This window comes from Lissotriton vulgaris, chromosome 7 (genome assembly GCF_964263255.1).
Source record: "Lissotriton vulgaris chromosome 7, aLisVul1.2, whole genome shotgun sequence".
Lineage (NCBI taxonomy): Eukaryota > Metazoa > Chordata > Amphibia > Caudata > Salamandridae > Lissotriton > Lissotriton vulgaris.
In genome coordinates, this window is record NC_141695.1 from 1,348,563,928 (window position 1) to 1,348,708,106 (window position 144,179).

The 144,179-nt window shown below is 46.4% G+C and overlaps 1 protein-coding gene across 6 annotated transcripts; it reads left to right on the top strand.

Moving 5' to 3' along the window:
• The first annotated feature begins 26,337 nt into the window (after positions 1–26,337).
• On the top strand, positions 26,338–107,094 carry LOC147703666 (prostasin-like). Of its 6 annotated transcripts, none has more exons than XM_086932008.1 (8): positions 26,338–26,715; positions 64,334–64,363; positions 69,904–70,048; positions 78,633–78,901; positions 85,757–85,926; positions 103,744–104,939; positions 105,013–105,814; positions 105,862–107,094. In XM_086932008.1, the coding sequence occupies exons 1-6, from the start codon at positions 26,667–26,669 to the stop codon at positions 104,065–104,067; spliced, it is 987 nt and encodes a 328-aa protein (XP_086788134.1). In that variant the 5' UTR covers positions 26,338–26,666; the 3' UTR covers positions 104,068–104,939; positions 105,013–105,814; positions 105,862–107,094. The 6 variants fall into 6 exon arrangements, with proteins under 6 accessions (XP_086788134.1, XP_086788129.1, XP_086788131.1 ...); XM_086932006.1 differs by having other exon boundaries at positions 26,341–26,715; positions 103,744–104,952; positions 105,008–105,814; XM_086932007.1 differs by having other exon boundaries at positions 26,341–26,715; positions 103,744–104,952.
• The last annotated feature ends 37,085 nt before the right edge of the window (positions 107,095–144,179 follow it).

Below are 144,179 nucleotides of genomic sequence, written 5' to 3' on the forward strand. Positions count from 1 at the left end.
CAGTCTGCACTCGCACTCACTGTCACTCTGCACTCACTGTCACTCTGCACTCACTGTCACTCTGCACTCACTGTCACTCTGCACTCACTGTCACTCGCACTGACTGTCACTCGCACTCACTGTCACTCACTGTCACTCTCGCACTCACTGTCACTCTCGCACTCACTGTCACTCTCGCACTCACTGTCACTCTCGCGCTCACTGTCACTCTCGCACTCACTGTCACTCTCGCACTCACTGTCACTCTCGCACTCACTGTCACTCTGATCACTGTCACTCTCACTCGGCACTCACTGTCACTCTGCACTCACTGTCACTCTGCACTCACTCTCACTCTGCACTCACTCTCACTCTGCACTCACTCTCACTCTGCACTCACTCTCACTCTGCACTCACTCTCACTCTGCACTCACCCTCACTCTGCACTCACCCTCACTCTGCACTCACCCTCACTCTGCACTCACTCTCACTCTGCACTCACCCTCACTCTGCACTCACCCTCACTCTGCACTCACTCTCACTCTCACTCTGCACTCACTGTCACTCACTCTGCACTCACTGTCACTCACTCTGCACTCACTGTCACTCTCACTCTGCACTCACTGTCACTCTCACTCTGCACTCACTGTCACCCTCACTCTGCACTCACTGTCACTCTCACTCTGCACTCACTGTCACTCTCACTCTGCACTCACTGTCACTCTGAACTCACTCTGCACTCAGTCTGCACTCGCACTCACTGTCACTCTGCACTCACTGTCACTCTGCACTCACTGTCACTCTGCACTGACTGTCACTCGCACTCACTGTCACTCGCACTCACTGGCACTCACTGTCACTCGCGCACTCTCTGCACTCACTGTCACTGTCGCACTCACTGTCACTGTCGCACTCACTCTGCACTCACTGTTGCTCTCGCACTCACTCTGCACTCAGTCTGCACTCGCACTCACTCTGCACTCAGTCTGCACTCGCACTCACTCTGCACTCTGTCTGCACTCGCACTCACTCTGCACTCAGTCTGCACTCGCACTCACTCGCACTCACTGTCACTCGCACTCACTCGCACTCACTGTCACTCTCGCACTCACTGTCACTGTCGCACTCACTGTCACTGTCGCACTCACTCTACACTCACTGTTGCTTCCGCACTCACTCTGCACTCAGTCTGCACTCGCACTCACTCTGCACTCAGTCTGCACTCGCACTCACTCTGCACTCAGTCTGCACTCGCACTCACTGTCACTCTGCACTCACTGTCACACTGCACTCAGTCTGCACTCACTCTCACTCTGCACTCACTCTCACTTTGCACTCACTCTCACTCTGCACTCACTCTCACTCTGCACTCACTCTCACTCACACTCACTCTCACTCTGCACTCACTCTCACTCACTCTCACTCTGCACTCACCGTCACTCTGCACTCACCGTCACTCTGCACTCACCGTCACTCTGCACTCACCGTCACTCTGCACTCACTGTCACTCTGCACTCACTGTCACTCTGCACTCACTGTCACAAACACGTTGCTCGGGGCATTTGTTGACAAAGCAAAGCAGTTCCATTAAGTGTCAAACAGGTATGGAGCAGGTTTGCTTTCCCATGTATGTCTGTATTTGAGGTGAGTTGCATGAAAAAGATGCATCACCTTATCAAAGAGGAACTCCAATAGCCCCCAGCACCTCCCTTTGCCAGGAGGATGTGAACTCCTACACAGAAGCAGGGCAGAGTCCTCCATGCTGGGCCCTTGGCCCAGGATAGAAGGAGACGCATTCTATGGAGAATGACAATGTGCTAAATGGGGACCCTGCCCCAGACCTGACAAACAACACCTACATCTGACCTCGGGAATTTGTCTTCGGGCCCCAGAGAATAAATCCGACCCTGTCTGAAGCCTTAGGCCGGTCAGCAGGTCGAAAGCAGCAGGGCCGTCATCCCATGCGGATGTCAACAGTGGAAGTGCGCAGTTTTTCTGTCGACCTAAACTTCTACCGCGTATCCCCTCCACTCCAAAATCTAGGGGGGGAGGGGATAAATCCCTTACGCTTCCTGTTCCCAACAACAAAGATAGTCAGAGCAGTCACAACAGACACACATGGACATGGTCATACACGAGCAGTCACCGAGCAGGAGCTCACACAGACGTGTAGGCGCACACAAACCGGCGGTGTCACCAGCAGCATTGAAGTTTGACAACTCGTCTGGACATCATTTAACAATAGTATTAGACAGGGGGCTTCTTGCAGACAGTCACAGGGCCTCGAGAAGAACCACCCATAGGTCCCCGACAGACGTTCGTAGTCTTTACGGTCTATGGGGGCGGACATTTCCAGTGTCCTGCGGATCCTGCTTTGGAGGTGTTTATGGGATGGGGAAAGAGACGAACACCCCCACCCCCACCCCCGCCTTTTTTTTTGTATTCAGTCTTGGTACACGCACTCTTCCTGCGCGCTGGGTTTGCCCTAGTTGCCTCCAAGTTATGAGCACGAGGGGCAAATATGAGTGTATCCAGACCATTCAATCCTTGGCCTCTATTTAGAAACAAGAACCTCCCACCCCGCCCCCCCCTTCCCCCACACACACTTCTTCGGGCAAGAAAGTCGTGCCATTTCCAGGGAATTCCAAGGTTAGGAGACAGAGACGACTGCTGACATGACACCGTGCCAGCCCCTCCGCCTCGCCTCCTCCTGCTCTTCCTCTTTTTACCTCACCGGATCGTACCCGCAAGAACCTTATCTGTTTTGGGAGTCGCTGGGCCTCAACCCTCCGCGCTGCCAGATGTTCCTCAATGCCTCTCCCTTGCCTACATGTTTGTTGTCCCTGGCCCTTCGGATTGTGGCAAGCCCTCAGCCCACCCTCCCACCCACTCTCACGTGACCAGCCCCTCTGACCACCCTCCTACCCACCCCTCCAGAACCCAGTTTGTCCGCCCAGGTTCCCAGTCACGTAGCAAGCGTGACACGAACTATAGCTTAAGTGAAGAACATTGCCTACGAAAGTCCGCGCTATATAAAATTGCATAAATAAATTAAAAAATAATCACCAGTTGCTTTACACACGTACACACTAATTTTGTTATGCACAGGCAGATTAAGTGATTTGCTCAGAATCAGAGGCTGTTGAGCGTCCCTGCCGAGACTCGAACTCTGTTCTACAGCTTCGAGGTTGACCGCTGTAGCCGTTAGGCCACATCCTGGTAAACCTAACCTCAAAGGAGCAATGTTTTTTGCAAATAATATTTACAACACAATATTTACATCAGGTGATAATTTTGTTATCGATACTCTGACATACAACCAATCTAGTGCCGTCCCGTTAAATTCCCCAAACCTTGCTGTGCTGCCTACAGTCTTGCTACATCGCACTACCAGGTCCATACTACTGGAAATAACTTCGTGCCACCTCCTCTTTCTGCTTTAAAAACTTCCTTTTAGACTCCCCTTCTCATGCTCGAAAGTGGCCACAATTCTTTGGAACTCATTCTTGCACCTGGCTGCACTCACGTGTCCCCCGTAATGTGCGCATGCCACGTTGTCTAGTTTGTGTATTGCCCTCCAGTAAACACATTATGCATCCAGGATAGAAACAAACTCTACTGTCACCCGCACTATTTGTGACCTTCTGTGCTGTGGAGGACACTTTTTGCGGGCAAGGAGTGTCTCTTTCCAGCTAAGTAAATGTCCACTTAAAAAAATGGAAGAAACGGGCTCAGGGTGCCAGGCCGTCCCAGTCCCATTAAAAGTAGATTTCCTTGGGCACATGACCAGTCTGTCAAAGCCAAAACATGTAGGTTATGGCACGTGCCTGCTGGTGCTGTCGGGCGTCACCTGGTCCTTCTATCAGCCATTTTCTTTCTCATCCCAGTGCTATTAATAATATGGGGCGTCTGTTAATAAAAAATGCTTACCCTCAAAGTGCTCGTGGTGCCCTCGGTTTGGAGAAGAGCCCCTCGGTCATCCGCCCCAGGGGTTGCCCCACAATTCGCACAACTAGGGCCGATGTGGGTCCCAAGGTGCTGAATCCATTCTTTGTTGAGGCGGAGCCCCCGCGAGCCTCCTGCTAATGTCCCCCGCCGCCAGAGTGGAAATTAGCGGGATTAACCGGAGCGGCTCCCGCTATCGGAAATGTCATCGAAAGCAATTGTTCAAGACCATTTTCTTCAGCCTTGGGGGAGCCCTTTGTAGCCGGCATCTTCCTGCCCTGCAGCCATTAACACTAGGAGCCAGTTTCATTTTACTCAAATTAATACAAAACTATAAATTCATTTTATGACTTGGGGGAATGGCAAACGGCTCTTGAAATGTTACTCGGGTGATTAGATATGAGACCTGCGGGTTATACCGGCTGGTCCGCTCCATTACTTCAGGGTCGTATCTGCTCAGCTTAGTACTTTAAAACATCACTATTTATTTTACTCCCAGTGACTCCGGCCTGGAAGGGAAGCAGGTGAGGGAGGCGCCTCCGTTCTTGATGTACCTTCGCTGCTAATTGCCTGGTAATGCCAGGGCAGCAGAAGCTGAAGCCCTTACCTTCCTTACTGGGGCCTCCCTGCTGAAGGCCAGGCCAGGCCAGCCCAGTGAAGGGTGCACGGTGGACGTGTAATCTGTGTGAGGCTCTGCCGTCACCCCGGGAGTACCATGGCTCCCCGGGGCAGCGGGGGCTCCAGTTCATCAGTGCATTTGTAAATGTCAGGTTCTTTTTACGTTTTAGTAAATATTTAAGGTCGGACTGTTTTTAATGCTGCTTAAATTCGATGAGATCAAAATGATTTACTTGGAATCACAGGTGAGACCTCACTGGGAAGTCGGGATGAGAATTTGGGTCCGTCCCCCCCTCCCGCTTCAAAATCAGTCTTCTAGGGTCGACTGTGATGTCGGAGTATTCTGTGAATATGACACGAGGTAAACGGAGGGAGGGGGAGGGGGAGGCGGAAAGGCACGGAGAGCGGGAGTGGGTCGGGAACGGCCACACACGAGGTAAACGGAGGAGGGGGGGCGGAAAGGCACGAAGAGCGGGAGGGGGTCGGGAACGGCCACACACGAGGTAAACGGAGGAGGGGGGGGCGGAAAGGCACGAAGAGCGGGAGGGGGGTCGGGAACGGCCACACACGAGGTAAACGGAGGAGGGGGGGGGCGGAAAGGCACGAAGAGCGGGAGGGGGGTCGGGAACGGCCACACACTGACAGCGGGAGGGTGAGGGGCGGGAACAGACACACACACACGGACAAAGCAACAAACTAAAAAACAAAGCACTCACCTGGACATCTTCCGGCAGATCTCTTGCTTCCTGCTCTCCACTCCTCCTCCCGATGACGTGGTGGAGGCTCGGCCGGCTGGGCCAATCCCAGCACGGCCCTGGCTGGAGGCGGACGGCTGCTTCCTTCGGCTGGCCGGCCTGAGGAGAGGGAGGGAGACGGGCTGCCACGGAGCGGGAGGGAGGGGCTATCGAGCGACTTTTGTGCAATGTCCCGAGCAGGAAGGCAGAGGCAGGTGCCGGCAATACCGGACCAGAATCGGGGGCGTTCCCGGCTTTTGGCTGACGTCGCGTGACGTCGGCAAAAGCCAAAGAATCTCGGGAACGCCCCCGAATCTGGTCCGGCATTGACGGACAGGCCCCTCGTCCAATGGCTATGCTCCATTTATGGAGCCAGCCAATAAATGACGGGGGCCGTTCCAAACCACACTACAGTTCTCATTAGGTTTTCGCCTGCGCGAAAAAGATGCGCAGAGCGCATCTTTTCGCCAGGCAAAACCTAAAAAGCAGGCAAGAGGCTGTTACAAATGGATACATACGCTTTTATTTAGAGACGTATTTAGTATCACGTCCCGTCCTTAGCAGACTCTTAAAACAGCAATAAATAAATAATTGGAAAGGTGGCAGCCCTAGGTGGAGTCCTAATTTGAGAGTACACAGCTAGGTCTCTCCCCTTCTTTTTTGTGTTCTTTCTCCTGTGAGAATTCACAAACAGCGCGAATTTAAATTTAAAAAAAAAGGTGCCGACAGTCTTCGTTTCCCCCTTTCAGCCCTCGCGCTGGGGGTTAAGTGTTGGAGAGCGGGAAGGTGTTGCCACGGATGTTGGCGGGGTTCACAGGAGGGAATAGGGGAGGAGGAAGTTCATGCAGAGATTGAAGTACGGGGGTGTTATCCTGTCCTTCCATTGTTGGTGCCTGGGCGCCCCTCCCTTCTCTCACTATTCACCGGTGCTCCGGGGAAGGCCTTCTCCCAGGGGGAGGCGAGTGAACTGCGAAGAGGGTCATTGTAAGAGGTGTGGAGGAAGGGGGGGGGGGGGGGGGCTGGTCTTTGGACGAAGGCATTCCAAGCTCCATAATGGACCGTCTCCCTCCCTAACCCACGAGAGGACATGTTCTGACCCAGTATCGGGCCTGGGGCACCTCAGTCCTCACACTGATACATCCCAGTACCGAAACTCGCATACAGCTCTCCAATGCCCCCCGACCCGAGCGGCCGACGCCGGATACTGCAGTAATGAGGCTGCGCCACAGAAGCTGCTATTACCCAGCACAGTTTCGGGGGCCCTGATGCACATAAAGGAAATAGGCCCCTGGCGCGCATTTGGATACGAAAACACTGCGATAATCGGAGTGATTGGACTCTCGCGCCCGTGGGCCCCGGTGCCACAGTACTTGATGTACTATAGATAGGTACGCCCCGTGTGTATAAGAATGCAATATATGTTCATCAGATTTTCTGGAAGATTGCCTTGGACCATATCTCAGCTCGGCAGTCAAAGCCCATATCTCAAGTTTGCGTGCTAAGAACGATTGATTTAGGGTAAAAAATGTTCACCGAGGGAGAAGTTACAAGGCACAGAATTGTTTTCTGACCGCACGTCAGACAAGCTGCAAAGCCAATCAATGCCGCGTCAGGGGTAAATTTAGAATTTCTGCCAATGATAATGAACTTTTCTGCTCAGTAGTTGCTACACAGTTGCAGTTCCACGTTTATGTCTTAGTGCACCTGGTCTGGGGCTGCGTTCAGAGCAGGATTGACCCCGCTTGACCCGGACTCCATTGAGGGCACGGCCTCCTGCAGGGCGGGGTGGGTGGTTTGAGCACCTTTGCCAGGGCTGAGGTTGGTTTCTCATCAGAGGGTCTGTGCTATGCCGCTTTGAGACAAACTGGTTTATTAAACCACAGGAAGACACAGGTGAAGGAATGCTCAAAGCAAATACTGAAGACAATAGTTTTGAAAATAAAACCGCAGTCCAGGGATGTGTGCATTGTTGTTCAAATAACCTGTTGTTTGTACCTCCCAAACCGCAGAGGACACACAGAGAGGTGCACGTCACACCTCTCTGTACACTTGTCACTTTTTCCTCCTGTGCACTGTTTGCTACCTCATGTATTTTGTTTGCTTACAATTTGTCCCTTTTACCTCATGTAACTTAACGTCTGCTTTTGTAATCTGTTCACGTGTAATGTTCTCCTCATGTATCAGTTCTCTTCCTATTGTGGAGCGCTCTGAAGCTTTCGGGTAAAGTCCGCGCTGTATAAAAACGCATAAAGAAATAAATAAAATAAATAAGCGTCGTCGTGGATGCATTTGTACCTTTCTTCCGTGTGCCGTCCATTCCCTGCCCCACGCCCTACACCCCCTCCTCCCCCAGGTGTGAGGGATCGCGCACTCTATCTAAAGAGCTGTCCTGGGTGTTTGTTCTGAACACACACAGAGCCTTTGTTTGCCCTCAGAGTCTCAGGAGGGCAAGGGGGCGGGACAAGTGGGTGCTAAAATAGATCCAATTTCCAGGTCCTTAGCTGTGATCGCACCTTCTCCAGGACTTTCCAGTGTTGTTTTTCCCTGAATCTCAGACAAAATACCTCGCACAAAAGTGCTTTCTCTCTTATTTCCAGTTCTTTATGAAGCGACGTTAGGAATTGAAGCTGGGGTTACCAGGTGACTTAGGGTTGCCGGATCCTGTGTTTCCAGAGCCCAGTTTTCTTTTCCCACATCATTGCTTTTAGATGTCAGACACATTTAACTCAACCACTCCTACCATTCTCAGAATGGAGTCTTTATTGCGGAAAGCTCAGGGCTAAAGACAGCTATCAAGGGAACATTAAATCGCTTTAAAGGGAGTAGGCAGAAAAATATAACACACCCCACCTTGAGCCATGCCCCAGCCGGCTCCGAGCGAGTGGATGAGGCAAGCGAACCAGGCAATCGTTCGGGACATAGCCCCATTAGAGCATTTTGACATTCTTATATTTCCTTTCTTCTCTGCACCCTTCTTTCAGTCCTTTTTTTCACAACTTTCTTTCCATCCTGCTTTCTTTCCATTATTTCTGTATGTTTTGCCATTCATCCACCTTTCTGTCTTTTCCATCTAACCTTCCTTCTCTTCATCTTTCTTTTCATCCACCTTCCTTCCGGTACATCCTTCTCCTCCCTTCCTTACCTTTTCATTCCTCTTCCTTCCATCCGTCCATCATTCTTTCCAACCATACATCTCTCCATCCACCCTTTCGGCCTTCTCTCCATTCACCCTCCTCACCATCGCCATCCTTCTCTCAACCATCCTTTTCTCCATGTATCCCTTCACCCTTCTCTCCAGCCACCTATCGCTCCATCCTTCCTTCTCGCCATCCTTCCGTCCATCCTACTGTCTCTTCGCCCTTCCTTCTCTCCATCCTACCGTCTCTCCAGCCTTCCTCCCTTCCACTGCAAGAGATTGTTTCTACGAACTTCCTGGAGGCCGGAGTCTCCAAACAGTCATAGAATCCATTAAAAAGTACATTTTTCATGTTACACAAAATGGCCCTGTGATGCCCACCCCCAGATCAAGCTACTTAAGTGTGTTTTGTGTGTGTGTGTGGGGGGGGAAGGGGTGTTAATGACACCCCATCGCATGGCAACCATCCTTTGCACCACTCATGTTCCTTTCCACATTCGACATAAAGCACTTTTTTTGAAAGCGCTACACAAATAACAGATTTTGATTTTAATAAAAACAAAAGGTGCGGTGTGCAACGCCTGCTTGTTTTCTGCTCATAGGAAGCAGGTGAGATCGAGCAAATACATGAGTTATTTAAGAGTTCAGAAACGTGATGACATGCTATAAAACAAGCACTGATGAAGCCAATAAAACTGGCGATGGCTAACACCCTTTTGGCTTTGTCACTGCTTGTTTTGTTTTATCATGGTTTTTCGAAAAGGTTATTGTTGAGAGAGCATCTGGGCCATAGAGACACAGCCCAAATAACACTTTTCGGACAGCTCTAAGACGCACCAATGAGCCATTCTCTTTGCCAGAGGTGTACCTACCCTTGCCATACATGCCAGCCACTGCTTAATTTGAGTCGGTGGTTGGCGGTGGGGGGGGGGGGGGCACAAGCACTCATTTTTGGGGACCAGTACTTTTTCTCTGCATCAGGCATTTATGAAGAGCAACTGAGCAAGAGATTGAAAAGAAAGCAGAAATACTAAGGAAGAGATAATTTAACAATTTGACAAGAGGGGCTTTTTGCGCTTATAGTGCTCCTATAGGATGGAGGTCTATCTAGCTTAGTACTGCTCAAAGGTTGAGATACAGTCCCTTGTCATAAACTGTAAAAATAGGCAAAAGAATTTTGTCTATATAATGAATTTTAAAGAATTCTCCTCCTGAGCAATTACTCAAGCAATATCTTGAGATCAATTCACAAAGAGCAACCAATAAATATCAAAACAAGTCGGAAGAAATCAATCCAACGTATTTCAAAAAACTTCTTCTTTATTTTTCTTCTTTTCCAGACACTCAGTACTTTTTCTTTTCTTTTCCTTTGCCAACACGTGTTTCGTCCTAACTAAATATAGTTAATGGACTTCGTCAGGGCTAAAGAAAAATTAAACAATTATAAAAATTACTAAAATTCATAAAAGTTCATATAATAAAGTATCATCAAATATAATACTTAACATTTTCTAAGATGTCTGATGTGTAGCCATCTACATGAGAAATATAGACTGTCTAATTGCTGTTGATATTGATTCCTCTCTTTTTTAAGAATTAGTTGGAAACTTTATAATATGCTTTGACAAATCTGTAAATATGAGTATGACTCTTTTTAGGATAAAAACAATTAATAATGTCTCTGGATGGGAGCATTCCAGATGTATGAATTATTAACTGTACTGTTCTGCAATTCCAAAGAGTGAGTTCCACCATAATAGATCTCTTATTGTACAACAGAAAGAATTTTAGAAAATGTTAAGTATTATATTTGATGATACTTTATTATATGAACTTTTATGAATTTTAGTAATTTTTATAATTGTTTAATTTTTCTTTAGCCCTGACGAAGTCCATTAACTATATTTAGTTAGGACGAAACACGTGTTGGCAAAGGAAAAGAAAAGAAAAAGTACTGAGTGTCTGGAAAAGAAGAAAAATAAAGAAGAAGTTTTTTGAAATACGTTGGATTGATTTCTTCCGACTTGTTTTGATATTTATTGGTTGCTCTTTGTGAATTGATCTCAAGATATTGCTTGAGTAATTGCTCAGGAGGAGAATTCTTTAAAATTCATTACTAAGGAAGAGAAACACAGAAAAACTGTCATAAAGGGAGAGAGCAAGAACCTGCAACAGTGAGCCAAAGGGGCAGGGGTGCCTGGTTGTGAATTAAAGAGGCATGAGGTGGATTCACGACTATGCAGCCATGGTATTTGCAATGGGCTTCTAAACGGAGTCGTGGTCACCAGAACTCATTCTGATTCAAACACATTAAGCACTGAGCCAACACTCCTGATTTTGGCGGGAACCTTCCTGTTTCCCCTGCACTGAAAATAGTTACCTTTGGCTTTCTAGTCTGAAAACTTCCTCCGCCCAAATTAAAGACTAAATTACATTCTCCCTTGACTTTTTTTTTCTAAATTATAGTCTTAAATGTTTCCATAATTAGGCATGGATACAATAGTGCTCAGGTGTTTGGCACCACAGGAAAAAGTGCCAAGGGCACTCTGACCCACAGTCACTATTGTCCTATGTTAATCAACAGCATCTAATGGGCCCGCTTTTCTGGCACTGTGAGTAATGGATCCATTAATTCGCCATTCATTTATGCAGTGGTAGGATAATCAATGAAATAGCAGTCGTACCATGTGCATAATTCCCATCTAGTTCCCAGAGGAAGAAAGGGCCCGTGCATAGATTAACATAACACCTGTATCAGAGGAAGTTGAATGCTGGGAAACATGTCCCAGGATATACAGGCCTTGTCCTTTTTCCTGACCACCCAACATCCACGTGCATAAAATGCAGAAATGGAGGACCAAATTATGCAGTAGTCTGAACTGAAGAAATGATGCGGTACTATGTGGCACATTCTATAGCTGTGTTTTCTTGCTGCTTAGTTCTTTTAACACACTTTTTTTCAAGGGACTTGCTTCTCACCCCCTTTTCCGCAAGGCACTCAAGACCTGGCTTTTCCAAGAAGCCTACCTATGATCTGTACTTCTCTTGTTCATGCAGCTCTACCATCTTCAGCGCCTTGATGCCTTCGGGTTTAGTTGCGCTCTATAAATTCAAATTCATTCATTCATTCATTCATTCAATATGAAAGGATGACAAATACATTGCAAAATACAGAGGTTTCTTACAAAAGAAAAGTATACACTTCCACCGATATTCACCAACAAATTATGATTTGGCCTTGTATGGAAACTGAAAAACGCTAGTTTATGAACACAGTCACTTGTAATTTTACAAGTGAAATAGTATGTGTAACAAGAAATGTGTCATTTTTACATTGTTGCTAAGCTGAGCAGAAAACAAGCCTACGTATGCAAAGTTTTTGTAATTAAAAGGTGTGCCTCTTTTATTCTGCGTATCCTACTAATATTTTGTCTTCAGTTTTGGATTTACACTGTGTTCACACTGGGATCAATAGAAGCACCTTTAACAAGTATGAAAGAGTACTTCAGAACAGTATTAGACGCTACTTAGGCAAGAGTCTTAGTAGAGAATGCTATGGGATTCAAGACATCAGCAACAGCAAGGATACAGAGTTCCCCAGAGAAAGTCAACTAAATGACTAAAACTAACCACTCTCTCATTGAGTTAAACAGAAAAACAGAAAAAGTGAGTGTTGTGAACCCTTTGCGGAATTAAGGATACCTCACACAAGTCACCGGTTGAACGACTGTTGTCATCCCACCCGATAATCGTCCAGCGTCATCATCGGTATCCTGCCCCTGCGACAGGCTGGCGGTGCAATGCCCGTCGGGCAGCACGGGATGCTGCACTTTGGCAGAGTTCTTTTATTCCTTTGCCAATGGGTGTGTGAGTGTGAGGGGCCTAAAAAAGTGCAATAGTGAGCGTGAGTGTAGTCTAAAAAAAGTCAGCAGAGTCCATTGGGCAAAATTTTAATAGCATGGCTCGCTGCTTTATTAAAAGGAAGATTAAGGGGTATTGAGGCAAGACGATTAAGGTAATCAAGCCTCATTCACCCTTAAGTGAAAATGTGGTCGACATGTTTCTTGCCACTAAGGCAATTCATCAGGACCAAAAGTGCTCATATAATTGCTGTCGATCCCTCAGGGCTTAGAGGAATCGAGTATACGACCTGGTATGTATCGTAGGATCAACCCTTCATTCAGGCCCTCCCCGGAACTAGGAGGGAAACAAGAGAAGGGTCCAGTCAATGATATGTCTGTATCCCGAGGACATCCTAATATGCAGAAATTACATGCTGGTGATGCACTCCGGGATGTGGAGGGTTGTTCAAGGCCCCCGTCAAGGGGTGGCACTCGTGTGAGAGAGTGGATTAGAGGGTAATATGAACGAGGTGGCAACAAGGTTACCATCAAGGCCCAGTTTTCCACGGACCACCCCATATGGCACCACCGTGGCAATACCCCTTCTATCCACAGGGCCCCCCGCAATTCTACCCCCTTAACCCGCCACCTTTTCAAGGCAGAGGTTGGGGCAGAGGAAGAGGGCGAAAGCGAGGCGGGCAGAAAGGAGTACAATGGCAGGACCAAACGCCAGTACTGGCTGCGAAGGAGACCAGGAGCACCACATCCAGAGGGAGACGAGTCTGATCGTTAATTTATCAAACAGAATTCTTTCACCAACGGAGAAGAGTGTTTTGGAGAAGGGTCTTGGGTTTGTCCCCACCCCAACCCCTGACACCTTCCAAGAAATGATTGAGCTCAAACAATTCTTTAGGAAAATACGCCTGCGTGCCTTCTTCGACAATCGACCTGAACCTCTCAGTCAAGACACAGGTCTAAAAAAGCCCTCCACCTTCACCCCCACTGATGGGATGGTACCAACAGAAGTTCTAACTTTTGAGCGGGCGGTGCTCAGGAGCCTGCGGAACAAACCAACCATCAAACCCTTCCATAATTTATCAACTGCAGAAAGACAAGCATCCAACCACCTGGGCAGGGATGACTCCATTGTCATCAAGCAGGCAGATAAAGGGGGAGCCACGGTCATACAAAACTACGAGGATTATGACCTTGAATGCAGACGACAACTGGCTAATACGATACACTACAGACCACTCATGGAGGACCCCACCAAACGGCTCACCACGACCATCATGGGCCTTGTCATTGAAGCTGAGACAAATGAGTGGATAAGTAAGAAGGAAGCAGAATTCCTGGTGACATTGGACCCTGTCACACCATATTTTTATACCCTTCCAAAAATACACAAGGGTATCTCTCCAGTCCCGGGGAGACCCATTGTCTCCGGCATCGGATCAGTGTTACAGCCTCTGTCCCAATTCTGCGACGCATTTTTCCAACCTTTGGTGAAACAAATCCCATCTTACTTACAAGATACCAGAGACGTCCTTCGTCTGATCGCTGATATTGATGGGAGAGAAGACATCGACCTACTTCTAACCCTAGATGTAGAGGCGTTGTACACTAATATTCCACAACAAGCCACACTAGAAGCGGTCGACTCATTGATGCGCGAAGAAGAATGGCAGTCTCCTACACCCTGAAAATTTTTTCAGATACGAATCCCAGCTGTATCATCAGGTTCGTGGAACTTTGATGGGTTCCACATTCGCACCGAGCTTGGCATGTATCTACATGGCCTCGTTCGAAAAGAATCATATCTACCCTCCAGAACACAACCCATTCCGAGAGAATCTTACCTTCTGGCGTCGATATATTGACGATATTCTGGTTTTCTGGAAGGGGGACCGACCCAGTTGCGAGGCCTTTTGCGTTTGGATCAACCAACAAGACCCATTCTTAAAGTTTACGGGTACAATTTCTGAAACATCGATACCATTTCTAGATCTAACTATCTGCTTAGATCCGGCAACAATCAGTACCACCCTCTTCAAAAAGGAGACTGATAAAAACAGTTTACTCCTCTACAAAAGCCATCACACGAGAGCCCTGAGGGATAACTTGCCCTTCGGGCAATTCCTCCGTGTGCGGAGAAACTGCAGCTCTGTCCAAAACTTTAAACAAGAAGCTCAGATTCTTCAACACAAGCTCCAGGATAGGGGATACCCTACACGACTTTTGAAGACATCATTCAAAAGAGCCTTGAATAACAACAGAGAGTCCTTACTTGAAGTTCATCCAAAAGAGCAAGATGACACTATCACTTGTGTAACATCCTACACCAAGCACTAAAGGTTCATTAAAAAGACTGTGAACTCACACTGGGGGATCTTAAATTCCGCAGGGATGGAACTATCGCGTCCCCGCTTTGCATTCAAAAGAACAGCGAACCTGAAGGACATATTGATCCACACTCGCCCAAAAAAATCGAGCACTCAACCTGTCAAGACCCTATGGGACCTCCCACCAGTCACGGGACATTACCGCTGTGGCTCTTGTGCAGTATGCCCCCAAACCATACAGGGGAAAACCATTGAATTGCAAAGGGACTTCACCTGGACCATCAATAGACATACCAACTGTAACAGTTCATGGTGTATCTATGTCCTTATTTGCCCATGTAAGATGCTCTACATTGGGATGACGATGCGCCTTGTGAAACAGCGCATCATGGAGCACAATAGTAACATTCGCTGTTTAAAGACACACACAAGACTCTATGACCACTGCAAAGAACACAACCACTCTACTGAGAATATGCGATGGACTGTCCTCGAGTGTCAACCTGGAATAAACCAACAAGCCCTCTTCAGATTGGAGCAAAGATGGGTTCATCGTCTACATACCGACGAACTTGGTCTCAATGATGCGGTGCCTTGGACAATGCTAGCCAGATAGCTCAATACTCGGACTTCATTGTCCTTATCCCAGTAATCGATAATGCCATCCAGTGAACTATTTTCCCAATCTAAGATGGCGCTCACATTTACCCTCCCAGCCAGTCGGGGTAATCCTCGCTTTCCACACCCGCGTCACGTTGCCTAGCAACACGCTCTGGACACACCTCCACGGCGCCCGCGCAACCCGCTCTCTTATGAGGCGGCTGCACTCCACGGCTACACCGGCTGTCCTGCGATGATACCGACGTGGGTGGGGTAGGTGACTAGATGCCTTCTGCCAGCAACTAATAAGGTAAGGTGCACAGATCCACGCAAGGACCTCCGCGAGCGTTTCACTCTGATCGCCGTAGTTATACTCCATGCGGCACTACACCAGACGGTAAGCCTCGCCGCAAAATAATCTCCTGACCCTGCGGTGATTTTTACTAGTTTTAGGTGTTTTACATATAGTTCTGGCCCCACCAGGTCAGCCTGTGGGATCTCCAACCGGGGACTGCGGGTAAGAATTTAATTGTTTATTTCTTCCCTTCAAACCTGGTCATACATAAAAAGGACGTTTACCACACTGGTGCGAGTCACTATTTGCCGGCTCCACGAGTTAGAGTGTTAATATGGTTCTCTTTTCCTTTTTGTCTCCCAATATTTTCCTTAATCTTTCGCGTGTGATTGTGCACACTCACTGCTGCCTGTGTGACACAGATACAACACACAGCATGTTTCGGCATACGATATATATGTATAGACTATTGTGCATGCCAATTCCAGGGCACACATGTCGCATGCCCACTTCAGAGCACACCTTTTGCATACTGGACGCGGTATCACCTCGTTCATATTACCCTCTAATCCACTCTCTCACACGAGTGCCACCCCTTGACGGGGGCCTTGAACAACCCTCCACATCCCGGAGTGCATCACCAGCATGTAATTTCTGCATATTAGGATGTCCTCGGGATACAGACATATCATTGACTGGACCCTTCTCTTGTTTCCTTCCTAGTTCCGGGGAGGGCCTGAATGAAGGGTTGATCCTACGATACATACCAGGTCGTATACTCGATTCCTCTAAGCCCTGAGGGATCGACAGCAATTATATGAGCACTTTTGGTCCTGATGAATTGCCTTAGTGGCAAGAAACATGTCAACCACATTTTCACTTAAGGGTGAATGAGGCTTGATTACCTTAATCGTCTTGTCTCAATACCCCTTAATCTTCCTTTTAATAAAGCAGCGAGCCATGCTATTAAAATTTTGCCCAATGGACTCTGCTGACTTTTTTTAGACTACACTCACGCTCACTATTGCACTTTTTTAGACCCCTCACACTCACACACCCATTGGCAAAGGAATAAAAGAACTCCGCCAAAGTGCAGCATCCCGTGCTGCCCGACGGGCATTGCACCGCCAGCCTGTCGCAGGGGGGGGATACCGATGATGACGCTGGACGATCATCGGGTGGGATGACAACAGTCGTTCAACCGGTGACTTGTGTGAGGTATCCTTAATTCCGCAAAGGGTTCACAACACTCACTTTTTCTGTTTTTCTGTTTAACTCAATGAGAGAGTGGTTAGTTTTAGTCATTTAGTTGACTTTCTCTGGGGAACTCTGTATCCTTGCTGTTGCTGATTACTCTATAGGACACATACATTGGACCCCGTTAAAAATTGTCCTTTTCTGTTCCCCCCTTTTGATATAATTCCTAGCGTGCTTGCTGCACGGGAACCCTTCCCTTTAGGTTACCATTGGTGAAGAATTTTCACCTCTTTGGACCAACGCGAGTCAGTATTTACTGCGAAAGAATACCATTGACCACACTCTGCTCTGGCCGGCTTAGTCCTTGGCACCTCATCCTAACCTTTTTTCCAACATGGAGGATATCCCGGGCCTAAGCTTCAATGAGGACACCATAGCCGAGGCATTAAGAACAACGCCATCAATACTTACCAACCCTCCTGTCTCCACATCTGGTGCATCCTCCGATGAATGGACCACACTTACGGAAATGAAGAAAGAACTTATTAGAATCACGATCCATGGGATCATGATGACAGAATACTTGAGAAGTAACATAGCACCTCAAGGCCTAATTGTTAACATAATCCCAAGACTCTTCCTGGATGATAAACGTTTTAAAGTAGACTGGTGCCAAGTTTCTTGGAAGTGCACCAAGGATCTACTTTTCCTGATCAGCCAAACAGCGAAAGGCCTCTCCGATGCGTTACAAGATAAAATCTCAGCCCTAGAAGCCACGATGAAAAACGCAATCTCTAAGAATAACAAGACAGCTTTCACTACCAAATTATCGGAGATCAACCAAGAAATGGCTGACCACCATGAATTTCTACTCAAACAAAAGACAACAAAACTTGAAAAGGATATTGCCAAATTTGCGAAAGAAAAAGTGTATCCCTACCTGAAAGACGACTTCAAAGGGAAGAAGAACAACTATTCGTCTGATGAGTTCTCAGGTAGTGATAACAGACGCAGATCGTCAAGCAGTGATTCCAGTGGCGGCTATCCTTCTAGGAACCCACGACCACCACGTACATGGCAACAAGGTTACCATCAAGGCCCAGTTTTCCACGGACCACCCCATATGGCACCACCATGGCAATACCCCTTCTATCCTCAGGGCCCCCCGCAATTCTACCCCCTTAACCCGCCACCTTTTCAAGGCAGAGGTTGGGGCAGAGGAAGAGGGCGAAAGCGAGGCGGGCAGAAAGGAGTACAATGGCAGGACCAAACGCCAGTACTGGCTGCGATGGAGACCAGGAGCACCACATCCAGAGGGAGACGAGTCTGATCGTTAATTTATCAAACAGAATTCTTTCACCAACGGAGAAGAGTGTTTTGGAGATGGGTCTTGGGTTTGTCCCCACCCCAACCCCTGACACCTTCCAAGAAATGATTGAGCTCAAACAATTCTTTAGGAAAATACGCCTGCGTGCCTTCTTCGACAATCGACCTGAACCTCTCAGTCAAGACACAGGTCTAAAAAAGCCCTCCACCTTCACCCCCACTGATGGGATGGTACCACCAGAAGTTCTAACTTTTGAGCGGGCGGTGCTCAGGAGCCTGCGGAAAAAACCAACCATCAAACCCTTCCATAATTTATCAACTGCAGAAAGACAAGCATCCAACCACCTGGGCAGGGATGACTCCATTGTCATCAAGCAGGCAGATAAAGGGGGAGCCACGGTCATACAAAACTACGAGGATTATGACCTTGAATGCAGACGACAACTGGCTAATACGATACACTACAGACCACTCATGGAGGACCCCACCAAACGGCTCACCACGACCATCATGGGCCTTGTCATTGAAGCTGAGACAAATGAGTGGATAAGTAAGAAGGAAGCAGAATTCCTGGTGACATTGGACCCTGTCACACCATATTTTTATACCCTTCCAAAAATACACAAGGGTATCTCTCCAGTCCCGGGGAGACCCATTGTCTCCGGCATCGGATCAGTGTTAGAGCCTCTGTCCCAATTCTGCGACGCATTTTTCCAACCTTTGGTGAAACAAATCCCATCTTACTTACAAGATACCAGAGACGTCCTTCGTCTGATCGCTGATATTGATGGGAGAGAAGACATCGACCTACTTCTAACCCTAGATGTAGAGGCGTTGTACACTAATATTCCACAACAAGCCACACTAGAAGCGGTCGACTCATTGATGCGCGAAGAAGAATGGCAGTCTCCTACACCTATAGCCTTCATTATGGAGCTAGCCCACATTGCCCTCACTGAAAAATTTTTCAGATACGAATCCCAGCTGTATCATCAGGTTCGTGGAACTTCGATGGGTTCGACATTCGCACCGAGCTTGGCATGTATCTACATGGCCTCGTTCGAAAAGAATCATATCTACCCTCCAGAACACAACCCATTCCGAGAGAATCTTACCTTCTGGCGTCGATATATTGACGATATTCTGGTTTTCTGGAAGGGGGACCGACCCCGTTGCGAGGCCTTTTGCGTTTGGATCAACCAACAAGACCCATTCTTAAAGTTTACGGGTACAATTTCTGAAACATCGATACCATTTCTAGATCTAACTATCTGCTTATATCCGGCAACAATCAGTACCACCCTCTTCAAAAAGGAGACTGATAAAAACAGTTTACTCCTCTACAAAAGCCATCACACGAGAGCCCTGAGGGATAACTTGCCCTTCGGGCAATTCCTCTGTGTGCGGAGAAACTGCAGCTCTGTCCAAAACTTTAAACAAGAAGCTCAGATTCTGCAACACAAGCTCCAGGATAGGGGATACCCTACACGACTTTTGAAGACATCATTCAAAAGAGCCTTGAATAACAACAGAGAGTCCTTACTTGAAGTTCATCCAAAAGAGCAAGATGACACTATAACTTGTGTAACATCCTACACCAAGCACTCAACGTTCATTAAAAAGACTGTGAACTCACACTGGGGGATCTTAAATTCCGCAGGGATGGAACTATCGCGTCCCCGCTTTGCATTCAAAAGAACAGCGAACCTGAAGGACATATTGATCCACACTCGCCCAAAAAAATCGAGCACTCAACCTGTCAAGACCCTATGGGACCTCCCACCAGTCACGGGACATTACCGCTGTGGCTCTTGTGCAGTATGCCCCCAAACCATACAGGGGAAAACCATCGAATTGCAAAGGGACTTCACCTGGATCATCAATAGACATACCAACTGTAACAGTTCAAGGTGTATCTATGTCCTTATTTGCCCATGTAAGATGCTCTACATTGGGATGACGATGCGCCCTGTGAAACAGCACATCATGGAGCACAATAGTAACATTCGCTGTTTAAAGACACACACAAGACTCTATGACCACTGCAAAGAACACAACCACTCTACTGAGAATATGCGATGGACTGTCCTCGAGTGTCAACCTGGAATAAACCAACAAGCCCTCTTCAGATTGGAGCAAAGATGGGTTCATCGTCTACATACCGACGAACTTGGTCTCAATGATGCGGTGCCTTGGACAACGCTAGCCAGATAGCTCAATACTCGGACTTCATTGTCCTTGTCCCAGTAATAGATAATGCCATCCAGTGAACTATTTTCCCAATCTAAGATGGCGCTCACATTTACCCTCCCAGCCAGTCGGGGTAATCCTCGCTTTCCACACCCGCGTCACGTTGCCTAGCAGCACGCTCTGGACACGCCTCCACGGCGCCCGCGCAACCCGCTCTCTTATGAGGCGGCTGCACTCCACGGCTACACCGGCTGTCCTGCGATGATACCGACGTGGGTGGGGTAGGTGACTAGATGCCTTCTGCCAGCAACTAATAAGGTAAGGTGCACAGATCCACGCAAGGACCTCCGCGAGCGTTTCACTCTGATCGCCGTGGTTATACTCCATGCGGCACTACACCAGACGGTAAGCCTCGCCGCAAAATAATCTCCTGACCCTGCTGTGATTTTTACTCGTTTTAGGTGTTTTACATATAGTTCTGGCCCCACCAGGTCAGCCTGTGGGATCTCCAACCGGGGACTGCGGGTAAGAATTTCATTGTTTATTTCTTCCCTTCAAACCTAGTCATACATAAAAAGGACGTTTACCACACTGGTGCGAGTCACTATTTGCCGGCTCCACGAGTTAGAGTGTTAATATGGTTCTCTTTTCCTTTTTGTCTCCCAATATTTTCCTTAATCTTTCGCGTGTGATTGTGCACACTCACTGCTGCCTGTGTGACACAGATACAACACACAGCATGTTTCGGCATACGATATATATGTATAGACTATTGTGCATGCCAATTCCAGGGCACACATGTCGCATGCCCACTTCAGAGCACACCTTTTGCATACTGGACGCGGTATCACCTCGTTCATATTACCCTCTAATCCACTCTCTCACACGAGTGCCACCCCTTGACGGGGGCCTTGAACAACCCTCCACATCCCGGAGTGCATCACCAGCATGTAATTTCTGCATATTAGGATGTCCTCGGGATACAGACATATCATTGACTGGACCCTTCTCTTGTTTCCTTCCTAGTTCCGGGGAGGGCCTGAATGAAGGGTTGATCCTACGATACATACCAGGTCGTATACTCGATTCCTCTAAGCCCTGAGGGATCGACAGCAATTATATGAGCACTTTTGGTCCTGATGAATTGCCTTAGTGGCAAGAAACATGTCGACCACATTTTCACTTAAGGGTGAATGAGGCTTGATTACCTTAATCGTCTTGCCTCAATACCCCTTAATCTTCCTTTTAATAAAGCAGCGAGCCATGCTATTAAAATTTTCCCAATGGACTCTGCTGACTTTTTTTAGACTACACTCACGCTCACTATTTCACTTTTTTAGGCTACTCACACTCACACACCCATTGGCAAAGGAATAAAAGAACTCCGCCAAAGTGCAGCATCCCGTGCTGCCCGACGGGCATTGCACCGCCAGCCTGTCGCAGGGGCAGGATACCGATGATGACGCTGGACGATCATCGGGTGGGATGACAACAGTCGTTCAACCGGTGACTTGTGTGAGGTATCCTTAATTCCGCAAAGGGTTCACAACACTCACTTTTTCTGTTTTTCTGTTTAACTCAATGAGAGAGTGGTTAGTTTTAGTCATTTAGTTGACTTTCTCTGGGGAACTCTGTATCCTTGCTGTTGCTGATTACTCTATAGGACACATACATTGGACCCCGTTAAAAATTGTCCTTTTCTGTTCCCCCCTTTTGATATAATTCAAGACATCAGACCTTAAACAGAGAAGGAAAATGTGTTTCCGCCTACATTTAAATATGTATTTTTTCCGTGATGAAACAAATCATTTTCCGGTCCATCAACTGGGGATATTAGAACTGTCTGGGCAGCATATTCCCTTCATATGTACCAGTTTTCCATCTTACTATGACACTTAAGAGCATAGACAGGGCCATTGGAATTATGTGGCAGGGGTGAGTAAATTATGCGGCAAGAAAGGGCAAATTATGTGACCTGATGCTGCAGATATTGTGATAGTATTAGTTCATTATTTTGTCATCTTTACACTTAACACTACCTGGCCATTGGTTGTACCTCATTAGTACCAGTTTACCATCCACATGTAATAATAAGCATCAGAAAGGTGACCAGTCAAGATTTACAAAGGGTCATCCACTGCGCATTAACACGTGTTGTTTTTTTTTTGTAATTTTGGAACCATTTGAATCAGAAACTACTTTTGTTTTTTGTTAAAATCTGCAGATTATTTAACAGATGAGGGATTATGTGGCAAATCTATAATTATGTGAAAAACACTGCAGCCACACAATCACACAAATCCAGTGCCACTGAACTAGGTGAACAGTTAGCTTCAGCAAAGTGTCTGCCTCTGCTTTGCACCATGAGTGTTCTGTATCTTGTAGGTTTTTTGGATGCATTTGACCTAGAGACTATGTTTCTCTAAATTATGCAGCAGATGGTGGAGCAATACATTGTAAGTCTCTTGAATGCATAATCACACTGAAAACAGTGCGAACGCATTGTGGGAAGGTGGATATCTGACTATATGGTCACCCCAACTTTTTGCCTAGTGTTTAGCTGGTTTTCGACTTAGTTGGCCTGGGATCCTGCTATTGAGGGCCCCAGGCTATCTGCTCTCACTGTAAAATGGACTCCATGTACTTTAGGTACATCTCCAATTGGATATTGGGTCACCTTGTGAGCCCCTGTATAGTGTACCATAGGAACCCAGGGCATAGGTGCATCCAAGGCCTGCCAGGGGCTGCAGCATGTATTATGCCACCCCTGGCTGGCCTTCCAAACTGACACCGCTGGCTGATTACTCAGCTGGGGCAAGGTTGTGTAATCACCCCATGCTTAGATATAGTATTCCTTTATCTACCCTCATATATAGACACATATATACCTATAAGTCACTCCTATGGCAGGCCTTAACAATCCTGAAGGCAGAGTGCTTGGTTTTATGTGAGATGGTGCTCTAGCATGAGCTGAGCATGTCTGCAGCTTTCTGAACCATGTCCTTATAGCTGTTCTATGATATAGCCATACCATATACTCTTAAGTGCATTATAATCCTCGCGGTTAATGCTATCTTTGGTTTGGCTTTATCAAAACATGTTGTGTAAGGTGTCAAACGTTTTGGAATACTAGCCGCCCCCCCCCCCCCACCAGTCCTGGCAGCAGGGGTAGCATTCCACCCTCCTAGAGGGAGAAGACATTTAGTTGTAGCTTTACCCGGTTAAAGTTAAACAGAGCCTCAGCATCACAAAATGGATGCTGCTTCCACAGACATGAGTCTGACCTCCTGCTGCTGGATGAAACTCCGTCAGGGGAGGCCTGGACAATAGGTTTCCTGCCTTGGGAGGTGCTAGCACCTCCCCAGACAGGCTATAGTGTATTGGGGCAGGTTGGGTTGAAAGAAATGAGACACTGCCTGGGGCACACAAGGTGCTCCAAGCATAGCCCGGTTCAAACCAGTTGCTGGGGCACTCCAGCCCCAGCTCTGGTGCGAAACTGGACAAAGGGAAAGGGGTGTACCCACCCCCTTCCCAGGTTCCACCCTTAGGAGGGACCTAGCAGATAATCCAGCCCCTTAGATCAGTATAAAGTTAGGAGCTGTGTCTAGAGACATTAGATTATCCTGGAAAGAAACTCTGAAACGAACTTTTGGACCTTCGACGTTCCATTTCGACTGGAAGACAGAAAACATGGTCAAGGAGTGAGCAAACAGGCACCACCAGTAACTTGCCGATTTGCTTTGTCAACGCTCCCGCCGGAACCCGAAGACTTAGCGACGCAGCCTCTAGACTTCCAGACTTCTCTGACTCCGACCCACATCCACAGCAAAGCTGAGACCTGGGCGGGCACGAGAGACGTGGGACCGGACAACCTGCAGTACCTGCTTTTTGCTAACTGTGCAGCTTCTGAGGTGTCATCGAAGTTGTGCATTGGGGTTTGAGAAGCCCCAACCCCGAGCAGTAAGTGCACCGAAGCTCAGCCCTCCACACTCCACGAGTGCCGCGTGGGGCCTGCGCCTGCATTTCTCCTTGACGCGTCTTCCCGGTTGGTAGCCCGTTGGCTAGTGGCCCTCCTGAAGATATCCTATTGAAACAACGCTGCTTGCCTGGTTGCTCTGGGCTTGCTCCTGCTTTCCTGTAAAGGGGAAGCTCCCCAGACCTTGCTGGTCTGAACAGAAGCCGATCTTCCCTTCCTGTGTGGATTGCATGTGCCAAAGCTTGTTGACTCCGATCCAGAAGCCGACACCGCCAACAGCGAGATCCTTTGTGGGACAGTCCGTATCTAGCTCCTGGTCATCGTCGATGCCTCCTGGTCCACGTGGCTGCAGAGACAAGCTTCACTTCTTCACCTGATTGCATCTCAACATCGCCTGGTTCCTTCCTGGTCACTGGCTAGTGACCCAGACTCTGTCCCCTCTGCTTTCAGGTTCTTCACTACTCCGATCCACCCTTGGATCCATCCGGACATCTTCCTCCTGGTCGCCTGCAGCATTTTCTTGCAGCTCTGCATAGGATTGATCGACGAAACCCGACACGAAAGAACACCTATGCACCCGGCTTCCCTTGGTGAGGTAACTCGAGTACTCCGGTGCTCCCGTGGGTAATAACTATCCAAGTGTCCTAGATTAACTGGGTTTTCCCGTAGTCCACCAGGAAGTGTCCGAAATCAACTACTTTGTAACTTTTAGGTTCCCATTGAAAGTCTATTGTAACTCGCGTGTGTGTTTAGACACTGCACAGGCATCCTGTGGGACTCCTACTTCCTAACCTTTAGTTGTTCAGTGTAGCCCCAGCGATTTCCTAGGCCTACTCACCTTTCCTGAAGTGGTTCTTCTACCACTTACTTAGTATATGGTTCATGAGGCCCCTAGGGCAGAATTGTATTTGTGCAACTTATATTATGCTTATTGAGTAACTTGTGCTGTATCTTGAACTCTGACCTCATAAAGAGTGCCGAGGGGTTGTGTTAGTAATAAATACATATATCTTTGATATATACCTTGTGTGATGTCCTTTCATTTGGTATTCAAGGGATTATAATTGGTAAAACAATTGGCTTCACATGCTCTCTGAAGTATTAGCCTAAGACTGCTTTGTTCGTGCTACCACAAGGATAGCTGGTCTATAAGGTTGACTTTACAACCATCACCATAAGGGTTGTGAGGACTGATACAGGGTGCCCACTAGATTAGTGGACATCACATATCAGGCCAACTTCTCACACGCATGACTACATAATTCCAGCTATTTTATCAACATTTGTATAGACTTTGCAGTACATTCGTAATCTGGGTGCCACCTTTGAGCAGTTCTGAGAATTCTATTATTCCGTTACGTATGCACATTAGAGTTATATAAGGTCAGACAACTGTGAAGTTTAATAACACCGAACTAAAATAAGTACCCTATAGACATTTACAGTGTTTAATGTGTGCAGGTGGTTGCAGGTGACCTACACTGGCCCTTATTTTTGGAGAAGGGGGTCCTATTTATCCTATTCGGAATTGACCCCAAACAAGAGAGATAAAGACTGAAAAGGGAGAGAGAAGGAGGAAGAAAACGATAGGAAAAAAGTGACAGAGGGAGAAACCAGGAGTAAAAAAGAGTAGGCACATTTGAGAAACAGAGTCAGGAGGTGTAGAGGAGTTTAAGAAAGAAGCATGAGGTGGAATAAAACTGGGCAGCCTTGGAATTGACTCCCCTGGCATACAGCGGAACGTGACAGACTCCTGAGAAGTTCTGTGTGTTTGCTGTGTGTTTTGTGTCTGAACAGGCGTACTGGAGGAGTTTGAGTTTTTTCTATTGCATCACAGTCTGGTTAGGTAGCTGTGACGCAGTGCTAAGTTTGTTACCTATGCCATCATACGGCCTGTTGTGCAGTCTCGTGCGATACTATGTCTCCCATTAGTACGCATATGTTTTTAGGAGTTACGCCGCCTGCCAGGGCACCCAATCCCCCGCCCCCTCCCTTTCCTCAGACGCACCTGTCGTGCTGAGGTAAAATGGCGCATTAAGGATCATTGGCCGTTCCAAGAGGGGGCAGGAGTGGAGGGTCAGACGTCAGGTGGGGCGTGGCTCTGGGCGGGGTGGCTGACGTTGGAGCCGGTACCTCAGGTATCAGGCTCCACCCTGCCTCATTCCACCTGTTCTTGCTCTCGGTGCTGGATGCGCAGCTCACCCCGGACTCCCTCCTTACGCAGAAGAGCAATCCTTGAACTTTTTTGTGTTTTTTACATTTGCGTTCTTTCTTTTTTTCCCTTGGATTTACCACCCTTCCCGTCAGCCAGGAGGACTCCTGCTTAGAAGATCGAAGGCGACCAATTATTTTCCACCTCAAAAAAGCCAGAGAAGTCCCCGTTTTTTTTGACGCCTGGAAAGTTTGAAGGTTGCTCCGTTTTGAGGGTGATATAATCGAGGGGTGCCGTTGAGAGGGGAACCCCCACTTCGACTGCGAGATTGACAATGGTTCTTGCGCCCACCCTCGCCGCTGTGCTGCTTCTGCTCCATCAAGGTGAGGAAACCGGACGGACCAGCCCGGCTGTAACGGTAACACAGGGGGGAGGGGGGCTGTGGAAAACAATACAACGCGGAGGGCATGCGTGGCATGTGAAGCGGCGGTAGTCGTTATTTCAATTGTATATACCATATCAAAAGCTGCTGTGGCCGTAATCTGCTTATCACTGGTGAAAGCTCTCCATTGTCTCCAGCCTCGCTACTACTGCATGATCACTAGTGTGAACTCAAGGGCTTATTTACAAGGCCCGTGTGTCACCTTTTCCAATATTAAAAGTAAAGCACCGGCAGCGCAAAAACGCTTGTAACTAAGCCTCCGTGCTTAATTTGTGCCGGTGGTTTCAGGTGCTTACTTTTTGGGACTTTTGACGTATTTTCTTCATACGGGGAAGAGGTGTGGCGCCTCGGCTAGGGCGACTGACTCTGGAAACTGGGTGTCACGGTTCGATCCCCGGCGGCAGGTTAGCCCAGCACCATGTGACTCTGGGCAATACCTTGCTAAATCTTCCCGACGGCCCCCAGTGCCTAGAGACCCTTACGGGTGATTGTGCTACAAATCTGTTATGTATTATTATGTTATATGTATTACTTTCATCCAGAGCGGTAAAGCGGAAATCAGAAAAGGGAGAGATTAGGGAAAACAGTGCCAAGGGGAGAAAAAAGGGGTGAAAAATAACCAGCGAGATTGAAACAAGGAGGTGGCACGCGTCGAGACAGGGCAGCCGTTCTATTTAGCAACCCTGGCATTCAGCAGAGGGTAAAAACGTGAAGCCATACCCGTACGTTTCCCCAGTGTTCAGGCTCTTCTGTAGAGTGGATTTGACATCCAAGACCTGAAGTTCAAATCTACTGTTCCTCTGCACAGTCGCTCTAAATAGATTAGCAGAATAATATGCCTTCTGCTGAGGCCTCCGAACCAACCACCTGTTGGCCATGGGTTCGATGTTTTACTGTTGAGATTCTCAACCCCTTAAACGTCAGTCAGCGAGGTCTACCGTTCAGCAAAAGACATCGTTTTCAAACCTGGCTTTTGTGCTACTGTATATAGGTGGACAGGTAAACTCTATCAAGCTAAAGGCCTCGGAATGTGTAGTCGAAAAATTAGGTATTAGTCGCATTTCTACTGGCGGTGAAAAATCGGAGCATTTGATGACCTCCAGATTTTGACCCTGCGCAGCTAGGATACAGTAATGGCCCACTTCAGTTTCCCAGATATTGTATTGACTCCATTTGAAGACTTGACTTGTTAATATTCATCGGGCCTCACGAGGTGACGTAGTCGCGCTGGAACGTGACCACTGGATTGCTCACATCCCCGTGCAAGTGACGTGACACAAACTCTGGGTATCGTCAACTTACGTGTAAAGGTTCTCATGTCTCAACAAAGCTATGCTCCCCTGGCGAGCTCCAACAGGAGCCAAACTCCTTCCGGCAGCTGTTCTGATTTTCTTACACGGGTATCTGGGCGATATTTTGGTAACACAAAAGCTGCAATGAGTTGCCTCAGGCGGCCAAAGCATAGGACGCTGCTCTGAGAGTTAAGCGCTCGCTGCTGGCATCTTGTGTGGCCTGCAGGTCAGAGGTTCCGTAGATTAGTACATCACGTACTATTCAATTAGACTGTAGTGATAATTATTTGCAGCGTGTGGAAATGTGAAACTGTGTTTAATAAGCATTGCGTAAAACAAATGGTTTTGTTTTTGGGCTTGGTCTAATGATGTTTTGCTACCGAAATGCTTAAGAACAATTTGAATGTAAACATCTGAGCGCGTGAAATATACCTTTCATCACTTGTGACCACCTTCATTCAGTACAGATTTAGCAAACAGCACATTGTGTTGGTGTCCAGAAGTTCTATGTTTAAACATTGTAAATTATGCTCGAATGTGCGGAAGTAAAGTGCTGTTGGTTAAAGGCGGGGAGGCTGGAAGAGTCATAGATGCTATAGGGACACTGACTGCTATTCAAATTGAGTGTCCGTGATTGGCTTGTTTTTCATTCTGAACATACTTGCCTGTAATGGGAACTGCCCTGCGTTCCTCTGTTCTAATAATAATGCCTTATTTTTACACAGCACTTTTTTTAAGTGCTGTAAACAACATGTAACTCTTCACTCAGAGGCATGGGCCCAGGTTTGTGTAAAGGAGGAGAACTGAAGTAATAAAGTTCCCCATCTGAAGAGATTGAGGCAGAGAGACTTAGCCCCCTTGTATTTTTTACATCGAGCCTATCTGGTTGCAAAAACCTATTGCATGATTACCATGAACTTACAGAGACTTATGTCTCTCCCACTGTGTACCATTGGTTGGCTCTATTTCCATTCACATTTGCTTGCTTCATACTCAATAGCTTTCGTTATCCATCTTGTTTGTCCCTTCCCGATTGCATTTCATTATGGTCTGGCCTGTCAGCACAGCTGTCGCCAGACATTGATGTGAGCATCACTAAAGAGGGGCTGTGGCCCCGCCCACATGTTGGAAGGGAGGAATACATATTTATATTGGGCAGAAGTTGTGTACTTCCACAAAAAAAGATATTGCCCCCCACACACACACCTGTAACCATTTTGTTTATTTATCCAGATGCCTGAGCTTGAACTTTCAGGGGCACACACATGACATTGTAATGCTATTGAAGTGTCTTCAATAAATAATTAATTTATAGTGTTTTTCTTGGGTAGCCGCACAGATGGCAGAAGGGCTGTCATTAACCTCATGCGCGCGGGTGAGTTTAAAAAAAACGCGTTACATGACGAGCTCAGCTCGTCATGAGCGTACGACAGGCGTAACTCATGACGAGCTGATCTCGTCATGAGCGTCGAAGGAGTTAACCTACATGGATATTTAGGTCCTTCTTAACAGTGCAACTGTCATCTGACCTTTTAACCTACACCAATATTATACTACAGTTCTTTGTTTTCACACAAATCCATTCTCATGCTATTTACTGGTAATGCTTCACATTACTATACAGCATTCATTTAATGTCCGACCTACTGGCATTGCCAATGCTTGTATTTACTTTTGTCATTCTACTGTTCTTCTTTAACCCCTTTACGCGGCGCAAAATCCGCCGCGGTGCAGCCGCTTTAAAGAGTGGGCGGGCCGCGTCGGTAGTCAGGTAGTGGTGGTGACGGCGTTGGCCGACAGAAGCAGCAAACAGGTTAAGGAACTACTTTTTATGGTTTGGCTTGACAGCGCAGCGGTCACCAGGCAATTATGTGAGAGCACTAGGAGAGGGGCTTTAGCTCCGCCCACATGTTGGGAGGCAGGAGTACATGCTTTGATTGGCCAGAAGTTGTGTACTTCCCCACAAGGTGCAGGCTTTGCACACATCTATGATCATTGTGTTTATCCTGCTGCCTGAGGTTGAAGCTTCAAGGGCACACATGTGGAATTACTGGTAGAAGCACAGACAAGTGGCAGGCAGTCATGAACCTAAATGTATTTTTAGGTCTGGCTTGACAGTGCAACTGTCACTTGACATTTTAACCTACACCAATATTATCCTACAGTTCTTTGCCTGTACACAAATACTTATATATTCTCATACTATCTACTTGTAATGCTTATCATTATCATACACCATTCTTTTAAAGAGAGTTCTATTGGTATTGACAATGCCTTGTTTGTTCTTTCTTTTTGCTTAAGCACAGCACGAGAGTGTATGTGTTTACATCTCATCTCCCTCATGTGCTTCTCTCCCTCCCTGCTGCTCTCTCCCCCACAACTCCACGTTGCTTTCTCTCACCCGTGTGCTTCTTTCTTTGCCCAGTGTTTTTTCTCTCTCTCTCATGAGTATCTTACCTACCTATTGCTTCCACCCTCATGTGCTTCTTTTCCCTAACTAGCCCACCCACCCTCAACAACAATCCAATACGTCATTGCTCCCACCACATCCCATTTCAAGCCTATTTTATTCCACCACCCTACATTCCTGCCCCTTTAACTCTCTCTTGAAGGTTCTTTTCATCACTGCTTTCTCCTGTTGTCTCTGTTTCCCATCATTAACTTCCTCTTTTGTTTCCTCCTTTTCTGCCTTTTTCTCGGTCAGAGTCTAATGATGGAAAAATGAGTTTTGGCCCACAGAAAGGGTGCCGCTAAACCCCACCTGCAACCACTGGCTCAAATTAAGCACTGAACCTATTCTTAAATGTTAAATTGTTTGGAGGTGAAACAATCTGGACGGGCCTCAACATTCCTAATGCGACTGATTAGAGGCTTTCGATTGGAGACCGGGTTGAGTACTTTGGGATATGGCCTTACTAACTGGTGCAATGGGAACACTTTGTGAACCAGTGGCTGGTGAAAGTTTGAGGAGCTCTGCTGGGGTGATCTACAGGGGCGTAGGAAGGAGGGTGCAGTGGGTGCGGGCCGCCCCGGGTGTCATCACTGAGGGGGGTGACAAAATGGCAAAAATATGTGTTTTAAACACATATTTGCCATTTTGTCAAGCCAGGTGTGACAAGAAATTTTCCGCACCGGGTACCACCTGACCTTGCTACGCCACTGGTGATCTGAATTTATGATTAAGGAGAAGTGGCATCTTTGCGGTCTATTCCAAGACATTACTAAGATTTTTGACCTTAAACTGGAACCGTCTACCAGATGATCTGAAAATGGCTAATTCCCTTCTTAAATTTAGGAAGTCTTGGCTTTTTACCCTGGATGTGACCAATTATATTTGATGTTTGATATCTGTGTTGTATTGGCTGTGTTAGGTAGGGCCAAGGTGCCTTTGGGCAATCGTTTGCAATGTAGAAACATTTTAATCAAATCAAATTTTTTAATTTCTGAAATGAAATAGATTGGGAGTTTAGAATTATATCAAAAGGGTACCTGCGAGAGAAATCTTATCAATTATCTTTGCAGGCTGACAGTTTATTGGATGTGAAACATCCAATGTCTTATTTTTTCAAGAAATTATGAAATGAGGAATTATTTCTTATTGCTTATTATGAAACACTTGTGGAATAGGCTACCACGGCTGTTTCGATTGGGATTCTGTGGGACAAGAGAGAGGTGTGCCAGAGGCTCTTCACAAACCTTTTACAGGTTTGGACAGCGAAGCTCAAACGAGTTAGTATGTATATAACGAGAAATGAAAAAGGCAGGTGAACCCCCAGGTATAAGATGATGATCTGTGGGGGGTGAATTACGCTTTTCTGGATTTTTTCGTTTTAACGTAGTGGGCTTGATATTAACAGATGTGATTTATAAGAATAGTGTAAATAGTGAGATTTTAAAAGAATAGACTTTTATGCTTTGTCTTGTGTTTTTTTTTTTTTGTTAATGTCCAATCAATCCGCAATTTAATGTAATGTTTATTTGGATGTTCTTGTATGAGATGGCCGTGGACTTTTATCTCACTGAGCCATCCCACTTTCCTACCCCACACTGGCCTTCATCCATCCAAAGTCACTAAAGGTAGAATACCAGTGAGTTATATCATTTTACCCGATTTTGACAGCGCTTCGAAGCTATAGCGCGTGGCAGGAAGCACATGGTGGAGCATAAGCCGAGACTGCCTGGGCACAGTTTTGAAGGCACGTCTTGTGCATCCCCACGCTCTGGTTCTCAGGCTCCCCTCCCGGCCCAGGCTTTGGTTTCGGCCACTGGATAATGCCGCATTCCGCACAGGGTGTACTTTCAGGGCGGGGCGTCTGGTGCCTGACATCAGGTGGAGAGGCCTGCGGCAGGAACACTCACTCCCAACAGGAGAGGGATGCATTTGCATTTATTATCCAATATAGCTCCAGCTCCACACAGCTGGTATTTTAAGCAAAACAGGTTAGAGATTTGTTGACCAAATACGCATTAAGGAATGTTTTCAGGCTACCTAAAAGGCGGTTTGCGAGGAGGAACATTATTGAACGTGGCTACAATTAAATGTAAGTTTCAGATGTGGCCATCGGAAGGTGGAAACGGCAAAATCTGGTCTGTTGGGTGCAAAGAATGCGGAAGAGGACAGAAGAATCGAGAGCATTCCTTTCTTAATTACTTTATAAATTAGGAATGTCGGACTGTTGTTAATTTTCAAGCTGTTATTTATTCTGTGATGGACACATCAAATACGTTTCAGGGTCAATGCCACACTTTGTCGGCTGCATCTCCATTTTTTGTTTATTTTTTTACTTCTAGTGTTAGCCAATACCTTTTTGGTTTTAAATAAATTATAATTATAGGAGCTTTTAAGCCAGCCCTTTTCATCCATTGGTCTGTTATTATGCTGTTCCCATTTTGATTCTGGCCTCTGCAGCATACCTCATAGGGCAGTGGGTCAGCCCCCTTCAGCCATTGGCTAACTTCACTGTGAGTGATGGCATTCAACCCTTTCACAAGGTGTACATCCAGACTCAAAATACGTCACCTTAAGTGCCTGAGACTACTATGGCAGTGTGCAAAAAAGGAAGGCATGTTGGCTATATCCCTGTGTACTATAACATCCTTTTATCTATAGTAGGTTCTTTCAGTGGCTGGTAGAGGCACCTGACTGGGTTAACGCCCTTGTGCCTACAGACAAATTAACTGTACATATGAAGGATTCATTTGTCACATTCACAGAAAGATTTAGCATAGAAATACAAAATGCAAACATTGTAGGCAAGAGTTAGTTGTTCAACGATCAAATTTTATGACATATTTCGGATTCCAGGTTTGGTTCAAAGAGGCCTGCTTGTATTTGGTTCTGGCATGTCTCGCGCAGGGGGGGTGTTAATTTATTTAATAATAAAAAATATATATTTACCTACCTTTTCTCCGACCGGGTCCCGAGTCTTCAGGAAGCAGGCATCCTCCCTCCCCATAGCCAATCACAACGCTCCACTGTCCTATCTACGTAGGTGCCGCCCCTGTGCCCTGACGTCAGTTCTTTATACAACATTCCACGCCAGAATTGCAGAGCCATGCAAGACACTGACCACTGGTGCACAAAAACGAGGGCCCTGAAACAGTCCCTTTCCCTAGACGTCAATTCACAGAACGGGGAAGATGGGCGGGCGGTGAGGAATCCATAACTAATATGTGTCTCTTACAGATATATCGTTACCGAAGGTAAGTAACTTTTTCATCTGAAAGAGACTATTAGTTATGGATTCCTCACATTAGAATAGATAACCCAGCAATACCAACCCTGGAGGTGGGTCTGCAAACTAAGTTCACACTAGAAAGTCCTGGAGAACTGAACGGCCAAAGAAGCCGCCTCGCTGGACTTGGCTGTCCGGGCAGTAATGTTTGGTGAACGTGTGAAATGAAGTCCACATGGCTGCTTTTGCACGGCCTGACCTTTCTTGGCACCCACATAAACAACAAAGAGCTGGTCATCTACCTGGAATTCTTGTGCGATCGAGATAGAATGAAAGCGCACGTTTTGGATGCAGACGGTGGAGCCTCTCCTCCTCTTTCAAAGGATGCCAGGCGGGAAGAAGGTGGGCAAAGTAAAGGTCTGTCCTATCTGGAAAGAGGTAACCACTGTGGGAAGGAAAGACGGCCTAGTGCGAAGGACAACTTTGTCCGGATGAACAGCCAGGAAAGGCGGTTATGAAGAAACAGCCTGAAGCTCACTCACCCTGCGAGCAGAGGCGATGGCAACCAAAAACTGAGTTTTAAATGTCAAAAGTCTGAGAGGAGAGTTATGTAGCAGCTCGAAGGGAGCGCTCATATGGTAGGTCAGAACAGGTTCAAGTCCCACTGGGGCATTATGAAAGGAATGGGAGGAAACAAGTGAGGAATGCCCTTAAGGAAGCAATTTCCAATAGGGGACTTGAAAAGAGAAAGCTGATCAGAAAGCTGAAGGAAGGCTGAAATGGCCGAAAGATAGCCTTTTAGAGTGCCCAGAGCAGAGCCCTGCTGGACCGAAGAAAGAATGAGGAGGAGAACCTCAGAAAGGGGAACCACAACCTTTGCTGCGCACCATGCCACAAAAATGTTACATCTACAGGCGTATACAGTTTTGGCAGAGGGACGCCTGGCTGCCAAGATAATGTTACAGACTGCCACGGTTTGAAATGGGGAGTGATGTCTGTCTGAGGTGGAGTGGTAGGGCGTTCCAGGCTCAGGCCGTGATAAAGAAGACTTTGGGAGGAAGGTTGAAAGCTGTCAACTGTCGCCGCTCACTCTCCATGCAAGGAGGTGGAGGGTGGACAGGTTCGGGTGGAGGACCATCCCCTGCTGCTGCGACAGAAGATCCTCCTGAAGAAGCAGTCTGATCAGAGGATCGATGGCCATGTGCAGAAGCTCGGGATACCAGACTCTTCGTGCTCAGTCTGGGGCCACAAGAATGACTTGGACCCGGTGGCTCTTGATCTTCTTCAGCCCTCGAGCAGAAGTAGTATAGGCGGAAAGGCATATAAAAGACTGCAACTCCACTTGCGACGAAAAGCGGCGCCTAACGAGTGCCTCCTTGGAAATTCTATCGCGCATAACTGCTGACCATGCGTGTTTATTTTCAGTGGTGAATAGATCTAACCATGGCTCTGCTCTCCCCACTGCTGAAAGAGACCTTGCTCCACCTCTGAGTGAAGACGCAATTCGTGATCCATCATTTACCGGTGGCTGAGTTTGTCTGCCCTGGCATTTAAAGAACCTGCCAGGTGTTGACCACCAGGGACAAGCCCTGATGTTCGAGCCACTCCCAGAGATGAAGTGCCTCCTGACAGAGGGTCCACGACCCCACCCTGTTTGTTGTAGTAACACATGGCGGTGGTGTTGTCGGTGAACACCTGCACTACTCTCCCTTTGGCAGAAGGAAGAAATGCCTTCAGTGCAAGACTGATCGCCCGAAGCTCCAGAAGGTTGATGTGGAGCCCGTACTCCGCCGGAGACCAGAGGCCTCTGATCTCCGCCTCTCCCATGTGACGGTACCAGCCCAGAAGTGATGTATCTGTCACCACTGTGAACTCTGGCTAGGGAAGGGAGAGGGACCTGCCGTTGACCCAATCCTGGTTCATTAGCCACCACTGCAATTGGTGTGCAGTGTCCTCCAAGATCTGGACGCAAACAGAAAGATTCCCCATATGCCGTGCCCACAGGAACGTCAGGTCTGAGAGCCCGCATATGCCACCTGGCATAGTCCACCAGCAGGATGCGGGAGGCCATGAGACCCAGTAGCCTCCAGGTCAGTCTGACCAAAACCCGGGATAGAGGCTGAAAGATCAGAATCATAGCCCGATTATCCCAGACTCGCTGCTCAGGAGGATAAGCTGAAACTGCGCTGTGTCCAGAACCGCTCTGATGAAAAGGAGCTTCTGAGAGGGAATGAGGTGTGACGTCGGCACATTGATGGTGAACCCCAGTGAATGCAGGAGATCGGCTGTAGTCTGGAGGTGAAAGACTACAGCCAGGGTTCAGGGCCGGACTGGCCATAGCGGGCACAGGGTTTTTCCCCGGTGGGCCACTAGGTGGGGGCCGATTTTGGACCCCTGGGGGGCCGTTTTTTTTGTTACCGGGGGTCGGCAATATCGGCCCCCAGTAACAAAATCGTCCGAAACCGGCCCTCGCACACTGCTTTGCTGCACTCCCCCTCACCCCCGCCGCCGCCAGAGCCAACCTTCACGAAGGGATGAAAGAGGTAGCCGAGTGGATGTCGACCAGCCGCCTGAAGCTGAACTCGTACAAGACGGAAGTCCTCATCCTGGGAACCTCGCCCTCCGCCTGGGACGACTCCTGGTGGCCCCCCGCCCTGGGCACCGCACCCAAACCGACAGACCACGCACGCAACCTGGGCTTCACCCTGGACTCCTCCCTCTCCATGACCAAACAAGTCAACGCCGTCTCCTCGTCATGCTTCAACATCCTGCGAATGCTACGTAAGATCTTCCGGTGGATCCCCACCGAGACCAGGAAGACGGTCACCCAGGCCCTCGTCACCAGCCGACTGAACTACGGCAACGCCCTCTACGCCGGAACCACCGCCAAGCTCCAGAAGAGACTCCAACGGATCCAGAACGCCTCAGCCAGACTCATCCTCGACGTCCCACGACACAGCCACATCTCCGGACACCTGAGAGACCTGCACTGGCTCCCGGTCAACAAGAGAATCACCTTCCGTCTCCTCACCCACGCACACAAAGCCCTGCACGATCAAGGCCCGAGCTACCTCAACAACCGCATCAACTTCTACGCTCCCAAACGTCACCTCCGATCAGCCAGTCACGCCCTCGCCGCCGTCCCCCGCATCCGAAGAGCGACGACAGGAGGAAGGTCCTTCTCCTACCTGGCGGCAAAGACCTGGAACTCCCTCCCTCCCGACCTGCGCCTGACCCAAGACCACCTCGCCTTCAGGAAGAAGCTCAAGACCTGGCTGTTCGAGCAGTAGCAGCACCCCCCCCCCCCCCCCTAGCGCCTTGAGACCCTCCGGGTAAGTAGAGCGCTCTATAAATGTCTATGATTGATTGATTGATTGATTGAGCAGTGTGCCAGGGCCGGTTTCTGTTCCCAGTCCGGCCCTGCAGGGGTGAGCCTGCCTTCAACAACCAGTCATCAAGATAGGGAAGGACTGGAACGCCTGATCTGCGCAGATGAGCTGCAACCACCGTCATCACCTTCGTGAACACCCAAGGGACGCTGGCAAGGCCAAAGGGGGCACAGTAAACTGAAAGTGCTCGTGGCCTACCGTGAACCGTAGGTAATGCCACTGGGCCGGCAGGACAGGGATGTGAAAATAAGTGTCCTGCAAGTCCAACACTACCATCCGGTCTCCAGGGTCGAGGGCAGACAGGACCTGAGCCAGTGTCAACATTTTGAACTTCTTCCAGAGGAAGCAGTTGACATTCCTGAGATCCAAAATAAGACGCACGCCCTGTCCTGCTTGGGCACCAGAAAGTAGTGGGAATAACAACCATGGCCTACTTCTGGGAAAGGAACTCTGTTGATGGCTCCCTTGGCCAAGAGAGCCATAACTTACTGGTGGAGAAGGGCCAAGTGATACTCCAACGTGCAATGGGTTTGAAGTACCACAGAGGGAGGGGTAGTCTCGAAGCAGAGGGAGTAGCCCCTTCAAACTATCTGCAAAACCCACCTGCCTGACGTGATGTTGACCCAGTGGGGGAGGTGATGGTGAATCCTGCAGACCCACTGGCGAATAGTGTCCCTTAAAGGCCGGACTAGTAGGGCTTGGAAGCTGCTGCAGAGGGGTTGCAGGCGGACTGGCCTGTCCGCTGGCCCCCAGACCCATGACTGAGGGTCCCACGTCCCCGGCCGTGCAGAGGCTGGACAACTTGCGCATACCTGTGGCTCTGGGCGGAACATGGCGGGGCACCCCATCCGTAGCCACGAAAGGGTCAAAAAGCAGACTGCGCGGGGCGAGAGGTAAAAGCGAGGTTTGGACCACTAAGCTCTCGGGGGTGTGGTGTTGGGAGAAGAAAATGGGGTCACCCTGGGTGGTGGCATTGGGCAATCATCCTATCCACAGGAGCCCCTATGTTGGGCTTGGACCAAGTGCCCAAAAGGATGTTCGTGAGGGCCCCATTGAACAGCAGCAGGGGCTTCGAAGAGGCCGCTGCCGGTTGAAGCACCCCAGTCAGATTAATCCTGACCACCACTGTAGGAAGCTCAAGATTTAAGGCCTCAGGCGCCCTACGCAACACCACTGCATATGATGCACCCTCGTCCGTAGCCATGGTAAGGGGAGATAGCATGCCACGGTCTGGGGAGATGCCCAGACAACTGGCCTCACCCAAATCCTCTCTCCAGTCCGGGTCTTCTAACTGGTCTGCCAGAGGGCCCACAGACCCCTCCCAGTCCTCCTCACCATCCTCTGGTAGCCACTTTGGGCAATAGGGAACAGCAGGGGAGAACATGGGTACAAAAGTACCGGTCGGCACCTGTACCGAATGCGGGCAACGCCCATCCGGCTCCGTGTCCACATCAAGGGGGAGACTGGGGTCGACGTTGGTTTGGAACACAACCGGCGTCTGAGGGGGCAGAGATGTCACCAATGGATTTAGCGCCAGAGGAGGTCTAAGGGCAACCGTCGCTGATCTGGATCCAGGCCTGGAAGGCTGGGGACCCTGCTGCGCTGAAGCCACCAGCATCAAAGGCCTAGAACCCCCAGCCGAGTCCGCGGAGCCCGAAGGCCCGCCGGCGGAGTCGGGCTAGCCAAAGATGGAGTAAAAACTACGAAGTTGGGCTGGGGTCGCCCCCGCTCCTGGAAAGGGAGGAAGGCTCAGGACCCTCTGCAACCTGCGTCGCGTCTGCCGATGGAGGAGGAGAACGCGAAGAGCAGCGATGCTTCTTCGCCTTCTTTTTGTGCTTCGACTTGCCTGAAGACTTCAACGTGGAGTGGTGGTGATGGGTCCATGACCGGTTCTGCAACCTCCCTCTCGGCCGGGACCTCGATCGGCGAGGAGCTGACTGCCGGGCCTCCAGAAGCTTTCAGGACTGCTCCCGCAAAGACTTCGGGCCATGTCCTGGCAGTCGGAGCCCGACTTCGGGTTGTGGTTGTTCTCCAGACACCATAGGCACACGAGATGGGGGTCCGTCACCGACATCAGCGTGTGGCAGGAGCCACAAGGCTTGCAGCCGGCCCCCCAAAAAGACATCCCTGTGCACCAGGAGTCGCGATGACTCGAAAAGATGTAGAAAAAAATTGCATAAAGAGTCAAGAAGTGACCCTAGGTACCGCTCTGTCCGGATCTGCGCTGGCTGGCGTGGAAAAAGAAAGAACTGACGTCGGTGCACAGGGGAAGCGTCTAAGTAGATACAACAATGTAATTCCAGCGACCACAATGCCAATGACGAACGCAGAGTTGACCAACGCCACCTACTGGCGTGCAGGGGTACTGCGGAGGAAAAAAAATCTCTGGATCCAGTCTGACGCCTGGTTGTAATTCTAGGGTGAGGAATCCATAACTAATAGTCTCTTTCAGATAAGCTTTGCTCTGAGACAAGAGATTGGGACGTGGTGTTAGTCAGAACAATAAGAAGGGTGAAAATGGTGGAGGGACTCTTAAAGCGGCATGGCTTAAGAAGTGTAAATAAAAATGTCTCCAAGGGCCGTGGCCTATGTAACTAAGAACATGGTAGGTTACATGTGAAATGCAAACCTGTGCTTGGCAAATTCAAAAATAGCCTTACTCCGTGAAAATAACCGAAATCTGCAGGAGGATTATGCTGCAACTTTATCCTGAGCCATGAGCAATAAAACATTTGTCATGCTACATTTAGAAGCAAGTGGGGAAGAGGATGTGGCCTAAAGGCTAGTTCGCTCGATCTCAAATCTGGGGAACAGGGTTCCAGTTGGCAATGACGCTCAACATCTTTTGATTCTGGGCAAATAACTTAATCTTCCTGTGCCTAACAAAAGAAAATGAATGCGTCCTTATGTAACGCAACTGGTGCTCATGTAAAGCGCTCTGATACCTTCGGGTCAAGTTTGCGCTAAATTACCTGCTGTCACTGCCTATAGACGGTAACATGTACAAAATAGATAATTTGGGTATTCGCTGGAACTGATAGAATCTCAGGGCTTGGGAAACCAATGGTAAACAGCAGTATCCACCTCCGATATTGTCCAGTAACTATCTACCGACAAGGGTCCAGAGAAAGGGCTCACAAACTTACTCCCTCTGCCTTATGTCAATTATTTGCAAACATTGGGTTCCCTTAGAACCTGGCCTTGGCTGGACCCAAACCAGGTGGGCATTTCATTGGAGTGGGCAGACAGATCCACCAACATCACAATGTATGGTCCAGGAGACTTGACATACAATACTAGCTTTACCGTGTTATCAGAATATGTTGGTGATAAATATGGGCAGGCAGTGAACACAGTGGCATTTCAGGTGTCTTGTCGCACGCAGCCCTGCACAGAAATGTTGTTTCTCTTACTTGGCTACATTGTTTAAGCTTGGGCAAACCATCTTGTCCCTACACCCCAGTCCCCTCGCCCTCACCTGACAATTTGTGTGGGAGCTTTGAAAATGTTCAATGCGGCGAACTGATCCAATGGCATGTCCCCATAGACGCCAGCAGCTCTGTTTTAATTCAGCCAGTACCGTCTATACTCTTAGATTAAGATTACGATAAAGATGAGTGAAAATATAAAACAGCCAACGCATCCCGAGTGTTGTTTAATGGCAATGGACTCCAAAGATCCCATATGACATGGGTATACTTCACAGTGTGGGTGGCTGATTTAAACACATCCCCTGCACTCCCTGGGTCCAGGCACACTCAGCACTCAAACACCCCGATGCGCACATTGTGCCTTTTGAGCCCAGGTGCACACCCTACGCTCCCTGGCATCAGAGTTAGGCCCTGCACACCCTGGCACCTGGCATAGACCCTGCACTACCTGGATCCAGGCATACACAGAGCACTCAAACACCCAGAAGCGCACCCTGTGCCATCTGAGCCCAGATGCGCACCCTACACTCCCTGAGATCAGGTATAGACTCTGGGATCAGGCATAGGCTGTATTCCCTGACATCAGGAACACAACCTGTGCTCCCTAGACTCGGGGGGGGGGGGGCCTGGGGGGGGGAGGGGGAAGGCCCTGGGGGGGGAAGGCCCGGGGGGGGGGCCCTGGTGAGGGGGGGGGGGGGAGAAGGCCCTGTGTTCCCTGAGATCAGGTACGGATCGTGCGCTCCGTGGGATCAGGCACGAACCCTGTGCTCCCAGGACCCAGACACAATACTAGTGCTCAGTGTGATAGATCTGCCTTTAAAAAGTTTTAGCTACACGCTTCTATTTATTTATTTATTTATTTATTTAGGTTTTATAGAGCGCGAACAAGATCCTTGCGGATATCAGAGCGCTCAACATCTAAGGATTCAAAGAGCACCTGGAATCCTAGACTGATAAAAGGTCCAGCCCCTGGCTCACCCCAATCTTGAAATTCGTACCTCCTCCCTTCTGCAATCAACACAGTTCAGCCATCCAACCACATACAGCAGACAGATTACCTCAAAATCTCCTTTTCCCGCAGGGGTTGAATAGCAGGCCACAGAATGCCTGCACAGGAATCTGACAGGACCCCCAGAAAACAGGGCCAAGAAGCTGTTGTGAGTGTGCATCAGTGGGACATGGTAGAACAATATTGAAATTGGCTCCAACAAACTGTCTACCTCTTGGCACGGTGGCAGGATGATGTGGAAACATTTGTGCAGACTAATCCTTTGCCTGCTCCCATGGCACAATTGCCGCGCCCAGTCACCTGTGCTGGTTCCCCTCCCTTTTGACGTTTTTGGCGTTCAAACAGCTGATTTAGTGTTCCGGTGCTCTGGAACGAGAGCTCTGTGAAAGGTGAGCCTTGGAAAATGGCTGAGGCTGGGCCAAGGGAACAAGCAGGTCCGCTGCACAGCGAAGTACAGTAAATCCACAGAGCAAACAGCAAGGCAAGCAGGGCTGTGCTGCAGACATTGGACACAATTGAGATTTTCCTAATTTTATTAAGGAAAGTCTTAATTTTATTACAGACACAGAGGAGAGTATTATGCCTTTTTTTTATCTTGCTTTATTTCAAACAGCAGCAGTTAAAATAGAAAACCTATCAGTCCCAGAAGGCAGGAAACAAACTGCCAACAGGGACAGAAGAGTTCAACATGTCCACCAATCAGACGGACGTCTGCAGTCACGCAGGGAAAAAGTCTCTGACGCCCGAAACCTTGACACTGATTGCGTCACTGGCCTACAGAGTGAATACAACCATAAACCAAAATGGCAATGGGGGCTTTAAAACAGAAAGCCCTGCATCCTGCATTACAGTTCAGAAAGTTGATTCACTGCATGACTTCCGTCTCCTGCTTAAGAGCTAGGTGGAGCAGGAAGCTTGAAACAGACAGCCCAGACTTAAATACATCAATTTATATAGAGATACAATCATATCTCTGAAAAAAATGATCTATTCAATATCTTTTTATGTAAATTTGTAAGAATTTCAGAGGGGTGCAGCCCCTGAGGCCTAATGGAGAAACCACCCCTGCCTAGACCTTTAAACAGTTGCCCACACGTAGCTGAGAATGATCAGGAAAGAAAGGATAAAAACATATAAGTTAAACCAGTCGTGGTGTGTCTTTGTATATAAAAAGGACTCCTGTAAGAGAACAAGCATTGGAAATGCAATAGGTCTCGCATTAGAAAAGTTGGAGTTATTGGTCTTGTAAATGACATATTTTATTTATTTGTTGGTTTTTAAAATTGCTAAATTGAAGGCTTTGTCATTTACAATGCCAATAGTTATAACTTTCGCGAATGTGACACCTATAGCATTTGGAATGCAACATGTTTTGTATTTACGTTACTTAGATGGCAGCTCTGGTCGTTAGGCCACATCTCTAGAGAGCAGGAGAGTGCAGCAGGGGAGAGAAGCACAGCAATGCAATAGGTCTCGCATTAGGAAAGTTTGAGCTATTGGTATTGTAAAGGACACATTTTTCATTTATGTGCTTGTTTTGAAAATAGCGAATTAATAGCTTTGTTATTTACAATGCCAATAGTTTTATCTTTCGCAAATGTGACACCTACTGTAACAATATATGTGTTGTGAGGGTGAGTGAGGGTGAGGGGTTGAGGGTGAGTGAGGGTGAGGGTGGGTGAGGGGTTGAGTGAGGGTGAGGCTGAGGGGTTGAGGGTGAGTGAGAGTGAGGGTGAGTGAGGGGTTGAGGGTGAGGGGTTGAGGGTGATTGAGGGTGAGTGAGGGTGAGTGAGTGTGAGGGGTTGAGGGTGAGGGGTTGAGGGTGAGGGGTTGAGGGTGAGGGTGAGGGTGAGGGGTTGAGGGTGAGTGAGGGTGAGTGAAGGGCTGAGGGTGAGTGAGGGTGAGGGGTTGAGGGTGAGTGAGGGTGAGGGGTTGAGGGTGAGTGAGGGTGAGTGAGGGTGGGTGAGGGTGAGTGAGGGTGAGGGGTTGAGGGTGAGGGGTTGAGGGTGAGTGAGGGATTGAGGGTGAGTGAGGGGTTGAGGGTGAGTGAGAGTGAGGGGTTGAGGGTGAGTGAGGGTGAGGGGGTGAGGGTGAGGGTGGGTGAGGGGTTGAGGGTGAGGGTGGGTGAGGGGTTGAGGGTGAGTGAGGGGTTGAGGGTGAGTGAGGGTGAGGGGTTGAGGGTGAGTGAGAGTGAGGGGTTGAGGGTGAGGGGGTGAGGGTGAGTGAGGGTGAGGGGTTGAGGGTGAGTGAGGGGTTGAGGGTGAGTGAGGGGTTGAGGGTGAGTGAGGGGTTGAGGGTGAGTGAGGGTGAGTGAGGGTGAGGGGTTGTGGGTGAGTGAGGGTGAGGGGTTGAGGGTGAGTGAGAGTGAGGGGTTGAGGGTGAGTGAGGGTGAGGGGTTGAGGGTGAGTGAGGGTGAGGGGTTGAGGGTGAGGGTGAGTGAGGGTGAGTGAGGGTGAGTGAGGGGTTGAGGGTGAGGGTGAGGGGTTGAGGGTGAGTGAGGGTGAGGGTACATGCTTTTCACTTTCTTAAAAGGTTGTCCATGCATTAAGGGTAGTTGACTGAACTTAAAGTATAATAATTGTACGTACTCTTCGGTGGCATTGAGCTCACACCCTCGAATGGTCTTCGGTAGTATTGTTTCCTGTAGAATTCTATTTCCTGCTTATAAAGCGCAGCCAGGAGATCCAAGCTGGGGAACAGATGGCTGGCGATTTGGTGCTGTGCACGCGCATTTTAGGTCAATGCGCTTGCGCATTGACCTAAAAGCCACGGGCACAGCACCAAATCGCCCAGTTAGTTTAACTCTGGTTAAAGCCCTATATCCTCGCAAGCTCGATGCGCATGCGCATCGAATAGCGAGACCTAAAAATTACTAGAAGAAATGTCTAAAGTTCTAACATCAGAAATAACACTTGATAGAAATGAGCCATAATAACGTAGTCAATTTAGCAGACAACATATTAAGTGAAAGGGAAGGATTATGTGGCCAACTTTACAATAGCTGTAACACTAAAAATCCCATAACTGACTGTATTTAGGAAGAGGGGCATTACAAAACGTTACTCCCTTTAACAGTCGACAAACCATTGGGTGCTCTCCCAGGGTACTCTCCCACAGGTTTTCCATCAATTCGGGGATGTGTAGCAGAAATCGCGGATCTATACAAATTGACTGTCTGATAAGAAGCCCCCAACTGGCGAGAGAGGCCAAAACATTTACCTCATAGGTGACATCCTCTGAAAAGGGATTGAGAGATTTCTCCATGCACCAGCTTGTCCATGCAGCCCAGGCTAACCTATAAGCCTGTGTGGTGTCTGGGCCCAGGACTTGTTGCTGTACTCTGTAGCTTCTGCTAAGATTTCTGGATACGGTTGGGATGACCCGTTACCTTCCAGGTGGAAAATGAAAGGTTGTGGCGGTTGAGAGAGTGCCTGGATCCGTAGGGATATAGTAGGAAGTCTGGAAAGACTGAAGGAGGATGGGATAATCCATGGACAACTCGGGGAGGGTTGGAAACCAGACCTGAGATTGCCAAAAGAGGGTCACTAAGATCAGTATAGCTCTTTGCCGTCCAAACTGGGTTAAAACTCTGCTGATCATAATGAAAGGAGGAAATGTGTAGTTAATGTTTCAGGACTAATCATGGAGAAAAGAATCTGTTGCTAACGCTAATGGGTCTGGTCTCCAACGGTAAAACGGAGGAATATGTCCGCAAGTACTGCAGCAACCCCATATACCAGGAGCGCAAAAGTTCAGGCCATTGCCCGAGAAAGTAGAAGTTTCGACCTGCGGGTCAAACTCGTGCATCAAGATCTGGCCAGCTGAAATGCTGAATGTTTCCGTGCTGCATGAGCAGATACAACTTTAACCTGTCCTGTTGGGCCCTAGGGAGCACGCTGCTAATGCTGCTGTGGCACTATAGACATTTTTTACTATTTCATAAAAGTCAAAGGGGTCTCTTGAGTAAGGCCAACTAGTGACGATTTCCAGGATGCAGCTACCAGTGAATAGGGAATAACTCTGACCACATTGCCATTCAAACACAAAAAGCCCAGACCTCAAGGGGATTGGGTTATTGCTTACAAATGAGCTTATCTCTTCGAATAGAAATAAAATACGTATTTTTCATACAAAAAAACAAGTATTTGATGGAATATTGTTTTATTGATGTTGCTGAGTTCCCTTTGAGTTATGAGGCGTGTTCACTAACATATCCCCCGTTCCCAATGGAGCCTTTTACTGCTCGTCCCGGGCTAACACTGAGAGTCAAGTGCTGAAGGGGTACTTGGCACAGTTGCTTAGTATCCATAGTAGGTCGTGCCCCAGGACATCAGGAATAAAAGGCTTTAACCTCCACAGTTGGATCCAGTAGCCCATGCGTGCCCTGTGGCCCTCGTAAAGGGGTTCTGACTCTGGGTTATCAACTTACATAGGAATCTTACTTCAGCAAGGAGTGGAGTTTTACGACCAAGCCGAAAGCAAATACAATTACAGGGTGAAACTAATACCCTGTCCCACTGGTTGAGCTCTCTAAAGAGAGTTTCATAGGTCATTGTGTAGGGACTTATGAAAACAGCAAAGTTATAAATGGGTGGTTAACGAGTGAGAAAGAAAGAGAGAGAACAATGTTTAATCCTCTGTGGCAATCTTGCTGTGACAGGTGTGCTGAATTTCTTGCCAGTATTTAATCTTCTACAAACCAGTGTAATAAAAAAAATTGGCTTAAAAAGAAGGTCTGTTGTCAACACTGCATCTAGAAATACTTGTGGATTCTTAATTTACCATTGATAGCGAAGGGGAGGTGCTAGGGCGCTTTTAGAATTAACTACCTCTGCACCCCCAGATGATTCATTTATTATATATTGTTAATGAAGCAATAAGACTCTTAAAGAGATCTTTGAATCATTTTCCAAAATGATTCCAAGGTTTAAGAGTATAAATAAGGAAAATAGGCTCCATCCATGATAAACACATTAAAGTGAATTAGCTAACATTTGCTTAGCTCAAGAAAACTATGCTCAGAAGCCTTTTCAAGGCAACAAGTAATGCAATGAACGGATGCATTCTGTTAAATCTGGAAAGTTCTCAAGTGTGACTACAGGGTCCATCCTCCAGTTTCTCCAATCGAGCTCGTCTCTGTTATAATCCGTGTCATTCTCATCTCTGGTTAGAAGCACTTAAGATCGCCCATGCTGATCACTGGTTAGAAATCCCCAATTCTGCTTTTCGGTGAGGATTAATTATTAATCCCTAATACCTTATCAGTAGAGTCTATTTGTACTGATGACACCCAAAAAATACACAATTTCTGCAATTTTGCTGGCAGAATGTTTACATTGAAACCACCTCACTGGTTGTCCATTACAAACCCTTAATATACAGTACAAAGAGTCAGCCTGAGTGGGCCGAAAGGGGTCTTCCCTCTCTCCTATGCCATCCAGCCTTTACATGCTCCCGCAGGATCACATCCTACAGCAGCCTCAGGTGCAACTCCAGATGTGCACTGACGATTACATTTTTGAGAGCCCGTTCGAACAGTCCACATTGCATTTGATGAAAGGAAGCTCCCCAAACCTGAACAGATCCAAAACAGAGAGTCTGATAGTGAAGGACCTGACATGGGGCAGCTGGTGGATTTTAGAAGTGTTGGGTTGTAAATTTGCGGCCCGAGTATATAGTGAGTGAGTGAGCGAGTCTGGACTAGTTAAGGAGATGTGGGGAGAGTTCTCCTTCAATATGAAGTGGTTGGTTTTAAACTACACATTTACTGCAAATTTCAGGAAAAAAGAGGATCCAGCGAGGCCTTTTACAGCTCCTTGGAAGCGAGTCTAAACTTACTCCTGGCATAGACATAGTCTGCTTGCCAAATGCCAAACAAAGGACACCCAATCACGAAAATAGGGACTCAAGTTTTTCTGACCTGTAACACATCTCTGTATCTTTACTGAATTGATGAATCTAGTGCAAGACAGGGTGTGAGAGCCTACATGCCAAACGGCGAAAAATAGGATAGCGAAAGCCAGATCTATCCATAGCATTTCATTCTTGAGCTTCTGGTATGAACCAGACACATCAAAATAATATTTCAGTAAAGTGTGTTTAGTTTGTAAAATATAACCTTTATGTAGCATAAATTTAGACACACAGAAGAACCATATAACAGCATAAGTTGAATGCAAATCAGTGCAAACCTGAACAGCTTATTGGAGAAAAAGTACAGATCTAATAAAAGTGGCTGATGTGGTTTATAAAGTGTTTATAAAGTTACAATGCATATAAAAAAAGCTTAATTTTAAATATAATGATAAATAATATATCATAAGTAAATTTACTAGCATGGATATTTAATGTGTGTACATTTTTCTTTTGTTGGTGTCCAGCCGGTCCTATCCAGCTCCTTTAGACCTATACTGAACACTCATGTCTTTTATGTCTCCTTAAGCAAACTTGCACTTTTGAATGTGCTTGTTGGGTTTTGCTCAGGCCGCACAAAACAGACCAGTTGAAAATGTGATTCTGCTCAAAGCCTAGATCAAAACAGAGTTTTAATATTTATACTGCATGGATCCCTTATTTCAAATCTGTAGGTCCATCTAGGTGCATATAATAGTAAAACATAACCCCACTTCACTTGTGTGGAAAGGCAAGACCTAAACATATGCATATTTATACCACAAATAAATCAAGAGCAAGCTAGCTTGTTGGTTCTGTGCTAGAAATGCAACCATACATTCCCAAAGATTATTGACCAGTTTGATTCTTGTATCAGTCCCCATGACAAAATGGGAAGGGCCGCCACATTATATTACATTGAATAAACAATAATAGTGTCCAGACAAACAAGCCGCTCGCAAAAGGAAACGTGCACTGATAAGAAGCTGTGTAGACTTAGGGCGAGAACAAACAATCTGCTCTCCAAACTGTGTCCATACCTGAATTAATGATGGAGTTTTGAGCAATGATGCTGTCACAGTTTCCTTCTGGTGTCGAACAGTTCACAAGGAGTGGTATGGCCTGGCTTGGTACCTGGCAGGGATATGTGGAGTAGGGTACACTGGCAGGGGAGAGTTCTTCTGGGTTGGCAGCCAGTCAGGCTTGGCTATTTGGGGCTGTGTCAAGGATTACAGTGACCATTCAAGGTTGTAGTATGGACCACACTATTACGCTAGCTTATACAAGCAGACTGCTGCACAGTCACGAGGCTGGTATTGTTGTGCCTCTCTGGAGTCAGTGTCCCCTACTCTTCTGTAGTGTAGTTGGGACTAGTAAGTGGGCTGCAACGTGCGAGGCTAGGCTGGTAAAATGGTACCCACGGCAGCTCATAAAATGGGCATAGCCGCTTATAGCTCTAACTGCTATCCCACTGTGTAATCTCACTGCTACATGTACAGATTATTAACTATGGGTGCTGCTTCCACTCCTCTGGAGTGATGAATGCCCTGGGTCTAAGAGGGCCCCCTGCCTGACTCATGCCCAGCCTGCATGTAGTGGCAGGTGGCAACAAAGGCTTCCTACATGGGCAGAAGAGTCCAGTCAGAGGCAGGGTATTGGAGAGCAGGCAGAACAGGCCTCAGATGTCAGGACTGACCTAGAACCCCGCACTCAGGCCAAAGTGCAGCAGTACTGAGGCTGGAAGATGTGTGGGCCTGAGAGCACTATTTGTCCACGCCACAGTCCAGCATACTAAGGCTCGGGCCAGGTAGGGAAAGAAATGCCAATCCCAGTCAGGACTTGGTGACCTAGTCCAGCTCTACAGTCTTGCAGTATGACGCTATGCCAATATAAATGCTGCACACTGACGCAACATCACAGATCAGCATTTGAACAAACCGTTCACAAGGACAGATGAGGTTGAATGGGGTTGTCTCTTTATCCCCTGGCTGTTCCTGCTCTATACCAATGATATCTACCAGGAAATAAGTAAAGCACCTCAAGATGTGCCCACCATCTTATGTTTCCAGGTGTCTGTTCTTCTATACACCAATGCCCTGATCCTTATTGCAGGTGCACCAAAAGGGTTGCAGACCCAACTCCCAGCCATGGATAAATATTGCCTGGAGATCAACTAACAGAAAACCAAGATGGTGGTCTTCAGGAAAAAGCAGAGCCAAAATAAAACTTTTGCCGTCGGAGATACATGCCTTGAAGAAGTTAATGCCTTTACATGTCTAGGTTTGTTGGTAACAATCACTGCAACACCTCTGTGAATGCTATCTTCAGGCCCGCCTGCTTACGCGCCAATTGAGTCTCAGGTTGAACAAGTGGGGTATGCCAAAGCAGGAAGCCAAATAGTATATAGTGCTGAATTCTGTGACTTGGTAAAAATTTAACAAAATTTAAATTCTGGAAAACCCTACTCGTGCTACCTGCATGTTTCCCCACTATAGCCCTAGGACAAGAAACTGAAAACAACTCGATCTCAAAAAGATGACAAATGTCGCCCATCAAATACGGACTGACAAGATTCAATCAGACTGAAACAAATCTGGTGGACAAAGGCTGGCAGGAACATGTCTCCCTGTGTATGAAATCCAACTCCATATTGGCCTAAATAAAGGTAGCTCAACGTCTAGGACTTGAACTAACTACTACTATATCAAATCTAAGCCTCATGCCCCAAAAAAAGACTAACCAAACATGTTCAAAAGGTTTCCTTAACCATCATCTGACATGTAAGCACAGCGCGCAGAAGAAGTTCCACGAAGCCAGACAGTCTGGACTCTTTGATGTTTCTTTACACGCACAGGCTCATGCCTATCCTGAGAAACCCTAGTCAGAGGATACTGTTCGCCCTGACCAGAAGTGAATCCCTCGTGCTGATGGCATTGCTAAAGGAAAAAAGGATGAAAACATTTTCTACCTGCTCAGTGTCATTCCTGAGATCACTACAAGACTTACGGGCAGATGCTTGTTGAAAAGCTGGAGCATAAGAGAAAAGTTGTTAAACAACATGCAGATCTGAAACTCAAGCAAGTGGGACTAAAGTTTCACAAGTGACAAAGCAAAAGATTGGAACTATGAACTGCACTTATAGTACTTTTTAAGGATCCCTAATTTTTGTTCTTTTTTCTCTCCATTCCAACGATTTCTTTTCTCTTCCCATTTCTTAAACATTTTTCTTCTTTTTACTCTATTTTTTCTCTTTTTCTTCTCTGATATCCTTGTCCAAGATGCTTTTGGTAGCTGAAAGCGCCTGTTAATAATACATATAAAATTCAGTGCTGTGGTCAGTGGCCTTGGCCTACAATTGTCTAAGCGCAGGGAGATCCTGCCTCATTTACAAACCAATAATTGAGTGCAACTAAAAAGAGCTCTAGAAATGAGAGAGCCGGATTATTGCAGTGTAATTTACAGACGGCTTCCAGAAAGAATCATAGACAGATGCGAAGACTTCAAAATTTTACAGCCAACTCTACCTCCTAAAACCACTTGGCATTGCAAAACTGGCTTTAAACTCTATTTTCCCTTGGAATCAAGGATCAAATTGAAAGTCCTCTGCATTGTACACAAGGCTTGTTGTGACTAAGGCTCTGACTACCCTACATTCTTCCTTGAACAAACATGGCCACATCCAATGATGTTCCTTTAAGTGACACAATCATAGAAGAGGGGCTTTGGGCATTTAGGGCCTAAAACAGTAAGCTGAGTTTGTGCTGTGTTTCTTATGCCAATGGACATTTCGCCGCCTGCACTTCAGTCTTCATTAAACAGGGCTGCCGTTGTAGGATGCAAACTGCCTGTGAGCAGGGGACGCAGTACCTCCCACCCTAAAAAAATATAACGGCAATCACTGCGGGGCAAGCACCGGCGTACAGAAATCTATTTTGAAGTCCAATATCACATTGTGTCATTTTATTTATGTAGTCGTAAAATAAATCTAAAACTAGTATTCACAAATAAACCCCTATCCAGTTTGATCTTCTAGTTCAGTCAGTGTTTACTGTACAGTGAAAGGTCCACCTGTCGACACTGCGTTTCAGCTACCCACATCATTCTCCGTTGCCTTCCTCAGGACCCAATAACTTCCCCAATTTCTAAGATACTTCAGGTATATCTGTAATGGACTGTCTAGTCATTTTCTGAGTCCAGCTGAAAGCTCTTTCCTTATCGTTTTTAACTTGCTGGAGGGATGACTAACATGCTTATTCCAAACAAATCTCCTAGTGTCCTCATGGAGATGCTGCAACCCAGCTGGTCTTTGCCAGGTTGATTTTTTTTTTTATTCCTTGAACAAGGCTTGAGGAAAGAACATGGTTTCTCCTTGCCCCGCATAAAGAGGTTTTGCTTCACTTAAGTTTCCCACTGAGCAAGACGCGATGAATAGGGCATTTTGTCTCACATTTTTAAACAGAAGCTTTAGAGGGGAGTCACTCTGTCTAGGTTAGTCCTTGTGATGGACAACCAGGTGGAGAGGCAGAAAAATCCACTACAATGTCAGACTGCAACCACAAATAAAAGGAAAACTACTTGAGGCAGTGCAATCAAAGCCTATGGGTGACTGCAATGACCGGTGCAGCTCAAATGCTGTGTCAGCAGATAAAGGGGTACCGTATTGTACACACCAATATGGGAGAATGGATTTACTATCGATCATCTGAATGTCCAGAAACAGCTATGATGGACTTATTGTATAATAAACTACTGAAACTGAATAGGAAGATCGAACAGTATAGGGGAAAATGTAGAAATAATGGTTATAGGATGCTTTAGGCAGACATCATTAAAAAAACACTGTGCTGTGATTCAAAATATTTTTGCAAAGGTAAATAAGGTACGATGGTATTGGGCGGGCACATATTTTCTCTTGATTGAGGAGATCTACCATAGCGTTGTTGTGTGTATTTAGGTTTTATCGTGAATGCTCATTATAATCCTGAGTACTGGTTCCTCTTTGACCCGGATTGGAAAGCCTAAATGTTTGTCATTGAGCACTGGTCATAGAGTTGCATTTCTATATATTTTAGATAGTTCCATGTCGTTCAGTAGCCTAGCTCCATTACACCCTGGGCAGGAGTTTTTTTTTTTTATTGAATTTGATCCCTGTGAGTTTCGGATACAGGCAGCAACACAAATGCCTCTTTGTTGGTTAACTAAAGCATTCGTTCTTTTGTAGTCTGAGGTAATGCTTTGTTTCTTGGTTTCAAGGGCAGGGCGTCCTTGTTATATAAATACCTGGCTGGGTGACTGGGGGCGGTTATCCATTTTCTGCAGTCTCGAGGCACAGGTTTCATGGCCTAGTTCCGGTCAAAGCTTCCCATAGTGAGTCTGGTGTTGTTACTGGCTGCTGCACGCTTACATCTCTGCAACGAACACTCGCTCATTCCACTTTAAGCACTTGCAGTGTTCTGCCAAGCAAAAAATTAAATATTCACGGAGGGAGAAGAGAGACTGGGGTCGGTTGCTCCAGGCCCATCACTTTTAAGGTCCCCGTGCTACAAAATAAATTGATATATCACAAACGCTGACTTTTGCCTCTATTTATATGTTGACAATGAGGTAGGTAACGCGGACCGCTGCCGCTGCTTGGTGGCGCCTGATGGTGGGGTTGCCTCTCGATATCTCCACAAATATTGTTTCTATTTTGAACGCAATGTCATAATAAAAGTGATATTTCTTACCATCATTAAATACAGAACCATCAGAAAACTACTTCTGAGGATCTCTGGTACCTCCCTACTGCTCTTCCATAGAGAAATCGTTGGTCAGCAAAATGTGAGGAATCATTCTTCCTCTCTGTCTGTCTTACAAGTAACCCTTCCGCAGTAGTTCTAGAATGTTCCACGAAACAACAAAAGTTGAGCTACAATGGAAGATACACTCTTCCATATTGGTCGTAGATCGACCGTGTTTCCTAAATGGGATTATATGATGACATCTTAAATAATCCAAAAGGTCAGATCTTTCCTGTTGATACTCGAAACATTCTGAATTCAGTGCGAGATTGTTAACAGCTGATATTCTATATTTCACAAGCTATAATTATGATTAGGGCTCCCGGTTGTATGGTATTTATTTTTTTAACATTTTAGTCTGTATTTATCTATATGTATTTTTGGGCCATTTAATTGGTATTTATCCATATTTATTATGTGTTTTGAGAATAAATGGATCTGTAAAATGGTATAATTCAACGTTTATTAAACTCTTGGACGTGCACTCATTCATACATGGATGCAGGGGGGGCCTTAGGCATGTGCAAGCTGTGCACCTGCACAGGGCCACCAAACCCCAGGGGCCACCACACCAATATATATCCTTAATATAATAATCCTCTGAGGATGGATACATATTTGCTTGGCGGCCTCCGGCTCTGTTCCACTTCCAAACACCCTGACCCCGCCCCTCTTCACTGGCCTCCGGGCTCCGCCCTGCCCGGACCCCCTCTTCCGGGGCCCCCTACCTACGCTCCCTGCCCAGGGCCACCATGAGCCTAGAGCCGCCCCTGATGGATACCTTCACATTTTAGCAAATTAAGCAGCACGTATATCAGAAGAAAACACTCACAGTATATATTAGCATTATATTACAAATATTTGTTAACATATGCCTGTATTTTAGGAAATCTCATCCTTTTTTCTTTAACTCTCCATAGTGTATACCGGCTCAGCGTTTGCCTGGAATTCAAGAAATACAGCATGGAGGGCTCTCGCCAAAAGCATAATTTTCAGCTTTTGTCTGCTTTTAAAAATAAATACAGACAGGAAACACATTGGTTTCTGTCTGCAAAAATCGGTAAAAACAGAAAACCGGAAGCCTTAATTATGAACAACCCCATTAATCACCCTTCCTTTAGCTTTTGCTCTAGCAGAAACAAGATCTACTTTGCCATATATTTGGGATTTAACAGAAGGCTGCTATAATGAGACACAGTCCAATTTATCAGAATATTACCTGGGTACCTAATAAAAATCCAGAAATACCCTTCCCCAGTTGTCTGCTCTGACAACATAAAACAGGAGTTAAATGGCATCTATTCTTCTAGGCCATGGGTACTCACAAACATTTCCCCAGTGGCCACAAGGTATGGTCTGTAGTGTGCCTGAGGCCGCATTTTGTTGTTTGGAAGTTATCAGTGAGACTCACCTGGCATACTTTTAAGGTGGAGGAGGCTCTAAAGACAGTTAACACTCTGGTCGGACTGGCCTATAGGGCAATCAGGCAGTACGCGATGAGCTGGACTGGCAGGCCGGTGTGTGGGACATTTTTTTTGCAGTTTGTATGCTTGTTTTGTGGCCAGTGGGCCTGTTTTTATGGTTAATTTCCCATACATAATTCTGCAAGCATTGCATGTGGAAAATGCATGCAGTCTCCCATAGCTGGGAAAATACCCATACAGCCTTTCTTTACATAGTACAATGGAATATGGAATAATAAGGAAATCAATTTTTTTAAATGAAATGTTCTATTTGCCACGTTCTTATTGGCTGTCCTTATTATCTATTCACCAGTTAAAAAAAAAAACTTTTGAAACCTGTCTTTTTAAAATTGCAAAAAACACAGTTGATGGACAGAATGAAGAACAATGTCTTACATTCACCCCAGTGCAAAGATCTGGGCCTAAATCCATCGTTTGTTTGCACTCCACACCACCCTAGGTCAGACACTGGCAATATGCAAATCAGCCTTGACCCTGTGCCTCATGGGAACAGTCCAGCCCGAACTACCAAGCCATGTCTTTCCTAGACCGGAATTAAGCATCCAAGGACCGGTTTCTGGCTATCAGCCTTCTTCAGCCTGGATAGCTTGACTCCAGTGATGTGGAGAGCCTGGGGCTCACGTCTGAGCATACCCAGTACACTCGGGGTGAAAATTGCAAAAAACACAGTTGATGGACAGAATGAAGAACAATGTCTTACATTCACCCCAGTACAAAGATCTGGGCCTAAATCCATAGTTTTTTTGCACTCCACACCACCCTAGGAGATTTGTTAAAGATCTGAGGCAATCACCTTATTGGCGATGTTTCAGTTGGTATTGCACAGTTTTTAATGTTTATTAAATATCAAGGGTTGATTTTGACAATGTTATGTAAAGATTATACTTTATGTGATTGTTATGTTTTTATGGACATATGTCTTAAGTTATTATCAGGTTTTTTTACAAGTTTAAAAACTGGCCTGATTTACAAATGCGAACCACTTTATTTTAGCTATTTGCTTTGCTAATGGGACCACTTTTTTTGGTGCCCGACCTATGTTTTGTCCCAGACCGACCCTGTTAACGCTAATCATTCATGGCGAGAGATGGGGAAAGGCAATGTGTTGTGCAGTACTTTTGTGGTGCTCTACAACAGCAGAGAGTCACTTGCCAATCGGTGCCAAATGTTTCACTCCAGAAACGGGGCAAAAACTGAAAAAGAGTATGCACATTTTCACTTGGGAATACCCACTTTTTTAATTATAAATAGTTCAAAGCAGAAGCTCATAAAAAGGCTTTGAGGAAAAAGTGGTGCAAATTTAAATGGGACTTACCCAAAGGCTAATCTTGAAAAGATAGTTGTCAGAAGCTGAATTACTATTTTGGGTGGGTAACTACCCACTCAAGGAATAATCGCCACCCAAAAGTCAATAAATTAACCAAAGCTCTACCCCAAGATAGCTATGGCACAGAGCAGACAGGCTTAACTTAGGGCAATATGTAAAGTATTTATGTAGTACCAAACCGTAATAAAGTCGAAATGCAAAATAATAAAAATCACAAACCAAATTAAAAAAATAGATTACAATTTAATAAACAAAAAGACAGCAAAGTGACAAGAATCCAATAGAAAGAACCGAGATAGTCATCTTTTAATTTTTAAGTAGAAATAGCACAAAGAATCATAGAGTTCCAATAATAGTGGATGACCATGGCGGACCAGGACCTAGACGCAATTTTATGCTGATCCCCCATGAAGCACCGGTCAGCTAAACCAACCAGGTTTGGCTGGTCAAAGATTTTACATTCCAACTTTAGTCATTTTAAGTCTCTATCCACCACAGGAGTATACTTCTAAAGCCCTCCAGGGCCTCAGGGAAGGTATTTGGAGACACAAAGGGTGCCAGGCAGAGGTCAAACAGCAGGGTCCAGTTCAGATCCAGTTGCATGAAAGAAGTCTTGTAGCTTGTTGTGTTTTTGTAGCGTTAACAGGAGGGCAACCTTATGACCCTTTGAGTCCATGTCTTCGATCTGGGTACACGGGAGAGCAGGTCCAATCCTTCAGGGCTCTTGTCAGGTCACAGATAGAAGGTTCAGTAATCTTCTGTTCTTCCTCAGGTCGAGGAGTGTTCTGAAATCGATGCCTGGAGATACCACATTTATTCCTGGCATAAGCGAGAGGGTGAGACTGACTCCTGGGCATGCCCTAAACAATGGGGTAAAAAAGAACTGGGGCAAACCCTACTCAATTCGAACATTTTTAAGATGGCAGCCGTCTTCGGGCACACTAACCTTAGCTTTAAAGGTTGGGGTTTAGTGGGGAGTGGACTACGGTAATCATAGTGTATTTCCACCATATCTAACTTAGGCAGGGAAAAGGTAACTTTCCAATCATTAATTTTCCTTAATATTTACGAAAAATCTGGCTATACCAATGAATTTGATTTTTAATAACTTAAAATTGTTGTTTATTTATTTTTCTAGGGAGTCCCACTCCTGAGTTACAGTATTAAAATTGTAATCTGCATTCTGGTTTTCTACATTGGACAGCTAGACCTGCCACAGTGCAAAATAGATTTTAGGTGCTAGTAACTATAAGCACACATTACATTTCTACATGTTCTACTAGTACATACTATTCACCCTGACTTGTAGACTACAAGGCGTACATAGGGGTGACTTATTAATATTTAAAAGGTAGGTTTTGACCTGCTAAAGGGTATATTATGACAGGTTGAATTGCAGTGTTTAAACTGCCACAACCAGGTTACAATGATAGGCCTAAAGCCATGTTTTACACTGTCACTGTAGTAGATTGCACATTAGGTGCCTCCATTTTTTTTCTGCTTTAAATTCCTCTTTTGAGAATGTTGCAGCCAGATTTTTCAGTCAACCGTAGCTGTTATTCTTGTATATTTTTATTGTTGCAATTTTATTGAACACAATCTTGTGCCTATCAGTCTTCACACTAGATGTGTTCAGGAACAGTGCTAGGATATACCATTTTGCCTCTGGAATGCTCACCATGCACTAATAACAGGTCTTTTGGGATTTTTATGTGATTTGAAGCTACACAGTGGTACCACCCCTCGCATTAAAGAAGCACTAGCCCTGCAGGCACCCTAGATGCTAGATGTGGTGCCAATACAAAAATGAAAGGATTCCACTAACTGAGCGACTGAGTTTTGACGCAATCTGTTGTATGCACTTTGATCTAACACAATGTGCAGTTCTTCATAGCATTTAATGCATAATTTCTTCGTAACTACTGACTAGATGAACTGTATGTCAGCTAAAGGAGAAGATTGGGGTGCGTCTGTGAGAGCCCGCCTCCCTCAGTTGACTTTACTCAAAGGCTAAGAAGTGGAAATGGGGAGGAGAGTGGTATAAGAGTTTCTCCTTGCACTGAGGTGATTGTGACTACAGGTATAGATGGTAGTGCCAGGCATTTGTCTACTTCTTCCATGTTGACTCTATACATTTTTCTGTACAGTCTTTGTATCACTCAAGAGTACCCGCTTTATAGGCCAGTTCAATGAGTAAGGAGTTATTTTCCTCAGTGTAATTATTTAATGCTTGACTTTTTCGCTAGGGCGGTTGTTACTCTGTTGGGCTGGTGGACGGTCATTTTAGGAGGTATTATTTGGTAGAGGCTGTTCAACTTGCCAACGAGACTGTCGGGATTTACCCCGATGGTCTTTAAGCTGACTGCCTACAGAGGCACCTCGGTAATTGCCTTCTGGAAAATGTGCATTGGTCTGAGCAGATCACATGGCAGATGTGCTCCAAGAGCCTGGCTGCCTGCTCTCCCTGCTCACTGGGGCAGGTTGCGTACCCTGTGCTCAAGCCTCTGCCCTGTTTGGCCTGGAGTATAGGTAAGTCGGCTAGCACAGGGCCTTTGTGGTCTGATACCTTGTGAGATTGCTGAAGGAGACCCCTTAGCTGCAGTATGTTGGCAATGGCGCCTGTAGGTAGACTAATGCTGCCCCTCTCATTTTTTGCGCTGGCAGATTGGTTCTGAAGTACGGTAGTCCTTTGAAGATCCTGGGCTCTGTCCCCTTCTTTTCCTCTGTGCACTACCCCCGCCACCCCCAGCAGCATTTGTGGCGACCTTAGGATTTGAGAAAGAAACTACAAACGCCAGGGGCTAGATTTTGAACTTTGAACAAACTGGTAAATGGAGAATAAGTGCAAAACGCAATGGAATATAAGGTTCCCAGTTGACACCAGGTCCTCAAGGACTTAGTGTTCCAATCCTGTGCTTTAATTTAACAAGCAGGTGCAATCTGGGATTTGAAGTCCTGGTAAACCTCAACTGAACCAATTGGGCTAACGTTCTTGATTACAGCTGTGTGTTAAAGTGCACACTACACTGTAGTATGGTGTCCCTGATTATCTGAAGACCGATTCACCTGGCAACCTTCATGGAATGGCACTTGGCTTCCCGCGATGAGATTCCCACTCTCAGGTAAAGAGTCAAACAGCCATAAAATCCAACAGGACCGGCTAGCAAACCAGGCAACAATGCCCATAGAACCTTGGTTGTGAGGAGATGGCCCGCTAGATCCCTCTTCCCTCGGGTTCTGCCAGAGTCTATGCTCTTGTGGAGAGCTCGCTTGGTCATTTGGAGACTCGTAGATACCCCGGTCTCTTCTCGAGCACCTGACTAAGATTTCCACCTCCCGAAAACTTAACTTCTACCGGCGCTAGAAAGAGTTTCCCTTGAGTTTGCCACTGGAGTATTTCCTAAACTTTTTGTTTTGCTTTATTTTTGGTTGGCATGTGTCGCTTGTAATAATAATAATAGTATAGTGTTAACTAGTTTAAATACACGTACATGTATATTAATTACAGTTCGGTTTTAATTCAAACGCTGGTTTAGATTCTTGATTTTTGTTAAATTTCATTTTTTATGGAAAGCCTTCCGCTTCGTTATTGTTTCTGCGCTTTCTGTGCTTCTTTGTACACGGTGCCTCCACATTATAAAGATGTGCTTTGCCTGTGGCGTGCTACCAAAGCGCGTGCTTCTTTAGTGGCGATGTTTCCCATGCTGGGAGAGCATTTGAAAGGATCAAGGCGGCAGACTTGGCATGCCCTTCTCAGAAGTCAAATCAACCCTCCCTCCTTCCTGTGCCTAACCTTGCATTTCGCACCCTCCCTGCGACCGCCGCCCTTTCCTCCTCCCGCTCTGCTTTGCATCATTACCTCGGAGGCCAACGTCCACCGCCAGGGGGGATTTGGCAAGGTGACGTTTCCTCTGCACGTGCCTTCTGCTCGTGGCCATCCGCTCGTGAAGCCAAAGTGTGTCTTTTTATGTTTTCAGAAGCAGCTGTACTGGTCAGACCTGCCAATATTTGGAAATTTCCACTGCTGTCCAATCTCACATTCATAAGGAGGGCGCTGGGGTGTTTTTGCCGGGTGGGCCAAACCCTCAGTGAAGGCCAGGAGGTCATTTCAAGGGCAATGAGAGCCTCAGGGTGTCGCTGGCACAGGGTGGCACTCGGCCGAGCACAGCTCGCTGGCCTCACGCTGCTCAGTGGGTTGTGTGGCAGAACCACGCAAGCCATTCCAACGCATGGCTTTACAACGGGGTCTTTCCAACCCGTTTTTACCCCTGCATTCCTCAACCACCCAAGTCTTTACGAGAAACGACTTGCCTTGGGGAAAAGCGCTGGACTATGCAGAGGTACCAATTACTATTCCAGGTCTGTCTTCCACACTTGTTTCCAGGTATGTCACCCCCTTTGAGACTCACCATCAATGCGGAAGGAACGTCAAGCGTAGTACTTTGTTAATGCGTTCTGTGGCACTGGAACAATTTTTAGTGGAGACCCTTCCATCAATGTTACACCTCCGCAGTCATAGTGAGTGTGAACAATCTAAGGGGCCGATTAGGATGGCGACGGATTGCCTCCGTCGGGATGGCGGTAGCCATCGCCGGCCCGGCGGGTGCAATCCGTCTGCCTTCCTCACAGAAATGACCCCCGCCACATTAGGATGGCTGGGGTGTCCCCCGGTCGCCTTCATGACCAGCGGAAAAAGTGCTTACATATGGTGGCGGTGTCTGCGAGACACCGCCAACCCTATTACGATGCCTGCGGTCCTATGCCTTTCGCCGTGGAAAGGCATACGGTCTTTGCTTTGGGGGCACGTTGCAGGCCCCCAGGGTGAAGGGGGGGTTAGGGGGTGCACATGGGGGGTACGGTACCCCCCCTGCGTTTCAAAGTACAACATGGCAGGCACCGCGCAGTGCCTGTCATGTTGTGCTTTGAAACGCACAACATGCATTTTTAGCATTGCAGCGGACAGTGCTTTCAGCACCGCCCGGCGCAATGTTAAAAATGCGGGATGCACCCGCCACTGTGACAGGTGCATCCTAATTCGACGCACGGGACCTCCGCCCTTATGGCGGACGGTCCCTTCCCACGACAGGATGGCGGACCCATCCTAATGACCCCTTAAGTGTCACACAAAGAGCAAGGTAGCAAATGAGCTACGCCCATTCCGTAGAATGGTACGGGTGTGATATGTAGCCAGTGGTGAATTTTGGAGCACACAATCACAAATCTATCATTAAAGCATGGTGTGCTGCTGCACTCTCATTTATCAGAGAATGCATACCTTCTTAGAAATTGTAGAGTTATGAAAGTGACATTTCTAATTTCAGCCTTTTGGGAACATTCGGAAGTAGACGTTCTTTAGTTCCGGAATGTCTGGTTTGGTCTTTCAAATGATTAGTTGCCACAATTCCAAATTCTGTCCATAACTCACCGTCTGGAGTACTCTGCATCCTCAGTGACGTCGGGCTGAATAGCTCTCGAGTTGAACATTTTCAATTAAACACAAGGTGGTATGTAGGTGATGTGTTTTTATCCTAAGATCCGAATTAACCTTGTATCGTTCCAGAGGTCGTATATTGCGTATGTTAAATTGCATAGTAGTGATGCCTGGTATTTACAGCGCTTAGAAACGAAAGGTGTGGTGTGAAGTGCATACAACCGTTTAGGCAGTAATACTTTTCACGACTTCTCACTCGTACTATTAAATATACAAGCTTTACCACTTCAGTCCAGATTCACAAGGTTATGCACACCGTATGCACGAATATTACTTACGAGGACATCTCATTATTAACTTGCAGTACCAGGATTGTTGTGATTTTACCCCTGGAAATAGGATTATCTCACATCGAAATTTCACAAATCTTGTTAAATCCCCTTTTGAGCAAATGTCTTAAATGGAGTTGGTTCGTGGGTTTTCAAAAGGGGGTCCATTTACAAAAGTTGGTCTGCAGTCACAAAATTTTGCAGGAACATTTCCGCATGGAAAACCTAAGAAAGTTTCAAATCAAAATGAAATGCTTTCTAGTTCTGAATGTGGTCGCGTACACAAGTACATTTCAGGGTGTTCATAAATGGCTGCCCATATGAGTGCTCTTGGGAATCTACTGAAGATTAATTACACTTCTAAAATTCCTTGAGTTCCACGAATGTCGCAAATTCCCTCCAAAGGGCGAGATATGTCTGCACTCATAACATGTTGGACTTTCAATCCAAGGCCTTTGTAAATTAAGCCCTGTTTACTGTTACCAAGTTAAATTCTAGGATTCCATGGGGCCATTTAAAAACCCTGTGTTCTTCCAGTAATTTCTTGCCAGCTATGTGAATTAAAATTTACCATGGAGGCTATTATATCTCTCTCATAAATAGAAAGGAGTGTGCACGGATTAAAGTGACAAGTTCAACGACCTTAGTACTCTCACGAGGTAGGTCTTTGACGTTACAGTTTTAAATTAATGTATTTCTCAGTACCATCCACTAGGTGGTAGCACTATCACCTTTTGTGAACAAATAGTGCTTCTTGCTTTAGCTCTGGCTCAAATGCACAATTTTAGTAGTGTTGTTTTTAAACTTAAAATTGGTTGAGCATTTGAATGAAGTTGAAAGTAAACAATGACAAACTCTAGAGAAATAAATTGATTGTGAAAATTGTAGAATTTACATAATTTGCAAATAGACACCCAATCCTAGACATCATGTCTACCAGCAAGTACTCCGTGGGCCAGCTTGCATCTAAACACGTAGACGTCCCCAATGACGTCCCGTGCATCTCAAATGGCGACAGCAACAATATGAGAGACTGAGAACACAGCGTTCATCTAAATGGATATCTTTACTAACTGAAGGGAGATAATTAATGTATGGTAGCCTCTGGAAGCATCGTTATATTATATTATGTTATATAGTATTACATAAGTGCCCCAGGGATGCAACCGGCATCAGTGCCTACTTACAGAAGCCTCAAAGCACCATGGCATTACAGAACGGGCCCCAGATGTTTGTGCAGCAGGATCTTCACTAATATGGTTGGAATAGGTGCACTTTTTGCCCTGCACGATACTTTTGGGGGTTGGGGATATATGCAAATTTATTTGTTTATTTATTTGAAAAGCTTTATATAGCACTGGCTACTTCTTTGTCCCTGCTCCCTGTTACGCACATATGTGCCGGAGCACAGAGTTTTGGGGCCTCTTGAGGGCACTTCTTCGGCCGAGGGCACAAGGTCATTGCCAATGATAGAAACTACACAACTACTACTATTCAGAACTCTATAAGCGTGACCGTTCCAGGCCCCCAAATCTAATCTGTCAAAATAACTTTTTTTTTTTTGGTTGGGGGGGGGGGGGGGGGGGGGGTCTGCAGGTATTAGCTGTTTTCAATCAGTACTGAATTAATAAACAATTGCTGTTCTGCTCATTTTTAATTTATCTGCAAACCGCACCACCAACTGGAAGCTGTCATAAGTGCGGGTGCAGACAACAAAATGCCGGTGCTGTGCACCGGATACCATAGGCTCAAATTAAGCCCTGGGAACTGGGCAGTCAACCATGCCATGGTTCATGTTCTTGCCAATGGCGCTTTGGCAGCGCTTACAACTCATTTGTTTTTTATCTGAGATACTTTTCATGATGTGGGGTTCCCTGGGTTCATCTACCTGTCGCACTGTAGTTGGGATTAGCCTTTACTAGAGAAAAATCCCAGACATTTGTTGTTATTTTAAGAGGCTGCAAAGGCTGGGCGTGATACTGAATAGGGCTTTTAACACAATGAAATGTGTTAATTTGTAACTTGACTTTTCTGCCTTTGTTTACTTTAGTGATTAGCCGTAGATCATTCACGTAGCTCACGAGCACATCTAAAAGTGTTTTCCATTTCCATTTGCAGTTTGAAGTATGTACAAATCAGGTCTAAAAATACCAGTTTTGGGTGATTTTGCTTATTTTAGTATATATAGGCCGGGGCCTGGGACATCCACATACTGATGGTGCTGGTAAAAAAATTGTCCAAGTAGCAACTCTAGTTGGGATTGGTGTTTCGCTGTTTGACTGGTCTTGGTCTCATGTCTATTATCTTCACGGCCATGCTCCATTGTTTTCCCAAAACATGGGTTCAGGGACCGTCCCTATAGTCCAACAACCTTCTGAAAACAGTGAAAAGTCTAGTAATCCAGGTGTTGACATTAATTAGCAGTAATATGGTTAGATATATATAATAACTTTGACATTTGTGACGAGTATTTACTGTTCTCAAAAAGTAACTGACCTGCTTGTTCTCTTGTTTTTGTAGGTTTCTGTGATGTACGACCTGCAGAAGCACGTAAGTACTGTCCAAAGAGCTGTTAAGATTTTTCTTTGATCCTTTTTTGAGTTTTGAATATCATAGAAACTCTTTAGTTTGACTTTTAGAAAAAGGAAGGCAGAGGAAGCCAGGAGACATTGGCTGGATCTCAATGCATCATAATAATTTACATTAACTCCAGTGCTGAAGCCCATTATGACAGGAATAGGGTCTGCTTTTCAAACATAAACTTAATATACTAAGTAGACTCATCAGCCACTTCTGCAACGTATACCATACGACTATTACATTTGATACATTGGTTGTGGAGGACTCCTTATGCCTAACCTCTTCTGAAGAGTATACTCAACCGGAAGCGATGGAGAGCATTGATAACATGGGACTAATCGTTAATGTGCATGGGAAAATATGTTTTATTGGATTTCATCCGACTCAGGTTTGAAAATCAGTTTTAATTTATAGGCACAAACTTGGGTAGTAAAAATGTACTGGTTTAGGTAAATCTTTTCCTATTCAAAAGATATAATGGACGGTTAACAATGGGTGAAACAGCTAAAATGTTGGAATAGCAATGATGATTTCTGCAGCCGAAGAACAATATTTTATTAAAAGTTTGTTGAAGTGTCCTCACAACATGCAATTCACACTGTAATTGGAGACACACAAGTATTATTTTTTGGATCAAGGTGATTGGCAACGAAGAGTTTCATGCTGATCTACACTTGAATGTTGACCTCCAGTGATTATCAAGATCCATGATTAATAGTTTACCATTCCACAAATACTTAAATGGAAGGGAATGGTAACTGATGAAGACACTGCTGCCCAGTGTGGAGGCAGGTGGGCGGCCTGGACACTCAACTCTTTTTCTGTTCGTTTAACAACCCGGTGCTTGCACCCATTCTACATGAGAGAGGCATCCTTTAAATGGAAGCGCCACATTCTGTGACAAACCACCAAGTTTTGCACCGGCCAGATCATCAGGTTTGTCGCATACCTCCGCATAAAGGGTACACAGGACCACGGACATATTTTTCCAAAATAACTTATATAACCAATGCTCATAATGGATCACTGAAATTATATCGACCTCAAAAATATCGAGTTGCCATAATATCGTTGACAAAATATCGATGGACAAAATATCGACTGGCTATCTTTAAAGAGGTAAGTACTAAAATATCGACTCTAATATATCGAGTTACTAAAATATAGACTGTAAAAAATATCGTTTTTTTAAATGTCTTTAAATTAAGTTACAACTAATGTAGTAATAAATATATTTATTATAAACTTACTTAAAATTATTAAATTAATGTTATTTTAATAATTATTTATTTTAAATTAAAAAAAATATAAAAAATAATACATATATTTATATAATTTTTTTAAAAAAATAAACATATATAATAATTTTACCGTAGCATAGCAAAGTAGTTAAAATTTATTGTAACAACTGTAGTGAATTCTACAATAGCTAAAGCGTTGGATAGAGTAGGGGTAAAATTTACTATTCCCACTCCAGTGGGTGCAACAGTAGGGAAAGCGTTGGATAGCGTAGGGGTTAAAATTACTATTCCCACTCCAGTGGGTGCTACAGTAGGGAAAGCGTTGGATAGCGTAGGGGTTAAAATTACTATTCCCACTCCAGTGGGTGCAACAGTAGGGAAAGCGCTGGATAGCGTAGGGGTAAAGATTACTATTCCCACTCCAGTGGGTGCAACAGTAGGGAAAGCGTTGGATAGCGTAGGGGTTACAATTACTATTCCCACTCCAGTGGGTGCAACAGTAGGGAAAGCGTTGGATAGCGTAGGGGTTAAAATTACTATTCCCACTCCAGTGGGTGCAACAGTAGTAAAAGCATTGGATAGCGTAGGGGTTAAAAATACTATTCCCAATCCAGTGGGTGCAACAGTAGGGAAAGCGCTGGATAGTGTAGGGGTAAAGATTACTATTCCCACTCCAGTGGGTGCAACAGTAGGGAAAGCGTTGGATAGCGTAGGGGTTAAAATTACTATTCCCACTCCAGTGGGTGCTACAGTAGGGAAAGCGTTGGATAGCGTAGGGGTTAAAATTACTATTTCCACTCCAGTGAGTGCAACAGTATAAAAAAGCCAAAACTTCATAATTAATTATAATTTTTAGAAAAATTAGTACCAAGTAATTTTTTTTCCCTATACCAATAACTTTTATTTACCAATTATTTTTAATTTCATGGACAATTAATAATTATTTAAACAATTTAATTAATTAACTTAATTAATAATTAATTATTGATTTACTTCCCACCCTATTCCCCTATAAACCCACAACCCACTACTGAAACTAATTTACTATAAATTAATTATTTATCAATTAAACAATTATTATTAATTACCAATTATTTTTTATTTAATTACCTATAAATAATTATTTTACAATTAATATTAATTTACATAATTGAGTAATTATATTTAAATTAGTACCCACCCTATTCCCCTATAAACCCACTACCCGCTACTGAAACTAATTTACTATAAATTATTTATCAATTAAACAATTATTAATTATCAATTTTATTTAATTATTAATTATTTGACAATTATTAATAATTACATAATTAATTCTATTTAAATTACTTCCCACCCTATTCCCCTATAAACCCACTACCCGCTACAGATTTATATTACACAATTATTAAAAATTAGTAAAAACTTACCTTATTTTCCTTTTTTATTTTGTCTATATTCTATCTAGTCGATATTATGTCTAGTCTATATTTTTGATTCGATATTTTGGCTATTAATATAGATATAACTCGATATTTTTGTAGTCGATATTATGTCTCGTCGATATTTTGTCTAGTCTATATTTTTTCCTCGCTATTATGTCCAGTCTATATTTTGGATTCGATATTATGTCTGTTTACCGCTCATAATATTGCTTCACATTCTTTGTCCCATCAGGGCTCTGTAAGAAAAGCATTTTTCTGCCAAGAAAACATCCTACCTCAAAAGGTTTTTCTTCTGTGCACCCTTTTCAGTAAGGTTTACCCAGCATGAAATGAACTAACGGCTGCCCAATGCTTGATCTCATCTGTTCAGTAAACCCTAACACCTCTTGGGGGTAGATCTGATTTACAGGACACCAGATACTTTTTTAGGTTTCCCCTGTAACTTCATAAACTACTAGAAAGTATGCAATAAGGTGAACTAAATCCCGATTATGGGTACCAGTTAGAATATTGTGGCGCTAATGATGCCCTGGGGCAATGGGGATTTCAGCATTTTTAGGGTCCCATGCATGCCGGAGGGTGACTATTGGACTGGGTTCCCACTTTCAGCTATATTTTATTACACCTATAACTTTGGAGGTCTCCTCTTGGACTTCAGTGGTCAGCCCAGTGCTTGTCACCCAATAGGACCTATGACGGATTGTGTCAGGAGTAGAATTTCTATGCTGATGGTTAACAAGAATGTAGATGGTTTGTCAAGTAGTTCCAACCAGATGTGGAAGTCTTCACTATAGTGTTACTTGGGGGTTTGTGAATGAAGTATGTTATGGAGTCTCTAATTGTATCAGAGAATTTTGGGTTGGAAGAAGGTGACCAGTATATTGAAAGAGAAAGAGAGGGAGTTATAATGTGGTATAGAGTAATGAAGCATTGGAATTCATAGCCTGGAGTGAATTCTGCGTGCTTTAGTTTAGTGGGTTTAGTTTAGTTTGGTTGTGGAATTGTCTGTTTGCCTCCTTTTTCCTTGGCTCAAGTAATTTTGGCAGACTAGACTGTAAGGGTTTTGAAACTGGATGGTGGGAGTGCATGCGTTGGGTCACCAGTTTCTGTGCTGGGAAAAGAAGATTCTTATCCAGTGAGGAGAGAAGATAGAACATGTCTAAGCAATGTTTTGACAACTAATGGGTGTTTAGGCGCATGCTTCTTGTCTGTTGATCTTTTGCTGAAGTGAGGGCGGTTATGAAGGTCTACATAGGGTTCATTGGTGCAATGAGAGGCCTTTGAATGCTGCTGTGATCTGGTGTGTGGCCCTATCCCTGTGGGTGAGATGGCTATAGGATCTGAAGGATGTGGGCATAACTATAATTGCTGCAGCATGTACAGTGGCACCAGTGTCCAAGGGTGTTTAAGCCCTCAGCTTGCCTATTGTAGCTATTTTTTACCTTCCAAATTGGGTGGTGAGTCCCATTTTCCATGGAATCCTTTCTTGCACCACCTAGTAGTGAAATTAATTGGGACTTCGTTTTGGGAGGGAGCTGCTGAGCTGGTGCTTGGTTTTAAGGAGGGGTTTTGGTGTTATTGGGCCGGGGAGTTCTGCTGGGAGTTTGCGAAGTGTGTGAGTGGCGGTTAGTTTAGTCTGGGCTGTGTTATTGTAGCTGAGGTGCAGTCATAGATGGACAGGTCCGGTAACATTATGTGTTGGAATGGCCGAGTTGCATGGTTTCTGAGGTTGTTCAGTTTGGCGGTTATTTGTGTTCTGTGTGTGGCTCAGTTGTTTTCTCTTGTGGGTCTTCAAGTTCTGTGCCTTCAAGAAGATGTTTCTGTCGGATCGGGTCCTTGGGTTTGTTAAACCATGTGTAACTGTTAGGCCATAAAGAGGGCTAGCAAGTTTTGTATTGCTATCCATGCATGAGCGTAGCTGGGGAGTCTGATATTGGAATGTGTGTCTAGAGCCTGACTAGTGTCTTGATCTATGTTGTTGCTGTGGTGTGCCCTTGTGTTGTATATTTTCATCATGGAGAAGGGGGTGTTCATGGTGAGAAGATGGTCAGATAGACTTGGTTTTATGTCTTTGGTCTATTTAGCTGAGAGAGTTGCAAGGGTTTAATGAGGCTACTGATGGAGTTCTTGATGGAGTTTGTATATCAGGTGTGAAGTGACATTACTGGTTATGCTGGTATGGCCCTTAAGTGGGAGGTCTTGAGACTTCATGATGGGGACCATTGTTGTGCTTGCTGATGTGTCATTTGTGAGGTTGTTAGTTATGTCTGCACAGATTTTCTTCGGGTTGGCAGGGGTGATGCCGAGGCGTGTAAGTGTTTCCTGGTAGGGGTGCGGTGGTCGATCTGGGTCCACCATTACCAAAGATTTTAAACATTTTTGGTCAGGGGACCATGCTTTTTGGCCAAGCAGTGGTGAAGGGGTTATGTTTAGGCACCACATGAGGCTGTGCATTTTGTCTGATTTGAGTTTTAAATTGTTCTTGGCAATCTAGAGACGGATCTCTGTAGTCAAGCAGTAGGTGGCTGTCCGAGGTTGGTGGTTTGCATACCATAAAGTGTTGGAGCGTGTATCCGAGAGAGTGTCTGTGTCTTGCAAGGTGGCGAATGGAAATAATTTGTGGGTGTGCTTGCATGTTTGGGTGAGGGATGGGGAATTGGATGAGTGGGGTGGGGATGAGTAGAAGAGAAGAGCTCATGATGCTGTAACCAAAAGTTGGAACCAGTGTCCCAGCTTTATGCGTCTCTCTTTCAGTGGCATGGCTTGCACATTCATGGTTGTTTTTATTGCTGTTGGGTTTGAAAGGACATTTTTAGCTAATAAACTCTTGTCTCTCTTGCTCCAGATCACAGTCGGATAGTGGGTGGCATGGATGCCAGCTCTGGACAATATCCATGGCAGGTTAGCGTGACCTACGGTCCGGATCATGTGTGCGGAGGTTCTCTCATAGATACCAGTCACGTGTTGACAGCAGCGCATTGCTTCCCAGGGTAAGTATCGAGAGAATAACTCCATGTATCCGAGGTGTCCAGATTACACCCTGCAATTGACAGTCCAAAATTCCAATAACATAGAGCATTTATGAAACATTTATGCGGGTCTGAGAGTGAGTCAACAGTAGGGCATACAGGGGTGGCTCTCACTGCTTTTAAGCAGTGAGAAACATAAAATAATAATAACTTCTCGTTATTATCATTGTATGCTTCATGTCCTGCTGCTTTGTGGTGGGCGGGGCTGCTCTGCACTCGGAGTAGGGCAGGGGAAGACTGATTTGCCCACTCCTAAGTGTGCAATGACTGTTTGGTTGGCCCTCTCGGGCCACCTAAACCAGTCATGCGCACTTTTCCATTCTCCATGCAGCCTGCATGGAGAACATGCCCACCTCTCCAGCCCCTGGCTGAGCGTGTGCCACGCTTGTGTGATCCCTTGTGTAATACTAACAGCAATGGCACACATATAGCATCAGCACCATCTTAAGACAGCATTCCCTCATTTGCATGGGGCTTGACTCATGCATATGAGGGAAACACTTTATCTCGGTGCCTGCCCTGCGCCGTATTAAGGATGCCGGCAAAGACGTCAAAAGGCTGTCAAGAGGCACACTGAGTGTGCCCCAAAGAAAGGTGGTGTGCAGCCAGTTGGCCTCAAAAGGCAGCCATTTGGAGGGCAGAAAGGAGGTTCAAAGGACCTCTCAGACATCCTCCTGCCTGTGGGTGCAGTCACTCACTGCTCCGACCTGCACCAAGATCGAAGTAAGCCATTGTTAGGCAGGTGGCATTGCAGCATGCACAGAGAAAGAAGAATTGGCTTCTTTTACCAGCCAGTCTGCCTTTCATTAAAATCTTACCCCCAGGCCAGTGTGAGTTTGCGGCTGCCCTGGGGGTAGCACATTATGTGCAGTAGGTGTTGGCACACCTGGGTAAAGGTGTACAGCAGTATAAACAGTCCATACTTCTTGGGGTGGCTTCATCCACCACTTCCTGTTTCCATGTTTTCCATCTACCTTTTTTTGCCTTTGCCCTCTACTTTGTGTCTCCTTTCCCAAGATGTCCCTCTCTGTACTCTTACCCTCTCTCCTACCAGCACCCCCCTCATCCTGCCATGCAGCTGCATAAACTCTTGTATAACCCCTTTCTTCTACCTATTCCCCTCAGTAGCCTCCTTGTTTCCCCCTTACTACTTCCATATTACCACTCTGTCATTGCCATGTATCCCCAGTGGCCTGCGCTGGCTCTGCGTGCTCACATGTTCCAGCGCCAAGCTGTCGGTGCACAGGCCCTTGGAAGGTGAATGCAACACTTCATAACTCCTGGCTTCAGTCTCCCATCCTTTTGATGCACCCTTTCCGGTCATTGCCAAAGACTGCATTCTTATGCCAGCCCACAGCCCTTTACTGCTCTCGCTGTACCAGTACACCTTATAACCAATGGAAACTTACCACCATCTCTGTCAGCCCATTGCTGCCTTAGTCACTACTCTGCCCCCATCAGCAGCCACACAGCTTTACGCTGAGCAACTGGACTCTGCATGCCATCTACAGCTTTTGTAGTAGAGATTAGATGTTCCCACTGGTACGCGTCACGCATCACTGCCTATGCAATTCCTGCTCTTTCCCTCTTCTGGAATTCCTCTTCACCGCCTGTGATCTGGCTAAGGTGGAAACTATGGAATCCTTCTGCCACCTCCTACCCACTTCTGATTGCTTGCAGCTTGTTACCTGGTGCCCTGAGGCACCACTTCCTTCCCCCCTAAGCACCCCAGAGCTTCTTCTTTAGCGCCGTTACCATCTCGCCACTCATAACAAACAATTCACTGAACTACTAACTCTGGAACTAACTAGGCTTAAAAAAATAACCGACTACACTCTTTATTGTCCCAAACCCTGAAAGGCCTCCCATCCTCTAAACTTGCATAAAAGCACCCACAAAGCACCCTCCAACCTCCAGACTAGCAAGGAAAGGTAGGAAGCGGAAGAGGACTCCACCCAAAGCTTCTTAACACCATCACCGGTTATAGATAGCAACACAGCCATAACTCTCCGCCAATGCGCTATTCATGACCTTACATGTGGTTCTACAAGTGGCATTAGGGATGGTATCATCAATGACATCACTTATTGCCTCACATGTGACCAGACCCTGTGTGGATATATCTCACTACGAATGACCTTTGACTGAGCACAGCAGGAGTTGAAGGCGGGGACTGGCCTTTGACCAGGTCCTCTGGCTAGGCCTTTTCCCTCTGAAACACACTGCACATGGTCGAAAACCTAATTTATCTATATTTATTTAACACATTTTTTTCATTAGTGCATACCGTCAGCACATACAAGATTAAAGCTCCTGTCTCCATGCATTCCTCAATAAGCATCATCTTGCGTCCATACTTGCATCCCTACAATGACTAGATTCGGTCACTGCATTGCCACCACTGCAGCACAAGGGGATCGGATACTCTCTCTTTTGGGTTACTATTTCAGCCTGTGGTCAGATCTCTGTGTTCATTCTTGTGCGTGGTTGATTGGTCTGCCCAATGTCTGCTTCATGCCTTTTGTAGGGCTACTTTCTTTTTTCTGCACTGTCTCTCAGTAAATCACGTATGGGCTCCCTGAGCCTGGGTTTGTAAATGTGTGCCTGAGCCATATGATTACAATTTGCTGCTCTCTTCTATATTCTCTCCGTTTCGTCAGTAAAACCACTGTTTTGAAACCTAAAGTAATTTACATGATATTGACACTTTCTTTATTAGACTGCAGTTGAATTCAAACATTTTATTGCTTCTCTAAAATAGCCTAATTCCCAGAACGAATTGTACATGTTTTCATTCCAGGGTTCCTGTATCCACTATTATCAGACTGGCATTTTCAGGGGGCTGGACAGATGCGTGCATTGTCTCACTCCACAGGGCCAAACTGTCTTGCCTGACTTCATGATGGAAGCTCTTGCGTTTTCTGAGAGCGCGACATTAGGTGGTTGCCTGGGCAACACGGGGCACTGGCAGCGGGTCAGGGCCGCTTGACAGTTCTCTAAGTCTCTGACTTCTTCTTGCTGCTGGCTGCAGGGGTTCTTGCTCTGTAGGAAGTTGCAAGCCCCGACTGTCACTCCTGTATCTTCAGTCTAGATCAACCTGCCATGGCGCCCTTTGTCGGAGGTTTGGGCTCTGGATTTCGGGGCTGGTACAAGACAGTTTCTAGGGCCTGCGAGGGGGATGGTGTTAGGAATGGCCAGTGCTGGGATGTTCGGTTCAGCTGCCTGAACGGGTGTTGATTGTTTGTAAAAACAAAATGTAAAACTGTTTGAATATACACTTTTAGAGAAGAAACTGTGGTACATGTAACCAAGGACAGGTGGTACCATTCAACCTAAATGCTCAGTAGTAATGTGGAATTATTCATGCCCACTGTCTTTATATCACTGGCGAGGGCAGGCTGATTTAAACACTAAACTGTCCCTAGAAGGATAGAATGCCGATGTTTACTGCAGTTTGTGATAAGTGGTGCACTCCTCACTGTTGACATTCCAGTCGCAAGAAATTGCATTTTAATAGGTTGTTGAACTCTTGCAGGGAGGTGCACAAGTGCCTGGCATTAGTGTGTTCAAGTGTACAGGATCTATAAGGTTGGAGAGCCGGAACCCGGATGTGGTACCGAGCAGCCTACTGCGTGGAACTATGAGATTCTTGCTACCCTGTTTCAGTTCTCGGATAGAGTGTATCAGCGCATGGGGTTGGAGCGCTAGTTCAGGATGATACCACTGAAGCATCAGTAGCTCGTAAATGGCCCTGTTTGGTTGCAAGCTATCCAGCTTGATGTCCATTTGATGAGGTCTGAGTCTGTCTAGGAAGACTGCACAAGGTTCATGAATGCAGTATAAAGGACCTTGTTGAGTTTACCAAATACATATTAATGGAAGCTCACTCATGGACTATTGCAGTAATCCAGTCTGCTCAGCACTAGTGAGTTGATGAGTACATTAGCTGTATTAAAGATTTGCTAAATTCATCCACATATTGTATTGAGTGCTTGGTATCCGGCTGCTATGGCTGTGGCAGTAAAAAAGGAAACCATGTTTTTTTATTATGATTAAAAAAACCATAAGGAGTCTGGCAGGGGTGGAAAATGTCATGGTGGAAGTGGATTTAGTCAGGTGAGAGAAAGGTACAAATATGCAGGGAAATAACTGAGCCTCAATTTTAGAAGCATTTAACATGAGCCGTCCAATCAATATAAGATAGCCATGAGACTGGTATGTGTCTGAAAGAGGTGAGTGAAAGTAGGAAATGAGAAAAAGATTTGGGTGCCATCTGCATAAAGATGGCATCAGAACATGGCTAAAGAGATAAGGTCTCCCTAGGAAGTAGTACAGAAAGTAAGAAAAGGAGGGGGGCTATGGCAAGGACAGATTGGAGTCCCTAGCAGCCGAGAAAAAACTACTAGTGTGGTAGGATGAGTCAATTGTGTGCATTTGCAGTGATGCCTAGAGAGTTGAGGTTGTTTCATCAGATACACGAACAGTGATAGGAGGAATGCTTGCAAATAGTCAAAATCACTGGCAATATCTCTGGATAGCATTCCAATCCATAACTTGTTACCTACTGTCCCACTCTAGGCAGATGCCCACCTTAAGCAAATCAGTACTGACGTGCTCCTCGTAAGAACAATCCATCCCAAACTGCCAGGGAAATGTCCCTTCCAGAAAGGATCAGAAGCATCCTCAGACCAGTTTCGATCTTGTTCGGCCTCCTACGTGATAAATAGCTTGGATTCTAGGGCACAGGGAGCATGATATCCATGTCTGGGCATACCTTTATCCACTTAAGGCGGTACATCGAACACACAAAAGATGATGATATGATGAGAGGAAGGTTTGCAAACAGTGTAAACCACTGGCCGTAACTCTAGGATGCCTTCAACCTATTGTTTTTTGCTCACTGTGCCACTCTAGACTGAGGCCCGCCTTATGTAAATCAGTCCTGACCCTGCTTCTCATGGGAACAATCCATCCCAAACTCCAGAAGGGACCAAAATATACCCCAGATTTTATATGAGGGACTATAAGATCATCCAATGGAAGATGGCCTTGAGACCGATACCTGTGACTGAATGAGGTGTGAGAAAGTAGGAAACTAGAAAAAGATTTGGAAGTTATGTAATGCTATACACATTTGTAAAGCACACTATTACAAGGGATGGTATTCTAGCACAGAGCAGGTGTGACTAGTCAAACCTAGGACCAGGCCCGGACTGGCCATAGCGGGCACCGGGCATTCCCCGGTGCGCCGCACGGGTGGGGGCTGGTTTTTGCTCCCTGGGGGCAGTTTTTGTTACAGTGCTGTTTTGGCCCTGTACCAAAATCGTCCGACAACGGGCCCCGGCAAAGAGCTCGGTGGCACCTCCAAACCCCCCGAGGGGGAGGGGGGGCCGGTCGAGCACTTTGCCAGGGCCGGTTGTTGTTCCCAGTCCGGCCCTGCCTAGGACCTAGTGTGACTACTCGAATAAGGTCTTCAGCTTCTGGCTGGCTTCAATAAGGGAGGAGGAGGCTCTTATGTGTAGCTGCAAGTCGTTCCACGCTTTAGGAGCATTGTAGGAGAAAACTAGATCTGGTTTTCCGTATGCGTGAGATTTCTGCAAGTAAGAGTTTGAATGAGCAGAAGTGTCTGCAAGGTTTGTGAAAGCAGATGCGATTGTTGCGGTATGTTGAGCCAGTGTTATATAGTGCCTTGAAAGTGTGGGTGAGGAGTTTAAACTGCTTGTTTTTGTATGGGGAACCAGTGGAGCTCCATCAGGTGTCATGTAATGTGAGTGCGGTAAGAGAGGTTGAGAGCAATTCTGGCCGTCAAGTTCTATATGGTCTGCAGCCTTTTGGTGAGTTTTTTGTTGGTCGAAGCATTTAGGGTGTTCCTTTAGTCCAGCTTGCTTGTGACAAGGGCATGCGTGACAGTTTTCCAGGTGCTGCTTGAGAACCTTTTGAAATGTTCCTCAGCATCTTCAGGGTATGAAAACATGAGGCAATGGCGGCGTTCATCTGTCTCACCTGCAAAAGGGCGTTACAGGAACCTAAATAAGGAGATATTGTCCCCCAAGGAGGTAGTGCAGAGAGCAAGAAAACAAGGCTACTATGGAAGGACAGCTTGGAATCCCTGGCAGCTGAGAATGAACAGCCAGAGGGGTAGGCTGACAGCCATTTATGTACAATGCAAGTGAAGCCTAGAAACGTGAGGGTGTTACATCAGATATTCAAAACGTGATGGTAGGAAGGCTTGCAAATGGTTTAAACCACCAGCAATTGACCCGTGTAGCATTCCCACCCATTGTTTATCGCCTACTCTGCCACTCTAGACAGGAGCCCACCTTCTGCAAATCAATACTGACCCTGGGAATAGTCCATTCCAAACAGCCACTGTACTAGACTGTGGCCTAGAGTAATAACCAGTGGCTTAGATTAATTAAATCAATAAACAAATCACTTGTTTTTGTCTTCCCCTCAGCTTCAGCCTAAGTGCGATGTGTATGCCCAGACATGGGTCTTGTGCTCACTGTGCCACAGTACTCAAGCTGACACCTACTGACGAGGCCAAAAAGGGCTAAGACCAGTCTAGGATGCTTGTGTTCCCATTAAGAGGGGAGTTGGCATGTTTGTTTGGGCTTGATTGTTCCTATTAAAGCAGGACCAAGATTGATTTGAATCTGGATGGCTGCTGTTTGAGGTGGCATAGTGGGGGAAAAAATGGACCTCATTCAACCTGAGTAAATATCAGTGGCTGAGATTAATTCAGTCATTCCATTAATCACTTTTTTTTATATTCCTCAGTGTAATTTTCTGAGTGCAGAGGGTATGCCCAGGCATGGTTTTATGCTGTGTGCCCCACTGGACACAAGTTTGACCCTACTGACGAGACCCAAAATGGCTGAAACTTACATGGGGCTGCTTGTGTTGCCATTTAGAGGCATATCATATAAAGTTATTTAGTCTTTGAAGACTTGTGTAACTTGTCATGCACTAAAATTCTATGCCCTTAAGTCTCCCGGTAATCAGTTATTTGACTCTGGGCACACTTGGTAGCTATTATTTGGCACTAAATACCAATGCACCTCATAGGAACTGACATGGAGGCAACCTCTGGAATGGCGTCTGCTTCATCAACTCCTCCGCCAGGTTTCCTGTTCTTGTCTTTTCTGAAGGCGCATGTTGTGTAGAGTTGCAGTCGTGTGATCACACAGCTGCAGTAGTCAAGGAAGCGCTGCAGTTCTGGGGTTTTCATCTCCTTTCCAGGGTTTTCTTCTTTCAGCTATGGCATGGCTATGGCTTGCTTTAGCAGTGAAATGCCTTGTTGAACTATGAATTTTCAAGTATCTGCTTCCTCTTCATGGCTTCTTTAACCTAGAGCTAAGCTTTTTTGCTGCGTTTTCGAAGGTCACTTCTGTGGTGTTAAATGTTCTCCAACTTGGGCATGTGGGGTTGGGGAAGGGTGTTCCTTGGTTAGTAACGCCTCCCAACCGGGCCAGCTGCGGGTGACTTGTCAACTTGCCTCATTTCGATGTACCACTGTCTGAATAAGTTGCAACACCTTTCTCCCTTTGCTGGAGATTTTCATCTACCATGGGTTCCCAGTTGCAGCTGGATGTCAGTGATGCCTTCCTATTGTTGAGGACAAGGGGCTGTGGTTGCAACTAAATGCTAGGGTAATAGATTTAGCACTTCTTCATTCCCTTCTCATTTTGATGGGGGTGTCAAGAATCTGTGACTTTACAATTGAAGCTTATTATTTCGACTGTTATTATTACTGTTCTTTTTCTTCTTGTCAACTTGGTATTCTGTGTAAATTTTCTTGTTTCTTTATGGTCTATTTTGCCATCATTCGAATAATTGATATACTATTTAAGTAATTATACAGCACTTTGGATAAAGCTATTGCAAATCAAATTCATCAAATTTGACCAGCCGCAGTGAGAGGTGATCTGTGGATTTAGGGGAAATAGACAAATATAAATTACAATAGTATCTAAGCTTGAACCATGGTTACTGTAACCGCTTGAAACTCCATAAATAGGGTTGCCTTCCATCTTCTAACATGGTTGGGTCGATAAGAAACAGAAGTTGGTCTCGTGCATGCCTTTAGGGCATGGCCTAAGCTACCAGAACCTTGGAACAAGATCCTATCACGCCTTTGTTTGATTTGTTCTGTTGCTAAGTATCTTTAGGTACACCAAGAGTACTTCTGTATATACACTGTTTATTAAATAACTTATGTGGCCGACTTCGTAACTGCCAGTAAATGGTTGGTGCTACCTCCCCTACTTACCAGTCAGGTATACTATGGGAGTTTGGAAAGTTATGCGTCTGAATTTATATATGGTTCAACGTAGACAGCTATCTAAAGCTTTCATTGCTAAATGGACATAGTTTTCTGAATTACTGCAAGACTGAATTCCCATTTTTTTTCATTTGCCTGCTTGAAAATGTGGATTTTAAAAAATGTTTATTGATGTTGTACCTGACAAATTTTATTTAGATAAAAACAGGCTTTTGTTTACGGTGATCAGCTCATTTTACAGAACATTCTGTTATCTTCTAGAGATCACGATCTAAAAGAATACCTGATAAGGCTTGGGATCACCTCGTTGCAAGTCCCAGATGCCAGCATGGTTGCAGTGAAGGTGACACATGTTGAAATCAATTCAGACTACGTAGAAGGAGGAAGCGGTGACATTGCTGTGGTAACTCTGGAGAGAGAAGTTACTCTGTCTGATAAAATTCAGCCCATCGCCCTTCCATGCGGTGAAACCCAGTTCCCAGTGGGAATGATGTGCACAGTTAGCGGTTGGGGCAACATTCATCAAACAGGTAAGAAAAGATTCAGCATGCATGTATTTTGATGCCCACTTTCTCTCTCTCTCTCTCTCTCTCCAGATGCATTGTAAGTAAAATAACGCTTCTATTGACTACCAATATAAATTCTCTGACAGCAAGAAAGGTTCTCACCTACATATGCACTGGGAGCAAGAGCAGTGGCTCACTGTCCTTAAAACATACTTTTACGTAATTGGCATTCGGGTAGAGCAAATTCTACTACTGGTGAAGCCTTGTAATGCTTTCAGCAGTGCAGAGACTTTCCACATATCCTCAGGGTTTAAAAATGTTTTGTTCTCTCTGATACACAACAAGTCCGCATCAAAGACCACAGTGTTACAGAGTCCCCAGTTATAAGTTTCTCCAGCACCCAGCTAGGTCATACACCCCCATATCGAAAACCATACATAATCAATCTTTTTCCTCAGTTGGTGAATTTACCAGAGAACTCCTGAAGTCCCCTTCATCCCACCACTGGTAGCCAAAGGCTTGCTCCTGTGCTGCAGGCCTTGCCATGGCTGCATTGTCATCCCCCCTCAATGTGTATGTATTAGGTCCTCGCATCCACTGTCTGGACTTGCGTAGCCAGATCCAGGGTGCCCTCCTTGGCCACCTGAAGAGCCTCCAGTAGCGCCACCCAAGTGTCCAAATCTTCCCTCACTCTGTCATGTTTCCTAGCCAGCCCATGCGTATCCCAGCTAGGGCCCACTCAATGTATCGCTAATCTGCTGCAACAACATTGGGGCTCTGTCCCAACCATCCCATTGCTATGCGCAGCTTTACAATCACCAGCGCCACCTGCAAGAACTTCCAGCACATCGGCCCTCTCCGGGGCATTTTAAGTATGTCCAATAGACACCGTCTGGGGCCTCCTTCACTATACCAATCACCCTCCCCAGCCTCGCTGTCAACAGCACCCAAAACGTGCACACCTCCAAAAGGGGTGCCCACGCCTCAGGCACCCCACCTACCTGCCCAAATACATCCTACTCAGCTTAGCTGGTATCAAGTAAGTTCAGTGAAAGTGACTTTAAGTGGATCAGTTTAAACCTGGCATTGCATGACACCCTTCTAGTAAGTACACATGCCTCGATCCATTCTTTATCCATCAGTGGGTCTGTTAAACCATGCAGCTAGGCCTGCCTGGCAGGAAAGCCCCTCCATGACTCTGTCTGGTTTGACTGTATAAGATCTATACGGTAGGAGGGCCGGAACCTGGATGTGCTACAGGGCTGCCTACTGCATGCATATATGAGATTCTTGCTACCCTGTATGCAGTCACGGCTCACAATACTCACAGAGGGAGTGGGGGGGGTAAATAAAAATAAAATAAAAACTTACCTGACCGGGTCCTGCACCACCACTTCTGCTCCTGGCCCTGGTCCCCGCTTTTGGCGTTTTCTGGCTCCTGAACAGAAACAGGCATGCTCCCTTCCCTTTGGCAGCGTTGTGATTGGTGCGGACAGCGTGTAGGGGGCCATTTTCTCTATGTTGTCTGCATGCAGCCTACATACAGAAAATGTACAGTGCGCCTGACTGGTTTGGTCGGCCCCAGAGGGCCGACCAAACAGTCGGGGTGTACAACAGTGGGCAAGCCACTCCTCCCTGACTCGCACAACTGCCCGCCCCCAACCAGGCAAACCCTGCCTTCTGCTTTCTCGCAGTGCGAGAAACAGAAACATAAAATGGTATTTCAAATACCATTTTTATTTCTGCTTCTCGCACTGCGAGAAAGCAGTCGGGAGACGCTCCTCAGCTCGAATGGAGGAGCGGGCCCTGCCTGTATGAGTTCTAGGGTGGAGCATATCACCAAATGGTGTAGGAGCGTTAGTTCAGGATGATGCCACTGAAGCATCAGTAGCTTGTAAATGGTTCTGTTGTGGCTACAAACTAGCCAGCTTGATGTCCATTTGATGAGGTCTGAGTCTGTCTAGGAAGACTGCATAAGGTTCTGTATGCAGAATATAGGACCTTACTGAGTGTAGCAAACACATATTAAGAGAAGCTCACTCATAGACTATTGCAGTAATCAAGTCTGCTCAGCACTAGTGAGTTGATGAGTGCCTTAGCTGTACTGAATTCAGGCTTGCGTTCTCTTTGAGTACAGTCGAACCTGCAGGAGGATAGTTCTGTAGGGGATCACATCATCTAGGACCTAGTTGGGTGTTATCTGTGAAGGAAAGTGTCTTGGAACAGAATAAACAATAATGCCTACAAATGCAGTTGGTGCCACCACTCGGGTGTCTACCAACAATGTCTTCCTGAGCAGGAGGCTGAAGCAGGAGTTGAAAAAAGGCAAGCATAAGGTCAAACAATGAGGAAGGCGTCTGTGAGCAGGCTGTGACACAGATCTACGGACATATTAATTGATTAAGATTCTGGTATTTTCATGTGGCAATGGGGTCACTTTCCTTAAAGTTCGGGTAAGGACAGTGGTTTAGTATGAGTGGTGGTAATGCTGCTACCTTGCTTTCCAAAACCTACCTGTATTATGGATTACTAGAGCTGTCTTGGAGTGAGTGAGCTCTAAGATGTAGCTTCTATGACTCACTGAGTATACGTCTGCGTTACGCTCAATGAGGGATAAAGAGAGCTAGAGAATGTTTGTATGTGAGTGTGTTTCTTGGTAGAGAGTGCTGTTGGTTAGTGATAGTCCGCAAAATGGAGATTCTGAGCCATGTTGTGTTTGTATTCACAAAGAGCATGCCCTTGTGTAATGAAGATCACTGGTAATATATCAGAGTATTGTTGTCAGTTTCTTTCCAACTTGGCTTAGAATCTACATTCTGCCGACTGTCACTGAATCTAACTGCACTCTCCACCAGAAACAACATACACGCGTGCACACACTCTCTCCCTCTCTCGCTCACCTTTTCCCTGGGTGGACTCCACAAATATACATTTTGAGAGTGCATTTTTAATAGTAATCACTTTTCTAAAATGTGCCTATGCCTATACCCACATTTCTCAGCCATTCGGGGCTGCTAGAGTCTACAGTGTCCTATATACTTTAAAGTTGTGTTTTACTGCTCAGCCATTCTAACAAGTGCGATTGTGCAGGGACTCCTGCACTATTTAAAAACAAATCACTCTTTTTCAGTCACCCCTAGACTACTTGATATTGCATGCCATGGTAGTGAAGACATAAAACCCTTTTGAGCAGGCTGATAGCATGAAAAATGTTGCTTCAAAAACTCTTGTGGGGGTTAAGACCCATGCATTTGGATTTAGTATTAGAAATTGTAGGGATCCCTTTCAAAAAAATTAAGAGAAACAGTTTAAGAGATTCTGTAAGAACATGGGGCTCTGAGTATTATTGTAGCATCAACCACAAAAAGCAGAACAGTAGCAAATGTCCTGCAAATAGTTTGCATATCCACTGTTTATGAGCTAGAAGTGAATTGACTACTCCAGGCAGAGAGCGGCCATGTGCAAATCAACCTTGGTTCTGCTCCAATAGGAACACTCTTCTATTCTGAGCATTAGCTTATAGCTCTATGTGGATGATACCACATTGTCACTGAATCACTAGGATGGTGATATACGGTCAAAGGATTAGAATGCTGTTGACTTTCTTCTAATGTGGGCCTTGGGTCTGGAGCGTCTTTTTAGCTAAGTAGCAGCCAACATGTCAGAATGACCACTGATTAGAGATCCTACCCCAGAAAGAAAAAAAGAAAGAAGCCTAATACCAGTATGGCCAAGGAAGGGCTCAGGAGGGTTCACAAACCCTGACCCAGAAACAAGGGATGATAAAAAGAACTAGAGATTAGATGCCCCTCTGAAAGAGGGCTATGTGAAGGCGAATTCATATGCACAGGGTTCTCTCCCAAGAAATTAATACTATGTACGTAACATCATGGCCAATACTTTCACCAGAAGCCTGACATTAACAGAGTACAACAGTCAAATAAACTCCTGAATTGCAGCTGTAGAATAGACATAGAATTGAAAAGGGCTAACCGTGTGTGACTGACGCAGCTTCTGTGCCATCTACCACGACAGGCTAAAATCAAGAAAGCATGATCGGATACAATTCAGTCTCTCCTTGAGAGTGTAGCAACTGTCCCCCCGGTTCCTGATCTGAAACCTGATTACAGAAAGCAAAGAAACAATATGATGAGGGCAAGAGATGTTCATTTATCGCCTAAATACAGGAGAAGTGAAATTCATGTGTCTGCTGTCCCCAAACATCCAAGTGAGAATTGACCTGGTCACCAAAACAATAGATATTCTTGCCTGCATGTCTTGCAAAGCAAGGTTATTTCCTGAAAACCGAAAGCTAAGCTGCCCTCATGTAGGTACAACCAGGGGAAGGTACATCCAAACCATTTTGATCCTGAAATAAAATCGCTAGTCGCAATAAAAACAATACCTCTTTTTTCAATGTCATTCCACTATCCTAAATCAATCGAATGTAAGCACGTGTGTCATGAAGGAGTGCCACAATCAGTCCATTTTGATAATTACTCCCCTCATCACAGTAGTAGAAGAAGCCATCTGCCCTTCGTTGTGACCAGACGAGCAGCCGCAATAGGAGGTGCATGAGGGATGCAACTGTCCACTTTCCATCCAACCTTCTTTCAGAAACTGCTACACGAGCCAGTTATGTATGGACGTTGTAAGTGTGGTCAGGAATCTTATATTTAAAATATGGACTTATATATCATCGTTTTGGCAAATAAATATTTGCGCATAGTCCTTACAAGAAAACAACTGCTTTGGCATTCTCCAAGGAGCTTCCTTCACCCAAGATGGAGAAGACTGAAAAACATCACCAACACTGTAAGCCTAAACTTCATGAGATCAAAGAGCTTAACACGGGTAACTGTAACTGGAAGTCTAAGGCACTTTATGGCCCAGGACTGCTTGTGAAATCGTGACCCAGACTCTCATTGCAAAGTCACCGTCCACTTCCGCTCTCAGGGCCATTCTAGATCTCCAATCACTTGATGACTGACTCGTTGCCTTTGACTCTGTTTACCTCTCCACTGCCTTTTGGCTACGTTTTCACTGTATAGATACAACATATTTAAATCAGTCCATATAATAGTACATTATTCTGAAATATGCTGAATACATGTAAAACACAGAGACTGTAAAGACAATATCAATGAGAAGGGGCTTAGCAATATTAATAAACCAGATCACAGGGTGAACATGCTAAAATACACCGACAAGTGAAACATAGAAATAAATAGAATTTCGGAAAGTTCCTCCACCGTTCCTTATGGTAACGTTTTTCACATAAAGTATGAAAGGGTGCTACAATCCTCTTGTAGAGGAAACCTGGCCTGCTCAGACCAAACGCCCAAAATTTATAAAAAAATAAATTGCATCGAATAAATTACAATGAAATACAATACTAATAAAAGGTAAGGTAGACAAGGAGGCATTTGAACAAGAACATTAATAACTTTTTTCAACCAGTACTTCTTTTTGTAGGTGTTGTAAATAACAGGTGTTACTAGTATTAATTCCATTTAATTGTACTCGGTTGACTAGCATTGGATAATTTTTAAAGTAGAGAATCAGTGCTGGGATTTGAACACGTGAGTTAGATGATATCAGATGCTAGAGCTGGCGTTTGTGTCACTGAGCCACCCTGATGGCTCCAACTTGTAGAGAATTTTGTGAAGCACTCGCCACTAGCACTTCCAGCCTTAAAGTGCTGTAAGAAAAAAGTGCAATCAATGCCAGTCTATGCAAAAGGAGTGATTGCATCCACAGTGCAGACAGGGGTGTAGCTTGGTCAATACGATCGGGGTGGGGGTTGAGCTTCACATTTTTCAACAGTCACGCTGGTATATCTTGTTAGAACACATTATACGAGAAGTAGAACATGAGGGGGGCTGTGGAAAGAGAGGATGGAAGAGTGTTAGAAGCACTTAAAACAAATTTTTCAAACTAGACAACATTTTTAAGGCCTTCAAAACAGAGAAAAGAGTGAGTGTGTGTTTGTGTTTTTTTTGTCAGTGTGGACATTTAAAAATCCCAGGTGAAATCCGACAGACACTTCTCCATACAGGACTTAAAACCCTCGCACCCAACTACTTACTACAGAATACATTTTTTAGGGGGGTGGAACACCCCAAACACCCCCCTCAAGCTAAGCCCCCTGCGAGCAGACAGCCTTAGTCAATCTAGGGGTGACCTGAGTCCACAACCTGCAGGCTCTATACAAACATCTGCAAAAGCTGCACAATTAAGTGTTCTAACCTACCAGTCCCTGCAAGGAAAGGCGTCACCGAAAGAACAGAACATTAAACTTGGAGAAAAATGCCTTTCTCAGATGAAGCAAGTTGCTCCTTCTCCCTTTGCAGTCAGGGACTTGAAGGAAGATTTGACCAAGGCCAGAAGTGTTAGAAGACTGCACAGTGGAAGCCTGCTTAGATAAGAATACTATCCTTACATTATACACTGGTGCCACTCTAGCTGGCACAGCAGTCCACCAAAGTCCTAGGCGTTCCTATCCTAAGAACTAAAGTTTCCTTAAACAGGAATCTATAACTTTTTAAATAATTGGTATAAAAAGAAAAAAATAACCTAAAAAGCACAGGCTCATGGCTATATATCTTGATCCATGGGAAGTCTGTCTCTGGGAAGCAGATAAACAACTTAACACATTTGGGGTTTCTTGGCTAGGGGGGAGACTCAAGATACATGCTTGAGTCATAGTGCTAGAGTGATTGTGCACTTTTCAGTTCTGATTCACACTCCTAATGTAAGCACTGCAATGAGGAAGATAGACCTGAATAAAGTGGCTTTCTTGTTGACGATCAAAATGCAATATGTTGTCTATCGCATAGAAATGAGCGTTCGAGTGACAGTGTTTCTTTGTACTTGCAGTGTCCCTTCCTAGTCCTCAGACTCTCCAGGCGGCCATGGTACCTCTCATTAGTCAGCGAACATGCAAATGCTTATACCGGGTCTATCCCTCGTCCAGCGGTGAGCAACACGAAGTCATGTATGATATGATCTGTGCCGGATACGTGAGTGGAGCCAAGGATGCCTGTCAGGTAACCATTTTAATCAGCTTTGGGCCATTCTGGCCTCTTCTCCTCCCCTCCCCTCTTGTCATAAGATGTCTCGCTACCAGCCTTGTTCTTTGGTAGTAACTGCACTAAGATGAAAAACTGCACGCAACAGAACATCCTGTGGTAGATTTCTTAAAACAAAAGTGCAGTGCAGCTGAGCAACCAAAATTGCTGTGCTGCGTTGCTCTAGGGGGCCAATGCTCAGTCATATTTACCATTGATGCACGGCTGCTGCTTTCTTCCTTGGGTCTGACGCACAAACAGGCTGCCTTATGCTTTGCCCCCCTTTGTACCATAGTGCAAAGGTGTGTGCATGATGTCTAGCTTAGATTTTGTACTGGAAGGGTAAACATGCAATGTATGAAATGTTAGGAGAAATAAATGCATCTCTCTTACTTAACATCAGTCTTAAGGTGTCCATTTTTATGCAAAGGCAAGTCTGCCAATCTTTGGAGATTTGGCTTTGTGTCAAAATCCATGGTGGTAGCGCTAGAATGCCCAAAAAAAGCCCCCTTAATGTAAAGTAGCAGAAGAGCTATTTGTGCTACTTCAGTGACAGCTTCCCAGCACAAAACAAATTGCAGGAAAGTAAATACTTTATCAAGACTTTACGCTGCTTTGCTGCGCTCTGCATGACTTTGCTGCGGAGGAAAGTCTTGATAAATCTGCCCCTTGTTTGCCTCTGCAGAGGCTGCATATAGGAAGGACCAATCTGATGAGGTGCTCCATGCATCACTCAATAGGAACTGCATTTCACAACATGCACTTGGATGGCGATAGGAAGGAAGGCGGCATCCCTCAGTGCTTGCCGCATCACTTTGAGGAAGGGTATTGTCTGCATTGTGAAAGAAAATGACTTCACCCAAAATCACTCATCATTTTGAATTATGGTGCCCGCACAACATTCTGGGTTCCACTCAGTGGGAGTTGCGCCAGGAAAGAGCATGGTGCTGTATATTACACTGTAAGATTTGTGTGAGTATAGGCATTATTCCCTCAAGGGCTTTAAGTGAGCCGGGTCTCCAGGGGTCCGAGCACCGGCAGTTTTTTAAAGGGGACCTCGAAACGGATCTCTATCGGGCTCTGTTTTGAGCCCTGGCACAGGTGGCCCGTATCTTTTCCGGACTGCAGTGACAGTAGTTTGCTGTCACTGTAGTCTGGAAAAAAGTGCCAGGGTGCAAAACAGCCCGATTGAGACCCCTTTCGAGATAGCAAGCACATTGATGTTGCCTGACGTCACTTCTCACTAGCGGAGAAGTTACGGCATGACGTCATGCCAGTTGAGCGTTTTGGGGGAAGGGAAATCCTTTAAAGAGTCATTTTCTTTATGGATTTCCCGTCTCTTTTTGAAAGAGCAGCAACATTGTGGTAGGGTCACCAGGGCTTTAATTGGAAGCTTTTTCAATATTATTTGTAACAAGCCATAGTTGCAGCTTATTTATCTTATGCAACTAATAACCATTGACAAAGCAAATAGTACTTACTTGTTGTAAGTATGCTGTTACTTGTTGTATCACATATCTGGATGCAATGACAGAAACAGCAAAATACAAGTCGGGCGGCACACTATGCTAAACAGATTTTTTGCATAAGTGTTTTAAAGCCACGCCCCTAATTACACTGGCCACGCCCCTTTGAGGACCCCCCCCCCCCCAGTTTTTTCATCCCACTTAAAGCCCTGACTACCACTGAGTACTCCCTTTGCCATTCGGCAGGAACTGCATGAGAAAGGAAAAGATTGCCTCCATGTCCCTTCTGGTTCACTCAAAACTCCAAAGTGACTGCTGTAGGCAGGCAAATCTGACCACTGAACTTTTAGTGAATTACTCTGTAAGAACCTAGGGTTAGATGTACTAAAGTGCAGGGCACAAAGCAGTCATCGTTTTTAAACAGCGCTGTGCTGTGATCCTATTTTTTGGCACTGCAACATATGCAGCAACTTGTCAGTTTTTAGAAAACCTGCTTCATATAGATTACTAGGGCAGGATTCCTTCTGTGAATCCTCACAAATGACTTGAGAATGTAATGATCTTGGTCTGTGAGGGGCAAATTACTCCCATCCCTCTGCATTTGCAAAACACTGCCTTTATAGCCTTTGCACTAAATCAAAAGCCTTTCCAGTGTTCAACATACCAGCCGCTGTTATGGAATTATTAGAGCAGTAATCCGTCGCTTGTAATAGAGCATTGGCGTTGGATGAAATTAGTCTGCCTGGCAGGCATTCACGTTGGTCCAGATGAATGATACTTGATGCTAGCGGAGCTACCCTGACCATGATTATTTTAGTAAATAGTTTGTAGTCGCTATTCAACAAACTCGTAGGGCAATAAGACCCAGGTTTTTCTGCAGGCTTGTCTTTCTTAAAGAAGCTAATGATTACTGCAGCTGAAAAAGAACTAGGAAGCTTACATCGTGCAAGAATCTTGTTAAATAAGATTACTAAGATCTAAGTATTTGTACTTCAAATAGCTTATAGATTTCTGCCGGTAGCCCATCGCATCCACAGACTTTTGCATTAGGGGAGGTTCTAAATGTATTCAGTATTTATATGTACATAAAAGGAGACATGATACTGGCTTGCGCCTCATTTGAGAGAGTCGGCAATCGGATACAGTGCAAATACTTCTCAATAGAAGCTGAGAAGTGTCTCTTGGGTGGAGTATACAATCTTGTATAATGATCGATAAACACTTTGCCAACCTGATCAGGCTCAACAACCACATCCTTCCGCTTCATCATAGATAGCTTTAATGTTCTCCTTATTTATTTATTTTCTAACGGACCATGCCAAGTAGAGCCCTATATGCTCACTTTCTCCATAAAGATTTTAAATGCAGTTCTGTTGATTTACAATTTCCTTAAATATAAAAAAACCCTTCACATTTGACGGCCTGATCTCCATTCCAGATACCTGGTCAGTGGAGTTCACATACGTAGCCTGATCTAGCTCAAGCTTCAAGGCCCTGACCTGGTCTCTTACTATTATTTGGGCTCTACACAAAATTGCTTTGCCTCGAAGAAATGCTTTGAATGCCCCCAGACCATGAAAAACGAGGCAATACCTACCTTTCAATAAAACGATTAGTGTATGGTGGTGCGCATTACCGAAATCCAAGACTCCTCCGTCAATAATGAAAGATCGTGGCTCCATTGTGGTTGTTGGGACCCCGCTTCTTTAAACAGTACCTGAATATAGGTGACTAAGGGGTCTGAAAAGGGATTTGACAAAATGCCTAACTCTATTCTATTCCTTAGGTTGGAAATTAGAAAAAAGTCAATTCTAGATGCCAAATTATATTGTTTTGAAAAGCCTGTACAAATTGTATCTTGCTGATGATCAGCTAGCCAAGGATGCAACATGGCATGATCACTGTACAATTTTCTAACCCAGTATAGTGACTGAGAATTTTGCTGCTTATTAGCATGTGAACAACCAAGTTTGATGTCTTGAATTATACTAAAGTCACCCCCAATTATAACCTGCCCATCTATCAGTTGAAATAAATCATTACGTCATCATTTGATAACTTTATTTCGGTTGTTGACCATAAAAGTGCAGATAAAATACATACAAGCACGGTAATAAAATCCATAAATAAATCATACATTTCTCGAAGAGAGGAGACCTCATCTTCGATAGGCCCATAGTAACTGATAATATGTATAATTTTGGAATGCACCCTTAACTTGTCCATAACCCACATAGTCCCTTCCTGCACATAAACAATCATCCCTGCAGCACAGACACCCTAGCAAAAGGGCGCATCCCTGCATTTAAAAATTGTCGGAGCGCAGAGTTACCAATTTTGGAGTAACACTGCGCTTCACCAGTTTATTGTAAATATGCCCCCCAATCTACAAAGACCAGACTTTGCATCAAAAAGAAATATCTCTTGAAATCGGCACTGACCAGGAGAAATGCCTTCATTGATTAAAACATTTTACACATTGCTTAGGTGCGGCGGTGCACAGCTTACATACAATGTGTAGAATTTTTCAGTTGTCTAGACATAGGATTTTGTGCTAGGATGGTATGTTTCCAGTACAAATCCTGTGCTAGACAGCATACACACACCAATGTACCATAGTTCAATTGTTGTGTGTTGTGCACGGCAACCTTAACACTGCGCCAACATAGAGGATGACCGAAGCAGCAGGCCATTTTTAGATCAAGCCTACCTGACATCACAGCTCTCTGTTTAAAAACAATATATTGTAAGCGAGCCAAGAACTTACAACGAGCTCAAAGCCCTCCCATTCCTTACCATTGGCTGGCTTAAATGTCCTTCTCATTTGCTTGCTTGGTATTCTATGGCTTGCCTTGTCTAACTTGTGTTTGTCCTGCCTTTGTTTATCCCTCCTCTGCAGCATACCCTCTTTACTTGAGACCTTCAACTACTCACTTTTAGGGAACTATTTTTTATTTTTGCTAAAGCACTGAGAGTGCAAGTGGCAATGCACGTGATCTCCAGTTGTCTCCATTGTGTGCTTCTCTCCTTCCACGCTCCGTGTTGTCTGTCATCAGTGGGCTTCCCATACCCCTGTGTTGCTCTCTTTCGCCCGTGTGCTTCTCCCTCCCTTGCATCCATATTGCTGTCTCTCGCTTGTGTGCTTCTTCCTGTCCCCTGTATTGCTCTCCCTTTGTTGTTGCTTTCTCCTCCCCATCCTCTCCATGTTGCTACACCTCCTCCGTTGCATCACACCCCCACAGTTCTATTTTTTAACTTGAACATTTATACTTTTTTTTGGGAGGTCCAGGCAGAAAATTGAAGCCGGCCTGTTTGCTTTCTAAATAAGTGTTTTGTCTCTACTTAAGTTTTTTTCTGCTTTAATTATGGATCCATCGTGGATTGGTAAATAAAAAATATGGCATGCATGCGAGCCTACAAGATGACATAGTGGCAGAGTCCGTGAACGTTTTTTTTTTCTTTTATTCATGCTTCACAGCCGATTCTGTGCAATATGAAAAAAGGCATTTGTTTAGCCAATACATCTCAAAGGCAACACCTATTGGCTTTGTCAGTGCTGTGAATAAACGTGGCTTTGCATTGCTTTCTCCTTCTTGTGCAAAGCAGCACAGCAGCTTTGGTTGCTGCACTGAGTTGGGCTAAAAAATATTAAACCTGCAAGGCGGCGCTAAAAAAAGTGCAAATATGGTCTGCACCTGTTACTTCCAAAGAAATCGCAAAGGTGATGGAAAACGTCTAGCACAATGTGAAATACCAACACAGGATTTACTATTCAATTTAGAAAAAACACATTAAACAAGATTTGGGAGTCCCACACTCAGGAAGAAGCATAATACAGCTGCACAGCTCTTTATGTAGTCGGAAGCGAAAGGGAATTAAAAAATAAGCCAATGGAAACAAAAATTAAATTCTGCATCACTTGTCATGGTAGGGGATAGGATGTGGCACAGCGGCCAGAGCTACCGAATCGGGAGCAGGGTTGGAGTCTTGGCATTGGCACAGAATCTTGTGATTCTGGACAAATCAATTAATCTCCCTGTGCACATGGAAAAACAATTCCTTTGTCAATTTATCAGGATGTAATGCCTTTGGCTTCTTGCCACCTGGAAGGCCTCCAATTAAAAGTTGAGCAACATCATCAAACCATTTCAACTTTGGGAGTGTGAAATGTTATGAAATTATGAAGCACCTTCAATAACTCTGCTTACGTCAGAAGCATAAGTAATCTGTTGTTCCCATAATTACCAATCTTAAGCCAGTCTTCCTTCTAGAATAGAGCTATACAACTCTCTCATGACGCAGCCAGAGAATATTCCGCCTCTTGGCTTCCTGTGTCTTTGTCTCCGATACGGTTCTGCTTCCAGTGGGGAAGTTAAGGTTGCAGAGAAAAGGAACAGGGTGACCGAGCCACAACACATACTGCACCTGGGGCCATATTTAAGTGACGCAAACTGGCGCAAATTGTTGATTTTCAGATTTACTTTCCAGTGCAAACAAGTTTTTGTACTTGAAAGTCGCCCCTAAATAATATAAAGTAGTGATATGCACTGAATTGCATCGAAAGGGCATACCATGACTGGTACATAGCTTTCACCTGCAAACACCCATGGTTTTGCTGCAGGCCTCTATCTATTAACATTTGTAAACTGGACATTGCATAAAAAAAGCACATCCTCAAGGCAGGCTTAACTTTGGAGAAAAGTTTTAGTTTTCTCCAAACTTTTCCAACTTTGCCGTACTGTACAGCATCTAGACAAATTTGGACAAGCTTTAAGCGCTGTCTAAGCACGGCATTTTGTACTACAATAATAAAATCTTTGATAAATGTCACACACCCTGTATTTCTGTGGCACGAGGCAGATAAAATTACACAAGTGCAGTGGGAGAGATAAACAGACCCATATCTTAGCAGATGTGATGCTGTTCAGCTCTCCCTTTGATTCAACCGATGAGTAGTGCACTCCAACACTTTTTAATAAACTTGTCCCCTGGTCTGCATCAACCCATCTTTCAGTGGCATGAGCCTCACATCATGAAAACATGGTCTTCTTCCCTGCTGCCTAATGGGGCTGAAGCTCTACTCTCTCTTGCGACGACCAGTAAGAGCTTCACTGAAATGAGTCCGATTCGAAAATAGAGCACAGTTACGGGTAGATTTTCAAACATTTTGTGCTGGGTTAGCATCATGTAGTGTCGCTGACAGTGGGGTGTACCACTGCAGCACACGCCCCCTCCCACTGTTCCTGTCTAGTTTGCCCTCGAGCGTAAGGGGACCTTGGTTGAGTCCAACGTAAGCGTGGACACGTAAAGCAGTTAATAAAAGGCCCAGGGCTCTGGGCGTGGTCAGGTTAGATACCCGCCACTAACAGCAGCACATGTGTCCGGCGTCCTATGTTTCCTAGGCCCAGACTAGGACATTACACTGGCGACGAGGTGGCTGTTTGTCCGGCCCACTGCGTGCCCTGCCGCCACCGCTCACACTGTTCCTGGCTGCCAACCTCCAGTCCAGCCTGCGTGGCGCTCTCCCCAGCGCCTGCCCTCCGTGGCCCACCCCGGCGTCGCCGCCGGCCTACCTGCTGCTGCCTTCGGAAGTGACTGCCGGTGCCCCCGGAGCGCCTTCGCCCGGCCTCCCTGCCGTCCACGGACTTCCGCTGCTGCGTGGCCCTGTGCGCCACTGCCAGGTACCCCCAAGGCGTCTGCCCGCTGCCCGCGGCCTCCAGCCCCCAAGCCACGTCTCAGTCCCCGGGCCCGCGCATGCGCTGTGTGCGCCCCGCACCACGTGTCTGACGCGCTACGCGGCCTCCCTGCCAATCCTCACGCATCACGCGTGTCATCGGCCCTTCCAAACCTCACACTTCCCGTGGAACGGGGCCTGCAAGCCCTCCACTGCACCGGCAGGCCTCCAACTGTGCTTGCTCCTCGTCTGGCGGCTGCTGGGGCCTGCTGCAACTGCCTAAAGCCCCCCTGCCGACCTCCCCTGCTGAGTGTCGGCCATCATGGCCAACGTACCGCCTTTGGAACCATTCGCGGTCACTGGAACCCCCCCTTCCCAGGCTGCCCGGTGGAGGAAGTGGGTAGAGCGGCTAGAAAATTACTTAATCGCAGCGGACATTGCAGCAGAACGATGGCGCGCAATGCTGTTACACCTAGGGGGTGAAGCCATCCACGACATCTCCAAAGACATTACAGAGGGAGACCCGCCTCACACGTATAACACCCTACGAGACGCCATCACAAGGTATTTTGAGCCGTTCGCCAGCGCGGATTACGAACGCTTCCTACTCCGCCAAGCACGCCAACTCCCAGAGGAGTCCGTAGATGTGTTCTACGCTCGGCTCAAGAAGTTAGCCAGCACGTGCACTCTCCCGGATGCGGAGGATGAAATTCGCGCCCAGTTCATACAGGGGTGCGCCTCCCTGAAACTGCGAGAGAGGGTGCTAGAAACGGACGCCATGTCTATGAGCGACATCCTAGCCCTGGGGCGGTCTAAAGAACTTTCCAAGGCCCGTGCTGCCCACATGGAGCCGAAACCAGCGGTCACAGTCAAGATGGAACCCGTGTGCGCCATCAAATCGCAACCTGCAGACAACCGGATGAGACCTCCCAGAAAAGGGCGACCGAAGCAGGCCCAGTCCACCCACGATCAAACCTGCATGTGGTGCGGAGGTGCCACTCCCCACAAAGGCGCCTGCCCAGCCCATGGCAAGATCTGCAGCGCGTGTGGCAAAGCCAATCACTTTACGAGCGTCTGCCTATCGTCGCAAAGGAAGAAGCAGAGTGGCCCACCCAGGAGGGTGCGACAAATGGCGCCACTACCGAACACGTCAAACAGCAGCGACATGGACGACTAAGACGCCGCGTCAGTCCACGTGGTGCGCATGCTCAATACCCTAGCAGCCACGTCTTCGACCGAACCAATGTGCACCGTCCAAGTGCATGGCCAAGCAGTCAGAGCCCTCATCGACACCGGCGCAACGATAAACCTCATGGCCGCCAGCGTGTACCAATGCCTCGAAAATGCCCCCACACTGCACCCCACAAGAGTGCAAGTGTTTGCCTACGGAACCCGGCGCCCATTGCGCCTGTGCGGAGTATTCCGGACGGCTGTGTCCCACGACTCAACGCAGCTACAGACAAAAATCTACGTATCCAAAGAAGGGTCAGGGTTCCTTCTTGGTTGCAGAACAGCACAGGAGCTCGGGCTCATACACTTTGCTCTAACAGTACAAGCCCAAGGATTGGATCATCTGGTTTCAGAACACTCCTCGCTGTTCGAGGGCATCGGATGCTTACGAGGCCCCCCCGTCCGACTCCACATTGACCAGTCAGTGGCCCCAGTAGCCCACCGGCACAGACGGATCTCTTTTCACCTCCGGCCCAAAGTGGAAGCCGAGCTGAGGATGCTTGAACAGGCTGGCATTATCGAACGAGTGACTGGACCCACACCGTGGGTATCTCCCATTGTAGTGGCCAAAGCAACCCGAGGCAGTAAGAATATGCGTGGATATGCGCCTCCCCAACCTAGCAATTAAGAGAGCGTCACCTGACGCCGACCATTGACAACATCATTGGGGAGCTCGCAGGGTCCAAGTGGTTCTCCAAGATGGACCTGAGGTCGGGATACCATCAGATTCCCCTTCACCCAGACTCGCGCCCGATCACGACCTTCTCCACCCACGCAGGCCTGTGGAGATACACGAGGCTAAACTTCGGCATATCAAGCGCAGCGGAGGTATTTCAAAACATCATTCACAATGTCCTGCAAGGCCTCGACGGAGTGCTCAATGTGAGCGATGATATTCTGGTACAGGCCCCGACCTTGGAAGAACACATCAGACGCCTCCAAGCAGTATTCAACCGACTGAAGGAGAGAGGACTAACCCTCCACAAGGACAAATGTGAATTTCTACGCAAAGACATCAGCTTTTTCGGATACAGGTTCTCCGATCAAGGAGTGGGCCCAGACCCAGAGAAAGTCAAGGACATCCACAACGCGCCAGCCCCCACATCTGTGACGGCCGTCCGCAGCTTCCTGGGTATGGTGACATACTGCGGGCGCTTCATCAAGGATCTGTCAGACCTGACAGGGCCCCTCCGCGACCTCACAAAGTCAAATGCCGCCTGGACGTGGGGCCCGGAACAACAAGAGTCATTTACAAACACTAAAGCAGCTCTGTCGGCCGACACAACCCTGGCCTATTTCAACCCGCAACACGAATCACAACTGCTAGTTGATGCCACCCCCACCGGCCTCGGGGCCGTCCTATCGCAACAACAGGCATGCGGAGAGTGGGCCCCTGTGGCGTACGCCAGCCGTACACTGACGCCTACCGAACAACGCTACTCGCAAATTGAGCGAGAGGCCATCGCCATTCTATGGGGGTGCCGCCATTTCCATATTTACCTCCTATGGACGTCCTTTCTCAGTGATCACCGATCATAAGCCCCTCATACCACTCTTCCAAGGCTCTTCCTCTCGCCCACCTCTGAGAATCGAGAAATGTGTGCTGCAGTTGCAGGAGTTCCAGTTTACAGTGGAATACCGGCCCGGTACGCGGAACCCCGCGGATTATCTATCAAGGCACGCCCATCCAGTCACCGAAGCTGAGGCAGCCGAAGCAGCAGCCACAGAAGAATACGTCCGGCTAATCGTCGAACGGTCAAGACCACGACCGATGTCCCTGGAGGAAGTAGCGAGGGCCACCAAAGATGACTGCCTCCAGATTGCGATCCTTGCCATAGAATCTGGCGACTGGAAGGCGCTGCAGAGCCCGGCATCTTTTCGCACTCCAGACGCCCAAGCCGTCCTGAAGGCCCTGTATCAAGTCAGGCACGAACTATCCATCTCAGCCGAAGGATGCCTCCTGAGAGGCCCTCGCCTTGTATTGCCCAGCAGCCTCGCCCAACAAGCTGCCTTGTTGGCACACGGGTCACACCAAGGGATCGTCAAGTCTAAAAACAGACTCCGAAGCAAGTTGTGGTTCCCAAGACTCGACAGGGCAGTCGAAGAAGTGGTCCATAGTTGTCCAGTGTGCCTAGCGACGAGCCTACCAAACCCTCCAGCACCAGTGATCACCGAAGAAGGGCCAACGTCCCGTGGGTACGAGTGAGTGCAGACTTCGGCAGCCTCCCCGGGGGCAAGTACATGCTCGTCGTAGTAGATGACTTCTCTCGCTACCCCGAAGTAGAAATCGTGACATCGACAGCGGCATCTGAAGTGATCCCTAAGTTTGAAAAAATCATCGCCACCCACGGGCTCATGGATGAAGTCCGCACTGACAATGGACCCCCGTTCAATGGCAGCGAGTTTACAGAGTACCTGCAGAGCCATAGCATCAAACACAAACGGATCACACCAAGATGGCCTCAGGCCAGCGGAGAGGTCGAAAGGCTAATGAGAACTTTAAACAAAACAATCCAAATTGCAATTGCCGATGGCCACTGTCTGGAGCTAGCCATCTACCAATTTCTCCGAGAATATCGCCTGACCCCACACTGCACCACAGGAGTCTCCCCAAGCCGACTCTCCTTTAACCGGGCTATCGCCGACACCATCCCACACCACCCCACGTGGGAGCTAGCCCCAACCCCCAGGAACCGGTCCATGGAACAGCGCGCCAAGTACAACCAGGAAGCATCCCGAAGACGGAGGGCAGCAGACAGCCCAATCCAAGTCTGGGATAAGGTTCTTCTAAAGGATCGCCATCCTGGCGGGAAGTTCCGTCTACCGTTCGAGCTGGACCCCTGGAGAGTAACAGAGGTAAACGGGACAATGGTCACAGCTGTCAGAAACTGAGAAGTAGTCACAAGGAACATTTCGTTCTTCAAACAAATACCCGAGAGAGGAGATGACCCGGAACTGGATGACTGGCACCTGACCCCCCAGCGCAGACCGTCAGAACCAACCGGAACAGACACCAGGACACACCAGACAAGTGGCATCCCCCCGAGCGAAAAGGAGGCAGAGAGACCGGCAGAAGACCCCAGCGTCAACGAGGCTAGAGAGTCAGAAGAACAACCCCCAATTACGGCGGAAGGGCGAAGCCAAGCAAGATACAGTCTACGTCCGTGCCCCAAACCTTCCCAGAGGTACCGAGACTTTGTGGCCCAGTGCTGGCGTTGAACTGACCGAGATGGTTGACCCCGCCGAGAATTAAGTAAGACTGTTCTGTTTTATATCCTGTATGTTATGGATCTCACAGTAAATTCAGAGACTGCTCCAGAGACAGTTTGGTGAACTTTGTTGAATGCAGTGGCTATAATTGTTACAGCACACCCACTGACCAGAGAGACATTTGTGTGCCATTGTATTTTTCAGTTTGTTTTATCCCTAGGTAAAGGAGGAATGTAGTGTCGCTGACAGTGGGGTGTACCACTGCAGCACACGCCCCCTCCCACTGTTCCTGTCTAGTTTGCCCCTCGAGCGTAAGGGGACCTTGGTTAAGTCCAACGTAAGCGTGGACATGTAAAGCAGTTAATAAAAGGCCCAGGGCTCTGGGCGTGGTCAGGTTAGATACCCGCCACTAACAGCAGCACATGTGTCCGACGTCCTATGTTTCCTAGGCCCAGACTAGGACATTACACATCACAAAAGTGACACTAACCAGTCCAAAATGTTTTTGGGGTATTTTACTTTCCAGTGCAAAACTTGTATTGCGATGTAAAGCACCCTAAAAGTAGAGCAAAACTCTGCTTTGCATTACTTAGCACCAAGGAGGTGTTACATTGGCGTTCTCCTGCAACCACCCATGCCTTTTGACACAAAACCCTTTCTATCAAGAACTGTAGACAGGGTGCTAAAAAAGCGCTAAAAGTTAATGCTACTTCAAAGGAGGCTCTAAGAGGAGAAATATTTTATATTTCTCCTTTCTTTTCTGGCTTTGCATAAGTGCTGCACGGTGCAGCACACGTACCGAGACAAGTTTTTAAACTTGTCTAGGCATCGTATTTTGAACGGGAAGGGTACCTTTCCTGTACAAAACCCATGCTAGACTCACGCACACACCCAAGCACTATCGCACTAAGGTGTGTGCTCGGCACTCGGTAGCTGAAATCTGCGCTAGGAAAAGGGGGGGGGGGGGGGTGAGAGTGCTATATCTCTGTAGATACGACGTTTTACTGCTCCCTCCCTGTCACGCAATGCAACCTCTTTGGGGGCTGCGCTGTGTCACATGCCTTTTTAAAATATCTGGCCCTTGGCTAATACATTCAGTCGCAAAGACAGCCTGCAGATTACAGGTTTCAATATGACCGCTTGAGTTAGATTTAACTGGTTTGTGGTTGAGGAAATAAAGCCCACTGAGTGGAGCTATAATAAAACCTGTGGTTCTCGTACCAGATGGCAGCTTGGTTTGTGATGTGTACTAAACAGAGAGACCACATTTATACATAAGTCACATATTGCAGGAGCCACGAAAGGTAAACCACCGATAGGGTCTTCAAATCTCAACAGAGGGGCGGCAGACACATCAGTCTTTTATTTTCATTGCTAAATCAAGCAATCAAATGAATCTTTATTCAGATAAAAATATCCATTAGAGAATCCTTGCTACATCAACTCACCGGTGAAAAGTGTAACAACAACTTGCTAGCCATGATTAGTGTACGGACCCTTGTCTATCCACATCCTCTGAGGAGGCACCCATTGCCTAGCCCACAGGCTCCCGCATTAACAGGCTTACTCCTATTCATCTGTGCCTCTAAGGAATGCATAGACATTTCCTCTTTGTATAATAGCCCATGAAGCTTGCCAAAAAATACCCTTCCAGGATCATGCATGTGATGTGGTCCCAGAGGGAAATAGGCAGCCCTTTCGCCCTGCCCACCCCCATATATCCAATGCTGCTGTATTTAGGCATCGGGAGCTGGTTACCGTTGGCTAGCTATTCAGGAGTAAGTTGTAGTTTAGGGTTTTTTAAGTTGTGAAGGCCTACTACATTAAAATAACCTTTCACTGACCGAAACAAGCATATTCGCAAACCTTTCTAGTTTTTCTAGGTAGTGCACATGGTGAACAACCAACCATAAATTAAGATTGCTTTATTGTGTAGCATGGTAGGGTAAAGATGCAGGGAGTAAAGCTTTAGTGTTAAAAGTAGGGGCAACATTAAACAAACATTGAAGTATCTGAGGCACATAGACATTAGTGTCCACTATATTCTGGGCATATCCAATTATTTTCAAAGGGACAACCTTTATTTATATGGCCTGTCATTCAATATATTTACAGTTTTAAAAATGTTGATTCAGTCTTTTGATGCTTTGAAGAAAAAAATAAGAATGGAGTGGCTCACTAAATAGAGATTTAGGGTCTGATTTTAAATTGTCCATCTCCAAAATGTGGTAGCAAACTGCAACCAACTTTTTGAGAATTGAAAAGAATTTTGTGAACCAACCTATGTACTAACAGTTCGGTTCACAAAATTCCAAATTGCAGTGTCCCTATTCGACCTCCCTCATCAATATGCATTAGTCGCGTCAAAAATTGCGACCCACTACGATTGGCTAAAGTCTCAGGGATGGTGGCCTGCTGGGGTCAGCAGACCTCCATGTCTCTGATTACTTTTAATTAAAGCAATCTTTTTTTTTTAAACACACCTTTTTTTAGGAGTAAGCAGCGGTCCAAAAAACGTTTTTGTCAACATCCTCAAAGGGGAATCCTTCCGGTTGCAAAAACCTTACCACCAATTTGGATTTGGTGATAAAAAATTAATGTTTTGCCACCAGATTTCTCTCGCAGACCAATAATAAATCTCTTAAGGAATCATTATTTGGAAGGGATACCCATTAATATGCCTCTTCCAAATAGAGATGCCTTAATATTTACCTGACCCATTTAACTATTTGTAAAACCTTTTCCAAATCATTAATTAGGTTTAGAAAATTACAAAAAGTGTTATAGCAGTTGCAGAACTTCCGTTTTATTGAATCTGAGGGTTTACGACTGTTAAAACCTTTTGTTAATCAGGCCCTCAGTACACACATACAAGAGCAATGACTTTTTACTGACGTAAATTACAAATCTCTCAGCGTTCTTATTCTGTTTAATTGATGACACTAGAACTGGGAAAGCTTGTTTCCACATATGCAGCTCTAGGTGCAATCAAAGGATCTGGAAAGACCTGAACATCGGGCACTAGAACTACCAGACGGAGTCGATATCTACCGGTCCTCAGCTGTACAAATTCGGCCAAAGCTTCAAAGAATGAACAGACTATTCAGGCTGGTTGAATGCATTTTCATAAAAAAAATCACTATCTCACATCAAATTTATGGAAGACTTATTGATTGGCAAGCATTACAATGTTTTTTCCCACCCCTTTCCATGCACTCACATTTCGTAAAACTTCTTTTCATTATCATTAAGAAATAGGGAACCCAATACCAATTTCAAACTCCAAGCAAAATCTAAACATATATTTCTGTTTTTAGCCTCTTCTTATTCTCATGCAAAGGTCATAGTAACATTCACAGTTTATGATGTTGGAATGGGTGTACCTACGTATTCATCACCCAGCAAATTTGTGACCAAATTCATCTGAATAAAAAGGTCAATGGCTTTCTTTTGCAAATGCCTTTGTCCCGCACCCAAGCCAATAGTGAAAAGTCGAATCAAGATGTAGATAATGAAAATCCTTTTTTAATATAAAAATATTTGCATTTCCACTATAGCAATCATGTGTACAAGGCAACATAAAAGAGTATATGACATTGTTCATAGCATATGCAAGATAAAAACACACATTGAAACCACTGTAGCTAAAAGATGAAGAAACCTCCAAGTGTCGCCCAGGGACTGCGGTGGTGAGCTCTGGGTAAAGGAGGCAACCAGCCCTAAATTAATGATCATTGCTATTTTGCATCCGTGTGGATCCGTTGGTGCAATGTTGGGTAGCTTCTGCCTTTGTACATGGATTCTTTTGCCAGGGTACACCTTTCAGTACCACCCTTCCATTCGCCCAATGCAAATCATTTTTACAGAGTAGGCATTACTTTACATTCATACTATAAATCGTCTCCAAATTCTGCATCTATATAAGGCAAGATAGGAAGCAGCCCCAGCAAAGGATTGTCCTTATCTTTCACCAGTTTTATTAGCAGTCTCACCACAGCCATAACCTCCCAGACTTGCTCACGCCCCATTTCAATGCCTTGTGATCACCATAGGATCTGTCTCCAAAAGCTGGTATATCAGTTGCCAATGCTTGACACCTACTTTCTCCCACAACTAGGGCAGAAATCCAAGAACGACCGGGTAAGCATCCACGGGAATGAGAAATCTCACCATTTAGTTAATGGCCGCAAAAACCCTTCCATCATAGCTTCAGATTACTGTACAACCACAATATTCACTAGGGTGGACCCACTACACCACTTTGTCTCAAGATTAGATTTGACATGTTCTGGACAATCCCTTTCAGCTTGTCCAGAGTCCAGTACCAGCCCATCATGATTTTGAAAAATTACTCTTTGGCCCAGATTTATTAAACATTTGACCAGGGTAAGACCCACTAAAGTCTCACAAAGCTGTTTTGTGCTGGAAAAGTACCCTTTTCTCAAGGCAAATAATACTTAGTTACCTTGCATCATATGGTGTAACTTGAAGTGTAACTTGGACAGATCAGCACAAACACCAATACTTTTTGACACAAAGCTGAATCTATTAAGATGGGTACATTGGATTGTGTGGAAAGTAATACAATATTAAAACCTTTCTTGAAGCAGGCATTAAAAAGGGGAAATACTTCCAATTCTCCAAACACAAATTGCATTGTGCTTCAGTTCTCATCAAACAACCAATGTGTGGGATGCTTCACTTCTTGTCTAGTTATATGAATTTGTACTAGAAAGGTATGACTCCAGTACAAATACTATGCTAGACAGTGAACACCAGCACCTTGTTATGAGGCTAAATGTGGCCTAAGGCAGGCTTTTTGTTGTGCTTTAGGTCTTGACTAAGACAGTAAATGCAGAATGTTTCAAGACTTTTTATCAGCGTACAGTTGGGCTTAAGAGCTTGCCCATTGTTTACCATTGGTTGGCTTTATTGTCACTCTCAGTTGATTGTTTCTTATTTGATGGTTTGTGTGGGCTTTACTTCCTCCATCATGGGTTTGTCTTTCTCCTGGAGTACAGACAAATTACTGTTCTTTACACTGCTTTTTTTGTGTTACTTTTTCCTTTTTAGTTAAGCACTCTTGGAGTGTGTGTGTTTTCCAGCTATCTCCGTCATGTGCTTCTCTGCCCTGTCTCCATGTTGTTCCTGTCTCACTGTGTGCTTCTCTGCCCCCTCGCCTCCATGTTGCTCTGTTTCACTGTGTGCTTCTGTGCTCCCAACCCTCTCCTGTCACTGTGTAGCAGTGTCTTGCCCTATATTTCTCTGCCCCATAAACTCAGTTTTCGTGTTGCTTTTTCTCACCATGTGCTTCTGTACTACTGATCTTCAGTTTGGAAATTAAATTTTTTATTTAAAAAGCTTCATATGGTAGGTGTGCACCTACAAAATTATAAGTCAGTCCATATCAAAGTTTTTTTTTTTCTAATTCTTTAGCTATGCTAGAAAGAATTAGAGATGAGGCATGGCTAACACTCATTGGCAAGTCAATAAATCACAAAGGCAAACCTACTGTTTTTGCAAATGCTAGTTAATAAATATGGCTCTGATGTTTTCTCCCTTTTACGCAGTTTTGCAGCGCAGCATTTATGGTTTCCGAACCACCTTGCTATACACTAAATCTCAGCCAGCAGGCATGCTGGAATACCATGTAGTTTTCCTCTATTTCTCCAAATTATTGTCCAGTTCTTTTGTGATGTTGACCTACCCAGCACAGCCTCCTTTCACTTCCCTCAGAGGAACAGAGTGTAATTTATGTAGCTCCAACACCAGCCTCAAAATATGTTTTGAAAAGGAGTGTCGTTTTTTAAATACCCCTAAAAGAACTGGGGCAACCAGTTCCACTAGTACCTTTTTTATGTAAACTCGCCTGAGTCAGGGACATTTGCCTATGAGTATATGCCTAGCTTGTACTGTACATCTGTCCTCTCAATATGGGAATTCTGTTAGAAGCCATTAAAATGTACTGGTACAGCAAGAGAGGTGCCTGTCAATCACAGTAACAGGTACTCATTTAGGGCTGAAGAATTGGTGCTTGCTGACCCTGGAACAATATTTGCTGACAGCAATATCTAGTACCTCTTACTAACCACTGAAACATAACTGAACAACAAGAGGAGCTTCTAGATAATCTTATGAAGACATTTTACTGCTAAATATATTTGAATATGTTTGCGGTTGGACTAATGACTTTGTTTCTTTGTCCCCTATCTGCAGGGAGATTCTGGTGGCCCACTCTCATGCAAAGTGGGTGACACCTACTACCAAGCGGGAATCGTCAGCTGGGGGGATGAGTGCGGATCTGCGAATCGGGTTGGTGTCTACACTCTAACCAGCGTATATGCAACATGGATTGTGAAACATGCCCCAGGGGCAAAAATATCCTGTCCCACCATTGATGTCACACCAGTTGAAGAACCAGAGGGCGGGTGCATAGATGCAGATGGCGTCTTTCATGCCAATGGGGCCTCTTCCTTAGCCCTGGTGGCTGCCTCGTTACCACTGTATTTCCTGACTGTGTACCTGCTCAGTGCCCTGTAAATGGGCATTCTGTAGACTGCGCTGCTGTGAGCAACCCTACGGGGTGGGCGCACGTGCAGTGAGACTACAGATTCATTCCAAGACTTGTTGACTTGACAGCAGAGAAAGAGAGTGCATTGGAAAAATTGACTCATTAAGGCGTCCTGTAGGATCACGTGCGCTGCTGGGAACGGGCCAATCACTGTTTGCCGTATGAGAGGAAATACAGAAGAGAGCAGGAAGTGGAAAAGGACGTAAAGGCGCACAAAACCGCTACTCAAAACTCTGGAGAAAAACTGAACTTGCTGTTAATTTTACTTAGCATCTTGAGACATCTGTATGCAGTCATTTCATAGGGGTTGAGGGGAGCTGTAATTGAGTCACGACATCACTGCAAGATGCAGCATGATGTTGTAGGAGGGCAGGTTATCGACCCATGTCTCATGTTATTCATTTATAACATATTTCTGTGTCTTTAGTCCTATTTCTATGTTCTCAAATTGTATTTCACGACAAAGCATATAGCCAGTGGTAGATTATATTTTCATGTTTCTAGGTTCTTGCATTTGTAAGATGTGCACTGTTCACCCCAGCAGAGGCCTCTAAGCATGAGGCACACCGATGGTGGACCCCTCCCTAATTGGACCATCTAAGGGAGCATTACTGCACAAATGCACTTGTAAATAGACCAGAGCTGCGCCACTTCATATAAGATCCCTGTGCCTCTGACCCCCTTTCTTTAGTCGAACTGGATTCTTTATTCAGTCCATTAAATAGGTTCAGGGTAAAGTGTGGGTACTCCTTTGAAACAACAACACCTCTGTAAGATCTAAATGCCTGGAGGGGTGAAAACCAGCAAAAGTGTGAGAGGGAGCATCCTGAGTTAGTCCTCAGCTTCTGTTTAAAGCTCATGACGAGCTGGGCTCGTCATGGTGTAGCCTCCTCGCACACTGATGACGAGCCCAGCTCGTCATGAAGCATGGGATTTAGTAAATCCCAGCATAGAAGGAGAATTCCACTAGCGCAGATGTGGTTAAGTTACAACATAGTGCCTGATAATGGGCGGAGTAATTTAGCATGGTAGTGGCTAGCTAGGAAGAGCAAGGCAAAAATCTTGTGTAGCGAGATAGGCCCCCAAATATGGGCATTTAGATTTCAATGGAATGTTCCACTAGTGGGGGAGTTTTATCAGTATGGACTCTTGGACGCCAATTCCCCAATATGTCATAGGGTGATAAAAGTGACATCACATACCTTGTCCTGATGACATCACAGGTCCCATAATTAGCTTCTCAACCACCACACATTTGCTGTTGAGGCTAATGGAGGGTAAGATATGGAAACTACACAAAGTAAATGGGGCCCTTGGTGTCCCATTTACTTTCAGTTCCTGACACTTTATTCATGAACTTTAAGAGCAGGGGTAGCAGTATTAATTCCATGGGGATCCCGAGAGCAAGCCTGGGTGAGCACCTTCTGCCCCGGATGCCCATGACATCCATTCTCTAGCGCCGCACGGTGCCTGGAGGGTTGCTTGGTGTCTTTGTGACCCATGGACTGCAATTCCTCTCCAACACTCACCTGGCAATCAAGCCCAGATGATTAGGCTTCGTAGATCTGGGCTCAAGTGCATACAGTAGAGAATGTTCGCATATGTATGCACACGGTACCACGAGTTATACTGGCAACATATGTATGCATTCGATCTCCGTGTTCAATCTGCTTTATTCTTACTGCTGAGTGACCGGTAGGTAATGGCTGGCAAGAGGTGATGCATGTTTGCTATCATAGTTTCACCTGTTGCCTAGGCAACAGGTGAAACTATGATAGCATTGGTTCATTGGTTTTCCTTTAAAACACACGTTTAGCATTTGTTACATCATGATAATCACTAAGGGCCTAATTCACAAAGAATTAGAATATCTATGCATCGTAGATATCTGAATATCATTTGTAAACAGTTCCTCTTTTTTGGGATCTACAGAAATCCGAAGACTTTACCTCAGAAATCTGCACTAGTAATGAATTTCCAGTCGTTCTCCTACATTCAACTCCAGCAGATTGACCGCTGCATTGGGAATATGTATTTACACATTGTCGTTTTTTCAAAAAAAAATTGTGTAAAAAAAAAATGTTTGGCATAGAGAAAAGTGCTCCCCTGCACCAAACAGTATGTGATTGCTGGGAGTATTGTACAGCCATAGTTTTGCAAATATTCCAATTATTCACATTAATAAAATTAGGTGCATAAATATGGTGACAAAAGGTCTTGGGGAAGTTGCTAACATACAAGTTAAGATTTTATAGGTTTACGATAAAACAATGCCTAATATCTCATATTCTGGATATGCCCATTATCTCACCCCTTTACCTTACTCACTACTGTGAAAAATTACATCGTCTTGCTGAATCTCTCGCAGTAGCAGGCAAAAATTGTAAAAGGGAAATTCTACAAGTACTGATTCTGTGAATCAGAAGTTGGAATTAACAACAGACCAATACTCCATTTCAGATTGCAAGCTACACTTGGGACCGCCAAAGTTTTTCTGACTCTGACATAAAGTCACAAAATTAAAATGTCAATTAATTATAGTTTTTTATTGAGGCATGATACTTGTAAAATAAATTACAGCCAACTTGAAAGAATTCCTACTATTTGTTTGATCAACATTTACCACACTTTGTTTGGAGTCGATTTGTATTGGTAAGAGTAGCTTTTTGCAATTATTTTAAAGCACATTTAGACCTATTGTCTCGTGGACATATGTCTCACACCGAGCAGCCACTTAAGTACAGCATATGTCTAATTATGAAATAGTGTTTTACAAATGGATAAACATACTGCTTTCCTTCCTTATTGTGACCCGTTCCCTACCTTCGACACTGTGCAAATTAAGGAGAGACCCCCAAAAGGAATGTTCTCCAACATAAACAAATCTAGACTGGGCATAAATGCATATTATAATTTAGAGTCCTCAATGCCTTATATTTTTCCATGCTCGATTTTGTTTCCAGTTTTTATCCAAATAAAACAATTTCACCCAAAAATGTATTTTGGTGGATTGGAATTTAAAAAAAATAAAGCCTTATTTATAAGTAGCAGAGCATGTGAAACACTAATAGCTCTGAACGGTATCTATAACTGGAAAGTTTGGTTTTCATATTTTGTTTTGATGCGGCCAAAAACAGAAAAGGTGTGCAAAAACTGACAGCACATGAAATAAGGAAAACAAATAAATCTTCTCCAAGTTGTACCAGCATTGTTACTGTGCCCAACATGAGGAGAACCACATTTTCTTTCTCCTACCTTTCTAATGTCGATTATCGGTCTTTTTTTCTATGTCTTTTCTGGTCTTTTGTCTTTGAATATGGCTTTGGTCCTGGTTCCGAAGGAGAGATTATGATCAAAGAGTCTACACCATAAGATGACCCAATTTCACTTGGAAAGTTATCACTCCTATCAGCTCTCCACTAATATAGGACAGGCATGTGGTATACATGGAATAATATACACCATGAGTATGCAAGCCTGTTATGCTGCTGTATTTAATGCGATAGGTTGAGAGTGTGAACAGGCTTGCAATGTCCTCTCTGCATTGTTCACACATAAGAGTACTATTAGAATGTTATTTGAACCTGGGAAGCAGTTGCTCTACCTGACCTAATGGAGGCAGTCCCGCACCAAGACTACAATAAGTGTACCTGTTCTTCCAACTTCGCAAAAGTTCTTGCTTAACAAAGATGACAAGGAGTTGGAGCAGCCTCTGCACACTTTGGAACCCATTTGTGCAGATCAGGGGATCCAACTCTTACATGTTCCTTATGATCAACATTCTTTTTGCAGTTCGGAAGTTAGCTCATGACACTGGTCTCCGCTTGTGTACATCTATGTTTTTTCCAAGTGGCAACACCTCTGTTTTTAAGAAGAAACATTCCTGGTGGCAATGCGCATGTGCCATCTTTTGTTGTGGTAGCGTGTGGAGGGGAGCCTGTGTGTCCTGTCGTGAGCAACCAAGAGGATTGAAGGAGCACTCCTTCTATTGAACAAATAAACTGATATCTGTATATCTTATATTAATGGTGCTACGGTGCTGCACTCGCTGTCCAACCAAGTGCCTAAATTAAATAAAAAGTACTAGCAAGAAAATGTGCTGGCCCCGTGCACTGTTCCCTGGGTTTTCAACGGAACCCTACTTGTTAATGCAGTGTGTGAAATAACACAATACTCTATAAAAAAAAGTGACCAAAATTGCTTCTGTATTTATATATATATATATATATATATATAAGTTATACATACTCATGCATTTAACAGAAAATGTATTACTGAATACAATCCATATGCTAAATTGGCAATTTCTACACATTTTTAAACCAATTACATAATAAAACATGAGATCAATCCATATGTTTGTTGACAAAGGCCCGATGCATTTCGGGACTGAATCATCCCTTCATCAGGGGCATAGACTAATCCGCAATTCAAAGCGTGTTCTGTCCCCTATACAGGGCACGAGTCCTAAAAAAAGAAGTGGGGGGACGCTGTCACTGGAAGTGATGTCACGAAAGGTGGCTTGAACAATCAGGCTCATTGTCTGGGGGAGAAGTGTGAGTGCATGAGACTGTGTAGATGGAGTGTCAGTGTGCATTGTGAGGTGAAGTGTGCATCAGATTGTGTCTAGACAGTGTGAGTGTGCATTGTGTGTGTAAATGAAGTGTGCATCAGATTGTGTCTAGCCACAGTGTCAGTGTGCATGCAAATGATTGTGTCTAGGCAGAGTGTGAGTGCATCAGATTCTGCCCAGTTGAAGTGTGAGTGTGCATGAGATTGTATCCAGGCGGAGTGTCAGTGTGCCTGAGAACGATTGTGTCTGGGTTGCCAGTGACCATGAAATTGTGTCCAGGCGAAGTGTGAGTGTTCAGAGATTGTGCCTAGGTGGAGTGTGGGTGTGCATTGTGAGTGTGAATGAGATTGTGTCAAGGCGGAGTGTGAGTGTGCGTGAGATTGAACCCAGGCGGCGTGTGAGTGCGCACGAGAGGCCAGCGCAGGGGTGCCTGGGAGACTCCTATCTGCGTGTGTTGAGCCAGCGGGAAGGAATGCAGCTGATTAAACCCAGGATGTCCGGCCTTGCGGTGGAGTCGGACCTGCTGCTGTGAGTGCTCGGAGCTGAGCGCCCCACAACGCTGCAGCCAATATGCACCCCTGCATCTGAAAGGGCCATTGCACTGAGAACAGCGTGCCCGCTTTGTTGTAATGTCGCATATGCATAGTGACCTGCACAAAAGCCCTGACGGGGCCTGATGTGCCAGTCGTCATCTTCGAACAGAATAGTGTGAACTCGCGTGAAGAGAGGCGCCCCCACCCCTAACCCCACATTGTCAAGCATATAGACTCTTTCCACTTCAATGGTTATGGGGCCATTGACCCGTTAGCTCACCCCTTCGATGCGATTGCATCCGAGAAGCCAGCGCGTGAGCAGCTTGCTGCGTAAGATTTGATCTCGTCATGGAGAGGCCAAAGAGTGAAGTCCAGCTGTTTGGCAGGGGGGACGCCATCCACCCGCGTGGTACCCCGACTCGAGCCCTGCCCCTGTAGAAGCTATACTCAAACGACCTATGTTTTAGCCTTCACACCAATGTAGCTGACGATCTCTGCCTCTCCGCCTGAACACCGTATATCTCATTGTATGCAACCGCCCGTCTTCAAATGCGCTCGCCGGCGAAACAAGATATACGGCGTTCAGGCGGGGAGGCCGAGATCGTCAGCTACATCTGTCGTGAGCAAGGCATACTCGTGTTATCTTGGAAATCGGAGTGGCCATCTTGGATCTGGTGGTGGAGCATCAGTACATTGAGGTTAAACTTGACAAACTGCTGGACAGCTTAGATCGGATGGCGGCATTTTTTTGAAAAAGAAAGTGTATTGCCACATCGGCAGCCATTTTCTATTGGGCTTTGGATATTGTAATCAACAATTTTGTACTGATCTGATCTGGAATGATTAGTTATTTATCTTAAAATTTTGAGCTGGATCGTTATAAGAAGTTTGTTATGGAGACCATCATGCAGTCATTCAATTGTGCCTGTAAAGTAGGAATCATTTCCTCTGGTTTCGTTTTTTTTCTTTCCTGGTGAACTGATTTTTGTTACCAGTTCTGTTTGGTTCTAGTGTGCTTTTCATTACAAACCCTGAACTTAACTATTTCAAGTTATGAGTGCTGCACAGACTTTTCTTTAACTCCCTCTCTTTCTTTTATGGCAGTGAAGGGTGAGCGGCCTCTAATATGGCCCGAGTAGAAGTAGTCCTTTATTAAGTACACTGAAACAATTGACGATGAAGACATTTCTAGAGACAAAAAGGGTGTAAGTAAAGGGAAGGATTGATAACGGTGGGAGTAGAGAGCATCTGGCTTATTGTAAAAAATATCCAGTTGTGAACCAGAAATCTTGTTTTTGTGGAGTTAAAGGTCACTTTTCAAATTTGTAAGAAGAATCCGGTTACAGTGAAGATTGTAAAGAAGTCCAAATCTGAAAAGGACTGTACTGAATCTGATTGGAGGACTGTATATTGATTATTAACAGGTAATGGTACTGGGAATACAGTGTGTGTTTAGTACAAAATGGTGTGGTCAACCTATATGTAGCATTAAGGTGGGGAGGGTGGAGATACTCATAGTGGCAGACTCTCCATACACCGTTATTGACAAAAATATGCGGAAACAAAGATTTGTCAAAGTGCTGGGAGAAGAAAACAAGTTACTTACCTGTAACTTTGGTTCTCCAGTATTGGTAACTTTCATAGATTCCCATAGCTTGTATCATTCCCAGTCGTCGGAATGGGAGCCTTGGTAAATAAAAAATACCATAGCAGTAGGTCCAAAAGAGAAAGAAAAGGCCTAGGCCTCATCTCGTTTTGTAGCATATCCACCTCTTTTTGTAAAAGAGACCAAAATTATGTAACAGCCAATCAGATTAGCCTCACCCCATAGACCCTTTCTGAGAGAGCCTCAGATTTTCATAGCCGTTGTGGAAAAGTATAACAGAATATGCTGAAGGCTGAGCTTTCCCATGGGGAGGAGGGTGGGCGCATGGGAATCTATAAAAGTTACCAATACTTGAGAACCAAAGTTACAGGTAAGTAACTTGTTTTCTTACTCCAGTATTGGAGCTTTAATAGATTCCCATAGCTTGTATCAGAATAGCTAGCAGTTGGAAAAAACACACATTTTGTGTAATAAACCATAGAATAATCTTGTGTCTATATCATCATGAGAAATACAAGTTACCAAAACATCAGTCAGTAAACATCAGATACAAAATATGCGAACCAATAACAGGAAGGAGGGTTATAAGGGAAAGCTCACCACTCGCTGCAGCATCACTCCACGAGGAAAAGTCCAAGCAGTAATGTCTTGTGAAAGTATGGGCAATGCTCCATGTAGCTACCCTGCAAATGTCTTTGATCGGCACTCCAGCGAAAAGAGCAGCATAAGATGAAACTGATCTTGTCGAGTGCACTCAGATTCGCACTTCTTGGGGCTTACCAGCCGCTTGGTGACAGTAGTGGATTGCGCTGGCTATCCATCGTGCAACCCCCTGCTTCGAAAGGGGAAAACCTTTGCTAGGTGCACTGAAAGCGACAAAGAACTGAGTAGATCTCCTGAAGCCCTTGGTGCATTGGAGATAACCTCTTTGAACATCCAAAGAATGAAGAGACCTCTCCGCTGGAGTTGTTGGTCGTGGAAAAAAAAGATTTCAGAATGACCAGTTCATTCAAATGGAAATCCGAAGGGAAAATCCAAGGGAGTTGGTTGGTCGCTCCCCCTACCGCTACAGCTCGCCGCCGCCGATTGCCACCTGTTGTGACCTTCTGTGACTCACCGCTGCCGCCTGCCAGTTCTAGCGGCTCTCCCGCCTCTGCCTGCTCATCCCGCTGTAGCCCCGGTCGCTGTGCCCGTTTTAGCCTCCCTTGCCTCGCTCTCCGCCTCTGTTCCCCCGCCCTTTCCCTCGCGCCGCTCTCTTTCCCGCCGCTGACTCCCCTGCGGTTCCGCCCCCACTCCTGATCCGCCGGCCTCCTCCGGCCCCACGCCTCCCAGCTGTGACGCCCACCACACTCCCGCATTTAAGCAGCCACAACGAGGAGGGAAGTGCGACCCATGGCCAGTTGGTTGGTCGCTCCCCCCTCCCGCTACAGCTTGCCGCCGCCGATTGCCACCTGTTGTGACCTTCTGTGACCCACCGCTGCCGCCTGCCAGTTCCAGCGGCTCTCCCGCCTCTGCCTGCTCATCCCGCTGTAGCCCCGGTCGCTGTGCCCGTTTTAGCCTCCCTTGCCTCGCTCTCCGCCTCTGTTCCCCCGCCCCCTCCCTCGCGCCCTGCTCTCTTTTCCGACGATGACTCCCCCGTGACCCCGCCCCCGCTCCTGATTCGCAGGCCTCCTCCGGCCCCCCCGTCTCCCAGCTGTGACGCCCACCACACTCCCACATTTATGGCGGCCGCGGCGAGGCCGCGCAGCAGACGCGCGCAGCAGGTGCGCCTAAGGCAAGCCCGTCCGCGCCCAGCGCCACGACCCCTGGACCACGCAGCATCCAGGCAGCCCGCGTCTGATATGACGCCAACACCCTCATGGCACTCAAACCCGGACGACCCTCCAGCTGCCACAAGGCCGCCCCAAAGCGCACCCACAGCCCCTTCACCTGCCAGAACGGCAGCTTCACCTGCTTCGTAGTCGCCGAGACACTCGCCACTACGGAACCCAACCAGCTCTAATGCATCCTGCTCAACACCCGCTCCGCACTCAAACACGCCATCGAGCTCTGGGACCTGCTCAAATCCACATCGCCGGACATCGCCTTCCTGACCGAGACCTGGATGAACGAAACCTGCGCCCCAGACATCGCAGTGGCCATCCCCGATGGATACAAGATCACCCGCAGGGACCGCACCAATGGCGTCGGCGGAGGAATCGCCATCATCCACAAGGACACCATCAGGGTCTCCACAAACACCGCCGAAACCCTCCGCACCGCCGAACACATGCACTTCCAGATCCACACGGGCCCCAAGACCACCCTGAGAGGCACCCTTGTCTACCAACCACCAGGACCCCGCCCCCAATTCTGCAACTCCATCGCCGACGTCATCAGGGCACACACACTGTCCTCCACCGACTACATCCTCCTCGGCGACATGAACTACCACCTGGAAAACAACAACAACAGCAACTCCACCACCCTGATCGACAACCTCACCTTCCTCGGACTGCCCAGATCGTCAAGACACCTACCCACATCGCCGGACACACGCTCGATGCTATCTTCTCCTCCAGTCCCCACGTTGTCTTCAGCCACACCTCCAAACTCACCGGGACTGACCACCGATGCGTCCACTTCACCTTCCAGAAACCCGTCTCACACCACCACACCCTACAGATCCCTGGACGCCACTGGAGCAAAATCACCAAGGAACTACTGCAAACACACCTCGCACTCAACCCCCCGACCGACCCCGAGGAAGGGGCCCGCGCCCTCAGTCTCTGGATGGAAGACTGCGCCAACGCCTTAGCCCCAACAAGACAACTCGCCCCCAGAGATACCAGTCAAAGAGCCAGCTGGTTTACCCCAGAGCTCCTAGCCTCCAAACGCACCTGCCAGAGGAGGAAACACCCGACAGCCACGCTGCCCTCAAAGACGCCATCTGCAATTACCACCACCTCATCAGGACCACCAAGAAAGCCGCCTTCAAGAACCGCCTAGACAACAACGCACACAATAGCAAGGAGCTCTTTAACGTCGTAAAGGAACTCTCAAACCCCAGCTCCTGCATCAACGACATACCCCCCATCACAAGCCCTGTGCGACGCCCTCGCTGCCTTCTTCCACCGCAAGATTACAGACATTCACGACAGCTTCAATCCACAGACGGACCCCGCCAACCTCACCACCCCGGCCCCACCGATACCCTCCAACCACGACCACCTCACCGTCTGGACCAGCGTAACCACCGAAGATACCAGCAAAACAATGAGCTCCATCCACTCAGGCACCCCGTCCCACCCTCTTCCCCCACCACATCATCAACAAGGCCGACAGCTCCATCGCACCCCACCTATGCAACATCATCAACCTCTCTATCAAGACCGCGACCTTCCCTGAGAGCTGGAAACATGCTGAAATCAACGCCCTGCTAAAGAAACTCAAGGCGGACCCGAGCGACCTTAAGAACTTCCGGCCCATCTCCCTTCTTCCGTTCCCAGCTAAGGTCATCGAAAAGATCGTCAACACCCAGCTCACACGCTACCTGGAAGACAACAACATCCTCGACCCCTCCCAGTCAGGCTTTCGCAAGAACCACAGCCCAGAGACCGCCCTCATCGCCGCCACAGACAACATTAGACTCCTGCTCGACAACGGGGAGACAGCGGCCCTCATTCTCCTCGACCTCTCCGTGGCCTTCGACACCGTCTGCCATCTCACACTGCGCACACGCCTCTTCGACGCAGCGATCTGCGACAAGGCCCTGGACTGGATCACCTCCTTCCTCTCCGACAGAACCCAAAGAGTGCGCCTCTCCCTGTTCCGCTCCGGAGTCACCAAGACTATCTGCGATGTCCCTCAAGGATCATCCCTCAGCCCCACGCTCTTCAACGTCTACATGGCCCCGCTCGCACGCATCGCCAGACTCCACAACCTCAACATTATTTCCTACACCGACGACACCAAGCTGATCCTCTCCCTCACCAACAAACCCCGCACCGCCAAAGCCAACCACCACCGAGGCATGAAGGCGGTCGCCGATTGGATAGAAGAAAGCTGGCTCAAACTCAACACTGACAAGACAGAGATCCTCATCCTCGGACCCAACCCCTCAGCCTGGGACGACTCCTGGTGACCAACCTCCCTGGGCACTGCCCCTACACCTACCAACCACGCATGTAACCTGGGAGTCATCCTCAACTCGAAACTCTCCATGACCGACCAGATCAACGCTGTCTCCTCAACCTGCTTCTACACCCTCCGCAAGATCTAAAGATGGATCCCCACCGACACACGAAAGACCGTCACACACGCCCTCATCAGCAGCAGGCTCGACTACGGCAACGCAATCTACGCCGGAGCCCCTGCCAAACTCCTCAGCAGACTCCAGAGAATCCAGAACGCCTCGGCATGCCTAATCCTCGACATCCCCCGCCGAGACCACATCACCCCCCACCTGAAAAACCTACACTGGCTCCCCGTCGACAAAAGAATTACCTTCAAGCTCCTCACCCACGCACACAAGGCCCTTCACAACACCGGCCCGGCATACGTCAACACCGACTGTCATTCTACGCACCGCCAAGGCATGGAACTCCCTCCCTCTCCACCTTCGGCAGACGGAAGACCCTCAGACCTTCAGGAGACTACTCAAGACCTGGCTCTTCGACCACTAGCTGCAGCCTCCCCTCCCCCAGCGCCTTGGAACCCTCACAGGTATGTAGCGCGCTTTATAAATGATTGATTGACCTTTGAGATGAATATTGGATTTGTCCTCAGAATGAGAGTGTCTTTTTTAAACTGTAAGAACTGTTCTTTAATCCTGAGAGCCTACAGTTCTCCAACCCTCCTGGCCGATGTTAAAGCGAGAAGGAGGGCTACCTTCCATGAGAGAAATTTAAGGTTCGCCCCATGAATCGGCTCAAAAGGAGGTCTCATGAGTCGAGCAAGGACTACGTTGAGCTGCCAGATGGGTGGTGGAGGTCTAACTGGAGGAAAAACCCTAAAATGTCCTTATAAAAATTGTTTTAGTATTCTTGCAGACCAAAGGGAAGGGCCAGAAGATGTTCACCTGAACCTAGAAATGGCTGCCAGGTGCACCTTGACAGAAGAATGGGCGAGCCCTGATTTGGCCAGAGTCAAAATGCATGGCAAGATTTGATGAGGAGCAGCAGAGAAAGGATGAATGTTCTCTTGGCAGCACCACAGGCAGAAACGTTTTCATTTCGAACGATGGGTCTTGTTCGTACTTGGTACGCTGGCCTGAGCTAGCACCTTTCTACAATCTTGAGGGATTTTCAAGCTCTGAAATTCTCTGAACTCAGGAGCCATGCTGTCAACTGAAGCAAGCTCGGGTCCGGATGTAACTCTTGGCCCTGGGACATCGTCAATAGAGAGGGAATTGAACGCAGGTGAATTGGATGATCCTGGGAGAGCAGGAGAAACTCTGTAAACCAAAACTAGCGGGGCCATGCTGGTGCCACTAGAATCATTCTTCAGGGTTCTGATTTGAGTTTCCTGAGCAGTCTTGGAATTGGCTGAATTGGAGGAAAGGCGTAAACAAAGATGCCTGAAGAGGCCATCGAAAATGCATTCCCCAATGATCCCTGATGGTGTTCCCTGCTTGCTTAGAACTGGCATTTCCTGTTCTCTGGAGTGGCAAACAGGTCTATGGTCGGAGTGCCCCAAAGATTGAAAACTCTCTCCAGGATGCGCTGATCTAATTCCCACTTGTGACTCACAGATTTTAGATGACTCAGTGTATCTGCTATCAAGTTGAGGACACCTGCAAGAAGTTCTGCCGAAAGCGAGATTTGGTGATGGATAACCCACTCCCAAATCTCCTGGGCTTCCTTTGACAGCAGACAAGACCTTGTTCCACCCTGCTTGTTCACATAATGCATGGCCGTTGTGTTGTCCGTACGGACCAGGACAGTGGAGTTCCGGATTCTTGGAAACAAAGCCTGCAAAGCTAGATGAATAGCCTTGAGCTCCAGTAGGTTGATGTGGAGAAGGCGTTGCTCGGGCCGCCAGTGGCCGCTCAGTTGAAGGTCTTGGAAGACCACTCCCCAGCCTTCTAGAGGGGCGTCTGTGGTAAGCATCAGAGGAGCTGGAGTGACTGTGAAGGTGAGACCCTGAGAAATATTGTCTCTGACCATCCACCAGCCAGCCGTCTCTTCATAAGAGGAGTGATGACTACCTTGTCGTCAAAAAAGCCTTCTATTTGGCGCCACTACAAGTCCAATTGCTCTTGGAGCGGGCGCATTTGCAGCCTGCAATGCGGAACTAAGAGAATGCAAGATGAAATTGATCCTAGAAGAGATTTGTAAAGGCGAACAGACAGAGTCCGTCTTGTTTGTAATCGACGGGACGAGTTGATCAGTTTTTGCTGTCTTTCCTCTAATGGAAAAGCTTTGCAACGATTTGTGTCCATAATAGCCCCCAGAAACTTGGCCGACTTGGAGGGACAGAGGATTGACTTTTCCTTGTTGAGTTGAAGTCCCAGATATCTGAAGAGTTGAATGCAACTTTCAACTGCTTCTGATGCTACCCGATAAGACAGTGCTTCCACCAAACAGTCGTCCACATAAGGAAAAACCTCAAGCGTTTGTTTTCTGTGAAACGCTGCAACTGGGGCTAAGACCTTTGTGAATATCCGCAGCGCGGATCTGAGTCCGAAAGGCAGGACCTTGAACTGGAAGTGGTTCTTGGCTACTGTAAAGCGTAAAAACTTCCTGTGGGACGGGTGGATAGGAACATGGAAGTATGTGTCTCGAGATTCAGGGTGGCCATGAAATTCCCTGGATTGAGGAGCCGCAAAATGTCCTGTAGGGATACCATCCGAAACAAGAGTTTTAGGAGATAGGTGTTGAGCTCCCTCAGGTCTAAAATTGGACGGCACTTTTCTACAGTCTTGCGAACGAGGAAGAACCTGGAATAGAAACCTTTGCCCCATTGAGACAGAGGTACTGGCTATATCGCTACTTTGAAGTAGTTGGTGAGCTTCTATACGTAGAAGGCGCAGATGTTTGGATTTGGTGGCGCGAGGGACTCTAGAGGATGGTGGTGGATAATGAGGACCCACCAGTCTGATGTTATGAGTTGTCAGTTGTGGAAGCATTGTGATATCCTGCCCCCCACTGGTGTTACAGGGGGCGAAGGCACAGTAGACAAAGCCGGGAAGCCGTTATTGCCGCTTAGGGGAATCTCTCCCCTGGCGCCCTTGTCGTCCTCTAGAAGATTGGCGAGAGAAAGATGACGAGTGGCCCTGACATTGAGAATACTGGGGCCTGTAAAACTGTGATGGCTGTGAATAGGAGGAGTAGCGCTACCTTGGGTATCCACCCCTGTAGGAAGAGAAACCTCTTCCTCTCGCTCCACGGAAAGGCACTTTGCGGTATTGCAAAGTCCCAAGGGACTTCGCAGTCTCCGTGTCCTTTTCTATATTCTGCAGCGCATCGTCCACATGCTTCTCAAAAAGCATCTCCCCATCAAACGGAAGATCCAGGATTTTATTCTGGACTTCCGGGTGAAACCAGGTGGCCGAAGCCAGCCTTGCCGTCTGAGGACTGCCGCTCCTGCCAGAGAGCAGAAAACTGTAGTAGCAATGTCCATTGCGCAATTTATAATTTCCGAAGTGGAAGGTTCTCCCTCCTCTAGGATTTTCTTGGCGTCCGCCTTTGAGTTCACAAATATTTTTAGGAGTACGATTTCCTGGCCTACTTCTGCAAATTCTTGTGAATTCATGAAAGACGTAGCTCCGCACTAATACAAGGACAAATACCTTGGATGCCCTTTTGTGACGTTCTTTTTTTAATTGGGCCCATAATTAGGTATGGTGTGAACCAAAACCTATTAGTTTTTATTAAAATTCTATCTCTCGTGCTATCCATCTATCAGCTGGCTTCACCGTGACTGATCACATTCTGCTCTTTCGCAAGGACCATATCGGCACACAAAGTAATTTTGTTCAGTGCCACGGACTACTGTGGCAATGTGACCTTTTTGAGATCATCAGATATGTTTGCCAATGTTTGTTATAATGGGGAGGGCAAACCGCTCCCACAACAATAAAGTTTTACAAAAACCATGTCAGACCAAGACAAGCATCAACAAAACCTACAGGCCGACCTATTTGGCTTTGCCAGTGCTTGTTGGTTTTCATATATATCATAATCATGGTAAAAACTTATTTAACTGATTTCCCATTATGAATATTTTTGGGAAATGCTAGCATTTACTAAATGACGCTTTAAAGAAATGATACCTACATTTTCACAGTAGTTTAGCAAAACACTTTCTTTTCCTAGCTGAAGGAAGCTGGCTCAGTATAAACTATACCAAAGTAAGGTATAGCGTGCACATAGTCCAGTAGAACCCCAGAGGTAGGCAGAGGTAAAATAGATGATACCTTACTCTCTATTTGTGGTAGTGTGGGTGAGCAGTACGGCTTTATCAGAGGCTAGTGTTAAGCATTTATTTTACACACAGGCAAGAAATGATGTCACACACTCAAAGACTGAACTCAGACCAATCTGATTTGATAAAAATATTATTTAGTTTGTATTTTATTTTATAGAACCAACCCAGGCCTGGTACAGGTAAGTATAACAACACTCTGCAGGAATAATGCAGTTAAATACAGTTTGAATGCAGTTGAATGCAATTGGATTGGTTACAGGTAAGTCATTTGTTTGTAAAGCAGCTTAAATTCCTTTTCAGTTACTTTACAGATTACTTTTGAACTTACTTTTTCTACTCAGTGTGATATGCCTAGATATCACACTGGGACATTTCCTAGAGAAAAGGTAAGTAAATCAGTTGTTGTACTTATTCAGTTTAAGGTTGCATACAAACCAACTCCACATTTAGAACAAGTGTCACAAGAAAGCAGTCAATGCAGTCCTAAGGGAGAAAACAATGATATCGACTTAACGGTAAGTACTTCGGTTTGGGAGTTGGTTTTCTGGGGTTAGAACCAGGGTCGAGGATGCACTCTCAAAGCACCCTCAGCAAAACTAGGGCGGCGGGTGCAGAGTGCTGAGGCCCAATGTTATCCAATGGGCCTCCGGTTGCTGGCTGCTCACAAGCAGGCCACAAGGTTGTGGGAGTAAAACTCCTGGTGTTAGGCTCAGGGAAAAGGGGGATCTGATTTAGCACCCAAGGTGTACCCACAGTGGCACAGGGTCGGCCGTGTACAGGGTGCTGTTTTGGCACCGGGTGCCTTGTTGTTTCCAATGGGAGTTGCTGGTTTTGGATTTTGGCTGCAGGCTCGGTCCAGGAAGTCTTCCAGGAAGAACCAACAGCTGGGAAGGTATGTTGGAGGGCTCAGGGACGTAGGTGCACCTCAGGTCCTATTCTCCAGGGCGCAAAGCCTGGGTGCAGGGATGTCTTTTGATGCCGGACTTCACCTTACCAGGCCCCTCGCGGTTGTAGGGGTCTCTGTGCAGAGGCTGCCGGCGACGGGGAGTCCTGGAGGGGTCAACCCACGGTGGACTCAGACATTCGGACCATAGGAGATGGGTGCAGTGGTGGTTCCAGGCTTCAGGTTTCTTTGTCCTCAGCAGGCTCAGAGTCTGTCTTTTGGTGCAGGATCTCTGGAAACTGAAGACAGGCCGGTAGGGCTGGGGCCAAGTCAGTTCTTCTCTGCAGTCTCCTCTGCTGGGAGTCTTCTTTCGTAGGTTGCGGCAATCTGTCTTCTTGGTTAAGGGCTTCCCCCTAAATACTGTATTTAGGGGGCGTTTTAGGAGTCTCTAGGTCAAATGGGCAACTAACCTTAGGGTGACTACACCCTTTGTGTGCTCACCCCACGTGGGGGAGTGGGCAAAATCCCTCACTCTGATTGGACGGTGCCTGACATCTTCAAAATGGCGGACACTGAAGAGTAGGCTTCACCTCGCCTCCCCCACCTGAGAGGAGGGGTTGGCAGAGGTGGGCACAACTTCTGGGCTTGCAAATTTTTCCCACCTGTCTTCCTGCCGAAAAGGAGGGGAGACAGGAGGGGGGCCTGCTCCTGATAGCAGGAGAGGCTGAGAGTTGTGTTACAAAGGCGGCAAGGCCTTTGAAATTCCCCTGCCACAGATGGCTTTTCCTAACTGGGGGGAGGTGTGAACACCTCCGCCCAGGAAACGCTTTGTTTCTGGGCCCAGGGAGCAAAGGCTCCCAACCCAGGGGTCCAGAAACATGTCTGGCGCTGGCAGGCTGATGTTTACCAGTCAGGGAAACCACCAGAGACTGGTCGTTTTTTCAGGGGCATCTCTAAAATGCCCTCTGAGTGCCTTGTATAATAAATCCCACACTGATATCAGTGTGGGTTTATTATGCTGAGAAGTTTGATACCAAACTTTTCATAATTCAGTAAAGCCATTATGGTGCTGTGGAGTTCGTAGTAACAAACTCCCAGATCATATACTCTTTATGGCTTTACTGCTCTTTCAATATCTAAGAAAGGACCTAGACAATGTAGGGGTACAGTGCTCCTGCAACTGTACCCTCACCAGTGGTATAGTGCACACAGCTAGAGGGGTGTCTTACATATACCATAGGCTATGGGTTGCAGGCATGGCACACAGTGTGCCATGTCGACTCTTCACTTTTCTCTGCACCAAACACGCAGTCTGCAATGGCAGTGTGTGTGTGTTAAGGTACAGGACCTCTAAGGGTGGCACAATATGTGCTGCAGCCCTTAGAGGCTTCCTGGTCACAGTGCCCTGGGTACCCATGGTACCTTTTACAAGGGACTGACATGTGGCCAGAGAGGTGCCAATTTGGGGTACACGTTTTGGGAAAGAACACACGCCCTGGGAACCTGATTGCGCCCAGGGCACATCGTCAAAGTGCAGAAACCTGGCAAAAGGGGAGGATGGGGGCGCAAAGGCTGCCTGGCTCCAAGATGGCCCCAAAGTAAATCGGCTCCGGCAAACCGTCCAAACTCCGATATAATCCTGCAGAAAGACCAAATCATGTAACCGTAACTAATCGCTGCCTGGGCTTGTGATCTTTTGCCCGTTGATTACTAGAAAATACAACTCTTGGGGGCAGCAGGGGAGCCGAGGAACGTCTGAAGTGCGCATTCAGGAGAGAGCGTCCCAGAGGGAAAGAGAAAACTCGACCGCAGTGAGAGGCGTGCCCTGTTGCGTTGCAGTGATCGTGGGCTTCTAATATGGAGGTGAGCAGAGCGCGCCTGAGGTGGGGGTGGAGCCGAAAAAGGAGAATGCTTGGCGGAGTGAGGCAGCCTCTGTGATCAATAGATGGGGAATTGGCCTCTTCCCTCCTTCGAGATCAATGATTGAGGATCGGGACCTCGCCCCCGCTTCAGACAGCAGCTTGCACATCGCGGCAGCCTCCGTGCCATGGCTGTAGGAAGATCAGCCTTCCCTCCCCCTTGAGATCAGCAATTAAGGAGCAGGACTTCGCACTCACCTGCATCAGACAGAGACCTGAGCGCCTTGATGTGTGGGATGAGGGCCGCGATCTGGTTGTGGTGTCCGCGTTAATTGGACCTTCTGGGTGGGTGCAGTGCCCGCCTGGGACGGACACCCTGGAGGTGCTTTACACGTTGGTTGCCTTGAGAGGCCTGGGACATGCTCTCTATTGGTTACAGGACACCGGGGTACAGCACTTGCCCACAAAATAGGAGGAGGGAAGGAAAAAAACAAGGAAAGTTGGGGGGGATAAGAAAAAATACAGAAAGAGCAGTGTACATTGAAATTGAGCTTTCCTGCCTCCTCTCTAGAACTGTGAAGACTGCAGCAGACGCCGGGCGGTCTGGAGGTGATAGACTCCTTCCTGCCTATCTTTGACCACAGCGATCGAGAGGACAGACTCTACCAATAGTAGAAGGGTTGCATAAGACTACTACCAGTATTTCCTGGAGAAATGGCGGCAATCGGCTCACCCGAAGCTCCAACAGATTGATATGGAGCTGGCTTCCACTGGAGACCGGAGTCCTCTGATCTCCACCTCCCCCAGATGGCCACCACATCCCAGAAGGGACGCATTCGTCACTACCGAGAGATCTCGGTGGGGAAGGGAGAGGGGTCTGCCCTTGAGCTATTCGCGGTCTGTTAGCCACCACTGCAGGTCTCTTGCAGTGCCCTCTGAAATCTGAATCAGGTGGTGAGATTTCCCCGATGCTGCGCCCATTGGAAATTCACGTCACACTGCAGAGCCTGCGTATGCCACCGTGCCGGGGTCACTAGCAGGATTCAGGAGGCCATGAGGCCCAACAGCCTCAGAGTCACTCACCGAAATCCAGGATAGAGGCTGAAACATCGGTATCATAGCCTGAATATCCTGGACTTGCTGTTCGAGATGATAGGCCCGAAAATGCACCGATCCCAGAACCGCTCCAATGAAAAGGAGCGTCCGCGAGGGAGTCAGGTGTGACTTTGGGATGTTGATATTGAACCCCAGCGTGATTCGCCGTAGCCTGGAGGTGGGAGAACACTGCTTGGGGTGAGCCCGCCCTCAACATCCAGTCGTCAAGTTAGGAGAAGACTGGTACCCCTGATCCCCACAGATGGGCTGCGACCACCGCCATCACCTTAGTGAACACCCAAGGGGCTCTGGTGGAGCCAAAAGGGGGCAGCGCCAATTGAAAGTGCTTGTGACCCACCATAAACCGCAGGTAGCCGCCAATTGAAAGTGCTTGTGACCCACCATAAACTGCAGGTAGCAACAATGGGCAGGCAGGATGGGAATATGAAAACAGGCATTTTGGAAGTCCAGCTCTACCATTCAGTTTCCTGGGTCCAAGGCAGACAGGACCTGAGCAAGGGTGACCATCTTGAATTTCTCCTTTTTGAGGAAGTAATTGAGGGCATTGAGGTCTAGGATAGGACGAAGGCCCCATCCTTCTTGGGGACTAGAAAGTTGCGGGAATAGCAACCACTGCCTACTTCCGGCCTGGGAACCCTCTCCATAGCTCCCTTGGCCAAGAGAGTTTTGACTTCCTCATGGAGCAAAGCAGGTGATCCTCCATCAGCCAATCGCACACTGGAGGCATGGATGGAGGAGCAGTCTCAAAGGGAAGGGAGTAGCCCCTTCGGACTATGTGCAACATCGACGTGTCCATTGTAATGTTTTGCCAGTGGTGGAGACAATGGCGTATTCTGCCACCGACTGGCCGAGAGTGATCCTGGAGTATTGGACTAGGAAGGATTTGCGGTGGAGGAGGGGATGGTGGCTTGGCTCGACTTCTAGTTTCCCGACCCACGAGGCCAAGGTGAACCGTGTCCACGGCCCGCAGAGGTTGTTGAACTTGCGGGACTCTCTGGCTGGCTTAGGGTTGGCACGGCTGGTAGCCCCTTCCGTGGCCACAAAAGAAACATAAAGTGGATGAAGCCCTGGGGGCGGTGGTGAGGCCCAAAGACTTGGCCATGGCCCGCCAGTCTTTAAAGTGCTCAAGGGCAGTATTCGCCTTGTCTCCGAAGAGACAGGAGCCATTAAAGGACATGTCCATGAGGTTAGCCTGGACATCCCCTAAAAAAACCAGACATTCTCAACCAGGCCTGGCGACGAACAGCCACTGTTGTGGAAATCACTCTACCCAGTGAGTCCATTGTGTCGAAGCCACATCTGATGGCGAACTTAGCTGCGTCCCTCCTGTCCAAAATAGCTTGCGAGAGTAGAGCCCAGTCATCCTCCAAGAATCTGGGCAGCACTTGCGCTACTGTCTTCCATATGGAATGGGAATAACGGGCCAACAGGCATGCAGTGTTCACCGACCGCAATGCCAAACTTTCTTGCTGAAGTTCTCCAGCCTCTTGGATTCCCTGTCCGAGAGTACAGAAGGGAAATGCCACGAGAATTGGAAGCTTGGACCACCAAGCTTTGAGGGGTGGTGAGGAAAGTGGGTTGTGCAGGGCGATGGCGGCGGGCAATCGTCCTGTTCACAGGAGCCCCTGTGCTGGGTTTGGACCAAGTCCCCTCAAGGACGTCTGTTAAGGCCTCAATGAAGGGCAGTAGAGGTTCCGAACTAGAGACCCCAAGCTGCAGGACCTCTGTCAAGACATTAGTCTTGACCGCCACTATAGGAAGCTGCAGGTTGAGGATTTCTGCAGACCTACGCAACACCACGGCAAAAATGCTCCCTCCTCCATAGCCAGGTTAGGACGGGAAAGCATGCCAGAGTCTGGGGAGTTGTCCAGGCCCCTGGCATCACCCAACTCCTCGTACCAATCCAGATTGTGTTGCTGCGGTATTTCTAAGGAATCCTGCTCCTCCAGCCAATCCTTTTCCTTCATCCCTAACCCTTCAGAATAGGGCAGGGTGAACGGCATGGAGCCATATGGCTCTGTTGGTCTCGGGGTCAGATGATGCCCGACCGGCTAACTGTCATCGCAAATGAGGATCGGAAGGTGATGCCAGCGACTCAGAGGACATTGGCGCTGGATGCAACGCTGGGGCAGTTTGCTGTGGAGGTGCGACTGGCGTCGGTCCGGACCTGGGAACGGGTCCAATCGGAGGCTGTGGCGCGTAGCCGCCAGAATGGGAACCACGGACCCTGATGTCCTCTGAGCATGCAGGGCCCGAAGGCTTGGTCAGGCCGCCCAAATATGATACAAATGGCATTATAAAACTCCTTCGGCTGGGAGTGGGTCGCTCCCGGCCCTGGAAAGGGAGGGAAATGCAGAACTGACCCAAGCACCCACTCCACGGAGTGGGCCTCAAACACTGAGGTTTCTCAGCCGTGTCGCGAGACAGGTGGGGCAAAGTCGAAGCATACTTCGACTTCTTGTGCTGCCTCTTACCCGACTTCAACAAATTCGACAAAGAGGATTTCGGTTCACGGGAGCAGTGTTGGACCTTCCTCTCGACCAAGACCTGGACCGGGATCTGGACTGGGATCGAGACCGGCGAGGCGACCTTAGCAGTGCGGAACGCCGGGCCATGAGAAGAGTTAGGGACTGCTCCCTCAAAGCCTTTGGCCACATGGCCGGGTAGTTGGAGCACGACTTGGAGTCGTGGTCACGCTCCAGGCACCAAACACAAACTAAATGGGGGACCGTGACCAACATGGTGTGGTGACAGGCGCCGCACGTCTTGAACCCTGAAGCCTTTTTACTCCACATGACTTCCTAACACACTGATAAAGTCAACTAAAAGTAAAAAAAAAGTCTGTCAAAAAATTACAAGGGGTATCTTACTGCAACGGATTGGCACTGATGGCGTGGAAAGAACTGACGTCAGCTCGCCAGAGTTGCGGTTATATTGACGACGCCGATGTCACAACGACGAACACGATGCTGAAGATGTCAAACGGAGTCAGCTGACGCCACCTACTGGCACACAGGGGTAATGCTAAGAAAAATCTTACGGATCCAGCCTGTCGCATGGAAGTTCAAAGGTAAGGAATCTGCGGCTAGGTGTCATAGAGCAATCCGAAAGCCCATCTTGTGCTGGATAAAGACAATGACAGCAAGGTGTTAATCATCTCCTTTACGGGCAAAGAAGGCAACTGGAAACGTCCACCACCCATGTGCACCGTGGGGATCAGGGGCACGTTTGTGGGGGCTCTAGTTGACACCAGTGCCGCGGCCAACACAAACACCAACCAGGTCGAAAGGATAGCCCAAAGCTGTCCCCCAACAGTGCGAAGATGTAAACCTATGGAGGTTTGGGGCCACTACCACTTTTAGAAGTAGTGGAAGTGGTGGTGGTAAATGAAAGGAGATTTGCAAGAGCCCGCTTCCACATCATGGTAGGCAACACCAGCACCCTCATGGCCTGCCACTCAGCTGAAGTCCTGGGGCTTGTGTTCTTCACAAGGCAAATCCATGAGTTGCATGCTGCAGCGATCTTACAAGAATTGACCCAGCTGTTTGAAGGGCTACGACGACTCATGAACATCAAGTTGTAGCTGCACATTAATGACAATGTGAAGCTGTAAGAAAGTGCCCTCTTTTGCATGGTTTCCCCCACTTTTTGCTAAACTGATGATGTACTCTGACTGAGTGTGCCCTGGGCTCCCGCCAAACCGGTCCAGAGGGCCTGTGTTCTTTCCCTAAAATTGCATTGAAAACAAAACCCAATTGGTACTCTGGCCACAGGTTAGCTGGTAAATGGTACCACAGGTACCCAGGGCACTGTGACCAGGGAAGGGCTCCAGCACTTATTGTGCCACCCTTATTGGCCCTGTACCTTTACACACACACTGCCTTTGCAGGCTGCGTGTTTGGGTGCAGGACAAAGGAAAAAGTCGACAAGGCACACATACCTGTGTGCGATGCTTACAACCCACTGTCCTGGCATAAATCAGCCACCCCTCTAGCTGGGTGCACTAGACCAGTGGTGAGAGTACAGGTGCATGAGCCCTGTACCCCTACAGTGTTAAAGCCAATTCTTAGACATTGTACATCTAGTAATGCCATTAAGAGTATAATGTGCTGGGAGTTTGTCATTACGAACTCCACAGTACCATAATGGCATTACTGAAAACTGGGAAGTTTGGTATCAAACTTCTCAGCACATTAAACCCACACTGATGCCAGTGTGGGATTTAATGAAACACGCACACAGAGGGCATCTTAGACATGCCTCCTGAAAAACGACCTAACACTAGTGTCGAGGCTGAGTGGCTGCTCACCAGCGGTCACCACCAGGCATGTTTCTGGACCCCTGGGTCGAGAGCCTGCTGCTCTCAGGGGTCTGAAACAATGCACATGCTGGGACGAGGTGCCAAGCCTCCTTCCCCTGTGGGCAGGGTCCACGAAGGGGAAGCTTCAACGGCTTGTCGCCTTTGTGAGCTACCCCAGGCCTTTTGCTGCTTCCAGCAATTGGTCCCCACCGTTTCTGACCCCCCCTCCCTAGGTGAGAGAACCGGCAGAATAACCAAATGAGGAAGGGAGGTGTGCCCACCTTTGCCAACCCCACCCCTCAGGTGGCAAGGCGAGGTGAAGCACAGCTCTCAGTCCCCGACACCTTGCAGATGGGGGGCCCAGCCAACCAGAGGGAGGCATATGCCCCCCTCCTACTTGAGGGTGGCATAATAGGGGGTGTACCCACCCTATGTAAGGAACCCATTGATCCCAACCTTAACTAGATTTAGGGGCATTACAGGTAAGTATTTAGGGGTACCCCGAACCTTGCCTCCTCAGACAAGCAACGACCAAGAAGAAAAGAAGAAGGACGAACAGCCGTGCATAAGTTAAGAAGAAGAGGACACCCACTGAATTGGCCCCACCTCTCCCGGCCTGTCCCCACCTCTAACCTGCAGAATCAAAACTCTGGTGTGTCCTGTAGCCAGCAACCTCAAGAACCCCGAGGTCCTGCCCTGCCTTCCAAAGAAAAGACTTTGTCTCCTGAAAACACTGGATTTCTTCACCCACATACTCTGGCTCTGGGCAAATTCGCCAGACTGCACCACTCTGCACCTGTCGCCCACGGCCCGAGTTCGAGTGGCCCAACACCACTAGAAAGTCTCCCCGGCGATCCTGATCCGAGATCTGGTGATCTCTGACCTGCCTCGAACCTCCCAGCAAAGCCTGCAGCCCCTTTCTGGAGGATCACCCGGACCGGAGCTGGTAAGAGAAACCAGACACCTAAAGAAACCCCTTCACCCACAGCCCTACAGCCTTGGGCGTCCCAGCATCCCCAGGCATCCCAACTTAGCTCTCCAACCGGTAGTCACCTCCAGAAGATCTTCTTCCCCGAACCTGCAGTCTTTGTTGAAACCAGGGAATCCCAATTGAAACCAACTGGGCACCCGACATCAAACCAGCACCCTGCACCCAGCCACCGCTGCGGGTGTACGTAGGGTGCTAACGCGGATCCATCTTTGCCCTGAGCCTAACACAAGCAGCTTTGCTCTCACAACCCGGTGGCTTGCTCGTAAGCAGCCATCAACCGGAGGCCCCCTATCCCCATTGGATAACATTGAGCTTTAGCACTCTGCACCCAGCCGCCCTAGTGCCGCTGAGGGTGTTTTGTGAGTGCATCCTTGATCCGAGGGGAACCCTTGTTCTTCCCCCAGAAACTCAACCCCAAAGACCGAATAGTTACTTGGATCCGATAACTTCATTTCTCTCCATAGGAATCCATTGACTTTATTTCTAAAAACATTTTTAAAGTGTGGAGTTGATTTGTATGGAAATCTGAAAAATTACAATTGTGCAAAACTGATTTTACTTACCTTTTCTCTAAGAAGTGTCCCAGTGTGATATCTAGGCATATCACGCTGAGCAGAAAAAGTGACTTATGTGTAATATAAAAAGTAACTAAAAAGTAATCTGTACAGTATTTCAATACCTTAACTTACCTGTATTTCAAACAACTGCATCTGAACTTGAATTCACTTGTAAACACTGCATAATATTTTGGAACACATTTATTTCACTTACCTGTGCCAGGCTTGGCTTGGTTCTAGAAATTAAATAACTTAGACCAATTTTGTTTGAATAAAAATATTGTTGAGTTCAGTCTTTGAATGTGTGACATCATTTGCTGATTGAGTGTGTACAACAATTATCGATCAAGGGCAATTCATCAGGACTGGAAACCTATTCTATTAACCCCTTCTGTGTGTAGGAGTGCAAGAGCTGTCCGACGCATAAGTGGTCCTGTGTGTCGGACGGCTCCTGCGCATCCAACGCCATGACCCAGGGAATCCCTCTGGTGCGGGCACCAGAGGGATTCCCTTTACCCCCCAAGAGCCTCGGGAGCTGGGGAAGAGGTTCCCCAGTTCCTTATCCCCCCCGTTTTCCTGAAATGACGATCAGCGCACACATCACACTGCAATTTGACAGATTTTCTGCCCCCCGGACAAGGGCCTTTGCTCCCCCAATATTCATTTGGGCAGATTCAGTCATTCTGCCCCCCCGAGGGGCAGTAGCCCCCAATCTGCCCCCCCGGGGGTGGTAGAAAGCCCACTAGATACCAGGGATTTTTCCCCATTATAATCGGGGGTGGGGCCTCCCAATATGGGCATGCCATCTGTCACTGGCCTTGGCAGGAAGGATTTAGGGCAAGGTCATCTGCTACTGAGGAGATCGCTCATCTAGACCTGTAAGATTGAAGTGCCTACCTCTTAATTGAGGAATACAGATCTCCTCCTGAGCAGTATGGCGGAAGGGATTGACTTAAAAACCCTGGCCTCCATATTAGATGGAATGCAGGATCAATTAAATAGTGCTTTAGAAGAAAATTAGTCTTTGAGGGAGGAAGTCAAGAGGTCGAGTCAGTAATCCACGCAGACTAGACAGAAGTTGGATCAGATTGTAGCAACAGGTCCTAGTTTTGAGACCACGCAAGGGACGCCTAGTAATCTATCCCCCTCAGATATCTCAACTCAGTTTATTCATGAATCTCACCCATTATACCTGTGGTGCCCTATGAGAGATCTGGTGGAGACCCTCAGAAGGCGCAAATATTTTTAACTCAGTGTTGTTTGCATTTTTTGTGCCGACCAGTCATATATGCTGAAGATCAATCAAAAGTGGCATTCATACGGTCGTATCTAAACGGCGATGCGGCAGCATGGTCGATGTCATTGGTCACAAAATGATCCAATATTATACAATTTTGTCAATTTTAAGATTGAATTCCTACGAATATTTGATCGACGATCAGACTCTCGAGCTACAGACAATGAGCTGTTGGAGCTCAAGCAAGGCAACTGAGAATTGGTTGCATATCTGGCCCATTTTAATAAATTAATTGAGGAGACAAATTGTCCGGAGGCTAAGAGGGCTGCTATTTATTTATGGAGGCTTAAAAGATGAACTTAAAAGAGACCCACCAAAGTCTCTGAGTTGATTGATTTGGTTCTGCAACTCGATCACCGATTGAGTGAGCGACGAAATGAAAAGAGAAAGAGATGTTCATCCGCCGCCTCCTCATTTTGATCGAAGGCCACAAGACCACAGAAGGTTCATCCTCTGAAGAGCCATGCAGTCAGGATCCATCAGAGGTCCTTTGTCTAAAGAAGAAAAAGAAAGGCGAACGCCTGGGCATCTATGCTTGTATTGTGGACTCTCTGGCCATTTTGTAAAAAGATTGCCCCAAAAGGACAAAATCTTCGCAGCAGGGAAAAGATCAGCTTCACCTGTAAAAGTAGTTGCACAGGTGGAAGCGTATTTAAAGTCAGCTCCCATTTCGTAGCAAGTAGTGAATACTTTGCAATCTTCTCCTTTTGCTGATTTCAGATCAGATCAAAATCTTTATTCGGCTAAAAATTAGCCATAAAAGAACAAAATAAGAAATTATTTTACAGAGAAGAATAAGCATAATAAAATTTTAACTAACATAATCAATGACCAAGGATTCACTTTCCAACAATATTACGAAGCCGGACTGCGGTGGAGATATACTTATAAATCATAAAAGAAGTACATTCATCATTTAAAAGAAGTAGATGACATAATGCAGGTTGACACTTTCTAATATTTAAAAATCTTAACAGGTTTTAAAAAGGTACGTCTCGGTTTTAGATAAAATTTACAAAAAAACATAAAGTGCAGAGTGCTCTGTGCTGAAATTGAGTTACATGGACACAGATCTAGTTTGGCGTCACAGTATACATTACTTGGATATGAAACTAACAGATGAGGATTGCCCATCCTGAACCTAATCAAGTAAAACATCTTGGCATGATTAAAGTAGAAGAAAAAATAAGATTCCATTTGTGGGGAGCGAACTAACAACGAGTGCTCAGCAACCCTTTTTTTAACCACCTCCTTACTATCTTTTACATTGCTCAGATATAATAATAAATAATTTTTAAGTTTATCTTTTGGGATTGCAGATATATTTCCCGGTCTATTAAAATAATCCTGCAATCCCAGCTTCTCTAATTGATCTTGCAAGAGAGCCAGGGGATTTTTTTTGTGCAATCCAATTTCAGACAATCCAGGATTATATCACGGTTCAGGGCTGGTTCCTCTTTGACCCAGATGCTGCGCCAAAGCATCAGAGGTGCTAATTGCGCGCGATGTGACAACGGTATTACACCTAGTTCCTTATGACACATGATGGCAGGGGTACTTTTAGGTAGTGTCAAAACACGTTTTAGCATCAAATTCTAAACTCTCTGAAGGCCCTGAGTGTTGGTGTAACCCCATACTCCAGCGCCATATAAAGTGGCAGAGCAAGAACGTGCTTTGTTTATATCTATGGTTGCTTTTATGGAGCGAGAGCCACATTTTTTTGTAAATCTAAAAATGGCCTCCACATTTTTATTGAAACCCCCGATTTTTGCATGCACTAAGTGGGACCAGGTATTTTTTTCATTAAAAAGAATACCTAAATAGGTGAAAGTTGGTACCTGACACAGTATTTCATTCTTTATATAAAATGTCTTAATTTTAAATGGTGATTTACCTACTATCATAACATGCGATTTAGCGGCATTTGTTTTTAACCCGAGATCACACATAAAATCGTTAAAACTGGTTAAGAGTCTTTGTAATCCCACCCCAGTTCTTGACATTAAATCACAGTCATCAGCGTATAGTAGGGCAGGTAAAGACCTTGAGCCTATTGTGGGTGCATCTATATTTCCAATTCTGAGAAGACTTTCTAAGTCATTTATATATAAACAGAATAGGAAGGGAGCGAGTACGCATCCCTGGCAAACTTCACAATCCATGTTTATGGATGTGGTAAGCTCGCCATTTATTCCATATCGTATTCTACCTGTAACCCTCTGATGAATTGCGGCTAAAAAGTGAACAATAGATGGATCAATGCCCATAAGCAGCATTTTCTCCCACAGTTTCCCCCTCTGTACTCAGTCAAAGGCAGATGTCAGGTTCATAAACCCTAGATATAAGGACCCTGACTTAGCCATAGTGTACTTGCCAATGACAAGGTGCAGATTGAGGCACTGTTCTTCAGTGCCTAAGCCTTTCCTGAATCCATATTGGACAGCGGAGAACTTCCCATTTTCTGTTATCCAGGTTTCCAATCTTTCCAACATCACATGTCCCATAATCTTGCAAGAACTGTCAATCAGTGAGATCGGTCCATAATATTTAGGATCCGACCTGTCACCCTTTTTGTATATGGGGACTATTATGACCTTCGTTCTTCGTTATGATTATTCACCTTCGTTCACGCTATTTCTGATGTGGTTGGTGGCAAAAAGCGCAGGGATGCTCCAGGGTAACCGAGCGCTATATAAAACCGATCTAATAATAATAATAATAATGACCGATTTCCAAGACTCTGGGGGGCCCTGGACTGCGTAACATCCTAATATGTTGGTCAATAACGGTAGCCAAAGGGAGGTGTTAGCTAAAAATAAGTCGGCCGGTATACCATCCGGACCCGGGGCCTTGTTCTTTACAGTCTGGGAGAGTGCCCTATTTACCTCAGCTAGAGTTGGGGGTTCCAAAGATGATGCCACATATTGGGGGTGGATTTCACATTGTGTCTCAATGTTATTGCTATAGAGGCCAGTGAATTGTTCACTTTTCAGGCATGATTATTGCTTCAATATTGCTATTTTTTGTATCACTAAAATACAGTTTTCCAGAAGAGTTTGGAATCTTTACACTGAAATGCAAAATGTAGTTGGCCCCATGCTTCTTGCCTAATCTCCATCTTACGTTTCTCCAACACGCGCTTATAATCTAAGCGCATCTGTCTCACTTCCACGATATCTCGTGGTTTAATTTTTAAGGTCTTAACTAATTTATTATGTACTAGGGAACATTCCCAGTTGAACCACCTTTTACTATACTGTATTCTATTAGGTTGGTTCTTTGTTAGGAGTACCCTTATAGTTTCTGTTATTGCCTCATACGATTTGATCATAACCGTAGTGTTCAGCTTTTCTTCTAAACAATTCAGAATTTGCCAGAGGTTGCCCTTTATAATCTCCTCCAGGACAAGGTCTGGATTGATAGTGCACCACTTCCGGATTAACCTCTTATTTTTAGTATATGAGAGTGGGACTGCTTGGCTGGTGATGGTGAATCTGATGGGACCACTAATTTTAATGTTAGTGCGTATTGAGCACTAAAATAGGATTTAGGTATATTAAAAATCACAGTTTGAAGATTAAAATAATCTTGGTGGTTTCCTTTACAGCAAAATTTCAAGGCCAAGAAGTAAGTGTAGTATCGGTGATGATTGACTCAGGGACGACTGGGAACTTTTGAGACATCAAATACGACCAGCGAACTGGATTGAAGTTTGTTGAGAAGAAAGTGTTGGAAGCTGTCAGAGCCGTGGATGGTACAAATCTATCCTCTGGGCCCATCACCCATGAAACCGAATGGAATCAATTATCCGGATTAAATGGTTACTCATAAGTTCTAAAGTTTAACTTAATTGATGCAGCACAGTTTCAGTTAATCCTCTGCCTTCCCTGGCTAACTGAACATAATCTGTGCATAGACTGGGAGAAGAATACAGTTTCAATGAATTCCTCTTATTGCAAAGAGAACTGCTTTTGTGAGCAACCCAAGTCATCGGAAGAGTCACCAGCCAGAAAATGAGCCTGTCATCCAGCCTTGATTTGCTCTTTGGAAACTAAGGAAATTCCTATGGAATACAAGGATCTGTCTTTTTTGTTTGATAAGAGAAGCAAGATTGACAAAGAACCAGGAGCAGTTCTGCCTTGCAGCCGTATATATGCATTAACTGAAGCTGAAAACCAATATCTCTAGACCTATTTGGATTAACAATTGCCAAATGGATTTATTCAATCAATCAAATTAACTTTATTTCGGTTTGTTTAAGAACCATAAAAGTACATCAAATAATGAAAAATACATTTACAATAGTAAAATAATACACAATTAATTCTCATTTTGAATAAAAGCAGTTAGTATGTGGTTTTTAGGGTGATGGGAAAAAAAAAACACTACAGCAAGAAAGTGCATTGATTAAATATTTCAGAACGCAGTAGAAGCATGATCTTGCTGAGTTAGAGTAGCTTAATACTACTGAGTCAATCTCCGTCTAATTAGCCACATTGAAAACAAGAATTTAGAAATAGCAGTAACTATTAGTGTATTAGTATCGGATTTTAAAATTCTAAAAAACTCTACATGGTTCCTGACTTCTAGGTTCTTACATAGCTGTAAAATCCATTTTTTCCTGCTAGCAAAATAAGCAGGACAAAACAATATCACATGGATTAGGGATTCATTTGGATCGTTGCAGCCTGGGCAAGGGTGAACTGGACCCGCTTTCCATTTATTAGTATAAGAATGGAGGGGTAGTGTGCCATATCTAAACTGTAGATACAGTTTTTTTGCTAAAACAGGTTCTATGCTGTCTAATTCCTTCTCAAAGCTGTAGGCATTTTTAAAATCCAAAAAGGTGTCGGTGAGACTAGAAGACCTGGCTGAACGAAGGACCTCTTCTAAGTTGTAATATTTTATAGACTCAGCCAGGGTTTTCTTAGAGATAGATTTGCATGTGTCCTCCGGGTTGGACCAGAGGTTCTCCATGCCGATCCTGGACGCCTGCTCCCTTATAAAGGATAACCACTTTATCCTCCCTACACTCGGGCGTGCCATCACAGTCTTCAATTCCTCTCTATAACACGCAAGCTCCGGGACGCTCCACAGTCTGCGCCAATAAAGGAGCGGGCGTGAAGCAATAGCTTCTGCAATGGGTCTCAAATTTAAATCCAGCCTTAGAGGAACAAGAGGAGTGTTTTTTGGTAAGGAGAGGAGATGCCTAATAAAGTTATTCTCTGTTGTACTAATCTCACTCGCTGGACAGTGGCCCCAGAGTTCAGCTCCGTAGAGGGTAGCTGATCTGGTTTGGACTTTATATATTTCCAGTGGAACACTGACTACTTTATGGACACAGGACTTCTGCACCTTGAGGATCCCACCCGTGGACTGAGAAAGGGTTAAATTAGCCTTGGTCATTTGAGTAGCCCAACTCATTTTATCGTTTAAGGTCAGACCTAGGTAAGTGAAATTATTTACCCTTTCCAGGGGTCGTCCATCCATTAGCGGGCGTGGGCAATTTATTGTGTTGGCATTGAACACCATATACTTAGTTTTGTCTATATTAATCACCAAATTCCTGTTCCTACAGAATTTGGTGAATTGGTCTAACACCCGCTGCATCCCCATAGGTGTTTTCGAGAGGAGCAGGGTGTCATCCGCAAACATAAGTGCAGGGAATTTACCACCAGCTAGATTAGGAGCGTCAATATTATGCACACTATTTAGATCATCAACAAGGCCATTTAAAAAAAGGGAAAATAAGGTAGGGGCAAGTACGCATCCCTGCCTAACTCCCTTCTCAATAGGGAAAGCTCTCGTCAGCTGGCCATATTTGCCATAACGTACCTTTGCATAGGTTCCTTCATGGAGTCTTTTAAATTGGTGACATAAGTAGGGTGGGATGCCCATTGTTGTTAATATACTCCATAGTTGGTTCCTGTCCACCATGTCAAATGCGGATTTGAGGTCCACAAATGTCAGGTAGAGACTACCCCCTTCCATGACCACATGCTTCCAGTATAATACCTGAAGCCGTAGTAGTTGGTCGATGGTAGATGTTTTGGCACGGAACCCTGCTTGCAGATGGGAGAGGATGTTGTTCTCACTAATCCAATCTTGCAAGCGCTGCAAAAGTAGTTTGGCGTAGATTTTTTGGGTGACATCGATAAGACTGATTGGCCTATAATTTGATGGATCCAACGGTGATCCCTTTTTATAAATCGGGATGATTTCGGCCCCCAACCAAGTATTTGGAATCTCTTGACCGTCTAGAATAGCATTAAATATGAATGGATTTATATGCCCCTCCCAGTCCCCGGTCTTCTCCCCTTTATTTTTTGTTCCAAAGAAGGATGAAGATCTTCGAACTTGTATTGATTATAGGGCCCTGCATCAAGTAACAATCAAAAATCGCTATCCCCTCCCATTAATATCCGTTTTATTGGACCAAGTTGAGAATGCGAAAGTAAACACCAAACTGGATTTACGCAGGGCATACCATTTAATCCGAAATGCTCCAGGAGACGAATGGAAGACAGTATTTTGAACCCGTTATGGCCTATTTGAGTATCAAGTAATGTCATACGGGTTATGTAATGCTCCTGCAGCATTTCAACACTTTGTTACCAATTTCCTTAGAGAATTCTTGGATAGAATTGCTGTGGTCTATATAGATCACATTCTGATCTTCTCTGACAGCATGGAAGCGTATGTTACCCATGTGAGATCTTCTTTGAGGAGGTTACTCGAGAATCACCTTTACGTGAAATTGGATAAATACCCTTTCCACGTCGAGGAGGTAGAATTTCTTGTATTTGTGTTATCCCTGGACGGAGTGAGTATGGATTCTGCGAAAGTCAAGGCAGTACAAGATTGGTCTTCACCTAAAAATGTTAAAGAGGTCCAAAGTTTCATCTGATTTTCAAACTTTTACAGGAGGTTCATTTCAAATTTTCCCCACAAAGTAAGTCTAATCACTTGTCTGTTAAGGAAAGGAGTAAAGTTTGTTTGGGATTCTGAAGCCGAAGAAGCCTTCCAGTTTTTAAAAAGTTCCTTCACTAAAGCTCCCATTCTATTACATCCAAGTACAGATGAACCATTCTATGTTGAAGCTGACGCCTCTGATGTAGTCATAGGAGGAATTTTATCTCAACGCCACAAGAATACTGACCAGCTTCACCCAGTGGCATACTACTCCAGTAAGTTATCCCCTCCAGAATGCAATCATTCCATCGCCGACAAAGGATTGTTGGCTGTAAACAGTGCCTTTTTGAAATGGAGGAATTACTTGCTTGGGGCGAAGCATAAAGTCACCGTGTACACAGATCATCGAAATCGTATTGTTTCTTACCTGTTGGTGTAGTTTTGCAGGTTGAAGACTTTCTGGATTCCCTATCCTGTGCATTATTCCGCCATCTAGTGGTTGGGTCCGGAATTGTAGTATTCTTCTCTTTTTTTTTATTTCTTATTCGTGGCCCAGGTGGGCATCCACATACCACCATTTGGTGTCCTTCAAGCTGCAAAACTACACCGACAGGTAAGAAACTATACGTGTTGCAGCATGAATCTTTCAGGATTCACTATGCTGTGCATAGACTTTGTAGCTGTTTGTCCTTATTGCGGTGGTTGGGTGGAAGATGAGCTCTGGTTACTGAATGTGTTGTAAGACCTTCTGTCCCATTTGCGCTTCCTTGTTCATTTAGATATCCACACAGTAGTGCTTAGTGAACATGTGCACTGAAGACCATGTTGCAGCTTGGCAAATGTCTTGAATTGGTGTGTTGGCTAGAAACGCAATTGTAGCTCCCTTCTTCCGTGTTGAGTGAGCATGAGCTGCTCCTTTTAACGGCCGTCCCGCTTGTTTGTGGCAGAGTTGTATGGTCTGTGCAATCCACCTGCAATGGTATTTTTGGTAACAAATAGTTTCTTACCTGTCGGTGTAGTTTTGCAGCTTGAAGATCTTTCTGGATTCACTATGCTGTGCATATTCCGCAATCTGGTGGTTGGGTCCGGAATTGTAGTCTTTTTTCTCTTTTTTTTTGGTAGCCCAGGTGGGCGTCGACGTCCCACCATTTGGTGTACCTTCTGTGACGTTGGCATGCTTCCTGCGGAAGCTCCCACCCTTGGGCGCCATCTTCGGATTCTTTTTTCTCTTTTGTGTTCTCGTAGTGAATCCATGGCTATGTTTGTTAATCCTTTTTCCAACATAATTCTTTTCACGTATCGTGTAAGCTTCAACTTGCTTTCTATTCCATGTGTTTTCACCTTCTTCTCCAGCCTCATCTTTCTGGCGGAGGCGGGTGGGTTCGCTAGTGAATCCAGAAAGATCTTCAAGCTGCAAAACTACACCGATAGGTGAGAAACTATTCGTTTTGAAGCGTGAATATTTCTGGATTCACTATGCTGTGCATAGATATTGTAGCGGTTTTGTTACTTTTGTGGCGGCTGATTGGAAGATGACCATTGGTTGTTGAATATATGTTGAAGCACTCTTTGTCCTACTTGTGCTTCCTTGTTCATCTGTACATGCACGCAATAGTGCTTAGTGAACGTGTCCATTGAAGCCCATGTTGCCACCAGGCATATGTCCTGAATTGGTGTGTTGGCCAGAAAGGCAATTGTTGCTCCTTTCTTCCTGGTCGAGTGGGCCTGTGCCCCTCCTGTTAGCGCCTGCCCCGCTTGCTTGTGGCAGAATTGTATCATTTGTGCGATCCATCGAGTGATGGTGTTCTTAGTCACTGGTCTACCCAGGAAACTATTCGCGAAGGACACGAAGAACTGTTTTGTCTTCCTGTGTTCCTTCGTCCTTTCAATGTAGTGCATTACTGCCATTTCTTGCGTCTGGAGTGTGGAGCGCCCTCTCAGTGCTTGTCGTGGGCTTCTGGAACAAGCTAGGAATTTGAATACTCTGATTCATGTGGAACCTTGACACCACCTTTGGCATGAAGTGCGGGTCTGTTCTCATCACGACCCTGTCACTGTGTATCTGGATGTAGGGTTCTTGCAGTGTCAGTGCCTACAGCTCGCTCACCCTGCGTAGCGAGGTGATCGCTACCAGAAAGGCCGCTTTCATTGTCAGTATTTGCAGTGATGCCTTGTGGATGGGTTCGAAAGGTGCTTTCATGAGCTCTGTCAGCACCACATTCAGGTTCCATGCCGGCGGCGGCATCCTTTTTGGTGGCGCTATTCTCTTTACCCCTTCCAGGAATCTTTTTACTACCTGCGATGTGAATAAGCTTCTCCCAGTCTCTCCCCTTGTGTATGCCACAATTGCTGCCAGGTGTACCCTCAGCGAGGATGAGCTTAGTTTGGCTTTCAGTAGGTGCGTGAGGTATCTTAGCACCGTTGATTACTTGGTCAGCTTCCTCTGCAGCTTTTTCTTGCTACACCATTGAGTGAATCTTTTCCATTTTGCCCCATAGCATTTGCGTGTGCTGGGCCTCCTTGCCTCTAACAACACCCGCAGGGTGCTCTCTGGGAGCTTTATGTTTGCGAACTCCAAGTCCTCAGGAGCCAAGCCGCTAGGCTGAGGCCCTCCGGCTTTGGGTGTAGAATTTCTCCATTCTGCATGGAGAGTAGGTCCTTTCTTTTTGAGAACTTGTGGGGTGGACCCTGCGTCATCTCCATAATCTGTGAATCCCAGGTCTGCCTGGCCCATTGAGGTGTCGCCAGGATCAGTGTCATGTTGCTTATCCTGCACTTGTTAAGCACCCTGGGGATCAATGGTATCGGAGGAAAAGCGTAGGCAAATGTTTTTGACCAGCTTATCCATAGGGCATTCCCCTGCGATTGTTCCTCTGGGTTGTCTGGATGCAAAGTACTGGCATTTTGCATTCTGGCGTGTTGCAAACAGGTCTATTGTTGGGGTGCCCCATCTCCTGAATAGTCTCTCTGTTTCCTTTTTGTTGAGTTCCCACTCGTGGGATGCTGAAGTCTGCCTGCTAAGCCAATCCGCCTCCACATTGTCCTTCCCTGGCAGGTGTATGGCCAGCAGGTCTATTTTGATTGGTATTGCCCATCTCCATATGTCTTGCGCTAGACTGGACAGAGGGAATGACTGAGTCCCTCCCTGCTTGTTGATGTAGAAAATCGTTGTCCTGTTGTCCGTTTGTATCAACACCTTCTGTTTGTACAGCCGTTTCTGGAAGGCCTTCAGAGCGAGTAACACTGTCTTCAGTTCCAGGTAATGATGTGTCTGACCGCATCTGCTGGTGCCCACAGACCCCTCACTCTGAGCCTGTTCATGTGTGCGCCCCATCCCTTATGGAATGCATCTGTGGTGATGGTCACTGTTGGGTTTGGTGGAGTTAGAGGCTTCCCTATTGTAATGTTCTGCTTAGTCCACCACCGCATCTCTTCCTGCACTTTGTGCGTTACAACCACTAGATCCTCCCAACTTCCTGTAGTTTGTGATCATTGTTGTTGCAGCCATTCTTGGAGTGGCCTCATGTGTAGGCGTACATTGGGGACCAGGTGTATGCATGACGCCATCATCCCCATGATCTTGCTCGCTGTCCTCACTGTCAGAGCTTGCCCTTTCTGGTAGTGGCGTGTCTCCCTTAGTAGGCTGAGTGTCCTCCTTTGGCTGGGTAACACTCTGCATTGAATTGTGTTGATCTGAGCACCCAGGAAGATCTTCACCTGCTCTGGCTCCGTTGAGGATTTTCCCCAGTGTATGGAGAATCCCAGGTCCAATAGCGTTTTTGTGACTCGCTGTGCATGTTCCTCGCATGTTTTGCGAGAGTTCGCCTTTATCAGCCAATCGTCGAGGTAGGGGTACACGTGGATCCCCTCTCTTCGCAGATGTGCGGCCACTGCTGCAAGGCATTTTGTGAACACCCTTGGAGCGGACTTTAGACCGAATGCCAGGGTTGTGAATTGGTAGTGATCCTGGTTTACTGTGAATCTTAGCATGTGCTTGTGCTGCCTGTTCACTGGTATGTGCAGGTATGCATCTTTGAGGTCCACGGTGGACATGAAATCCCCGCCACTTATTTGTGGCATGACCTCCTGTAGGGACGTCATCTTGAATTTTTGAGTCTTTATATGTTTGTTTAGGAAACGTAGGTCCAGGATGGGTCTTAGGCTTTCGTCCACTTTTGGTACCAGGAAGTAGTTTGAGTACACTCCCCTGCTCCTTTCTCTGAATGGGACCGGTTCAATGGCTTCCTTCCGGAGGAGTTCCTGAGCTTCTTCTCGGAGCAGCATTAGCTCCCTTCCCGAGTGCTCTTTTTTCTTTGGTCTTCTGCTTGGCGGCCTCTTTTCCAACTCTATGCAGTATCCAAACTGTATGATGTTGAGTATCCACTTGTCTGTGGTTATTTTTCTCCATTCCTGGAGGAAAAATCTTAGTCTGCCGCCCACTGGTGTTACATGTTGTTTTGTGTCTTGTCCGTGTAACCCTCTCCCCTTTGCTTTTCTGTGCTCTTCCCTCGGAGGGCTTGAGTGGGGGAGCACATCCTTCTGTGCGAAGTCACTTAGAGGGGGGTTGCTCACTGCCTCTCCTTCTCTGGCCTCACCCGTTTCCTCTCCCGCAAAAGGACTGGCCCTTGTTCTGGTAGTGCCAGGACTGCTTCTGCTGGCCCTGCAGGCCCTGATTGTCACCCTGTGACTTTGGTGGAACGCCTGGTGTGATGTTCCTGGCTGGTTACCACCTCTTCTGTTTGGCCTCCTTGCCGGAGTGCCTCTTCTCATCCCTCTGAATTGCAGGGCCCCCATGGACCTTGCTGTCTCGTTATCTTTATTCAGTTGGGTGAGCTTCTCATCAACCGGGGCGCCGAACAGCGATTTTCCGTTTAATGGAGTGTTCAGGATGTTGTTCTGAACCTCTGTCATGAAGCCTGAGATCTTGAGCCAGGCTTGCCTTCTCTCTGAGATCCCTAAAGCCATCAAGCTGCTGGAGGTTTCTGCTCCGTCCAAGGCTGTCTTCAGGCACGAGTTTAAGATTTTTTTTCCCTCTTCCACGAGGTGTGTGGCTCTCTGCTGGAATTGCTCTGGGAGGTGCTTGAGCAGTTGCCCCACCTCGTCCCAATGTTGATATTGGTGCCTGTTCAGGAGGGCGTTGGAGTTTGCCATCCGCCAGTGCATTGCAGCGTTTCTTTCGATTTTTCTGCCTGTCAGGTCCATCCTCCTGCTCTGTGCAAAAACCACAGTTGATGGACAGAATGCAGAACAATGTCATACATTCACCCCAGAACAGAGATCTGGGCCTAAATCCATCGTTTTTTTGCACTCCACACCACCCCAGTTCAGACATGGCCATATGCACATCAGTCTGACCCTGTGCCTCATGGGGACAGTCCAGCCCGAACTGCCAAGCCATGCCTTCCCTGAACCGGAAACAAGCTTCCGAGGACCGGTATCTGGCATTTCAGCCGTCTTCAGCCCAGCTTGCTTGAATCCAGTGGTATGGAGAGCATGGGACTCACGTCTGAGCATACCCATCCCACTCAGGGTGACAAATGCAAAAACCACAGTTGATGAACAGAATGCAGAACAATGTCATACATTCACCCCAGTACAGAGACCTGGGCCTAAATCCATCGTTTTTTTGCACTCCACAACACCCCAGTTCAGACATGGCCATATGCAAATCAGTCTGACCCTGTGCCTCATGGGAAGCTTGTTTCCTTTCCAGTTAAAGAATTGGCTTGGTAGTTTGGTCTGCCCTGTTTCCATGATGCACTGGACCAGGGACAGACTAATTTGCATGTAGCCAGGTTCTGAGCTGGGATGGTGCAGTGAGCTAAAACACGGTGATGGATCAAGCCCTGATCTGTTGACTGGGTAGGAGTATTCTGCTTATTTCAGATACTCTGTCCATCACCACCCCCCTTTTCTGAATCGTTTTGTCCACCACAAGCGTGGAAGGGTATGCTCAGATGTGAGTCCCTTGCTCACTGGACCATCAGGATTCAAGCAAGCCGGGCCGAAGACGGCTGTAATGCCAGAAACCGGTCCCCGGAAGCTTGTTTCCTTTCCAGTTAAAGAATTGGCTTGGTAGTTTGGTCTGCCCTGTTCCCATGATGCACTGGACCAGGGACAGACTAATTTGCATGTAGCCAGGTTCTGAGCTGGGATGGTGCAGTGAGCTAAGAAACGGTGATGGATCAAGCCCTGATCTGTTGACTGGGTAGGAGTATTCTGCTTATTTCAGATACTCTGTCCATCACCACCCCCCTTTTCTGAATCGCTACTGTTGCCAGGCATTTTTGAAAACCCTTGGTGCAGATTTGAGTACGAATGCTAGCACTGTGAACTGGTAGTGAGTTTTGTTGATTATAAACCTGAGGAGGTGTCTGTTGTTTGCTGTTGATGGGGATGTGCAAGTAAGCATCCTTTGAATCGATGGTTGCCATGTAATCTCCTTTTTGTAGCAGTGGTATGACCACTTGGAGTGATATCATTTTGAACCTTTGAGTTTTTATGAACCTTTTTAAGAATCTTAGGTGTAGAATTGGACGTAAGGTTCCGTCTACTTTTGGTATGAGGAAGTAGGTGGAGTAGACCCCACCTACCTTTGTTTGGTACTATTTCTATGGCTCTTTTCCTTAGCAGTTCTTTTGCTTCCTGCATTAAATGTGTACGTTCTTTTGCTGAGAGTACTCTGCCTCTTGGCTTTCCGTTTGGAGGTGGCTTTTCCAGGTCTATACAGTACCTGTATTGTATGAGGTTTAGTATCCATTTGTCTGATGTTATTTCCCTCCACTCCTGGAGGAAGTGTTTTATTCTGCCTCCTACTGGTGTAGCGTGTTGGAGGAACTGTTGTAGATCTTGGTACGTTGTTAGTCTTTGTGTTGACTCTTTCCGCACCCCCAGAGATCTTGGTGCACAAGTTACTTACCTTCGGTAACGATATATCTGTAAGAAACAGTAGTGAGTGTTAGATTCCTAACCTTAGAATATCCCCAGGCGTCAGACTGGAACCGGAAAGTTTTCGTCAGCAGTACCCTTGCGCGTAGGTAGGCGT

Coding starts and splice junctions, on each gene's coding strand:
- LOC147703666 (XM_086932003.1), top strand. CDS start 26,667: ATGGTTCTTGCGCCCACCCTCGCCGCTGTGCTGCTTCTGCTCCATCAA. Junction 26,716..64,333: donor GCTGCTTCTGCTCCATCAAG/GTGAGGAAACCG, acceptor TTGTTTTTGTAG/GTTTCTGTGATGTACGACCT. Junction 85,927..103,743: donor GAGCCAAGGATGCCTGTCAG/GTAACCATTTTA, acceptor CCCTATCTGCAG/GGAGATTCTGGTGGCCCACT.